The sequence below is a fragment of the Oncorhynchus clarkii genome, chromosome 29 (assembly GCF_045791955.1).
Source record: "Oncorhynchus clarkii lewisi isolate Uvic-CL-2024 chromosome 29, UVic_Ocla_1.0, whole genome shotgun sequence".
NCBI lineage: Eukaryota > Metazoa > Chordata > Actinopteri > Salmoniformes > Salmonidae > Oncorhynchus > Oncorhynchus clarkii.
Genome location: NC_092175.1, coordinates 9752735 through 9896913, shown reverse-complemented (window position 1 = coordinate 9896913; position 144179 = coordinate 9752735). Strand labels below are relative to the sequence as shown.

Below are 144179 nucleotides of genomic sequence, written 5' to 3'. Positions count from 1 at the left end.
CTCCCTGATTCTGCCATCCAGGCTGATTGGGCATTGTTTGTTTGAAAGCTCAAATGTCAGGGGGAAACAGACAGGCAGAGAGCTAAAATATCACAGTCAGTCTCCCAGTCAGCCATCACAAAGACGCACACAACACACACACACACACACACACACACAAGTTTCATATTTACTCTGCAGCAGCCATCACCACAGCTCGTCTCCCGGGAAAGGTAAACCAAATACTTAATCAACCTGCAGAGGAGAAATCAATAACTTCTCTCTCCCCTTCCTTCATCTCCCCATCCTCTCTCTCTCTCCTCTCTCGGTGGAAAAGGTTGTGGACATGGTTGAATTTGTTCGGCTTATAGAAGTTAATGGAACTACTGTCTTAATCCGTAGACTGCTGTTACCAGTGTGTACACAGTCAGACACAAACATCTGTTAGTTTACCGAAGTTTAGGGAAGGCAGTGCAACTTCAGTGTGTGCCAAATCTAGGTCAATCAATTCCTTAAAATAGCCTAATTAGGGATCTGTGATTTCTCATATATCGCCGTGCTAGAGAGAACAAGTCAGAGAGACTCTGGTGTGTGTGTGTGTGTGTGTGTGTGTGTGTGTGTGTGTGTGTGTGTACTTGCGTGAATTTGTGTGTGTGCTTCTTCATGATGCTGCCGCAGTACCTGTCACAATGCAGCACTCTCTCACTATAGTTCACTCTCTCCCACCCTCTCTCTCACTCGCTTTCTATTCTCTACCTCTCTCCTAGCATCTCTATTGTTTCCTTGTGTTTCTCTGTCCTCATTCCTCTGTCTCTCTCTCTTGCTGTTTCTCTTGCTGTCATTCTGTTTAGCTGTGACTATGTGTTTGTACATGTGTGTGGTTATCCTTTTTCACCTTGAATCTTGTTCTGCAGAGAGTTCACTAGCTGGCACAGCCACAAAGTAATTCAAACTAACCTTAACCCTAACCTTAACCACACTGCTAACCCTAATGCATAACTCCAAAGCGCACATTTTAGCTTCCATGAATTTACACAATATGGCCAATTTTGACATTGCAGCTGACCGATCGAGAAGAAATCACTTCGATATGACCCCCTTTCAAATCATCCCCCTGGTCTCCCTTTCTCTCTTTTCAAGTATTCTTCCCCTTTCCCTTTCTCTTTTCAAGTCATCTCTCTCACTCTCCCTCTCCCTCTCAATTCAATTTGCTTTATTGGCATGAAGTAACAATGTACATATTGCCAAAACTTATTTTGGATATTTACAATATAAAAAAAATAAAAGGAGAATCAAAATTGTCAACGGGACAACAGTAACAACAATAGCCAAGTGTCAAAATAACCATACATTCAACAATAACAATAAGCACACAGTAGAGTACATGTGCACAGCCTTTCCTCTATAGGGAGCCAGGTTTTCCTGTGTCTACCTTTCTCAATGGCAAGGCTGTGCTCACTGAGCCTGTACTTTGTCAAGGTTTTTCTAAGGTTTTGATCAGTAACCATGGTCAAATATTTAGCCACAGTGTACTGTTGATTTAGTGCCAGAGAGCACTGCATTTTGCTTTGTGCTTGTTTTTCCCAGTAAGCAATATAGTTTTATTTTAACTGTGTTGTAATTTGGTTTATCCTGATTGATTGGATGTTCTGGTCCTGAGTCTTCAGTGTGTTAGTAGAACAGGTTTGTGAACTCAGGACCAGCTGGATGAGGGGACTTTTTTCTTTGCTCAGCTCTTGGCATTGCAGGGCTTGGTAATGATATGAGAGGGGGTCACTGTATTTTAAATGTTTCCAAAACTTAATTGTCCTTTTTTGAGTTTTTATTATTAGTGGCTATTGGCCTAATTCTGCCCTGCATGCATTGTTTGTAGATTTCCTCTGGACATGTAGGATAATCTTACAGAACTCTGCATGCAGGGTTTCAACAAGGTCTTTGTCCCATTTGATGATATCTTGTTTTGCAAAGTGGACCCCACACCTCGCTGCGTAGAATGCCCTGCGTTGTCACGTAATGACCTTAGTTCCTTTTTTATGTCTTTGTGTTAGGTTGGTCAGGGCGTGAGTTGGGGTGGGTAGTCTATGTTCTTTTTTCTATGTTGTTATATCTCTATGTGTTTGGCCTAGTATGGTTCTCAATCAGAGGCAGGTGTTGTTCGTTGTCTCTGATTGAGAATCATACTTAGGTAGCCTGTTTTCCCCATTTTGGTTGTGAGTGTTTAAGTTCTGTTTAGTGTCTGTTCAACTGGCAGAACTGTTTCGTTTTCTCTTCGTTGTTATTTTGTGTATTGTTCAGTTTTTCTATTAAAATATGTTGAACACTTACCGCGCTGCATTTTGGTCCTCCTCTCCTTCCGCCAACGAGAATAGTTACATGCATGCTTTCTCTCTCAGTTCATTCACTGCCTCATTAAGGTGTCCAGTTGAGCTTATTTTTAATCCTAAGTAATTGATGTGTGTGCAGTACTCTTTTTTTAATTTTGTACCAATTGAGAACTTTGGTCTAATTCCCTGAGATCTGGATCTTCTCTGGAAAATCATTGTTTTAGTCTTTTTGGGGTTTACTGCCAGGTCCCAGGTCCAGGCTCTGCTGTAGGCCATGTGCTGTGGGTGACAGCAGGCATAGGTCATCTGCGAAGAGTTGGCATTTAACTTCTGAATTGTGGAGACTAACACCAGGGGCTGTGTTAGTCTCTCTAGAATAGTGGCCAATTCGTTGATGTAAATATTGAAGAGTGCAGGGCTCAGATTGCAACCCTGATGAAGGCCCCACCCTTGGTTAAAGAATTCTGTTATTTTCTTGCCAATTTTAATGCTGCACGTATTGCCAGTATACATTGATTTAATTATGTAATATGTTTAACCCCCTACACCACTTTCAATAACCTTGTAGAACAGTCCTGTATGCCAAATAGAATCAAATGCTTTTTGGAAGTTGATAAAGCAAACTTATATTTTGGTATTATTTTGGTGGACATGTTTATCTAACAGGGTAAGGCGTAAATATGATCAGTTGTGTGATGTTTTGGTATAAATCCAATTTGGCTTTTACTCAAGACATTGTGCATATTAAGGAAGTTTAGAACTCTTACATTTATAATACTACAGAAAACCTTCCCCAGGTTACTGTTCACACAAATGCCTTTGTAATTGTTAGGGTCAAATTTGTATCCGTTTTTAAAGATTAGGGTCGGGGAAATAATCTACACTCAGGATCAAATTAAACAGTTTTACTATAGCCAATTGAAATTTTGCACAAGTGAGTTTGAGCATCTCATTTAGGATGCCATCAGGTCCTCATGCTTTTTTAATTTAGAGAGCCTGAAGTTTCTTATAGAGCTCCTGGTCAGTTATTGGGGAGTCCAATGGATTTTGATTGTCCTTTAAAGCTTTTTCTAATCCACTTGTCATGAATTTGGCGTTATTCTGCGTTTGTGTGAATTTGAGCGGTGTTGTAGTGTTTTAAAATGGGTTGTCCATATGTCACCATTTTGTATCGCTAATTCCTCTTGTTTAGATTTTTTACGTTTTTTCCAATTTTCCCAGAAGTTGTTTGTGTTTATGGACTCCTCAATTAGTGTCAGCTGCTTGCTGTTGTACTGTGCTTTTTTGGTTCTGAGTGTATGTTTATAGAGTTTTAAAGTCTCACAGTAATGAAAGAGTAATTCACCATTATTTGGGTCTCTGTGCTTTTGGTTGGATAATGTTTTTTCCTTATAATTTTACAATCTTTACAATCTGCATCAAACCAGTTGTCATCTGTGATGTTTTTATTTATTTTTATTTATCAATTGTGCTTCTTTTGCTGTTTGCCTGCCTATATAGTTGATATTTGTTACTGCTAGATTGATGCCTTCTTTACTGTGAGTGAATGTGGTATCCAGAAAGTTATCTAAGAGTGTTTGGATATTTTGGTTACAGGTTGCTTTCTGGTATTCTTCTGTGCTGTTTTGGGCCCATCTGTATGCATTTCTGATGTTGTACAGCTTACTGGGCTGTGAATGTGTAGTTGTTTCCATGTCTGTTCTTTTGAGGAACAACGTAATTTGACTGTGAATTGGATAAAAGTGACCACTCTCTCTCGAATGAGTTGGCACAGAGTTATCCACATGTGTTCCCCGCTTGTGCTGTCACTCGTGCTCAGGCACTACAAAAGGGTGACGTGATAGATTTGTCGAACACTGTTCTGTTCAAAGAGGTTGATCAAGAGGATGGATTGTGTGATACCTCTGAGAAGCTGATCACCTCTGACAAACAGCCCAGGAAAGAATCAAAGTACGTTGAACTTATTGCTGATGCAATACAGTTACCAGTCACTCGTGAGCAGCTGATTGCTAACCAAAAGGTTGACAACAAACTTGCTAAATGTTTTTCTAGTGTTGTCTCGTTGGAAGATGTAAAGAAGAAGAACGTGGCTTACTTCATTGATGGTAATCTCCTCATGCGTAAATGGAAATCCCATGTTGACGCGGGTGGAGATTGGAATGCTGTTTACCAAATAGTGATTCCTACAGCCTTTCGACAAAATGTGTTATCCCTTGCTCATGATCACCAGTGGTCTGGTCATTTAGGAATTACAAAAACTTATGATCGGATCCTTCGACATTTCTTTTGGCCGGGTTTAAAACAAGATGTGGCTCAGTTCTGTCGGACATGCCACACATGTCAGATAACAGGAAAACCAAATCAGGTTATTCCTCCCGCTCCTCTTTGTCCAATACCTGTCATAGGTGAACCATTCGAGCATGTGGTTGATTGTGTCGGACCGTTACCAAAGACAAAATCGGGTAACCAGTTTTTGTTAACGATAATGTGTATGGCTACAAGATACCCCAAGGCTATTCCTCTGCGAAGGATTACAGCCCTGATAGTGAGTAAAGCCTTAATAAAATTCTTCACAACATTCGGGTTACCGAAGGTGGTACAAAGCGATCAAGGTACCAATTTCCTATCCAAGCTCTTCAAGCAGGTCTTAAAATCCTTATCAATTACGCACCGTGTGTCAAGCGCCTATCACCCAGAGTCTCAGGGTGCGCTTGAAAGATGGCATCAGACACTGAAGTCTATGCTACGTAAATATTGTTTGGAATCTGAGAAAGATTGGGATGAGGGAGTTCCTCTAGTTTTGTTTGCTGCTCGTGAAACTGTGCAGGAGTCCCTAGGTTTCAGCCCGGCTGAACTAGTGTTTGGTCACACAGTGAGAGGACCAATGAAAGTCCTTAAAGAACAGTTCTTGTCCCAAGAGTTGTGTACCAGAGATGAGAATGTGTTGGACTACGTTAGTCGCTTTCGTGAGCGCCTACACCAAGCTTGTGCTCTCGCAAAGGAAGCTCTGTCTTCCTCACAGAGGAGCATGAAAAGACACTATGATAAAGAGGCTGTTTCTCGTCCACTACAGCCAGGTGACCAAGTACTGGTGTTATTACCTGTTCCAGGATCTTCACTGTCAGCTCGTTTCTCTGGTCCTTATTTGATTGAAAAGAAAATAAGTGAAACTGACTATGAGCTTCAAACTCCAGATAGACAACGCCAATCTCGTGTGTGTCACATTAACATGTTGAAAGCTTACCACACCCAACCAATCACACAGTTACAGAGGAAGGTACTGCTGTTTCCTCTGCTACTACTGCTATGATAGTGGACTGTCATATTGATGATGGCTTGGAGTTGCGCAATTCTCAGCAGCAGTGTGTTAGATTGCCCAACTCAGAAATGCTGCTGTCTATCCAGTCAGTCTGGTTCATTTAACGGATGAACAGGCCAATGATATTGTGAGGCTACTACACAGTTTTCCATGTCTCTTTAATGACGTTCCTACTCGCACAAATGTGTTGGAACATGACATTAATGTTGGAAATGCTACACCTATCAAGCAACACCCATATCGTATCAACGCTTCCAAGAGGAAGATAATGAGGGATGAGGTGAAATATTTGTTGGAGAATGACCTGGCTAAGCCAAATTCTGGTTCCTAAACCTGATGGTACGTCCAGATTATGTACGGATTATCGAAAGGTAAATTCTGTCACAATGCCAGATTCGTTCCCGTTACCCAGACTGGACGACTGTATCGACACTTGGTGCTGCTAAATATGTAACTAAGTTGGACCTCTTAAAAGGTTACTGGCAGGTTCCGTTAACTTCACGTGCTTCTGAGATTTCTGCCTTTGTGACCCCAGATAACTTCCTACAGTACTCAGTCATGGCTTTTGGGATGCGAAATGCACCAGCCACTTTCCAACGACTGGTTAACTCCGTATTAGCTGGCGTTCCTAATTGTAGTGCATACCTTGATGACCTAGTGATTTATTCGTCTGAGTGGTCAGATCATGTTGACTCTAAGGGTAGTATGTGAACGGTTGGCAGCTGCTTCTCTAACCCTGAACTTGGCAAAGTGCGAGTTTGGGAAGGCTACTGTTACCTATCTCGGTAAAGAGGTTGGCCATGGACAGGTGCGCCCTGTTGATGCCAAGGTCTTGGCCATAACGGCATTCCCTGCACCTACCACCAGACGAGAGCTACGCCGCTTTTTAGGGATGGTTGGCTACTACCGTAGCTTCTGTAAAAATGTCTCTGCGGTAGTTGCTCCATTGACCGATTTGCTTAGTCCGGCTAGACCATTTGTGTAGTCCCCTGATTGTAAGAGCGCTTTTGAATCTGCGAAAACACTCTTATGTAGTACACCTGTACTTGCTGCTCCGGATTTTGAACAACCATTCAAACTTGAGGTAGATGCTAGTGCCAGAGGTGCTGGTGCTGTTCTACTGCAGCAGGACAAGAGTGGAGTGGATCATCCCGTTTGTTATTTTTCCCGTAAATTTAATAAATGTCAAACAAACTATGCGACAATAGAACAAGAAACTCTTGCTTTGTTGTTGGCTCTGCAATACTTTGAAGTATACATTGGTTCCAGTGCCCTACCAGTGATTGTGTATACTGACCATAACCCCTTAGTTTTTCTCCACCGAATGTACTACCAGAACCAGCGCCTTATGCGTTTGGGCGCTGATTGTACAAAATTATAATTTGGAGATCCGCCACAAAAAGGGTTCTGATAATGTGTTGGCAGATGCTTTGTCTCGTGTGTAAAAATTATTTTTGTATGTTTTTGCAAGGTTGACTTTGTTATTATTGTGAGTATTAATTGTAATACTGTGATCGCAATCCCCCCTAGGGTTGCTCTTTTAAGGGTGGGAGTGTTATGGATACCATTATCCTGTGTGTGTATCCTGTGTGTGTTTCTTTTCTCTCCTTCTCCCCTCACAGGTGAAAATCATCACTCCCCAATCAGTCAACAATCAATCCTCAATCAGAAGACACACCTCCTCCTGTTTCCTACCCTATCACAGTTCCTTCCCCATGGTTTAAAAACCCCATCATTTGTTTGCTCTAGAGCTCAATCTCTCTGTAAATGCCATGTATGTAGATCGCTCTGTTTCACTCTCGCTTTGTCTTAAACCTCTCCTTTTGTTTGAGCAGCTCCATAGCCCTTTGTCATCACCTGTGAGTATTGTTTTTGGTTATGGTGTTTGTATTTGATTGCTGGTGGGAAAAGGGGAAACCAAGACAAGTCGCCCATGGGCATACACTACCCGTAGGTGAACTTTGTTAAATACACTAGTTAGAACTGGGCGGACCACCCACTGTATTTTTGGTTAGTTAGTTAGCTGTTGTTAAAGTAGGCTAGTCTAGCTTAGGGGTGTTTTTGTATACTTATTGTTTCTTTCCTAGGGTCCAGCTCAGCCCCTTTTCCTGCTCCCCTCATTACCGTGTGTTTATAAATAAACCTTGCGTTTGACGGTAGATTTCAGTTGTCCTGGTTATTTCGTTCACACTCTTACTTTGTCACTATTATAATTTACATGAGTTATGTTACGGGTCTTACCATCCCCCCTAGACTGTCGGGCCAAAAGGGATTCGTAACACACCCCTTGCCTTGACAAGAAGCCAGTGTAGGGAGGCTAGCACTGGAGTAATGTGATAAATTTTTTTGGTTCTAGTCAGTATTCTAGCAGCCGTATTTAGCACTAACTGAAGTTTATTTAGTGCTTTATCTGGGTAACCGGAAAGTAGAGCATTGCAGTAGTCTAATCTAGAATTGACAAAAGCATTGATTAATTTTTCTGCATCATTTTTGGACAGAAAGTTTCTGATTTTTGCAATGTTACGTAGATGGAAAAAAGCTGTCCTTGAAACAGTCTTGATATGTTCTTCAAAGGAGAGATCAGGGTCCAGAGTAACGCCGAGTTCCTTCACAGTTTTATTTGAGACGACTGTACAACCATTAAGATTAATTGTCAGATTCAACAGAAGATCTCTTTGTTTTTTGGGACCTAGAACAAGCATCTCTGTTTTGTCCGAGTTTAAAAGTAGAAAGTTTGCAGCCATCCACTTCCTTATGTCTGAAACACATGCTTCTAGCGAGGGCAATTTTGGGGCTTCACCATGTTTCATTGAAATGTACAGCTGTGTGTCATCCGCATAGCAGTGAAAGTTAACATTATGTTTTCGAATGACATCCCCAAGAGGTAAAATATATAGTGAGAACAATAGTGGTCCTAAAACGGAACCTTGAGGAACACCGACATTTACAGTTGATTTGTCAGAGGACAAACCATTCACAGAGACAAACTGATATCTCCACAGCTGTCCCTTCGATGTGGATAGGGGGTGCTCCCTTTCCCTTTAATCTCCTTTGTTTTGTTGACGTTGAGTGAGAGGTTGTTGCAAACTGAAGTGGGTCAAGGGTGACCGGTAAGGTGGAGGTGAAATGAAAAAAGCACTTCATTAAGACAGAAGTGAGTGCTACGGGGCGGTAGTCATTTAGTTCAGTTCTTTGCCTTCTTGGGACAGGAACAATCGTGGCCATCTTGAAGCATGTGGGGACAGCAGAGTGGGATAGGGAGCGATTGAATATGTCCGTAAACACACCAGCCAGCTGGTCTGCTGTGAGGACGTGGCTAGGGATGACGTCTGGGCCAGCAGCCTTGCGAAGGTTAGCATGTTTTGCTCATGTCGGCCACAGAAAAGGGGGGGGGGGGTGTCCGTGAAGGGGCTGTTTTTATTTTTGTGGTCCGTGACTTCCTGTAGACCCTGCCACATACGTCTCGTTTCTGAGCAGTTGAATTGCTACTCCACGTTGTCCCTTTAATGGCATTTCACTTGTTTGATTGGCTTGCGGGGGGAATAACTACACTGCCTATAATGCGCTGTTTCGCGCTTTAATTTTTGAGTGATTGCTGCCTTCCATCCACGGTTTCTTGTTAGGGTAGGTTTTAATAGTCACAAAGGGTACAACTTCTCCAATGCACTTCCTTATGAACTCACTCACCGAGTCAGCGTCTAGATCGATGTTGTTCTAAGGCTGACCGCGACATATCCCAGTCCGTGTGATCAAAACAATCTTGAAGCGTTAAATGGTTCTAGTCACTGGTACATCCTGTTTGAGTTTCTGCCTATAAGACAATCGGAGCAAGATGGCGTTGTGTTCGGATTTGCCGAAGAGAGGGCGGGGGAGGGCTTTGTATGCATCGCAGAAGTTAGAGTAGCAGTGATCAAGTGTATTACCCCCGCGCGTAGTGCAATCAATATGCTGAAATCATTTAGGTAACCTTGTTCTCAAATTTGCTTTGTTAAAATCCCCATCCACAATAAATGCAGCCTCTGGATATATGGTTTCCAGTTTACATAGAGTCCATGTAAGTTCCTTGAGGGGCACCTTGGTGTCTGCTAGAGGGGGGAATGTACACAGCTGTGACGATAACTGAGTAGAATTCTCTTGGGAGGTAATATAGCAAGCATTTGATTGTAAGGAATTCTAGGTTGGATGAACAGAAGGACTTGAGTTCCTGTATGTTGTTATGATTTCACCATGAGTCGTTAATCATGAAGCATACACCCCCGCCCTTCCTCTTCCCAGAGAAGTGTTTATCTCTGTCAGTGCGATGCATGGAGAAGCCCTGTGGCTGAACCGATTCCAACAACATATCCTGAGAGCCATGTTTCCGTAAAACAGAGAATCTCTCTGGAAGGCAACTCTTGCTCGAATTTCATCTACCTTGTTGTCAAGAGACTGGACATTGGCGAGTAGTGTACTCTGGAGCGGTGGGCGAAGTGCACGTCTACGTAGCCTGACCAGGAGGCCGCTCCGTCTGCCCCTTCTGCTGCGCCGTTGTTTTGGGTCTGCTTCTGGGCTTAGATCCATTGTCCTGGGTGGTGGTCGAAACAGAGAATCCGCTTTGGGAAAGTCGTATTCCTGGTCGTAATGTTGGTAATTGACGTTGCTCTTATATCCAATAGTTCTTCCCGGCTTTATGTAATAAGACTTAAGATTTCCTGGGGAAACAATGTAAGACCAAAGGGGGAACTTTTCTTTATTTAAATTATTGGAGGGGAGGAGGTAAACTGTAATGGGTGACCAAAGGGATTACTACACTGTTTCTACAACGATCGGATAAGCACAATTTTAATTTCATCACACTGTGTCAGCAGTTTTAGGCATTGCATCACACTGTACTATTATATTACTGTACCTTCTCCGGTGCTTTAGCCTGTATGGGCTCTTTTCACCACACTCACCAACAACTAGCTACCACCTTTCATTCAAATTGGCCAATAAAAGTGAGTGGGCCATTCAGCTGTGTAATGAGGAGGTCATGGGAGGTAACATTAGGACCCGTAGTTACTCAGCTAGCCACTCACTGCCAATGGCTCTGATGAAATTTAGTCAGAAATGTGTTCTCTGCCTGTAGGCTTTGAATGAGTTTGACTTCATTGTGGTAACTGTGGTCATAGACCTTCTATAGTGTAGGATGATAGTTGTCTACACTGTAAAAAAAATAAATCTAGTTGTACTATTTCTTATTAAGTTGCTGGTTCCACATGCCTTTTTTAGTTTCCTCAACTTTTCAGTCAAAGTGTTAGCTTCAAACGTAGCTCCATCGTGAGAAAATGTAAATGACGTGTTTGCTGAACTTGTCTCAAATGTTCCTTCAACAATATATATTATTTGGGGATCTTAACAAAAAAAGGCTGTGCAACTGGTTACACACCAGTCCAGGGTCTTCAGAGGAGGACCATCTTACTCAGGGAATTTCATAAAAATAAAAGTAGTGAAACATGAAAAAAGTTATCCTTTGTAGATAAAACTATACTAAATATATTTACATAACTTCAAAGAACTGATTAAAACACACTGTTAGGTAATGAAGGTCTACAATAGCCTCAACAGCACCCTTTAGGTTAGCACCATGATTTAGCCGGAGGACAGCTATTGTTCGTCCTCCTTTGGGTACATTGACTGCAATACAAAATCTTTTTTGAAAGTATTCGGCCCTCTTGAACTTTGCGACCTTTTGCCACATTTCAGGCTTCAAACATAAAGATATAAAACTGTATTTTTTTGTGAAGAATCAACAACAAGTGGGACACAATCATGAAGTAGAACGACATTTATTGGATATTTCAAACTTTTATAACAAATCAAAAACTGAAAAATTGGGCATGCAAAATTATTCAGCCCCCTTAAGTTAATACTTTGTAGCGCCACCTTTTGCTGCGATTACAGCTGTAAGTCGCTTGGGGTATGCCTCTATCAGTTTTGCACATCGAGAGACTGACATTTTTTCCCATTCCTCCTTGCAAAACAGCTCGAGCTCAGTGAGGTTGGATGGAGAGCATTTGAACAGCAGTTTTCAGTTCTTTCCACAGATTCTCGATTGGATTCAGGTCTGGACTTTGACTTGGCCATTCTAACAGCTGGATATGTTTATTTTTGAACCATTCCATTGTAGATTTTGCTTTATGTTTTGGATCATTGTCTTGTTGGAAGACAAATCTCCGTCCCAGTCTCAGGTCTTTTGCAGACTCCATCAGGTTTTCTTCCAGAATGGTCCTGTATTTGGCTCCATCCATCTTCCCATCAATTTTAACCATCTTCCCTGTCCCTGCTGAAGAAAAGCAGGCCCAAACCATGATGCTGCCACCACCATGTTTGACAGTGGGTATGGTGTGTTCAGGGTGATGAGATGTGTTGCTTTTACGCCAAACATAACGTTTTGCATTGTTGCCAAAAAGTTCAATTTTGGTTTCATCTGACCAGAGCACCTTCTTCCACATGTTTGGTGTGTCTCCCAGGTGGCTTGTGGCAAACTTTAAACAAAACTTTTTATGGATATCTTTAAGAAATGGCTTTCTTCTTGCCACTCTTCCATAAAGGCCAGATTTGTGCAATATACAACTGACTGATTGTTGTCCTATGGACAGTCTCCCACCTCCAGCTGTAGATCTCTGCAGTTCATCCAGAGTGATCATTGGCCTCTTGGCTGCATCTCTGATCAGTCTTCTCCTTGTATGAGCTGAAAGTTTAGAGGGACGGCCAGGTCTTGGTAGATTTGCAGTGGTCTGATACTCCTTCCATTTCAATATTATCGCTTGCACAGTGCTCCTTGGGATGTTTAAAGCTTGGGAAATCTTTTTGTATCCAAATCCGGCTTTAAACTTCTTCACAACAGTATCTCGGACCTGCCTGGTGTGTTCCTTGTTCTTCATGATGCTCTCTGTGCTTTTAACGGACATCTGAGACTATCACAGTGCAGGTGCATTTATACGGAGACTTGATTACACACAGGTGGATTGTATTTATCATCATTAGTCATTTAGGTCAACATTGGATCATTCAGAGATCCTCACTGAACTTCTGTAGAGTTTCCTGCACTGAAAGTAAAGGGGCTGAATAATTTTGCACGCCCAATTTTTCAGTTTTTGAATTGTTTAAAAAAGTTTGAAATATCCAATAAATGTCGTTCCACTTCATGATTGTGTCCCACTTGTTGTTGATTCTTCACAAAAAAATACAGTTTTATATCTTTATGTTTGAAGCCTGAAATGTGGCAAAAGTTCGCAAAGTTCAAGGGGGACGAATACTTTCGCAAGGCACTGTTTATTATGATGTTTTGAGGGGAGGACCTTCCGCCGTTGTTCCATGTTGTGAATCTGTTATTCAATGCATTTGTATGGGCTAATAACAGTAAGGCCCAAAAAATGTTTTCAGCAATTAATGTACAGTTATGTGCTGTGTGTGTGTGTGTGTGTTTTCATCCGGTATGTTTGTGCGTGCATGTGGTCTCTCTCATTAATCGAGTCCATTTTTAATCAGTATGCGAGGTGGGAGGTGGCTCCCTGTTTTCCGTCTTGGTTGGCTTATTATTTATTTATGGTATTTGACACACTGTCTCTGATTCACAAATGCACGCACACACACTTGGCTATCAGTTGGCCCCGCTTACATAAAGGATGTGGGGGGGTTTGAGAGCGAAGCGCTCACTTAATTAGCCCAAACACAGCTGCATTCTGGCAGATATGAGTGGTTATAAAGTGGAGAGGTGGATAGAGAGGTAGTATGTAGAGAGAAAGGGAATAGGGAGGCAGAGAGACGGGGAGGCAGAGAGAGGGAGAGGCAGAGAGACTGGGAAAGAGAAAAGCAGTGAGAGAGAGGTTGTAGTGCTGCATGGCTGTTGTAGTGCCCCTGCTTATAAAGGTGACCGAACCAGTCTATAGAGCTGAGTATGGAGGTGCGTAGAGGGTTAGCGGTTTGAGGTTGAAGTTGCACCTAAAAATAAATGAAAAAGGAGAACCCCACACTCTAAAAGCTCAGATGCAATAATTGTTTCGACAGCCCCGACTTGCATCCAACCAGCCATGTTGTCGTGGCTATATGAAACTTACGTGATATAGAAACACTTACAAGATCTAGCCATGGCATTTCCATGGTAACAGCCGAGTTCTCCAGAGGCTCTTCAGCATGTGTGCCTTTGTCTTGGTGTCTTCGATTAGTGCGTGGAAATCCTGCTGCTGCATGTGTGCCCGTTGACACCTTTATGTAATGATCAATAGCCTGGAGAAAACAAAGAGAAACTACAGATGGAAAAAGGAAATTTGGTCAGTCAACCATACTGTATATAGTATACTATGTTTGTTTGAGAGTTACCGGTAATGGTGAGGGGAAATGTATTCACTAATACAATGTATTCACTGATAATGGTTATCTCCCCCTACGTCTCTTTGCTTTGCCTCATGGGTAGCATTTGTTTTTCCATCTAAAGGTAACAATAACGAAGGAGGGAGGCCCTTGGAGACTGGTTGTTATTTTTTTCCCTCTTCACCAATGTTTTATCTCGGCACAGAAATGGCATATTATAGGCCCAGCACAGGGAGTTATTTCATCTCTAATTTTCACATTGATGGCAATTTCATTTGATTGGATTTATGCTATACATTCTCTTTACCAATCTGCAGGAAAGGGAAGTTGGAGGGAGGAGAAGGTCTTACCACCTAATAACTTGCCACCCATCCAATCACTTCCGAGCTTAGATGGGTGCTACATATTGGAGGTGGATCACAAAATGTTCTCCAATGCAATGTAAAGCAATTTAAGCATAAAAAAAGCACTATTTAACCAAATACTTTTGGCCCCTTTCTCAAGAGGTAGTCCTTCACTTTGGCTTTTACTTCTCTCTTCACACATTCGGTTTTGGGCAGTCAATTTGGCAAGCATTGCTGTCTGTCCACACGGAAACAAGTGTACTTTCTCTTTAATTCTTAGGGTTAGTGTGTTGTTGGCCACTTGGTCCGCTCTACCCTACATGAAATACTCTGAGAATAGAAGTACTGTAGCCATATTTGCAATCCATAGTGCACCTATGGAAGAGGTTAGTCTACGTTATTACCAAGACCACCGCCGTCTGCAACGTATGTCATGGTGAGATAAAGTGTGAAATGAGAGAATGAATGACACAACTGGGGAGGAGAAGAGGAAATATGGTGCTATTTAGGACCCACACCAAAACTCATACATAATGGAGTTAGTATTTGGCACCAGAAGTAATGGTGCCGTCTTATAGTATCCAACAAGACACTAGAGCAGAAACACTATATGAATCATTCTTACGATGGGTACAGTACCAACGCGTAGCGCATAGCCTACTGTGATGCTGTACAAGCCAGTGTCATTACTCTTTTATATCACCGTGAAGTTCATTAAAGGCTGAGTATTTAAAGGCATTAATAGCACTTTCGTGCAATCAGCGATAAATAGGATTGGTAGTGGGAATGTCATGTACACGTGTCACATGGTGTTTCATCTCCAGTTCACTCTGTTGCATCAAAGTAATGTCACACAGGTACAGTGCATTCGGAAAGTATTCAGACCCCTTAACCTTTTCCACATTTTACAGCCATTTTCTAAAATGTATTACACCCTCATTAATCTACACACAATACCCATAATGACAGAGAAAAACAAGTTTATTAAATATATGTAAATATCACATTTACATACGTATTCAGACCATTTACTCAGTACTTCCTTGAAGCACCTTTGGCAGCGATTACAGCCTTGAGTCTTCTTGGGTTTGATGTTACAAGCTTGTTACACCTGTATTTGTGGAATTTCTCTGATTTTTCTCTGCAGATCCTCTCAAGCTCTGTCAGGTTGGATGGGGAACGTAGCTGCACAGCTATGTTCAGGTCTCTCCAGAGATGTTCGATCGGGTTCAAGTCCGGGGTCTGGCTGCGCAGCTTGTCCCAAAGCCACTCCTGCATTGTCTTGGCTGTGTGCTTAGGGTCGTTGTCCTGTTGGAAGGTGAACCTTCGCCTCAGTCAGAGGTCCTGATTGCTCTGGAGCAGATTTTCATCAAGGATCTTTCTGTACTTTGCACTGCTCATCTTTCCCTCGATCCTGACTACTCTTCCAGTCCCTGCTGCTGAAAAACATCCCCCCAGCATGATGCTGCCACCACCGTGCTTCAACCTAGGGATGGTGCCAGGTTTCCTCCGCATGACACTTGGCATTCAAGTCCAGGCTCTGCCTTGCAATTAGTGAAATGAATCCATCATGATTTGCCCTGGACTTCCACTGCTGACCTCGTTATCAACAAAACTTGTGAAGGACCTTCCCATTTTGCCCCAGATGTGTTTGTTATATATTTTTCTACCATCTCTCACTTTCCTGGCAGTGTGTCATGTCCTCCCTTGGGAGTTATTCCCCATGCCTCTTCCTCTTGTCTGTCTACTTTTCCTACTACATTAGAAAGTTATATGCAATAGTTAAGCATGGTGTCAAACACAAAGCGTAGTTCTGCCTTTCTCAAATCTAACGTGCCTTGTAGTGACATGGGTCGACCTGTGATGACCTCAAATGGATTCAACCCTGTGGTTTTGTTATGAGTTTGCCACCTACAGCCATCCATTCCCACACTTCATCTTTTGGTGCATTGCTTTGCATGTCTCTAATGTGTTTCAATCTATCCAAGGTGTATTTCCTAATCAGTTTAGGTGGCAGAGGTGTTAATTTGGCAGCCGACTTGGCAGCTCTGTCAGCCAAGTCATTACCTTTACCCTTGTCTGTAAAGCTTTTTCCATGTGCTTTCATTTTCAAAATTGCAACTTGTTTAGGCAACCGGAGAGCATTCAATAGAGCCATCACCTCTCGTCCATTCTTCACAGGAGCCTCCAGTGATGTCATGAATCCTCTGTTTTTCCATATTTTTCCAAAATCATGGGTAACGCCGAAAGCATACCTTGAGTCTGTGAAGATATCAGCCGTTTTTCCTTCAGCCTTTTTGCATGCTTCTGTCAAAGCCACCAATTTGGCCACCTGTGCTGATATACCTGCAGGTAACGTGCCTGTCACTATCACATTGTCCATTGTAGTAACTATCCAGCCTGCCTTCCTCTCACCCCCCTCCACAATGCTTGAACCATCTGTGTATAAGAAACTCAGGGTTTTCCAATGGATTACTTTTAGTAAACCCATCAGAGAGCTGATCCAAAACTGTTAAGGGATTTATTTGAATAATGACTAACTTATGTATACATTTCAATCAGAACTATGACTAAACAGAATACTACTATGTTACTGTATGGATGTATGAATATTATTATAATCCTAATACTGAATGTAATGTGTGTAGTTTTCGTCTAGAAGGACTGTCTGTTCCTTGTTAGAAACGAATGGAGTTATCGTCAGACTGGCTAGAATGCTGTGTTCCTTACCGGACATCTTATCTCCACACAGGGAGAGGAGAGACCTTGGGCTAGTAGTAAATTATTTAACAGGTGGTGGACGATGTGGGAAGGCTTGTGAACTATACTGCCATTGTATCGGAGTGGAGGAGGGACAGTTTAAAACCTATGACGTCATTTTTAGTTTATAACCTGTTGTAAATTGTACCATGATCAGTACTCTCGAGAATAAACGCTATTGATTGATTTTGAGATGGGTATCTGTCTATTTTATGCAAATAAGTATCTTACAAATTCTTAGAGATGGGCAGAGTGTTTTAACTGAATTGGTTGATAATCATATAGGAATCTAATTCCTTTAACAAAAACCAACTCACAACTGTTGTGTTCAAGTAATGTGGTATCTGGAGGAAGCATCAGAGTAGCTGGGTTACAAGTTGTGCCACTTTGTATGATGATGTTAGGAGCCTCCAACACCATTGACGACTTGTGCAGCTCATTTCCTTGTTAAAAGAGTATGAACAGCATGAGGACCCTTGGTGGTAAGATGTTGGTCAAGAACAAGCGATGCCACCATCAACACAGCGACCAGTTCCTTCAAATAGTAGTCTACAGGTTTCTGACAATCACCATGGTTTTGTGGCAGCACTGAGGTCATGCAGCCACCTTTATCAGCCACAATGAAGGTGAACGGTTGGCCTGAGTCCGGAATGCCAAAAGCCGGTACTGATGACAGAGCTAGTTTAAGCTTGCCAAAAGCCTCTTTCTGTTCTTCCGTGAAGGCTACAGAGTCTTTTGAATCAGGGTCTCCCTTGAGGAGGTCGTTAAGGGGTTGTGCAATATTGGCAAAGGAGTCCACCCAGCATCTGTTGTAGTTGCACAAGCCCATGAAAGAGCGAAGTTCTTAAAACGTAGTGGGCTCCTTGGCAGCTTGTCTGGCAACAGTACAACTTTGTGTCATCTCTCTTTTCCCCTGTGAGACCAGTTGACCGAAGTAGATAACCTGTGATTGCATGAGTTGGGCCTCATCAGGGCTAGCTTTGTCCTTTGGCATGCAAGTGGTCTAACAGTGATTTTAGATCCTTGGCATGTGTTGCCTCATCTTCTGACACCAACAATATACCATCAACATATTGTATGGCAACATCAGAGGGAGATCTTGGAGATTTTGCCGCAATATCTGATGGTAAATCAAATAACTATTATGAAGGCCCATAGGAGTCCTAGTCCACTGATACTGTTGACGACCCACAGAAAAAGCAAGCCATGGATGGACCTCTGGATGTACAGTGGTTGATCCACTAAAGGTTTTGAGATTATGCTGCAGGATTTAGAGGTAATTTGTGGTTTAGTACGGTACCCTGCATCACTGCTTCAGACCAGCGCAAGGGGGAGTTAGATCACTGATTATGTTGTTGGGACCCAAGGCGCAAATGTGTCTCTGACAATGAATGTGCGACAAATTGAAACTGAAAATTGTGCACAACTTCAAAATTGAATTTCAGTGAACTGAATGATATGGATGAAGAAGGTGGGTGAACTTAGAACAATAGTGTAAGAATTCATATTCCTCTGTCCAGCACGCACACACCAAGAAAAATACACATCTTTTTTTTGGTTTCCACTCGTCAGTATTACTTACTTAAAACTCTTGTTACACTAAGGTCTGTATGCTAAGAGAAACAAAAATGTTCAATTATATTCCATGATATTCATAAGATGCATGTGTTGACTGAATGTAAGCAAGTGGTGTCTGCTAAATAATCAAGTCGATGGAGCAGTCATATAGCCTCGGCACCTACATCAAGCTGAGTGACACTCATTCATGGCTTTGGATCAAAATAAATAAGTGCCAACATTCTTTCTGATAGTCTTTAATAAAGAAATGTTTTGGTTATCCTGACCTGGACACCCTCTATTATAATATCCCATTATGGACTATTAGCAGGACAATAGACTCTTGACAACACCTCTAAGTAGTTTGATTCTTTATGGAAGGCAATTGATCAGCATTAAAAATGCTGTGGATGGGGCCTCCCGAGTGGCGCAGCAGTCTAAGACACTGCATCTCAGTGCAAACTGCATTGCGACAGATGCTGGTTCGATACCCGTACCTGCCACGACGAGGAGACCCATGTGGCGATGCACAATTGGCCAGTGTCGTCCGGGTTAGGGGAGGGTTTGGCCGTCCGGGATGTCCTTGTCCAAAAAAACAGGCACGGGGAGCTTTTGGTTTCTCGTCCTCCAAAAACAGAAATAAATATTTTAGCCTTTAGAAATATTATTTGGACCTTTAATTCAGATGGTGGTTCATGGTTCCACAGAATACCAACTGGGATGGATCACGTGGCAAATGTGGCTTCTTCATCAACATCTTTTTTGCTTTCGTTAATAAAACAATGATACAAATGCTCTCGCCAGCTTTGATCCGTGCCTGGCCTGCAGGATGCACATTTCTTTGTTTGCCAGATGAATCACTGGGTCAAAACTACAGAACAATACAAAACAAGAGAGCAGACATGGTAATGGTCAACAGAGTGGCGCAGTGGTCTTAGGCACTGCATCTCAGTGCAAGTGGCATCACTATAGTCCCCGATTTGAATCCTGGCTGTATCACATGATTGGGAGTCCGAAAGGGCGGCGCACAATTGGCCCAGCGTCATCTGGGTTTTGCTGGGGTAGGCCGTCATTGTAAATAAGAATTTGTTCTTAACTGACTTGCCTAATTAAATATAGGTTCAGTAATTTTTTGTTGCAAGATTGTAATGTGTTTTGTTTGGTAAATATTCATTCACATTTGTGGTGCCACTAAATCAACAATGAAGAAATTAACTTATTTTTTTGTTTCTACTCGATCAGAACAAGCTGGAACTTGACTGTAGCATATTACTTACTAAAATTGTTGTAACACTAAGGTTTTTATTCTAAGATAAACTAAAATGACCTAGATGCCATGCACAGTATTATAGTCTCTAAAACGAAAACTATTTCCACCGTCTCCTCTGCATGTCCTTCTCCTTTCATAATGCATCCTTATTTACAAAGTGATTATTATTATTATTATTAGACATTCTCACAGCGCACATTTGTAAATCCCAAACTCTAAATGTAATTGGAAAGGTAAATATAAAATTATTTGTGACATTGTGGTTACAATAAAGAATGTCACAAGATGCTGTGTTTTTCTGTACAGTAGTGATGTACAGCTGGAGGCATTTTGAAAACAGGTTTTCACTAGTACTGTAGCAGGTGTAGCCCATCATGCAAACAATTTTTCCTATTAGCAGGACAATAGACTCTTCATAGCCCGGCTACTGTATGTGTGAAAATCCCCAAGACCTCATGCTACCGCAAAATGTCGGAGAGCCATATAGATTGCAAAATAGTTGGGAAGAGATTCCATAGCACATGGTTTATGAATCGACACGCAACTGTCCATTGCCCAGCTGCTGTAGGTGTGAAAATCCCTCAATTTGGTTTGGGTCATTGCCTGCATTTGGAGAAGAAAGAAATGTATTTAGCCTAAAAGCTAACATTAGGTACAATAGTAGAAATATGGAAATAGGCCTAAACATATCAAAATATAGCTATAATCCTACCTTGAAAGAAATGATGTGGTCCCATAATCATCTCTCTGACATAGGGTCCAGCATATCGCTTGATGATTTCCATGATACTTGAAAACATAAGTGCCAACATTCTTTCTGATAATCTTTAATAAAGAAATGTTTTGAAAGGGCAGCCATGATACCTGAAAAAGGAGGAACACATAGCTGTCCGTGAGGTGTAGGCTACAATATTTTATGTGCCTTTTACTTTGTAAATAGCTAAACTTACCACCAAAAATCAAATATGGGCCTGGTCACTGGCGAAAAATTGCCCCTCACACATGGAGATTGAGGGGATGCTTGGGACTCGGCTTGCTTGATCTTCTTACTTTTTTCTGTAGCAATTTTGATAGCCTTTGCCGAGCGCATCTTCATCCATTATTGAGTCAATCGCTTGAATAGTCTTGCTGGAAATGGAATACAATGCAAAAATGTGCAGCGTGCAGTAAATACCAGCAGTCGATTTATTTCAGTATTGTTATTCTCAGTGTTAGGCCTACTTTACAGTATTGTAGCCTACTGTAGCTGTTCATTTTCCTTGGTTTTTGCATTCAACGTAACACAGGGTTCATAGAATGTCAACTAATAACTTAAAGCGACCTTATTCATATCTTTCCCTAACTAAGTCAGGTTTGTAGGCCTCTTTGCTCGCACATGCTTTTTCAGTTCTGCACACACATTTTCCATGGGATTGAGGTCAGGGCTTTGTAATAGCCACTCCAGTACTTTGACTTTGTTGTCCTTAAGCCACTTTGCCACAACTTTGGAAGAATAATTGGGGTTATTGTCCATTTGGAAGACCCATTTGCGACCAAGCTTTAACTTCCAAACTGATGTCTTAAGATGTTGCTTCAATATATCCACATACTTTTCCTTCCTCCATGCCATCTTTTTTGTGAAGTACACCAGTCCCTCCTGCAGCAAAGCACCCCCACAACATGATGCTGCCACCCCCGTGCTTCACGGTTGGGATGGTGTTCTTCGGTTTGCAGGCCTCCCCTTTATCCTCCAAACATAACAATGGTCATTATGGACAAACAATTATATTTTTGTTTCTTCAGACCAGAGGACATTTCTCCAAAAAGTACGATCTTTGTCCCCATGTGCAGTTGCAAATCGTAGTCTGGCTTTTTATGGCAGTTTTGGAGCAGTGGCTGCTGAGCTGCCTTTCAGGTTATGTCGATATAGGACTTATTTTACTGTGGATATAGAAACTTTCATACCTGTTTCCTCCAGAATCTTCACAAGGTCCTTTGCTGTTGTTCTGGGATTGATTTGCACTTTTTGCACCAAAGTAGATTCATCTCTAGGAGACAGAATGCGTCTTCTTCCTGAGCGGTATGACGGCTGCGTGGTCCCATGGTGTTTATACTTGCGTACTATTGTTTGTACAGATGAACGTGGTACCTTCAGGCATTTGTAAATTGCTCCCAAGGATGAACCAGACTTGTGGAGGTCTACAATTGTTTTTCTGAGGTCTTGGCTAATTTCTTTTAGATTTTCCCATGATGCCAAGCAAAGAGGCACTGAGTTTGAAGGTAGGCCTTGAAATACATCCACAGGTACACCTTCAATTGACTCAAATAATGTAAATTTGTAAAAAATCAGAAGCTTCTATGGCCATGACATCATTTTCTGGAATTTTCCAAGCTGTTTAAAGGCACAGTCAACTTAGTGTTGACTAACTGGAATTGTGATACAGTGCACTATAAGTAAAATAATCTGTCTGTAAACAATTGTTGGAAAACTTACTTGTGTCCTAACCGACTTGCCAAAACTATAGTTGTACATTTGTGGAGTGGTTGAAAAACAAGTTTTAAATCAAATCAAATTGTGTTTGTCACATACACATGGTTAGCAGATGTGCGAGTGTAGCGAAATGCTCGTGCTTCTAGTTCCGACCATGCAGTAATATCTAACAAGTAATCTAACCTAACAATTTCATAACAACTAGCTTAACTACCACACACACGTGTAAAGGAATTAATTACATAAAAATACATGAATGAGCAATGGCCGAACCGCATAGGCAAGATGCAGTAGATGGTATAGAGTACAGTATGTACATATGAGATGAGTAATGTATGGTATGTAAACATTATATAAAGTGGCATTGTTTAAAGTGGCTAGTGATACATTTATTACATCAATTTTTTCATTATTCAAGTGGCTAGAGATGAGTCAGTATGTTGGCAGCAGCCACTCAATGTTAGTGATGGCCTTGAGATAGAAGCTGTTTTTTTTAATGACTCCAACATAATTGTAAACTTCCAACTTCAACTGTATATTTAAAGGTGTGACATTTCATACAGACCAGGCAGGGAGGCTCTCTAGGCCCAAATAACCAGCACTCAAATCTCTTTTGCTGAAACAAAACATAAGCAAACACATATCACAAACCTATAGCCTATTCACAGAATAGTCCAAAGCTACCACAACAAGGGCGAAAGAGAAATGGGAGATGGATCTTGGGACCCAGATCACATAAGATCAATGGATTGAAATTAATGAGCAATCCCAGCGATGTTACATTAATATGAGTTACAAAGTTTGTCAGTTCAAATTAATTTATAGAGCACGTTGGAACATTTTCATTTCTATCACCTGAAAGAATGAGCAACTTTATGAAAAGACTCATCTCCACACTGGCCCCACGGTAAAACAGAGATTGGAACCCTATTACACATGGCATGGGCCTGCCCTAAACTTGAACAATGGTGGCTGGAGATTGAAAGGTCCTTCATAGAGAAGTACATTTAACTCCCATAATGACAATCCTTGTGGATCTGGCCCATCTGCAACTCTTTTATCAGAGAATTAAGAATTTCTTTAGCTAAGCTGTGACTGCATCCAAAAGATATCACTTGGGGTCCCTGATTTAGAATACATAGATTCGTTATCGACATTCAATCTTAGATACAGTATGTGTGTAGTATGTGATCTGAGGTAACATCTAGGACATCTAGAATTGTGTATACAGGCGTTATTTTATGGTACAGTGCCGATTTTAGCATGTAAATCTTGGCTGGGTAAACTACATAAAGCAACAGCAAAGCTTTATTTTCAGCACCATAGAGTGAATCCTTACCACTGCTACACCTGGCTATCAGCGGAGCCTTGTCTGGCAGCGAAACAGTTCATTCAGCCTCATTTACTGCCTTTTAAAAACATAGCTGATATGGCTGATTTCCTTAAAGAAACGTGGTTTCTGACAATTGAGAGGTACAATCTATGGCATAACGGGGCGACAAGCAGATAAGAAGCAATCCGTAATTTTGATTAAGACATTCATGAGCGAGCTAGATGTACGCTGTCAATAACTATTTCTTCCGCACTTTTGAAATGTACATCGACAGAATTCAGAAGATGGGATGTTCTTATAGTATTCTCCCTGTACACCAAGTCAAAACCATAGGATAAATAAAGGAGGAATGTCAGCAGACAATGATAGCTCTTACAATATTTGATGATTACATTCCTCTAAAACAGGCAATAGCTTACATGTGCACCATGAGGGGGAAAGGGACCAAATTATTAGGGTGAGACACATTTTCTGCTGTCTGCCCCACCACCACAGAAAGCACTGAACTAGGCTGAAAAACCTGCATTTTGGAGTTGCTTTACTCAAGAAAGCACTAAAGAGGCCTTGTTTGTATGCAGCTTTAGTAAAAAAAAAAATCATTTTTTACATGGTTTGTAAACTGACATGTGACACGTGTTAGCTAAACAGGTGGGTCTCAAAAAAGGTGGGGCTTTGCCCTGAATGATGGGTCGCCACTGGTACAGTTCTATATGCTGTGTTTTTTGTTTTGTTTTGTCTCATTGCTTGTTTTGATTGTTGTGTTGGCAATATGAAAAACAATTAACACCATTTTCCAAAACACTTACACTACCGTTCAAAAGTTTGGGGTCACTTAGAAATGTCCTTGTTTTCCATGAAAACGTACATTAAATTAGTTGCAAAATAATAATATAATATAATAATATAGTCGACGTTGACAAGGTTATAAATAATGATTTTTAATTGAAATAATAATTGACTCCTTCAAATGTTGCTTTCGTGAAATAATCCTCCATTGCAGCATTTGTAGCCTTGCAGACCTTTGACATTCTAGTTGTTGAGGTAATCTGAAGCGATTTCACCCCATGCTTCCTGAAGAACCTCCCACAAGTTGGATTGGCTTGATGGGCACTTCTTATGTACCATAAGTTCAAGCCACTCCCACAACAGCTCAATAGGGTTGAGATTCGGTGACTGTGCTGGCCATGCAATTATAGACAGCTGACTGCTTCTTCCCTAAATAGTTCTTGCATAGTTTGGAGTTGTGCTTTGGGTCATTTTCCTGTTGTAGGAGGAATTGGCTCTAATAAAGCACTGTTCACAGGGTATGGCATGGCGTTGCAAAATGGAGTGATAGCCTTCCTTCTTCAAGATCACTTTTACCCTGTACAAATCCACCATAGCACCCCAGACCATCACATTGCCTCCACCATGCTTCACAATTGGTGTCAAGCATTCCTCCAGCATCTTTTCATTTTTTCTGTCTCACAAATGTTCCTTTTTGTGATCCGAACACCTCAAACTTAGATGTGTCTGTCTATAACACTTTTTTCCCAATCTTCCTCTGTGTCTCTGTTGTTTTGCCCTTCTTAATCTTTTCTTTTTATTTGCAACTCTGCCTAGAAGGCCAGCATCCCGGAGTCGCCTCTTCACTGTTTGCATTGAGACTAGTGTTTTTTCAGGTACTATTTAATGAAGCTGCCAGTTGAGGACTTGTGAAGTGTCTGTTTCTCAAACAGTTGTGCAGCGGAGCCTCCCACTCCTCTTTCTATTCTGGTTAGAGACAGTTTGCTCTGTTCTGTGAAGGGAGGAGTACACAGTATTGTACGAGATCTGACGTTTCTTAGCAATGTCTTGCATGGAATAACCTTCATTTCTCAGAACAACAATAGACTGACAAGTTTCAGAAGAAAGTCTATGTTTCTGGCCATTTTGAGCCTGTAATCGAACCCACAAATGCTGACACTCAACTAGTCTAAAGAAGGCCAGTTTTATTTCTTCTGTAATCAGCTCAACAGTTTTCAGCTGTGCTAACCTAATTGCAAAATGATTTTCTAATGATCAATTAGGGTTTTGAAATGATCAACTTGGATTAGCTAACACAACATGCCATAGAAACACAGGAGTGAAGATTGTTGATAATGGGCCTCTGTACGCCTATGTAGATTTTCCATAGAAAATTTGCACACACTGCAGCAGAGATTTTGGCCCACTCCTCCATACAGACCTTCTCCAGATCCTTCAGGTTTCGGGGCTGTCGCTGGGCTATATGGGCTTTCAGCTCCCTCCAAAGATTTTCTATTGAGTTCAGGTCTGGAGACTGGCTAGGCCACTCCAGGACCTTGAGATGCTTCTTACGGAGCCAATCCTTAGTTGCCCTGGCTGTGTGTTTTGGGTTGTTGTCATGCTGGAAGACCCAGCCACGACCCATCTTCAATGCTCTTACTGAGGGAAGGAGGTTGTTGGCCAAGATCTCGCGATACATGGCCCCAACCATCCTCCCCTCAATATGGTGCTGTCATCCTGTCCCCTTTGCAGAAAATAATCCCCAAAGAATGATGTTTCCACCTCCATGCTTCACGGTTGGGATGGTGTTCTGGGGGCTGTACTCATCCTTCTTCTTCCTCCAAACACTGCGAGTGGAGTTTAGACCAAAAAGCTCTATTTTTGTCTCATCAGACCACATGACCTTCTCCCATTCCTCCTCTGGATCATCCAGATGGTCATTGGCGAACTTCAGATGGGCCTGGACATGCGCTGACTTGAGCAGGGGGACCTTACGTGTGCTGTAGGATTTTAATCCATGACGGCGTAGTGTGTTACTGATGGTTTTCTTTGAGACTGTGGTCCCAGCTCTCTTCAGGTCATTGACCAGATCCTGCCGTGTAGTTCTGGGCTGATCCCTCACCTTCCTCATGATCATTGATGCCCCACGAGGTGATGTTGCATGGAGCCCCAGACCGAGGGTGATTGACCGACATCTTAAACTTCTTCCATTTTCTAATGATTGCGCCAACAGTTGTTGCCTTCTCACCAAGCTGCTTGCCTATTGTCCTGTAGCCCATCCCAGCCTTGTGCAGGTCTACAATTTGTATCCCTGATGTCCTTACACAGCTCTTTGGTCTTGGCCATTGTGGAGAGGTTGGAGACTGTTTGAGTGTGTGGACAGGTGTCTTTTATACAGGTAACGAGTTCAAACAGGTGCAGTTAATACAGGTAATGAGTGGAGAATCGGAGGGCTTCTTAAAGAAAAACTAACAGGTCTGTGAGAGCCAGAATTCTTACTGGTTGGTAGGTGATCAAATACTTGTCATGCAATAAAATGCAAATGAATTACTTAAAAATCATACAATGTGATTTTCTGGATTTTTGTTTTAGATTCCGTCCCTCACAGTTGAAGTGTACCTATGATACAAATTTACAGACCTCTACATGCTTTGTAAGTAGGAAAACCTGCTGTAACGATCATCGTTGTTATGAGGTGAGGACCAAAGCGCAGCGTGGTATGTGTTCATGATGATATTTATTTAAACTCAGAACACTAAACAACATAACAAAGAGAAAGAAACGAAACCGAAACAGTTCTGTAAGGTGACAAAACACACTAGACAGAAAATAACCACCCACAAAACACAATATAAAACAGGGGCGCAGTGAACGCTAACCAAGGTTGCCAGGTGCTCGGTGTTTCCTCTGACACATTGGTGCGGCTGGCTTCCGGGTTGGATGAGCGCTGTGTTAAGAAGCAGTGCGGCTTGGTTGGGTTGTGTATCGGACGCATGACTTTCAACCTTCGTCTCTCCCGAGCCCGTACGGGAGTTGTAGCGATGAGACAAGATAGTAGCTACTAACAATTGGATACCACGAATTTGGGGAGAAAAAGGGGTAAAAATAAAATTAATACAAATATTTAAAAAATATTTAAAAAACAGGCTACCTAAATATGGTTCTCAATCAGGGACGATTGACAGCTGCCTCTGATTGAGAATCAGGCCAAACACAGAAATAGTTTTTCTATGATTTCTAACATAGACAGCCCACCCAACTCACTCCCTGACCATACTAAAACAAAAGACAAAACAAAGGAACTAAGGTCAGAATGAGACTGTACCCCCCCCCCCCCCCCCCCAAAGGTGCGGACGCCGGCCGCAAAACCTAAACCTATAGGGGAGGGTCTGTCCGCGGTGGCAGCTCTGGCGCGGGACGTGGATCCCACTGCACCATAGTCCTTCTCCGCCTCTCTACCCTCCTCCGTGGCCTCTTTAACGTGGCGACCCTCGCCGCCGACCTCGGACCTCGGACCCAAGCCACGGGTCCCGAATGGACGGGAGATTCCGGCGGCGCCGGACAGGCGGGAGACTCCGGCGGCGCCGGACAGGCGGGAGGCTCCGGCGGCGCCGGACAGGCGGGAGGCTCCGGCGGCGCCGGACAGGCGGGAGGCTCCGGCGGCGCCGGACAGGCGGGAGGCTCCGGCGGCGCCGGACAGGCGGGAGGCTCCGGCGGCGCCGGACAGGCGGGAGGCTCCGGCGGCGCCGGACAGGCGGGCGGCTCCGGCCAGACTGGAGACTCTGACGGCTCAGGACAGACTGGAGACTCTGACGCTAGGCAGGAGGAAGGCTCTGGCAGTGCTGGATAGGCGGGAGCACCTGTAGGGAGAAGACAGAGAGACAGCCTGGTGCGGGGGCTGCCACCGGAGCTGGTGCGTGGAGGTGGCACCGGATAGACCGGACTGTGCAGGCGCACTGGAGCTCTTGAGCACCGAGCCTGCCCAACCTTACCTGGTTGAATGCTCCCCGTAGCCAGGCCAGTGCGGTGAGGTGGAATAGCCCGCACTGGACCATGCTGGCGAACCGGAGACACAATGCGTAAGGCTGGTGGCATGTACGCCGGCCAGAGGAGATGCACTGGAGACCAGATGCGTAGAGCCGGCTTCATGGCACCTGGCTCGCACGCACACGGGGAGTTGGCTCAGCCACACCTAGCGACACTCCCCGTGTGCCCCCCAATAAATTTTTGGGGCTGCCTCTCGGGCTTCCTTGTCAGCCGTGTTCCCTCAAAGCGCTGGCTCCCTTTAGCTGCTGCCTCCGCTCTCCTGGCTGCCTCCACCTGTTCCCATGGGAGGCGATCCCTTCCAGCCAGGATCCCCTCCCATGTGTAGCAACCCTTGCCGTCTAGAATGTTCATTCCTCCTTCTAGCGCTGCTCCTGCTGCCTGTTACCACGATGCTTGGTCCTTTTTTGGTGGGTGGTTCTGTAACGATCGTCGTTGGAATGAGGGGAGGAGCGTGGTATGTGTTCATGATGATATTTATTTAAACTCAGAACACTGAACAAAATAAGAAACGAAACCGAAACAGTTCTGGAAGGTGACAAAACACACTAGACAGAAAATAACCACCCACAAAACACAATAGAAAACAGGCTACCTAAATATGGTTCTCAATCAGCGACAACGATTGATTGAGAACCATATCAGGCCAAACACAGAAATAGAAAATCATAGAAAAAACTAACATAGACAACCCACCCAACTCACTCCCTGACCATACTAAAACAAAAGACAAAACAAAGGAACTAAGGTCAGAACCTGAAACCTGCAAAATCGGCAGTGTGTCAAATACTTGTTCTCCCCACTGTATGTATGTATGTATGTATGTATGTATGTATATATATATATATATATATATATATATATATATACACACAGTTAAAGTCGTAAGTTTACATTCACTTAGGTTGGAGCGATTAAAACTTATTTTTCAACCACTCCACAAATTTCTTGTTAACAAACTATAGTTTTGTTAAGTCAGTTAGGACATCTACTTTGTGAATGACACAAGTAATTTTTCCAACAATTGTTTACAGACAGATTATTTCACTTACAATTCACTGTATCACAATTCCAGTGGGTCAGAAGTTTACATACACTAAGTTGACTGTGCCTTGAAACAGCTTGGAAAATTCCAGAAAATGATTTCATGGCTTTATAAGCTTCTGGTAGGCTAAATGACATCATTTGAGTCAATTGGAGGTGTACCTGTGGATTTATTTCAAGGCCTACCTTCAAACTCGTGGGAAAATCAAAAGACGTGTATAGGTGAAATAATTATAAGTGAAATAATTGCTGGAAAAATGACTTGTGTCAGACATAAAGTAGATGTCCTAACCAACGTCAAAACTATAGTTGGTTAATTAACAAGAAATGTTTGGAGTGGTTGAAAAACAAGTTTTAATGACTCCAACCTAAGTGTATGTAAACTTCGGACTTCAACTGTATATTATGCGTGGGAATTCTTTGGAACCGAATCCCAAAATTATAATCACTTGGAGCTGATTTGCTGGTGTTTTTATAGTCTTTTATTACCAACAATAATTACAAAAAAATAAAAATAAAATACAAATTTTGCTCAGAAAACTTAAAATCTCCCGTGGGCCGCCAGTTGGGGCACCCTTCTGTATAACCGATCGGACTGGCATTCGCTGGTACCAAGCCAGAAAATTAAGGCCAATTGAGTTGAATTGGAGTGCTGTGAGTTGCTGACGTCAACTGTGTACAGGTCTCTGTGTTTCAGCGTGTGTGATGCAAGTGACTTGGTGTTGAGGATGGTGTTGTGTCCTCTGTCTTTGTCTCTCTACCAGACCATCTGCTTGGTCTATTCCCCTCTCTCATCCACATGGATAACAAGATATGCATTAGGATGACTAATACAACAGGCCGCATACGCCTGGCTGTCAATGAGTGTTGCTACCGATTGCAGGGTTATTCTTGGAGACTGTTAGTATAAGTGTGAGCCAGTGAGTTAATGAGTCCGTATGATGGGGCTGCATGTATTGAATTGTATAACAAACTTAACTAACATATCGGCCTGACCCTGACCTGTTGAGGTCTTTTTCAATAAGGATCAGACCCATTATTTCAATGTCTGCCTAAAATTACATACCCAAATCTAACTGACTAACTCAGGACGTGTAGCAAGGATTTGCATATTCTTGATACAATTTGAAAGGAAACACTTTGAAGTTTGTAAATGTAGGAGAACATAACACATTGCATCTTGTAAAATATAATACTTTATATACACATATATATGTGTATATATATATATACACATACATACACACATATATATATATCTATCATCTTTGAAATGCAAGAGAAAGGCCATATAATCAGACAGGAGTTTAGGCGCAATTTAGATTTTGGTCACCAGATGGCCGCGGTGTGTGTGCAAAGTTCCAGACTGATTCAGCGAAGCATTACATTACTACACTATATTTTGTATCAAGTCTGCCAGGAGTTTGCCCAAATGAGTGTGGGGCTAGAGACAGCAGGGGTTCAAACTGTAGAACCCAGTTCCTACATGCTACCTTATCTCTGGGACCTTCAGGATGACAAATTAGAGTAAGATTACTGAATGTAAGTACATTATTTACCGTCAGAGGTGAATGTATCAAACCATATGCCGTGATAAGTGTTTCGTTCTTGAGCAGTCTCCTCAAACAATAGCATGGTATTTTTTCACTGTAATAGCTACTGTAAATTGGACAGTGCAGTTAGATTAACAAGAATTGAAGCTGCCCATATAAGACATGTTTATGTCCTGGAAAGTTTTCTGTTACTTAAAACGTCATTCTAGTCAGAATAGAACATGTTAGCAACAACCGTCCCGGTTTAGGGACACTGATTATGTAGAGCAGGTATTCCCAAACTGGGGTATACGCAATGCCGTTGTAGGTACGTCAAATAAAAATGTGATTCACACATTTTTTTTTCTTCACATTTTCATGCAGTCCATTTACATTTTCCAACGGAAAATGCCCTGCCTCCAGTCTACTTACCGATATCTGAACAAGAGAGCCTCATCAAAATTGCAACAAGCGGTTCTGTGAAAATTGAATTTAATCAGAAGCCACTGCCAGATTTCTGGACTGGGCTGCACTCAGAGTATCCTGCCTTGGCAAATCGCGCTGTTCAGACACTGATGTCCTTTGCAACCACGTACCCATGTGAGAGTGGATTCTCGGCCCTCAATAACATGAAAACTAATTACAGGCACTGACGGTGTGTGGAAAATTATTTAAGACTGAGACTCTCTCCAACACAACCCAACATTGCAGAGTTATGTGCATCCTTCAAGCACACCCTTCTCATTAACCTGTGGGGAGTCACAATTTTCGATTAACAAATAAGATTTTATATGTAAAATGGTTAAATAAAGAGCAAAATGATTGATTGTTATTATATTATTATTTTTTGTGCCCTGGTCTTATAAGAGCTGTCACTTTCCACAAAAACTCACACTCATTCTTATGTTTAATAAATGTATTCTATAGTGTGTGTGTGTGTGACAGGCTTAAATTGATGGCAAAAAAACAACATTTGAGTGTGTGCTGACCCTGGTGCTAGAGGGGGTTAACTGCTGGAGGTTGAGTGTTTGAAGGGGTATGGGACTATAAAAAGTTTGGGAACAACTGCTGTAGAGGACAACATGCTGCAGGCATGAGTTAAAGTATAATGGTGCATGTAATACTACTACTACTACTACTACATATATTTTATATCCAGAATCTGAGGCTATAAAAATAAAACAAAAACAGGGGCCAGGGAGTGGCAGGTCGTCCACAGCTGACAGTGTTGATAGTGGTAGCTGATAGTGTTCAGGCAGTTAATAGCAGAGGGATGGTACAGGGAGTGGGATGTGTCAGTCAGATAGACAGGCCCGGGGGTTATTCATTAGGCACCTCGCCGAAACCACCTCCGTAGTAGGGATGGATCATCAACTGCCGAAAGTGCAGCACCCACCCGGGTGATGCTTCCGTGGCATAGTAACGCCTCCAAATGTACTGTAGGCTATATGACACTTAACAAACTACCATGTTGCTCTAACCTGTTGTGGTCTTGTGTAACATGTTGTTTCCAAATGCATAAGCACAGTTTCCCAGCAAGGTCCGAGTTGTGATTGTCCTGTATAGCCTACCTGAGCCTGCATGAGCCTCCCAATTTGGAGAGTAAAGTTTAGTGTGTTGCATGAAACCAGTCTGTTAATACCAAATAACACACTCCCCCCACCCTCAAAACACTAGCTTACTAAGGACTGTTTCATTATGCAGTGTAGCCTACCATCTATAGATATATATACAGTATTTAGCTGGTATTTATCAACTTTCAAATAACACATTAAATAGCTTAAAAAGTAGTTTATATTAGAGCAGAACTTCATACACATTTTATTGTTGCACTCAGTGGGTTGTCTGGCTAATTGCCTACATAAATGAACTGTTCTCTCTCTGAGGCTATAGAATGCGACTGTGTCACCTTGCATCTTGGTGTGCAAGTGTTTTCATCCTGGCCAGGTTGCAGAACCAACTGTTTTTTTTGTTCGACCCAGACTGTCCTGAGACATTGTTCTTCTTTAACCTGTCTCCTCCCCTTCATCTACACTGATTTCAGCTGGATTCACCTGGTCAATCTGTCATGGTGTTGTTAATGTTTGGTATACTGTTTTGCTATGGGCAGGGTTCTTAGATTTTTTTATTGGGCACAGGGGATGGTAGTGCATTTTTTTCCCCCTAGTTTACATTCCACTGTTTGCAGGTTTTACTCTTTAATTTCTTCAATAGAGCAAAATGTCCTCATCTGCTTCTATAAGCATCCCCTTGGTACTTCCCTTATTCAATACACTTTTCGTCGCACTTACTATACAGTGAACTCTATCCTGCCCTCTAGCCATAGTAATAATAGTGGTAGGTGGATTGTTTTTCCAGATCAGCAATAGGTTAACTAGCAATCATGCCACATAGAATCATTCAAAATCTGCACCAATTTTCAATATGAACCCACAGGAACATAGAAGAATAGCTGATAGACAGCAGAGAGGCCAGATGCGTCATTGCGTCGAGACAGTTATGACATTAGACAAGCACTCCAATTCATCTTGTTTAGGCCATACCAATGCCCTGCTCCACAAACATTCGACTTACCTAACGTCACTGTTACGATTTAAAATGACAAGTTATCAAACCCGTTCACAGGGTTGGTTAACTCTGGAGATTCCTTTGGTGTCTATAAAGAACGAGGTAAATCAGCTTTTCATGTCCTTGCACCCGACTTGTGGAATGATCTACAATACACTTTACAATTGGAGGAATTGGTACTTGTAGAGAATTTCAGACAGAAGTGTCTGTTCTTTATGATTGTATTTTGGTGTTTATTCTGGTGCTATACTGAAAAATAGACCCTGGTCTCAGTATTAACTCTGACAGAATAAAAGTTAACTAAAGTAAACGCTTCTAAATGTAAGATATATTGCCTGTCAGCTCTATAGAAATTACAAAAATACAGTAGAATGGAATGCAGTATATAGATATGAGATGAGTAAAGCAGTATGTAAGAATTAAGCAGTGACTAGTGTTCCATTACTAAAGTGGCCAGTGATTCCATGTCAGTAGTCTCTAATGTGCAAGGTTGAGTAACTGGGTGGTAACTGGCTAGTGATGGCTTTTTAACAGTCTGATGGCCTTGAGATAGAAGCTATTTTTCAGTCTCTCTGTCCCAGCTTTGATGCACCTGTACTGATCTCACCTTCTGGATGACAACGGGGTAAACAGGCCGTGGCTCAGGTGGTTGATGTCCTTGATGATCTTTTTGGCCTTCCTACGACATCGGGTGCTGTAGGTGTCCTGGGGGACAGGCAGTGTGCCCCCGGTGATGTGTTGGGAACACCGCAACACCCTCTGTAGCCCTGCGGTTACAGGCGGTGCAGTTGCCATACCAGGGCAGTAATACAGCCGGATAGGATGCTCTCAATTGTGCATCTGTCAATGTTTGGGAGGGTCTTAGGGGCCAAGCCGAATTTCATCAGCCTCCTGAGGTTGAAGAGTCGCTGTTGCACCTTCTTTACCACACTGTCTGTGTGGGTGGACCATTGAAAATTATCGGTGACGTGTACGCCGAGGCATGCTCCCTCTGCTGTTTCCTGAAGTCCACGATCAGCTCCTTCGCTTTGTTAACGTTGAGGGAGAGGATATTTTCCTGGTACCTTTGCTTTCTTAGGTACAGGAACAATGGTGGACATCTTGAATGGTGGACATCTTGAAGCAAGTGGGGACAGCAGACGGGGATAGGGAGAGATTGAATCATGTTTGTAAATACTCCAGCCAGCTGGTCTCTGCATGGTCTGTGCATACTCTGAGGATGCGGCTAGGGATCCTGTCTGGGCCAGCATCTTGCGAGGGTTGACACGCTTAAATGTCTTACTCTTGGGTGCGGGCCACGTCGGTGGCACTGTGTTATCCTGAAAGCGGGCGAAGAAGGTGTTTAGCTTGTCTGGGAGAAAGTGGAGTCGCAATTCAACAGCTCAAACACGACATGTATCTGGCAGACTCTACAGACAATCACAGATTACATAAAACCACACAACCCTCCCCGAAGCAAAGATTTTTTTTGTCAACCCTCCCCTATTTTAGACCACACGCTCCAGCCGAGTCCTACCTGATTCACCTAACTTTGTAAAACTTGATAGTGTAAACGGATCACTTTGCCCGAAACACCCTAACACAGGCAGGACGCGCAAAATGAACAGACCAGAGGCAGTGAGTGGGATTCCTTTACTTGAGATTGTTTACTAAACGGGTCTTCTTTGCCCAACAAAATAACTCCAGTATAGGATAACATCCAACACTGAAAAACCAGCGTAACAAATGAACAAGGAATGTGGCCAAAAATGGAAATCAAAACAACTACTTCTGTCCTTAGACTATTTTTTATACAACCTTTATTTAACTAGGCTAGTCAGTTAAGAACAATTTCTTATTTACAATGACAGCCTAGGAACAGTGGGTTAACTGCCTTGTTCAGGGGCATAATGATAGATATTGACCTTGTCCACTCTGGGATTCAATCCAGCAACCGTTTGGTTACTGGCCCAACGCTCTAACAACTATGCTATCTACACATAATAATTACAGGAGGCAGGCTTCTCTCTACCTAAAGCCTGCCTTGGTTTAACTTCTTATGGGCAGGTGGGACGGTAGGTGGGACTACAGTATTATAAATATTTAACTTTCATAAAATCAAGTGTCATACATCAAAATAAAGCTTAACTTCTTGTTAATACAGCCACAGTGTCAGATTTCAAGAATCGTTAGTCTTTACCGGAGAAAAATACCAAAGAAAGCGCTCTCTTCCAAGCACTTGGAAACACTACAGCCAAAATTGGAGCCACCTAGAAAAACTACAATTTCTGCCTCATTTTTCCAAAAACCAGCCTGAAACTCTTTCTAAAGACTGTTGACTTCTAGTGGAAGCCCCAGGAAATGCAATCTAGGCTTATAATTAAAGTGATAGCCATTGAAAATAGAGGTAGGCTGATTTTTTTTTTTGGGGGGGGGGGGGGTGGTTTGTCCTCGGGGTTTCGCCTGCCATATCAGCTCTGTTATATCCTAGCTTCTGGGCCTGAGTAACAGGCACGCTTTTCATCCGCACGTCAAAATATTGCCCCCTACCCAAGAGAGGTTAACCCAGAGTGGCGCACATTGGAATTGTCTTGCAGTTCTCCAGTTGTATCCAATTAAAGTGTGCAAGGTTCAAGGCACGAGGGCAGGGGGCATGGGATGGGCCGCAGAGCTGCACACGGAAGACAGAACTAGCCCATGGGTAAGGGAGGAGGAGGAAGGTGTAGGTAGGGGGGGTGGACCCACAGGGTGGATCCCCACCCCGCCACACTGAGTAGCACACTGAAGGCTATCAAATGCTTCTCAAAGATGGTGGTCAAACTAGCACTAACTAGCTTTAATGGTACCAGCGGTTGGCACTTATATAACGTACCATAGAAGTCTGTGGCACCATGCAAGCTGTGGCACCATGCAAGCTGTGCAGCAGTATGCTGCAACTTTTAAAGGACAAACCACTGTAGGCGTGAAATGATGGGGCATGGGCCAGCAGAGCTGGTGGGCCTCTCTCTCTGAATCTCTCATTTAAGAGTACTTTGTATCTCACTACATTCTATCTTCAGTAAGATCAGCAGCAGGTCAATGTTATTTTGATTCAATTTGCTTTGAACTTGTCGTGTTTGTTCTGAAAGTGTTTTAGGTTGACTACAGTCTGGCCTCTGAGATTTTCCCCAATAACAGCTAACCCATCTGCTTTCCCATTAAAGCCTGGAAGCATTTAGAGATCTGATCTACCTCTTCAGATCTTAAAGTGGAGCCGAGGAGAGAAGAGAGGGAGGCAGAGAGACTAATCAGGGGGAGCTCTCCGTGGTAGTGATGCTGGTCGTGAGGGTTTGGGGAGGTGGGTGAGAGGGGTTACCTGAAGGAGAACCCTCTGAGTAGTGAAGGAGAATGAATGGTAGGGTTGAGGGTCCTGAGAAGTACTACCATGGGAAGAGAGTGGTGCTGAAAACAGAAAATCTGAAGTGTGAAGTAGTCTGCTCTGGGGACATCCTGTCCACTTGAAGTCCACATGTTGACTGATTGTTGCTTTGAAAAAGGTACCGGAAAAATGTTGTCTTAAGTTTGTGTGCGCACGCGAGTGTGTGTGTGAGAAGGCCTAACTGCTTGTGTGTGTGTACATGCACATGTTTGTATTGGGGGGGGGGGATAGCTAGCTACAATGATCACTCTAAATATTTCAAAGGGCCACGAGTGAAAACAAAGGAAAGATGGGAATCTAGAGCACTACTCCTGGAAGAACTAGAGAGAGAGAGGCCTATTCTTCCCAAAACAACAGAAATAAAAAAAAACTGTTTGATCTCAACCACTCTCCTCTTTCAACCGTTCCCTGTCTTTTCCATCCTTTTGTTTAATCACTCATGCCGGTGCTGGGGAGCGTCGCAGCCAGGCAGCGGCTCATGCCACATCAAGGTCAACAGACTAGAGAAAAACATATGTATTCAGCAAACCCGCAAAATGGTGGATATCTTCCCACAGGAGATCCGTTCACACAGACAACACTTTGTTTGTAGCCGTTTTCTCTCACACCTTCCCACCGTAATTAGCGTCATCACAGCAGAAAACAGCCCCTCGTAGCGGCTCATTTAAAACTTTTCATGATCATCATTCTAATCGGACCAGAATACATTATGTTGTTAAAATAGGGATCTAAAACCAAAGTCGCTCTAGATAAAATTGCCACTAAATGACTATGACGTAAGTTTAAATGTCTATTTGGAAAGGGGGGAGTCAATATTTATTTCTCTTAGTATGTGAATGGGCCCCCATAATAGCTGGATGGGCACCTCAATAGAGTCAGTTGGACGCAGGGCATATGAGAGAGCTGAAAGAGCCACCGCTGGATTGAAATCTACATCTATACAAGGCTGTTTCATCACCAAAAAATACATTGGCATGTTAACCAGATTGACTGAGTCCCTGAATAGAATCCATACCCATCTGCCAAGTAGTTTAAATAATTGACCTGCACTTGATTAATCTTGCTTTGGCTGGCATAATGGGACCAAAGAAATAGTCCCATAAATGCAAACCTGCCCATCTGGCATTCCATGCGGGCACTTGCAAGTGTTTGAAAAAACAAAATACGACTGTATTAAAACCAGGTCTGCTGCTTAGTGAGTGTGTTGGTACCACTTTACCATAAGGAAGTAAGAAGGCCTTGTCACCAGTCTACTGCTGCTTGGAGTCACATCTTCTCCTGCTCCTCCCCTCCGGCATATGACGTCTCCAGAATACTAACTACCGGTCCTGGGATTCATCATTACGCGCACCTGGCACTCATCATTGCGCGCACCTGTTAACCATTATGATTCACACCTGGACTTCATTACCTTCATCATTTCCTCCCCTTTATATGTCACTCCCTTTTTGTTTTCTCACCAGCTGGTATTGTTCTTGTTTACCGGCTTGTAGCCTTATGGAATTGTCTCGTTACTGGTTTTGTTGTTTTATTAAACGTTTCACCTGCACCTGCTTCCCGACTCACAGCTCGGTTATTACACTTGGTTTATAATCAAAACCTTCCAATCCTAAAAGCCTTGTCTTAAATTGTGACCAAACCTTAAAACCTGTCTAGGACACAGGTCCAGAGGACCCCCCCCCCCCAAACATTCCGCTGAAAAGGCAGTGCGGGAAATTCCAAAATATTTTTTCGAACTATTAAACTTTCACACATTAACAAGTCCAATACAGCAAATGAAAGATAAACATCTTGTTAATCTACGCATCGTGTCCGATTTTTAAAAATGTTTTACAGTGAAAACAACATATGTTAGATCACCACCAAATCCAAAAAAACACAGCCATTTTTCCCAGCCAAAGAGAGTCACAAAAGCAGAATTAGAGATAAAATTAATCAATAACCTTTGATAATCTTCATCAGATGACACTCATATGACATCATGTTACACAATACATTTATATTTTGTTCGATAATATGCATATTTACAAATCTTGGTTTACCGAGGCACCATGTTCAGAAATGCCTCCAAGTTATCCGGAGTAAATACAGAGAGCTATGTCAGATAACAGAAATACTAATCATTTGACGAAAGATACATGTTTTACATATAATTAAAGATACACTGGTTCTTAATGCAACCGCTGTGTCAGATTTTTAAAAAGACGTTACGAAAAAAGCATACCATGCAATATTCTGAGACGGCGCTCAGACGTAAATATATTTCTCCGCCATGTTGGAGTCAACAGAAATACGAAATTACATCATAAATATTCCCTTACCTTTGATGATCTTTCATCAGAATACAGTACAAGGAATCCTAGTTACGCAATAAATCGTTGTTTTGTTCCATAATGCCTATTACTAGTGTTCAATTAGCTACTTTTGCTAGCACGTTTAATTCACATGTCGAAAAGCTGGGGCTGGTCCAGGCGAAATCGGACAAACTTCAAAAAGTTATATTCCAGGTCGTATAAACTGATCAAACTAAGTAGAGAATCAATCTTCAGGATGTTATTATCAGATATATCCAATAATGTTCCAACCAGAGCATTCGTTTTTGTCTACAGAGTAATGGAACGCAAGGCATATAATGACTACTGCGCGTAACCAGGAACTGGCATTCTGCCAGACCAGTGACTCAAATAGCTGCCATCCGGTCCCACATCACACTAGAGGCTTCATTCCACGTTCTACTGGCTGTTGCCAGGTTAATGCGCCTAGATAGCAGACACACTGGTGTTGCTCTGTCCCAGTGTCACGTTGTCCATTCTCTGTTCTCGCCTTATCAGTAACCACGCTGAAGTCCTTTCTCTCACACACACACACCCAAACTCACGCACACACCCAAATTCCATCAGGCCACATGAACAGGCCACATAAACAATCCCACTCATTAGCATTTATTTATCTTTGAATAACCATCCCTCCTCTCTCTCACTGCTCTCTCTCTCTCTATTTCCACTCTATATTTTCTCTATCTCTTTTTCTCTTCCTCTATCTCTGCCTTCTCTTTCGCCTATGTCTCCCCTTTTTTCTCCCTCTGTCTCCCCTCACTTTTCTGAAGTGATTTTTCATTCTGAGTGGTAGGTGTGTTTAATTGTGCACAGCGGTAGAGGTCTGCCTCCCAAATGACACCCTATAATATAGTGCACTACTTTTGACCAGGGCACATAGGGCTCTGTTAAAAAGTAGTGCAATATACAGGGAATAGGGTACCATTTTGAACACAGTAGTAGAGGTTATCAGTTCCCTGGCAGAGATAGGCTGCATAAATATCCAACAGCACAGGGGCCACTTAGGGGACAGGGCACTTGTTTGTTTGGGAATAGGGGTGAGGGGTGAGGGAGAGGGGACAAAGGGTGATGGATATAAGAGGTGTTGGTCACTATGTGTTTAGGTGAATACAATATATGATAGGCAGTAGGTAATAGGTTGTTGCTCACGTAGATAGGGTTTGGCCCCAGGTAAGCCTGAGGCCCCTGGTTTTAATGCTACTCATTTACATCACGTCATTCTCTGACACCTCCAGGGGATGCACACATGCTCGTACACACACACACACACACACATAAATATCACCATGTTAGTTAGCATTGCGCGCTAGTAGTGTTTAAACTGGTGACGTCACTTGGCTTTTGTGGAGCAATAAGAACCCTTGTGGCTCAGTTGGTAGAGCATGGTGCATGGTCCCCACGGGGGACCAGTATGAAGATGTATGCACTAACTACTGTAAGTCCCTCTCGATACGAGCATCTGATAAATGACTAAAATGTAAATGTAACGATACTTTGTTGTTGTTGTGTTCAGAGAGTCCCTGTTTTGAGGCGAGGAGAGGGAAGGAATGAAGGAACGCTGTGCTACATTGCTGCTGTTGACCCGGATCACTCAGTTGGGCTCTGCCCGGTTGCTCCGGAGAAAGAGGTCAAAGAGGCCCTCCTATGTTGGCCCCTATGTTGAACATAATAAACGGCTCTCTATCCACCGAATGTGTACCAAACTCACTAAAAGTGGCAGCAATAAAGCCTCTCTTGAAAAAGCCGAACCTTGACACAGAAAATATAAAAAACTATCGGCCTATATCGAATCTTCCATTCCACTCAAAAATGTTAGAAAGGTTGTTGCGCAGCAACTCACTGCCTTCCTGAAGACAAACAATGTATACGAAATGCTTCAGTCTGGCTTTAGACCCCATCATAGCACTGAGACTGCACTTGTGAAAGTGGTAAATTACCTTTTAATGGCATCAAACCGAGGCTTTGCATCTGTCCTCGTGCTCCTAGACCTTAATGCTGCTTTTGATACCATCGATCACCACATTTTTTTGGAGAGATTGGAAATGCAAATTGGTCTACACGGACAAGTTCTGGCCGCGTTTAGATCTTATCTGTCGGAAAGATATCAGTTTGTCTCTGTGAATGGTTTGTCCTCTGACAAACCAACTGTAAATTTCGGTGTTCCTCAAGGTTCCGTTTTAGGACCACTATTATTTTCAATATATATTTGACCTCTTGGATGTCATTCGAAAACATAATGTTAACTTTCACTGCTATGCGGATGACACACAGCTGTACATTTCAATGCTTGTTCTAGGTCCCAAGAAACAAAGAGATCTTCTGTTGAATCTGACAATTAATCTTGGTTGTACAGTCGTCTCAAATAAAACTGTGAAGGACCTCGGCGTTACTCTGGACCTTGATCTCTCTTTTGTTTCAAGGACAGCTTTTTTCCATCTACGTAACATTGCAAAAATCAGAAAATTTCTGTCCAAAAATGATGCGGAAAAATGTATCCATGCTTTTGTTACTTCTAAGTTAGACTACTGCAATGATCTACTTTCCGGCTACCCGGATAAAGCACAAAATAAACTTCAGTTAGTGCTAAATACAGCTGCTAGAATCCTGACTAGAACCAAAGAATGTTATCATATTACTCCAGTGCTAGATTTCAAGGTTTTACTGCTAACCTACAAAGCATTACATGGGCTTGCTCTTACCTATCTCTCTGATTTGGTCCTGCCGTAAATACCTACACGTACGCTACGGTCACAAGACGCAGGCCTCCTAATTGTCCCTAAAATCTCTAAGCAAACAGCTGGAGGCAGGGCTTTCTCCTATAGAGCTCCATTTTTATGGAATGGTCTACCTACCCATGTGAGAGACGCAAACTCGGTCTCAACCTTTAAGTCTTTACTGAAGACTCATCTCAATGTGATTGAGTGTAGTCTGGCCCATGAGTGTGAAGGTGAACAGAAAGGCTCTGGAGCAACGAACCGCCCTTGCTGTCTCTGCCTGGCCAGTTCCCCTCTTTCCACTGGGATTCTCTGCCTCTAACCCTATTACAGGGGCTGAGTCACTGGCTTACTGCTGCTCTTTCATGCCGTCCCTAGGAGGGGTGCGTCACTTAAGTGGGTTGAGTCACTGATGTGATCTTCCTGTCTGGGTTGGCGCCCTCCCTTGGGTTGTGCCGTGGTGGAGATCTTTGTGGGCTATACTCGGCCTTGTCTCAGGATGGTAAGTTGGTGGTTGAAGATATCCCTCTAGTGGTGTGGGGACTGTGCTTTGGCAAAGTGGGTGGGGTTATATCCTTCCTGTTTGGCCCTGTCCGGGGGAATCATCGCATGGGGCCACAGTGTCTCCTGACCCCTCCTGTCTCAGCCTCCAGTATTTATGTTGCAGTAGTGTCGGGGGGCTCCTGTCTTATCCGGTGTCCTGCACTGCCGTGCTGCCTCCTCATACCACCGCCTCTCGGCTTTCGCTGCCTCCAGCTCTGCCTTGGGGCGGCGATACTCTCCCGGCTGTACCCAGGGTCCCTTGCCATCCAGGATTTCCTCCCATGTCCAGGAGTCTAGAGATCGCTGCTGCTGCCCGATACCACGCTGCTTTGGTGGTCCTTTGGTGGTGGGTGATTCTGTAACGGTTGTCTTCCTCTGACGAGGAGGAGTAGTAGGAAGGATCGGAGGACCAATGCGCAGCGTCGTAAGTGTCCATAACTATACTTTATTTACATGAACACTAAACTATAAAATAACAACGTGAATAACCGAAACAAACTAAACAGCCCCGCGTGGAACAAACACTGACACGGAAAATAATCACCCTCAAATCAAGGGTGAAAACAGGCTGCCTAAGTATGGTTCTCAATCAGGGACAACGATTGACAGCTGCCTCTGATTGAGAACGTACCTGGCCAAACACAGAAATCCCAAATCATAGAAAAAGGAACATAGACAACCCACCCAACTCATGCCCTGACCATACTAAAACAAAGACATAACAAAAGAACGAAGGTCAGAACGTGACAGTGAATTTACGTATGCTCTCTCTAATTCTCTCTTTCTCTCTTTCTTTCTCTCTCTCGGAGGACCTGAGCCCTAGGACCATGCCTCAGGACTACCTGGCATGATGACTCCTTGTTGTCTCCAGTCCACCTGGCCGTTCTGCTGCTCCAGTTTCAACTGATCTGCCTGTGATTATTATTGTTTGACCATGCTGGTCATTTATGAACATTTGAACATCTTGGCCATGTTCTGTTATAATCTCCTCTTCTGGCTGTGTCGAGTGGACTGGCCACCCCTCATAGCCTCTTTCCTCTCTAGGTTTCTTCCTAGGTTTTGGCCTTTCTAGGGAGTTTTTCCTAGCCACCGTGCTTCTACTCCTGCATTGCTTGCTGTTTGGTGTTTTAGGCTGGGTTTCTGTACAGCACATTGAGATATCAGCTGATGAAATATATATATAAATTTGATTTGAAAGGGGGTGAGCGTAACCGGTGTGAAATGGCTAGCTAGTTAGCAGTGTGTGCTAGTAGCGTATAAATTGGTGACTAGCCTTGCTCTGAGTCCTTGAAGCAAGTGCCATGTCTAATGATGCTTTGTGGGAGGCAGTTGTAGATGTGTTCAGTGGGTCCCTGACTTCAAGTCAAGGTTGGGGTGAGGAGAGGGATGGAAGCTATGCTGTTACATAAATACACACATAGATAGAAACAGTAAAGCCCAAGTTTTAAAAGATGACCTTGCTAATAGGTGTTTTTGCACTCTGTGAAGACCTTGGACAATGTTTTCACATGTTGAGCTTAAATTTCACATGTGAAATCATAATTTCACGTTTATTACATTTTAATACCACCTTTTCCGATGTGATGAGAATAGCATGTTTTCACCTCACGTGAATTGCAGTTTCATATGTGAAGGTACAAGTTCACATGCGAAAAACAATAACGTGCAAATCACATTTGCAGTTTCACATTTAAGAAAACATTTGTAAATCTAACTCTCACGTGTGGAATTGCAATTTTCACTTTTCAATTGCAAATTATGTAGTGCCATTCTGTATAAAAGTTACTTAGCCTGCCTGAGTATAATCATTCAAATAAGTATTTCTTATTTCTTAGCCATCCACTCCATTATGTAGTCATCCATGGTGTTGCATTGATATGCATGTATACTTAGTGCTACCACTCGGGAGATTGTTACTGCTGCAGACACTCAACCTTCTCTTCTTCATATGTTGGTCAGCGACCGTTAGAAAAAGCTCAGTGAAAAGAGCAGAGAAGTTAGCTCTCTGTCTCTCTATATTTTGTATCCTGTTTTTTTCTCTCCCATTAACCCTTGTTTGGTCTTAACATTCTGCATACACCCTTGTCCTAAGGGTAAAAAATACCTGCCTTCACTAAACCTCTAAAATAAAGCATCTTAATTTACTTTTAAACCCCAAATCTATTTTGCATGAAGAAACAACCTGTCGTTCATCACAAACTTTGTGAATATCTGTGTTTTTCCTCTTTACAATGCAGAAAGACTGCATTTAATCAGTGGACACCACTCGTTTTTATTACAACACACCTGTCATCATTGTTTTATTTACTAAAGTAGAGGTTTATAATTATTATTATTATTGCTAAAGGTACTGCATAAGTGTAAACATATATTTTTTGTAAGAGATAGCACTTGTATAGCCTAAGAGTAGCAGAAATGTGCAGAAAGTAGTTTTGAACATTTTTATTGAAGAGAAACAATAACAGTCTTGATTTTTTTGGGCCACATAGTGATATGATATATATATATATATATACCGTACAATGAGGAATTCAACTACAATATATTAGTTTTTACCCTTTTTTTAAACCATTTGTCACGTTCTGACTTTAATTATTTTGTTATGTCATTGTTTAAGTATGGTCAGGGCGTGAGTTGGCTGGGTTGTCTATGTTCCCTTTTCTATGTTGTGTTTCGTTTCGTTTCTCCTTTGTTATTTTGTTTAGTGTTCTCGGTTCAATAAATATATGGTGAACACTTACCACACTGCGCTTTGGTCCTCAACTCATTCCAACGATGACTGTCACAGAATCACCAACCAACCAAGGACCAAGCAGCGTGGTAACGGGCAGCGACCGAAATCGCAAGACTCCTTGGCATGGGGGGAGGGGACCCTGGGCACAGGCTGGGGAATATCGCCGCCCCAAGGTAGAGCTGGAGGCAGCTAAAGCTGAGCGGCGGTAGTATGAGGAGGCAGCACGGCAGCGCGGCTGGGACGAGAATCAGCCCCAAAAACGTATTTGGGGGGACACAAGGGGAGTGTGGCTAAGTCAGGTAGGAGACCTGCGCCAACTCCCCGTGCTTACCGTGGAGAGAGGTGGACCAGGCAGGTACAGTGTTATGCCGTGAGGCGCACGGTGTTCCCGGTGCGCAGGCATAGCCCGGTGCGCTACATAGCAGCGCCTCGCATCGGCCGGGCTAGAGTGGGCATCGAGCCAGGTGCCATGAAGCCGGCTCAGTGCATCTGGTCTCCAGTGCGTATCCTCGGGACGGGGTACATGGCACCAGCCCTGCGCATGGTGTCCCCGGTTCGCCAGCACAGCCCAGTGCGGTCTATTCCACCTCGCCGCACTGGCCTGGCTACGGGGAGCATCCAGCAAGGTAGGGTTGTACAGGCTCGGTGCTCGAGACCTCCAGTGCGCCTCCACGGTCCGGTCTATCCGGTGCCTCCTCCACGCACCAGGCCTCCGGTGGAAGCCCCCCGCACCAGGCTGTCTCTCCATCTCCTCCCTACAGGTGCTCCCGCCTGCTCAGCGCTGCCAGAGTCTCCCGTCTGTCCTGAGTTGCCAGAGTCTCCCGTCTGTCCTGAGTTGCCAGAGTCTCCCGTCTGTCCTGAGTTGCCAGAGTCTCCCGTCTGTCCTGAGTTGCCAGAGTCTCCCGTCTGTCCTGAGTTGCCAGAGTCTCCCGTCTGTCCTGAGTTGCCAGAGTCTCCCGTCTGTCCTGAGTTGCCAGAGTCTCCCGTCTGTCCTGAGTTGCCAGAGTCTCCCGTCTGTCCTGAGTTGCCAGAGTCTCCCGTCTGTCCTGAGTTGCCAGAGTCTCCCTCTTGTCCAGCGCTGCCAGAGTCTCCCTCTTGTCCAGCGCTGCCAGAGTCTCCCGTCTGTCCTGAGCTGCGGAGCTGCCGGAGTCTCCCGCCTGCCCGGTGCTGCTGGAATCTCCCGTACTTTCGGGACCCGTGGCTAGGTTCCCCAGTCCGAGGTCGGCGGCAAGGGTCGCCGCTCAAAAGAGGCCACGGAGGCAGGTAAGGAGGCGGACAAAGACTATGGTGGTGTGGGGTCCACATCCCGCGCCAGAGCCGCCACTGCGGACAGAAACCTACCCAGACCCTCCCCTAAAGGTTCAGGTTTTGCGGCCGGAGGGGGGGGGGGTACTGTCACGTTCTGACCTTAAGTTATTTTTGTTATGTCTTTGTTTTAGTATGGTTGGGTGGGTTGTCTATGTTCCTTTTCCAATGTTGTGTTTTGCATTTGGCCTGGTATGGTTCTCAATCAGAGACAGGTGTCGTTAGTTGTCTCTGATTGAGAATCATAATTAGGTAGCCTTTTCCCACTTGTGTTTCGTGGGTGATTATTTTCTGTTATGTGTATGTCACCTATCAGAACTGTTTCATTTTGTTTCTCCTTTGTTATTTTGTTTAGTGTTCTCGGTTCAATAAATATATGATGAACCCACGCTGTGCTTTGGTACTCACCTCATTCCAATGACGACCGTCACACCCTTACCTCCACTCACAAGGTGTATAAACAATAAATAACAATAAAATAAAATAAAATAATAGATTTGTTTTAAACGTGAAGTACATAAATCAACTCTAATTAGCACATGTAGGACAGTATGCGTGTTCATGGACTTTGCAGATGTATTTTTCACATGTGCAAAACATAGTATTTGTTTTACTGTCCTCCTGTCCTTCAGGCTGCCTAAGTATGGTTCTCAATCAGAGACAACGACAGACAGCTGTCCCTGATTGAGAACCATACCTGGCCAAAATCAAAGAAATACAAAAACATAGAAAAAAGAACATAGAACGGCCACCCTAGTCACACCCTGGCCTAACCAAAATAGAGAATAAAAAGCCTCTCTTATGGCCAGGGCGTGACAACTGCACGTAACGCACCAATGTAAACTGAGATTTTTGGATATAAATTTGCACATTATCGAACAAAACATACATGTACTGTGTAACATGATGTCCTATGAGTGTCATCTGATGAAGATCATCGAAGGTTAGTGATTAATTTGATCTATATTTCTGCTTTTTGTGACTCAAAAATGGCTGTGTTTTTGTGACTTGGCTTTGACCTTATTCTCTACATATGTTGTGCTTTCGCTGTAAAGCCTTTTTGAAATCGGACACGATGGGTAGATTAACGAGAAGTTTATTTTTCATTTGCTGTATTGGATTTGTTAATGTGTGAAAGTTACATATTTAAAAAAAAAATTTGAATTTCACTCGCTGCCTTTCCAGTGGAATGTTGTCGAAGGGTTCCGCTAGTGGAACGCCTGCGCTAGAAAGGTTAATTAACAGAGTTTACAGTCATTCTTTAAAGGGTGAATGCTTGTTAGTAACTGGAATAAGCTATTTCATAAATGTGTTAAGTGCAGCATCATTACACAAAACAGACCAACAAATATTATTTACATCAACAACATAGGAATCGTTACAAAATGTATTGTATGACCTATTATACACTGTATTAGGCCCAGCCTTTGGAACTTTGTTTTTTCTAGATATGGCTACTTTATTGTGATCACTACATCCGATGGATTTGGATAGTGCTTTCAATCAAATTTCTGCAGCATTAGTTAAGATGTGATCAATACATGTTGATAGTTTCAATCCTGTCCTGTTTGTAACTACCCTGTTAAGTTGATTGGCAGCTTGATGAAAGCCAGTCAATATTTAAATCACCCAGAAAAGATTCCGCTCCATTGATATAATATACAGTACATTGTCAAGCATTTCACACATGTTATCCAAATACTGACTGTTAGCATTTGTTGGTCTATAGCAGCCTCCCACCAGAATGACTTTAGGTGAGGCAGATGAACTTGTAGCCTTATTATTTCAACAGTATTTAACCTCTCTGGGATATGTGGGACGCTAGCAAAAGCCATGTAAAATGCAGAGCGCCAAATTCAAATAAATTACTATACAATTCAAAAGGCACTCGCACATCTGAGCAATCTAATTTGCAGGTGCATGGCAAAAATTGAACAAGATGAAGGAAAAAGGAAACTGCACACTGCCCTTGATAGTATCACTCATATTTAATAAGCTTACGTGTCGGCCTCACAGCCTCGGTCAGAGCTTTTTGAATTTTTTAAAATTTGCACCCTTATGTAGACCTAGCCCCTCCCACATCTATTCTACACATCGAATGGGGTTGAAGGCAAAGGGAAAAACAAATAAGTGCTACCAAATATATCAATATGCATTTCATAAATATTACAACAGTTTATAAATAAGACGTATGAAACACGTCTGTAAAATCACAATGAGAACATACAGTGACTTGCGAAAGTATTCGGCCCCCTTGAACTTTGCGACCTTTTGCCACATTTCATGCTTCAAACATAAAGAGATAAAACTGTATTTTTTTGTGAAGAATCAACAACAAGTGGGACACAATCATGAAGTGGAATGACATTTATTGGATATTTCAAAACAATATATATATATATATATATATATATATATATATATATATATATATATATATATATATATATATATATATATATATATATACGATATTTTTAACAAATCAAAAACTGAAAAATTGGGCGTGCAAAATTATTTAGCCCCTTTACTTTCAGTGCAGCAAACTCTCCAGAAGTTCAGTGAGGATCTCTGAATGATCCAATGTTGACCTAAATGACTAATGATGATAAATACAATCCACCTGTGTGTAATCAAGTCTCCGTATAAATGCACCTGCACTGTGATAGTCTCAGAGGTCCGTTAAAAGCGCAGAGAGCATCATGAAGAACAAGGAACACACCAGGCAGGTCCGAGATACTGTTGTGAAGAAGTTTAAAGCCGGATTTGGATACAGAAAGATTTCCCAAGCTTTAAACATCCCAAGGAGCACTGTGCAAGCGATAATATTGAAATGGAAGGAGTATCAGACCACTGCAAATCTACCAAGACCTGGCCGTCCCTCTAAACTTTCAGCTCATACAAGGAGAAGACTGATCAGAGATGCAGCCAAGAGGCCCATGATCACTCTGGATGAACTGCAGAGATCTACAGCTGAGGTGGGAGACTCTGTCCATAGGACAACAATCAGTCGTATATTGCACAAATCTGGCCTTTATGGAAGAGTGGCAAGAAGAAAGACATTTCTTAAAGATATCCATAAAAAGTTTTGTTTAAAGTTTGCCACAAGCCACCTGGGAGACACACCAAACATGTGGAAGAAGGTGCTCTGGTCAGATGAAACCAAAATTGAACTTTTTGGCAACAATGCAAAACGTTATGTTTGGCGTAAAAGCAACACAGCTGAACCTACCATCCCCACTGTCAAACATGGTGGTGGCAGCATCATGGTTTGGGCCTGCTTTTCTTCAGCAGGGACAGGGAAGATGGTTAAAATTGATGGGAAGATGGATGGAGCCAAATACAGGACCATTCTGGAAGAAAACCTGATGGAGTCTGCAAAAGACCTGAGACTGGGACGGAGATTTGTCTTCCAACAAGACAATGATCCAAAACATAAAGCAAAATCTACAATGGAATGGTTCAAAAATAAACATATCCAGGTGTTAGAATGGCCAAGTCAAAGTCCAGACCTGAATCCAATCGAGAATCTGTGGAAAGAACTGAACTGCTGTTCACAAATGCTCTCCATCCAACCTCACTGAGCTCGAGTTGTTTTGCAAGGAGGAATGGGAAAAAATTTCAGTCTCTCGATGTGCAAAACTGATAGAGACATACCCCAAGCGACTTACAGCTGTAATCGCAGCAAAAGGTGGCGCTACAAAGTATTAACTTAAGGGGGCTGAATAATTTTGCACGCCCAATTTTTCAGTTTTTGATTTGTTAAAAAAGTTTGCAATATCCAATAAATGTCATTCCACTTCATGATTGTGTCCCACTTGTTGTTGATTCTTCACAAAAAAATACAGTTTTATATCTTTATGTTTGAAGCCTGAAATGTGGCAAAAGGTCGCAAAGTTCAAGGGGGCCGAATACTTTCGCAAGGCACTGTAGCAAGTTTACATTAGTCATTGGGTACATCATACGAAAAACTGAGAAATCTTAAATAGGCACATAATTCATGTTCAAATTCACAACATAACATACATAGGCATTTCATCATTAACCTCTGAGCACGGAACCGGTAACTGGCTGAAATTCCACAACATACGGTGATCACTACATAAATAGTCATATTGAACATTCATGAAAATACAAGTGTCTCACATGTATCGAAAGCCTAGAATCTTGCTAATCCAACTGCGTTGTCAGATTTAAAAAAGGATTTACTGCGAAAGAATACAATGCGATTATCTGAGCATAGAGCCCCATAAAAAAAAACAATTTCAACCAGCACATGCGTAACATAATCAAACTGCATTAAAATAAATAGTTTAACTTTGACCATCTTCGTCTGTTTGCAATCCCAATGCTCATTGTTACACAGTGAATGATCTTTTGTTTGATAAAATCCGTTTTTATAGCCTAACACGAAACATTTTGTGAACCGCTCGTGTCGTGAATTCCGTGTCATTCCATTTTTGACGATACATTCGAGATAAATACCCACACAGAACATTACTTTTCCAGTCATGTTTGGTTTCACTGCAATCAACTGGTTTGTTTGTAACACAACTAAACCTGATGGGTCATTTCGCGGGAAGTATTGACTGAAAGAAACCGGCTTGAAGACAACAAGTAATGACATCATTGTGCACCACTGATTTCCCGCTGTTTCGTTGATTGACTGTATTTTAACCCAATTACCACTGATCGTCTTGAAATCTAGCTGGGTAGATAGCCAATGAGCTGAGGTAAACGGTAATAGGTCATGTTTATGTGTTGCAAGACCAACCCATGTAGTAAACTCCAGCGTAAAGAGAGTAATTCGCTATTGAAGTTTCATACCGGAAGGAGAAATACATATTACGCATTGCATTGTTTGGTAGGAAGTGTTCTTTAGTTTTACCGTTCTTTTTTGTAACAGTTCAGCTCGTGTTTTTTCCAATGCCAAATTAAGAGCTTCATCCACACATAGTGGCGAATAGCCTCTTCTTAGAAACCCAATGCGCATCTCCTCTGCTTTTTATATATATATTACTATAAATATATATAAAATAAATATAAATTACTATAAAAATCTAACTTTCCTTAAATCACACATGCAAGATAGCAAATTAAAGCTACACTTGTTGTGAATCCAGCCAACATGTCAGATTTCAAAAAGGCTTTTCGGCGAAAGCAAATGATGCTATTATCTGAGGATAGCACCTCCGTAAACAAAGAGAGAAACCATATTTCAACCCTGCAGGCGCGACACAAAACGCAGAAATAAAAATATAATTCATGCCTTACCTTTGACGAGCTTTTTTTGTTGGCACTCCAATATGTCCCATAAACATCACAAATGGTCCTTTTGTTCGATTACTTCTGTAGATATATATATCCAAAATGTCTCAACATGACTACAAAATATGGTGGTGCTTGGGAGAAGAATATGTGGTGCCTGGGAGAAGGTCAATCCCGCAGTAATATGGTCAGTGCGGAGGAAGTGAAGACTCTCGGGAGAACTCGGGTAGCCTCGGGTTCTCTCGTTCACGGAAACGTCGGGGACTCCTGGGATGCCTTGGAAGCGAGGTGGAATCGAGCAAGTTATTGGAATCAGACCTCTTCTCCTCCCTACGTTTCCATAACCGCCCAACGATCCGGATGGTCAAGGCTATGAGCGAGTCGAAATCCGTGGGTAGTTCCCGGGCTGCTATTTTATCCTTAACTTCCTCCAATAATCCGTGCAGCAATGTGGTGAACAGCGATTCCGGGTTCCAGGCACTCTCAGCTGCCAACGTGCGGAAATCCACCGCATAGTATGCCACACTGCGGGAGTCTTGTTGAAGCTGTAGTAACTTCCGGTTAGCCTCTCTCCCGGACAATGGAGAATCAAAAACCTTCTTCACCTCCGCCACAAACTCCTCCAGACTGAAGCATACGACCGACTGTTGTTCCCACACGGCCGTAGCCCAGGCAAGAGCCCTCCCTGACATCAGCTTGATGAGGTACACTATCTTAAAGCGGTCTGAGGGGAAGCAGGAGGGATGCAGCTCGATGATGAGAGAACAATGGGCGATAAATGCCCAACAGGTTCTCGACTCTCCAGCGGAGCGTTCCGGGGGAGTTAAGTGGGGTTCTCGGGAAACTGGGGTGGCCGTGCTGCTAACAGCTGACTAACTGAGGGGCTGAGAGGTTACTGTCGTGGTAGGCTGCCTGACAGACAACCCATGGAATTGCTCCAGCAATGTGTTCAACGTGCGGTCATGGCATTTGGCCAAGGTCTGGAACCCCTCCATAAGACCATGAAGCAACTCCTCATGCCTTCCAATGGTGGCTCCTTGGGAGGAGACTGCGTTGTGGAGCTGGTCCAAGTCTGCTGGTTTGGTCATGGCCAGTTCGTACTGTCAAGGCTCAGGAGAAGACCCAGATGCAGACAGTTTCTAAATAACAAAATGTAACTGCAAAAACTGGCGGGAAGGCAAGTGACCGTTCAAGGGCAGGCAGAGGTCAGTAATCCAGAGCAGATTCCGAAAGGTACAGAATGGCAGGTAGGCTCAGGGTCAGGGTGGGTAGTGGTCAGTAATCTAGGGTGGAGTGACAAGGCACAGAACGGCAGGCAGGCTCAGGGTCAGGGCAGGCAGAATGGTCAAAACCGGGAAAACTAGAAAAGAGGAACTAGAGAAAGACAGGAGCATGGGAAAAACTCAAGTAGGCTTGACAAAACAATACGCACTGGCAACAGACAAACAGAGAACACAGGTATAAATACACTGGGGATAATGGGGAAGATGGGAGACACTTGGAGGGAGTTGAAGACAAGCACAAAGACCGGTGAAAGAGATCAGGGTGTGACACAGAATGTGAATGTCATCTGTTACTAGCAAATTATTGATGAGATTAACCTTGTTTCTATAGCTACATATGTTAGCGTGGGCTATTTTTAACACTTTTCTGGGATTCTTGATTGTTTTTCTTGCTTTACTGGGAAGCTTAGCAGAGGTAGACATAATCAGGTTATTTATGTTAGTGCAGGGTGAGCTGCACACAGTGGACTTCCAGCTAGGGTACACCACCTGTGCTAACAGTATAACTCTGGTTCACGGGCATATGATTATTGCATACAACAGCTGTAGGATCAGCAGAGGCATTCAGGGCAGTAAGAGGGACATACATTAAGTTACTTACATTGTGTCTTCCAATGCCCCTGGGATAATGTACATTTGCTGAAGCATTATGAGAACTCAGTGAAACAATGGTAGGGATTAAATGAGCTGGGCGTGGGTCATTGATAAGTAATTGTCTCAACGCAGCCTTATAATTCTGTCAAAGAATCCAGGAACCCAAATTAATTGGGTGGATCCCATCCTCCTTATAATACCAGGTTTGTTTTTGAGCTTTGTATCAAAATTGTCAATAAATGTTACACCCACAGTGCTGCAATAGTCTCGTAGCCAGTTATGGAGGGCTAAACGTTTGCTGAATGTTCAATGCCACGATTTAGGAAGGGCAGAGGGCCAGATATTATGGGGCATTGGTTGGTGTCAAGTGTCAGTCAAGTCAGTCAAGTGTCAGTCAAGTCACACTGGTGAGCATGCAGATGAGCTTCCCTGAGATTTCCCGGAGATATTCTTTGGTTGTGCAAACCCAGTTTCATCAACTGTCCGGGTGGCTGTTCTCAGATGCTCCTGCAGGTGAAGAAGCTTGATGTGAAGGTGCTGGGCTGGCGTGGTTACACGAGGTCTGCTGTATTGAGACCGGTTAGGCGTTCTGTCAAATTATCTAAAACGACATTGGAGGCAGTTTATGGTAGAAAAATCAACATTCAATTCTCTGGCAACAGCTCTGGTGGAGTAATCACTGTTCTGATGTCCAGAAGCTCTTTTCGGCCAAGAAGACGGTAGCATCAACATTATGAACAAAATAAGTTACAAACAACAAACAAAATAGCATAGTTGGTTAAGAGCCCATAAAACAGCAGCCATCCCCTCCGGCGCCATTATCAAGCAATCACAACAAATCATGCGATTAACTCGATTACATATTTTTACTCTTGACAGCCCTATTTTGAATTGAACAGTCAATTGTTTGAGATTAAGATTAATTGATAATAAATACACATTGGAAGAGAAACCCAGTGTTGGACCTAATGGTCAAGTCATTGGCTTCTCCTGTGGTGAGACCTGGGTACTAATCCTGCTGATTACAAAAGCACCCCTGAAACTACTTGCCATGTGTGCACCATCCTGTGCATGTTGGTTTTGTCCAGATGTGACAATGGCACGCATGTTATAATATCAAAACCAACTGTGAACCAACTATATTCATTTGTGGGCATGTCGAAACACACATGAAACATTCATGGACATTTACTTGCATCTGTAGCGTCCAAACAGTTTGGGCTAGTACCACTCTGTGGAAACGTGAGACTCTCACGAACACAAACAGCAGAAGTCAGAAGTTTTACAAACACTTAGGTTGGAGTCATTATTATCATTCAACAACTCCACAAATTTCTTGTTAACAAACTATAGTTTTGGCAAGTCAGGTAGGACATCTACTTTGTGCATGACACAAGTAATTTTTCCAACAATCGTTTCCGGACAGATTATTTCACTTAGAATTCACTGTATCACAATTCCAGTGGGTTAGAAGTTTACATACACTACGTTGACTGTGCCTTTAAACAGCTTGGGAAATTCCAGAAAATGATGGCATGGCTTTAGAAGCTTCTGATAGGCAAATTGGCATCATTTGAGTCAATTGGAGGTGTACCTGTGGATGTATTTCAAGGCCTACCTTCAAACTCAGTGCCTCTTTGCTTGACATCGTGGGAAAATCAAAATAAATCAGCCAAGACCTCAGAAAAACAATTGTAGACCTCCACAAGTCTGGTTCATCTTTGGGAGCAATTTCCAAACGCCTGAAGGTACCATGTTCATTTGTACAAACAATAGTAGAGTATAAACACCATGGCCGTTATACCGCTCAGGAAGGAGACGCGTTCTGTCTCCTAGAGATGAATGTACTTTGTTGCGAAAAGTGCAAATCAATCCCAGAACAACAGCAAAGGACCTTGTGAAGATGCTGGATGAAACAGGTACAAAAGTATCTACAGTATATCCACAGTAAAAGGAGTCCTATATCGACATAACCTGAAAGGTCGCTCAGCAAGGAAGAACAACAGCCTCAAATTGGCTATTTCATGTGGGGGTGGGGTGGGTTGGAGCGGCAGACACACGCATCTCAGCCATGCCCCCTCTAATCCACAATATGTGTATATATATATACACACAAACATAGGCTATGGGTCATACACATACAGTACATACAAACATACCCCCACCCACAATGTATAGCCAACGTGTACTTTACACATTTTGTTACATTTTTATATATTGCTACTAAAATTTAAAAAAATCACAAATAATATTTTATATTATTGATTTCAAACAACGCCATTAGCATGAGAAGAACTTACCAGTCCAAAACGATGTCCTCTCCGTTCAAAAAATATTCCTCCATTTGGGAATCGCTAAATTAATCGTCCTCCAACAATCTCTGTCTCACTTTCCAGATCATTTTATTCTAAAATTGTGTGTACATCTGTATATCTAAACTTAGATTTAGCTTTCCCCGACTTAGTCGCCATACTGATTGATATATAAACAGCTGAAGATCCGCTTTTCCAAAATAATGCTGTGCGTAACATGCATGGCTCCTTCCGGTATGAAACTTCAATGGCGAATGACCCTCTTTACGCCGGAGTTTACTACATGGGTTGGTCTTCCAACACATAAACATGACATATTGCCGTTTACCTCAGCTCATTGGCTATCTACCCAGCTAGATTTCAAGACGATCAGTGGTCATTGGGTTAAAATACAGTCAATCAGCGAAACAGCGGTCATATCATTGTTGCACAATGATGTCTTTACTTGTTGTCTTCAAATCGGTTTCTTTCAGTCAATATGTCCCGCGAAATGACCCATCACGTTTGGTTGTGTTACAAACAAACCAGTTGATTGCAATGAAACCAAACATGACTGGATAAAGTCACGTTTAGTGTGTGTATTTACATCGAACGTGTCGTCATAAATGGAATGAGACGGAATTCACGACACGAGGTTCACAAAATGTTTCGTGTTAGGCTATAAAAATAGATTTTATCAAACAAAAGACCATTCATTGTGTAACAATGAGCATTGGGATTGCAAACAGAGGAAGATCGTAAAATGTAAACAATTTATTTTAATGCAGTTTGTGATGTTACGCCTGTGCTGGTTGAAATAGTTATTTTTTATGGGTCTTTGTTCTCAGATAATCGCAATTGTATTATTTCGCAGTAAATCCTTTTTTAAATCTGACAACGCAGTTGGATTAGCAAGATTCTAGACACTTGTATTTTCATGAATGTTTAATATGACTATTTATGTAGTGATCACCGTATGTTGCGCAGAGAGGTTAAATACATGTCAAAACGTGAATATCTGTGTGAATCGTCACACAAAAATGTGTTTGTGACATTATTTAGATGTCATTTATTCAAACGTGTGTTCAGAAATGTGTCTGAAAACCACATTTATTGTTTCCACTTGATTTTTTAAATGTCTGTGTGTGCATACGCGTGTTTTTTGTGTTTGTGTTTAAGATTGTGTTTATAAGTGATTTTGAGGTGTCAATCATTCTGTGCTGGAGAAGTCCCATGGGTCCAAAGCATTTAAGCAGTTACAGGGAATGAAGATGCTTATTGTAATTCTCGCTCTCTTTCTGTCTCTCCTCTCTCTTCCTTTCTCTCTCTTTCTGCCTCTCACTCCCTCCCTCCCTCTCGCTCTCTCCCTCCATCTCTCGCTCTCTTTCTCTCTGCTTTCCCTTTACTCTGTCGCCTGAAGGCACAGTACACGCCACTGCAAACGATCAATAAGCCAGCACACTAAAACTTTCAATCCGAGGTAAATATCATCCCCCTCCCACTCCTCCTGTGTGATTTTGGCGCAGGCCGCGTATATTATGAGTGGAGCTGTAATGAGATCGTTCCACAGCCATCAGAGGGGGCAATGAGTGAGGCGGTGACATGGTATGGGAGTGTATAGAGAGGGTAAGGATTTTTCCTCCATGGCGGTAGGAAGGGGCTGGCTCTATGCCCTGGTTCCTCTCCTAGTCTGTTGCTGATCATGTGTGACACGATTTAAGCCCTACGCCCACGGCAGCAGGCAGACTCCACAAGTAAAACCAAAAATGGAACCTTTTTTGTGCCTCTGCTGAGCTGTCTGTCTTAACTCAAAACCACTCAACCAAAACGTTCCTGTATCTCTTTTTCTCTCTTTTCCTTTCACCTTCATTCTCTGTCACTCATCTGCACTTCTGTCTACGGAAAAAAAGTAATTATTTCTCTTTGGCAAGGATACCTGGAAGGGTGGTTTTTTAAAACGATGGTGGTGATTTTCTCAAGCTGTGGCTATGATCACGAAATCACAGCTAGAATCTTTGGTCAGAAAAACATGAAAATGGCACAAATGTAGTTCACAACAACATGAAGAAATGGTCCTCCAAATGTATGCAGGGTTGGGGAGGAATATCATTGAATATCCTGGTGGTCATTTTCCCAGCCAGACAAGCAGGCAGACAGGCAGCACAGAGAGAGCAGTGGCATTATTGTAACAGTTATTGTCACAGCCAGTCAGTTAGTGGTTGTGGATGTGGTTGAGTCATCATTCAGGGACTTTAGCTGTAAAGTACAGAAAGCAACGCAGCAACCAACCCCAGGAATCACATGATGGATGGCTTACTCACTCTGTCCATGAAGAGTGTGTGTGTGTGGAGGGGGGGGGGCTCCTCTTCCTTTAGCTCCAATCACTACCGGGGAAAACCCCTCGTTAGGCCTCACCTGACCCCCCTACATACCACTCCACCCTTCCACCCCAATCCCTCCCTTCTTCAACCTACACACAGATAGAGTAAGGAGGGAGACTGTTTTGAAGGTCACCCACGATCTTGCTATTCACCCTGTCTCCTCTGACTGTTCTGCTGCTCTTTTCATGATTCCTTTACTTTCTTATCTCTCTTCATTATTTATTACTCTCTTTTCTCAGCCCTCATTTGCCGCCCTCTGCCTCTTGACTCCCTACACTCGTTCTTTAGATGTATCTTTCTTCACCTTCTCTATTATTGTCTCATCTCCTTTGTCACTCCTCACCATTTTCCCTCTCATCCCGCTTTCCCTATTATCTCTTTAACTTCTTCCACTGTAAAAAAAATTATAATATATTTTTTTTAAATGGGGACCTGTGGCCTCATTATTTACCTCTCCACATTCCACTTTAAGCCTGCTGATATAAAAAAAATAAAAAGATGAAAAAACACAAAAACAGAATAAAAATTCCAAGGGACCACAAATGCTGTCTACTGAACTCCTAGGGAACATCCCCCCCACTGAGCGATGCCCCAGAACGAGCAGATCAAACGCCTCTCTCCCTAACTTTCTTTTTTTCTCCACCCATCCCTCTATTTTGATGTTCCTCTTTCATGTTAGGGAATAGTGGCTTAAGTGGCTATATTGGTTTCTGACGGGATTCTCAAATGAAGCCTGTGTGAGTTGGCTGAGAGGAGGAAGTAAATTGGTTGGTTCTGGGGGCTGTGGCCCTGGTGGCGACCAATGCTGTGAACTCTTTGATCTGCACCGTTGCAGGATGAGACAGCTAGACAGCCACACACACACGCATGCAGGTACACATGCACGCACACACACTCACACACACACACACCCATACCAACACACACACACACACACATAAAGTGGAGGGGTCATGGGTGGGGAGGGAGATTGAATTGGACGGATGAGTCACACTATTTTCATTCTTGGAACAAGCCTGTTTCGTTACAGTATATTCTGGTTATTGCCTATCATGACATGGGGATTGAGCGAGTGCCCTGAATTATTGATTTTCACATTGAAGGCAAGATTATGAAGGAGAAGATATGTGAAGCTACACCCCCATCTTGTGGCGGCCATGCAATATGACACCACAGGTTTGACAGGCTTTTATTGAGAGATGTGTCCTTAATAAACTGAAGCAGAAGTCAGTTGACTGTCTACTACCAACAACAGTTCAACCATGTCACAATCATGGAGCTGTTTATCCTTTTATTTATCATCTTCTCAGATCTTCGTGGGCTATAATCAGCCTTGTCTCAGGGTAGTAAGTTGGTGGTCTGTTGATATTCTCTCAGTGGTGTGGGGGCTGTGCTTTGGCAAAGTGGGTGGGGTTATATCCTGCCTGGTTGGCCCTGTCCGGGGGTACCCACAGACGGGGCCACAGTGTCTGAGGCCTACCTGGCCTGATGATTCCTGGCTGTCCCCGGTCGACCTGGTTGTGCTGCTGCTCCAGTTTCAACTGTTCTGCCTGCGGCTATGGAACCCTGCCTGACCTGTTCACTGGACCTGCTGTTTGTCTCTCTCTCTCTCTCTCTCTCTCTCTCCCTCGCTCTCCTGCACCTACTGTCTCGACCTCTGAATGCTCGGCTATGAAAAGCCAACTGACATTTACTCCTGAGGTGATGACCTGTTGCACCCTCTACAACCACTGTGATTATTAGTTGACCCTGCTGGTCATCTATGAACATTTGAACATCTTGAAGAGCAATCGAGCCTTAACGGCCATGTACTCTTATCTCCACCCGGAACAGCCAGAAGAGGACAGGCCACCCCTCAGAGCCTGGTTCCTCTTCCTAGGTTTCTGCCTTTCTACTCACTGTGCTTCTACATCTGCATTGCTTGCTATTTTGGGGTTTAAACCTCTTAAGAATTAGCACATACCCAAATCTAACTGCCTGTAGGTCAGGTCCTGAAGCAAGGATATGCATATTCTTGGTACCATTTGATAGGAAACAGTTTGAGGTTTATGGAAATATGAAAGGAATGTAGTAGAATATGACACAATAGATCTGGTAAAAGATAATACAAAAAAGAAAACAACCATTCTTTTGTATTATGTTTTTTGTACCATCTTTGAAATGCAAGAGAAAGGCCAAAATGTATTATTCCAGCCCAGGTGCAATATAGATTTTGGCCACTAGATGGCATCAGTGTATGTGCAAAGTTTTAGACTGATCCAATGAACCATTTAATTTCTGATCAAAATGTTGTATCAAGACTACCCAAATACCTAATTTGAATACCTAATACCTACCCAAATACATAATACCTACCTTAAATACCTAATACCTACCTAATTTGTTTATTAACTTTTCATGTTCAAAATTGTGCACTCTCCTCAAACAATAGCATGGTATTCTTTCATTGTAACAGTAACTGTAAATTGAACAGTGCAGTTAGATGAACAACAATTTAAGCTCTCTGACAATAGCAGATATGTTCTTGTTACTTACAACCTCGTGCTAATCGCATTAGCCTACGTTAGCTCAACCGTCCCGGGAAAGGGACTCCGATCCCGAATACGTTTGTAAGACTGGGTTTCTGTTTAGCACTTTGTGACATCTACTGATGTAAAAAGTGCTTCATAAATACATTTTTCTTTTATTTTGATTTAAAGGTGTGCCCTGTCAAAGTCCACCACCATGTCCTCTGTGGGTGTGCCCTTATAGGAGGAAGTATGTGGCTATATTCCAATTCTCTACCCTTGTCCCAAACTGGGTGAAGCAAGGGTAGAGAATCTGAAAGAAGCCAGTGTCTTGATTAATGACGGAAGATGTCTGATGCCTATGATAAAGTAAACCAAGTTCCTCAAATTATCTATATATTCACAGTGTGGGATTAGGTTGTGGCAATATTTTTTAGGACATGTCATTATGTCTTTGTTTATCATAACATATTTATATATTTTATAATTATGAACTGCGTGTTCAATAAACTCAACCATTATTGTGTTGTTGATGCCATGACCCTGATGTTGGTTTGCAGGTAAATGGAGCTGTTTCCTTGTACATATATTTGGCAGATTTAGTCAATTGTACCTGTCAAACAAACGGGCCTACAGTATAGCCTTGCCCACAAAAAATTCAACCATTTATATTCCTAATCTGCGCACAACATACTTCCCACTCTCTATCCACTATCTCGCATCCAGTGAAAAGCGCTTGTTTATGACAGCGCAAAAACTGTTTATGACAGGTTTTCGGGTAGCGACCTAGGGCGAAACCGGTGTTTCGTTGGACGCTGTTGTATCAGGAAGTGTCAAACATCCAATGACAAGCGGATTCTTGTTTCCACTGCGCTGATCCACCGATATATGGTTTATCCAGCAGAAAAGTGAGTAAGGTCCACTTTTGCAGATTTTGAACATTCAAAATAGACTATTATTCACCAGAAATTACTCACGGACTATGAAGTGAGAACTTTATTGGTAGGTGAGGGTAAGCATATAGCTAGCTGCCTAGAAGTTAGTAGCCTACTCTCCCCTTCTCCAGGACAAATTGAGCGCACAAGGTGCCTCTGTTCTCGAACTCACTCTCTCCCGGACCTGACAGTTTGAAGAACTCGGTCAGAGTAAAATGGACTGGCTGTACCCACGATATCACAAGGAGTCCCTAGCTCAAATTCTCTGTCGTTTGGGATTGTTCGTGATCTGTATGGTAAGTTAATTATTTTGTTGAATAAAATTATTTGTATCCAGCAGGTGGCAAATTATTTTCGCGTTGGATGGAGTTTTGTAGTAATAAGTAACACATTAGCTATATAAAATCAGTTAAATTATATGGGGCAACCCTCGCCAAATAGGCCTAGTCACATATTTATTTAATTAGCCTACGTGAAATGCGTCTGTTTAATTATAAAACATTTTGGCGGATGTTTTGGACGGCGAGGGAGGGGGCACTTTAATATTGATTGAAATGCCAATCATTCCATCTCATACCATGCCGCTTGCAATGAAGCAGGGACAGGAGCTGCAGAGAGAGAGAGAGAGAGAGCGGATTATAAATTGGCCGCTATCTGTTCCAACTAACCATTCAGCTGTGGCAGTGCAATGATAAGAGGATAGAGGACAGAGAGAGTCACCAAGCTGTATCCCGGACACAGCATTCCAGCATTCTGAGAGGACAGTTATATGGATAATACCTAGCTTTGTTCGCTACCAATGAATGACCGTCAGGGTCAGGACCGTGTCCTAACTCCTTTCACCACTTGTCCTGATGTGACCTCAACTCAGAGATGTGATAAGTGAAATATGTCCCTATAAACACTGATGCAGGGTTAGGTTTTGTTCAGCTCACTAATGGTTAAGATTAGGAGATGCGGTAGGGTACTGTATCTAATACTAGATCTGTGACTAAGGGCAACATGGTTCTCCCTTTGGGGAAAAAAAAGTATTCTGAGTAAATAAATGTTAAATAAAAAATGTAAAATAATTATGTTTGTTATGTCATCATCATTACTACCACCTCAAGGTGCACTGTAAAACATTTCCTGTAATTTTTCAAGGAAATTACAGGCAGTACAGTAGCCAGAAGGTTGCTGTAAATGTACAGTAAATTACTGTACAGTAAATTACCATAGATTTACAGGACTTTTACTGTAACACAAATTTACAGCATAGTACTGGAACACCTGACTACAGTAACATGCTGTATTTCTAGAATTTACAGTACATTACTGGAAGCAGAGTGGTTAGTAAACTGTTGCAGATTTACAGTGCAGGTAGCTCATGCCAACGACAGGCAGTATTTCTGTTACATGTATTTGAAATAGGTATTTCAATACTTCCAATACTTATTTTGTCATTTTGTATGTCACTGGCCTAAAATACATTTTGGTCATTTAGCAGACACTCTTGTCCAGGGCAACTTCCAGTCTGTGCATTCATCTAAGGGTGCTAAAGAAAACGCATGTCATAGTCATAGCAAGTAAAACAAATCTGTATCCGTTACTGGGAATGTTGTTTTAGTTAAGGATACATTGGTCTTCAAAATATCCTGTATTTGTAATAACATACCTTTTGGATGTATCTTTGCCCATCGCTGGCTAGTGCAAAGTACATTATTGTAATATTCACATGAACTTGCCACCAGCTTCCTGTAGGTAACTGTAAAATGCAGAGCAATGACTGACATAGTACAAAACTGTGAAATGAGCCTACTATAATGTAAGAAAATAAATGCTACTGTAATCATGTTGGTATTTTACTGTAATCACATGGGATGAGTGCAAGCAGGTTGGCTGCTAGGTATTTGTATATTACAGCATGTTTACGAATATTTGGTGTTTAATAACTTTAAGTTAATAACTAAACAAAGGCTTCCAAACTGGCAGTGATTACAAGGCAAAACAAATCAAAAGGACACTGCTTAACCTTCCTGCTGTGTTCCGGTCGAATTGGACCAATTTACAAGTTTTCTCTCTGAAAAATGTAGTTCATTTAATCTGATTGTCATGAGGTTCCATGACTTTGTCCACACAGGACATCTGAACACACAAACTACATTGTGATGCTTTTCATAAGATTTTGGGTGTTTTATTTAACTTTTGTACACCTGTGGTGTACAAAAATGACCGGTCATTAGAAATGAACGGGTGAGACTACAATTAGTGTCTAAAATTTAGTTCAGGCACATGCCCATTCATCAGATGGGCACACTTCGTCTCCCAGACCCCCACATGCATGTGTGTTTGAGCGCACACACACACACACCCCACTCCCCTTCTTGGCTTCCATGGCAACCCCAACAGGAACCTTTCCCCAATATAATCTTTCCCCTACGGGAACCACACCTGTTGGCATTCTCACAAACAATTGCAACATTGTTTCAATAATATATATAACTTTTCTCGCAACTCTCATATATACAGTTTTTTTGAGGCCTTGCTCACAATTCATTCTGTGGCAGCACATGACCAAACGATATACTGAATGTGAGGTTCTTGATCATATATTTGATCATGACACTGGTAAGGAGGAGAGAGTCCTTGTTAAACTTTGACACAAAGTAGTCTGTGATAAATAGCACAATACATTTAATCTGAATATTTGTTCAAGTCAAAATAATCCATTATCCATTATACATTATGCTTTTTTTAAACTCAAAAACGAGTTGTATGAGCTCAGGTCAATGAGGCCTACAGGCCATAAACTGCAAATTAGAAATTCAAAACTTGTAATGTTCACAAGAACGTAAGTTGATAAAAAGATCTAACACAACACAGGTGATAATATATGTATTATTATGGATTTATAATCTGCTATAAGGGGGCGGTCATTTTGGACCGGGAACACAGAATTAATGAACATGAAACGAACACTACAGGAGGGTTAATATTCAACCATTATAGGTTTAAGACCCACTGTCACTGTGATCTTTACCCAATATACTGTACTTTAAATCAGCTCAATTGGTACAGAATTCTCACTAACGGGTGCAACAAACATAGCCACTTAAAATATGTTAATGAGCCAGCTATTCTTTCTTCTCCCACAACATTTTTCCACAATGCTCCATCCTTTACGAAACACTGCAGTAAAATTATAGCAAAACAGGAATACAGTACTTTATTGTTAAATTGTATTGTAATACAATTACAGCAATTGCTAACAGTGAATATGTAATTGTATATTACAGTATACCAATTAATATTTACTGTTATACACCGCTTGCACTTGTAGAGGCCTTAACAAAAGTTTCTAAACTGGCACTGACTACAGGGCGAAATAGATCATTCTCGCTAATGGGTGCAACAAATATACCCCCTTTCAAGGAAATCCTCAAAGTATGATAATGAGCCTGAGATTATTTCGCCCCACAACATTTTCCCACAATGCACCATAATTCACAGTATGCTGCTGTAATTCTAAATCAGTGTAGCGGAACAGCACGGTACTGTAATTTAGAATTACAGTACCTCACAGTGAAATTTTGCTGTAAATTTACAGGAATTTGTTACTGTGTGGGTGACATCTTGCGATTGTATTAAAGTGAATTGTATTGCTGTTCTCCCTTCCATCCTCTTCTCCAGGGAATGGTGTTGACCATGTCCATGTATCCCATGCTGAGGGCCCTGTGTGTCCAGCTCCATTCTGCCTTCACGGGGAGCTACGTACCTGGACACCACTCGGTCCTCCTCATCAACTGCCCCAATGAACAGGCAGCCAAGGACATAGGCAGGTAGGCTACCGAACAGCCAGCCTGGTCTCAGAGACGAGACATAATATAGTAAATGTAAAAGGAGGGTACTCAAATTAGTATGATATGTTACGTTTGTTATGGTTACATAAGACAGATGGTTACTTAAACTCTTTAACCTCTCTCTGAAACTTAACCCTAACCCCTAGCCTAGCTAACGTTAGCAAGCTAGCTAACATTAGCACCCACATAGCAATCGTAACATATCATACGTTTTGCATATTCTTTACATATTGTACATTTCCAAATTCGTAACATATAATACAAATTGTAATTTGTAGCGCATCTTACGAAATGGGTGATGGACATCCACATATTAATATATACCATACCAATCGTAACACATCATACTAAACCGAGTTTCTCGGATTTAGATACAGAATTATACAAAATGCTCTGAGACCAGGTTGGGACAGCATACCATTACCACAACAGAATACTACACTCCAGTGTTGTCGTACTCAAGACCAGTCTCGGTATAGAGCCCAGAGTTTTTCCTGGTGAGGACACTTGGCCAGGAAAAACTCCTGGCCCTATTAATATCACCCATGTGATATATCTAACCACTAACTAGAATATATGCTGGGTAATTAGTATTTCCACAATGCGTCAGTTCTCTCCTATTTGTAGATGACTTATTAAGAAAAATAATAATAACAATAATAATAAATAAATACTTATTTGGAGCATTCCGGAATACTGAGTGATGTTACGTTCACTTCAGACCTAAGCTCTTATTATTGCTTTCTCTTTCTGCATTTATAGGAAATAAGTGAGTAAGCTGTGAAAGCCATAAGCCAGTGGAGTACTACTGTGAGTGCAGCTTCCTCTCTCCCTGCGTCTGTGGTGCATGTAGATGAGCTATTCTCTGTTTACCGTGTGCCTGCCTGGAGAGAACACTGAGTAGCTTTCAAACAAGCCATGATCTTCTGCCAAAATGTAAATGGCCATCCTCCCTCCTGTCTTCACAGGTTAGAGCAGTCAAATCATGCTAAACAAAAACATTATTTTTTTGTCATATGCTTCGTCAAACAACTGGTGTAGACTAACAGCGAAAAGCCTATTTATACAAGCCCTTCTAACAATGCAGAGAGAAAAGAATGATAACACAAGGAATAAATATACAGTAAGTAACAATAACTTGGCTATATACATGGGGTAACAGCCGAGTCGATTTACAGGGGTATGAGGTAATTGAGGTAGATATGTACATATACAGTGCCTTGTAAAAGTATTCATCCCCCTTGGCAATTTTCCTATTTTGTTGCATTACAACCTGTAATTTAAACAGATTTTTTATTTGGATTTCATGTAATGGACATACACAAAATAGTCCAAATTGGTGAAGTGAAAAAAATGACTTGCTTCAGAAAATCTTTATAAAATATATATATATTTTTTAAAGTGGTGCATACATATGTCTTCACCCCTTTTGCTATGAAGCCCCTAAATACGATCTGGTGCAGCCAATTACCTTCAGAAGTCACATAATTAGTTTAAAAAAGTCCACCTGTGTGCAATCTAAGTGTCACATGATCTGTCACATGATCTCAGTACATATACACCTGTCCTGAAAGGCCCCAGTGCCTGCAACACCTCTAAACAAGGGGCACCACCAAGCAAGTGGCACCATGAAGACCAGGGAGCTCTCCAAACAGGTCAGGGACAAAGTTGTGGAGAAGTACAGATCAGGGTTGGGTTATAAAAAAATATCAGAAACTTTGAACATCCCACGGAGCACCATTAAATCCATTATTAAAAACCTAAAAGAATATGGCACCACAACACACCTGCTAAGAAAGGGCCGCCCACCAAAACTCACAGACCAGGCGAGGAGTGCATCAATCAGAGAGGCAACAAAGAGCAAAGATAACCCTGAAGGAGCTGCAAAGCTCCACAGCGGAGATTGGAGTATCTGTCCATAGGACCACTTTAAGCCGTACATTCTACAGAGCTGGGCTTTACGGAAGTGTGGCCAGACAAAAATAAGCAAACATGTTTGGTGTTCGCCAAAAGGCATGTGGGAGACTCCCCAAGCATATGGAAGAAAGTTCTCTGGTCAGATGAGACTCAAATTGAGTTTTGGGCCATCAAGGAAAACACTATGTCTGGCGCAAACCCAACACCCTTCATCACCCTGAGAACACCATCCCAGGGACAGGGAAACTGGACAGAATTTAAGGAATGATGGATGGCACTAAATACAGGGATATCCTTGAGGGAAACCTGTTTCAGTCTTCCAGAGATTTGAGACTGGGACGGAGGTTCACCTTCCAGACAATGACCCTAAGCATACTGCTAAAGCAACACTCGAGTGGTTTACGTCTTGGAATGGCCTTGTCTTGGAATGGCCTAGTCAAAGCCTGGACCTCAATACAATTCAGAATCTGTGGTATGACTTAAAGATTGCTGTACACCAGTGGAACCCATCCAACTTGAAGGAACCGGAGAAGTTTTGCCTTGAAGAATGGGCAAAAATCCCAGTGGCTAGATGTGCCAAGCTTATAGAGACATACCCCAAGAGACTTGCAGCTGTAATTGCTGCAAAAGGTGGCTCTACAAAGTATTGACTTTGGGGGGGGTCAAGATGCCCTCAATTGACTTTTTCAGCCAGTCAAGGTGCCCTCAATGGTGCAGCTGTATAACTTTTTGAGAATCTGAGAGCCCATGCCAAATCTTTTTAGCATCCTGAGGGGGAAGAGGTGTTGTCGTTCCTTCTTCACGACTGTGTTGGTGTGTGTGGTCCATGATAATTCCTTAGTAGACACCGAGGAACTTGAATCTCTCGATCTGCTCCACTGCTGCCCTGTCGAAGTGGATGGAAGCATGCTCTGCCCTCCATTTCCTGTAGTCCACGATCAGCTACTTTGTCATACTGACATTGAGGGAGAGGTTGTTGTCCTGGCACCACACTGCCAGGTCACTGACCTCCTCCCTATAGGCTATCAAATCAAATCAAATTTTATTTGTCACATACACATGGTTAGCAGATTGGAGTGGGTCTAGGGTGTCAGGTAGGGTGGAGGTGATATGGTCCTTGACTAGTCTCTCAAAGCACTTCATGTCTCAAAGCACTTCATGATGACGGAAGTGAGTGCTACGGGGCGGTAGTCGTTTAGCTCAGTTACCTTAGCTTTCTTGGGAACAGGAACAATGGTGGCCCTCTTGAAGCATGTGGGAACAGCAGACTGGGATAGGGATTGATTGAATATGTCCGTAAACACACCAGCCAGCTGGTCTGCGCATGCTCTGAGGGCGCGGCTGGGGATGCCGTCTGGGCCTGCAGCCTTGCGAGGGTTAACACGTTTAAATGTTTTACTCACCTCGGCTGCAGTGAAGGAGAGGCCGCATGTTTTGGTTGCAGGCCGTGTCAGTGGCACTGTATTGTCCTCAAAGCGGGCAAAAAAGTTATTTAGTCTGCCTGGGAGCAAGACATCCTGGTCATTACTGGGCTGGTTTTCTTTTTGTAATCCGTGATTGACTGTAGACCCTGCCACATACCTCTTGTGTCTGAGCTGTTGAATTGAGATTCTACTTTGTCTCTATACTGACTCTTAGCTTGTTTGATTGCCTTGCGGAGGGAATAGCTACACTGTTTGTATTCGGTCATGTTCCCGGTCACCTTGCCCTGATTAAAAGCAGTGGTCGCGCTTTCAGTTTCACGCGAATGCTGCCATCAATCCACGGTTTCTGGTTTGGGAATGTTTTAATCGTTGCTATGGGAACAACATCTTCAACGCACGTTCTAATGAACTCGCACACCGAATCAGCGTATTCGTCAATGTGGTTGTCTGACGCAATACGAAACATATCCCAGTCCACGTGATGGAAGCAGTCTTGGAGTGTGTAATCAGATTGGTCGGACCAGCGTTGAACAGACCTCAGCGTGGGAGCTTCTTGTTTTAGTTAGAATAGCAGTGATCCAAGGTTTTGCCAGCCCTGGTTGCGCAATCGATATGCTGATACAATTTAGGGAGTCTTGTTTTCAGATTAAAATCCCCAGCTACAGTGAATGCAGCCTCAGGATGTATGGATTCCAGTTTGCAAAGAGTCAAATAAAGTTTGTTCAGAGCCATCGATGTGTCTGCTTGGGGGGGAATATATACGGCTGTGATTATAATCGAAGAGAATTCCCTTGGTAGATAATGCGGTCGACATTTGATTGTGAGGAATTCTAAATCAGGTGAACAGAAGGACTTGAGTTCCTGTATGTTTTTGTGACCACACCACGTCTCGTTAGCCATAAGGCATACGCCCCCGCCCCTCTTCTTACCAGAAAGATGCTTGTTTCTGTCGGCGCGATGCGTGGAGAAACCAGCTGGCTGCACCGACTCCGATAGCGTCTCTCCAGTGAGCCATGTTTCCGTGAAGCAAATAACTTTACAGTCTCTGATGTCCCTCTGGAATGCTACCCTTGCTCGGATTTCATCAACCTTGTTGTCAAGAGACTGGACATTGGCGAGAAGTATACTGGGGAGTGGTGCACGATGTGCCCATCGCCGGAGTCTGACCAGAAGACCGCTACGTTTCCCTCTTTTACGAAGTCGTTTTTTTGGGTCGCCGGCTGGGATCCATTCCGTTGTCCTGGGTGAAAGGCAGAACACAGGATCCGCTTCGCGAAAGTCATATTCTTGGTCGTACTGATGGTGAGTTGACGCTGCTCTTATATTCAGTAGTTCTTCTCGACTGTATGTAATGAAACCTAAGATGACCTGGGGTACTAATGTAAGAAATAACACGTAAAAAAAACAAAAAACTGCATAGTTTCCTAGGAACGCGAAGCGAGGCGGCCATCTCTGTCGGCTATCTCAATGTCGTCGGTGATCAGGCCAACCACTGTCGTGTCGTTTGCAAACTTAATGATGGTGTTGGAGTTGTGCGTGGCCACGCAGTCATGGGTGAACAGGGAGTACAGGATGGGACTAAACACGCACCCCTGAGGGACCACCGTGTTGATGGTCAGTGTGACGGATGTGTTGTTGCTTACCCTTACCACCTGGGGGTGGCCCATCAGGAAGTCCCGGATTCAGCTGCAGATGGAAGTGTTCAGTCCCAGGGTCCTGAGCTTAATGATGAGCTTGGAGGGCACTATGGAGTTGTCCAGCTGGGAGAGGGCAGTGTGGAGCAGACCTGGGATAACTATAGTTTTAAATATGCTTTGTGGAAAGTAACTATTTTTTTGGCAGAACAAATAGTTACATTGGAGGTGACAACTATTTAAATACAGATCTGAAAAAAATTACATGTTTAACTATTTAAATACAGATCTCAGAAAGTGACTACTTTTCAGATTTGCTGCCTTCAACTAATGTCAGGGCTGCAAATGGGGCTGCATGTTCCAGATAGAAATATAATGACTAGAGCACACACAATGTCCTATAATATTTATTATAATTATATTATAATATTTACTACACAACATACACTATATATACCACGGTAAGTGGACACCCCTTCAAATGAGTGGATTCAGCTATTTCAGCCACACCCGTTGCTGTTAGCTGTTTAAAATTGAGCACAAAGCCATGCAATATCCATAGAGAAACATTGGCCGTAGAATGGCCTTACTGAAGAGCTAAGTGACTTTCAACGTGGCATCGTCATAGGATGCCACCTTTCCAACAATTTGTCAAATTTCTGCCCTTCTAGAGCTTCTCCGGTCAACTGTAAGTGCTGTTATTGTGAAGTGGAAACGTCTAGGAGGAGCAACAACTCAGCCGCAAAGTGGTAGGCCACACAAGCTCACAGAATGGGACCGCAGGGTGCTGAAGTGTGTATAGCGCATAAAAATGGTCTGGCAGACAGATGGACTAATCTGGGTTTGGCTGATGCAAAGAAAATGTTACCTGCACCAATGCATTGTGCCAAATGTATAGTTTGGTGTAGGAGGAATGATGGTCTGGGGCTGTTTTTCATGTTTCTGGCTAACCCCTTAATTCCAGTGAAGGGAGACCTTAATGCTACAGCATACAATGACATTCTATATGCTTCTGTGCTTACAACATTGGATCTACAGTTTGGGGAAGGCCCTTTCTTGTTTCATTGTGACAATGTGCACAAAACGAGGTCCATACAGAAATGGTTTGTTGAGATCGGTGTTTAATAACTTGACCTGCCTGCACAGGTCCCTAACCTCAACCCAATCGACACCTTTGGGATGAATTGGAACGCCGACTGCTAGGCCTCATCGCCCAACATCAGTGCCCGACTTCACTAATGCTCTTGTGCCTGAATGGAAGCAAGTCCCTGCAGCAATGTTCCAACATCTAGTGGAACACCTTCTCAGAAGAGTGGAGTGGTTATAGCAGCAAAGGGAGGACCAACTCCATTTTAATGCCAATGATTTTGGAATTACATGTTCGAAGAGCAGGTGTCCACGTACTTTAGGTCATGAGTGTACATAATGTGCATTCAGAAAGTATTCAGAACCCTTCACTTTTTCCACATTGTGTTACGTTGCAGCCTTATTCTAAAATGGAATAAATTATTATATTTCCTCATCAATCTACACACAATAACCCATAATGCCGAAGAAAAACATTTTTTTTTGAAATGTTTGCAAAAATATCACATTTACATAAGTATTCAGACCCTTTGCTCAGTACTTTGTTGAAGCACATTTGGCAACAATTACAGACTTGAGTCTTCTTGGGTATGACGCTAGAAGCTTGGCACACCTGTATTCTTCTCTGCAGATCCTCTCAAGCTCTGTCAGGTTGGATGGGGAGCATTGCTGCACAGATATTTTCACGTCTCTCCAGAGCTGTTCCATCCGTTTCAAGTCCGTGCTAAGGCTGGGCCACTCAACGACATTCAGAGACCTGTCCCGGGAACCACTCCTGCATTGTCTTGGCTGTGTGCTTAGGGTCGTTGTCCTGTTGGAAGGTGAACCTTTGCCACAGTCTAAGGTCCTGAGCGCTCTGGAGCAGGTTCATCTTTCCATCGATCCTGACTTGTCTCCCAGTCACTGCTGCTGAAAAACATTCCAACAGCATGATGCTGCCACCACCATGCTTCACCGTAGGCATTCAAGCCAAGGAGTACAATCTTGCTTTCATCAGACCAGAAAATATTGCTTCTCATGGTCTGAGAGTTCTTTAGGTGCCTTTTGGCAAACTCCAAGTTGGCTGTCATGTGCTTTTTACTGAGGAGTGGCTTCCATCTGGCTACTCTACCATAAAGGTCTTATTGGTGGAGTACTGCAGAGATGGTTGTCCTTCTGAAAGGTTCTCCCATCTCCACAGACGAACTCTGGAGCTCTGTCAGATTGACCATCGGGTTCTTCGTCACCTCCCTGACCAAGGCCCTTCTCCCCCGATTGCTCTGTTTGCCGGGCGGCCAGCTCTAGGAAGAGTCTTAGTGGTTCCAAACTTCTTCCATTTAAGAATGACCTTCAATGCTGCAGACATTTTTTGTACCCTTCCCCAGATCTGTTCCTCGACACAATCCTGTCTCGAAGATCTACAGACAATTCCTTCGACCTCATGGCTTGGTTTTTACTCTGACATGCACTGTCAACTGTGGTACCTTATGTAGACAGGTGTGTGCCTTTCTAAATCATGTCCAATATATTTAATTTACCACAAGTGGACTCCAACCAAGCTGGAGAAACAGACGCCTCACAAGTCCTCAACTGGCAGCTTCATTAAATAGTGCCCGCAAAACACCAGTCTCAAAGTCAACAGTGAGGAGGCGACTCCGGGATGCTCTAGGCAGAGTTGCAAAGAAAAAGTACATATCTCAGACTGGCCAATAAAAATAAAATATTAAGATGGGCAAAATAACACAGACACTGGACAGAGGAACTCTGCCTAGAAGGCCAGCATCCCAGTCCCCTCTTCACTGTTGACTTTGAGACTGGTGTTTTGCGGGTACTATTTAATGAAGCTGCCAGTTGAGGACTTGTGAGGCATCTGTTTCTCAAACTAGACACTCCAATATACCTGTCCTCTTGCTCAGTTGTGCACTGGGGCCTACTACTCCTCGTTCTATTCTGGTTAGAGCCCGTTTGCGCTGTTCTGTGAAGGGAGTAGTACACAGCGTTGTATAAGATCTTCAGTTTCTTGGCAATCTCCGCATGGAATAGCCTTCATTTCTCATAACAAGAACAGACTGACGAGTTTCAGAAGAAAGTTCTTTGTTTCCGGATATTTTGAGCCTGTAATCGAACCCACAAATGCTGATGCTCCAGATACTCAACTAGTCTAAAGAAGGCCAGTTGTATTGCTTCTTTAATTAGCACAACCGTTTTCAGCTGTGCTAACATAATTGCAAAAGGGTTTTCTAATGATCAATTTGTCTTTTAAAATCATACATTTGGATTAGCTAACACATCGTGCCATTGGAACACAGGAGTGATGGTTGCTGATAATGGGCCTCTGTATGCCTATGTAGATATTCCATTTAAAAATCTTCAGTTTCCATCTACAATTGTCATTTACGACATTAACAATGTCTTCACTATATTTCTGGTCAATTTGATGTTATTTTAATGGACAAAAACAAGGACAATTCTAAGTGACCCCAAAGTTTTGACGGGAAGTGTACATGTAAATGAATCAATACATTCTAGTATGGTAACATGAATAAGTATATTTCAAGCTAGAATCCAACAGCTGGAAATAATCCTGGAACCCCTGCGGTTAGGGTGAATCCTGTCTCTGTTAAAAAGTGCTGGTTTCCTTTCACAGCAAATCAAAGTTGTCACACAAAGTTGCAAAGTTTCTTCAGGTACTTGTTGATGAGTCGGCTGAAATGTTCCGAACCCCTTCGGTATCACGGGAGGGGAACAGAGATTATTATATTCCCTGTGCTAGCGAGCATGTTTAAAACATGTTTGTAGTCCTCCCTCCGATCACCTAAAACGAAGGTCGTTAAACCTATGTGAGTGACGATGGTCTCAATGTTAGAGTAGTTGGCCAGAACCGTGGGCAAGAGGGAGTTGATGTCATGGACACAGGCTCCTTGGTGACAGTGGACCTTGGTCAGATCATAGGCAGGCCAAAATCTCTCACCATCAAGCTGCCCACCATGATGTTGGTCGTGATGGAATCCGATGGGGAAGCAACCTGTTGAACTGTGGTTGCCATGGCCGTGAGGGAGGTGCCACTGGGCGGCCGCCGGCTGTTGGTAAACATCCAGGATCCGCGCTGACTCCCGGGGCTGGTAGGTCCGGCACCAAGGGGGGCAAACCAGTTTGATAACTGGATTGTATCTTCTTGGATAGATGAAGGGTGCCCAGACTGCCTCCCCAATCTCTTACGCCTTGTGAGTGTCCAGTCTCCCATGGGCAACGGAGTTGAGTTTCACGTCTGTCTGTTGGAGTGGGACAGATGACGTCTGTTTCTATATGAATATTATTTTCATTTCCATTCTCCTGAACATACCCCAGGTGTAGATAATCAAGTATACCCAAGCAACCAACCAATTATATTGTGTACAGATAAGTATAAATAAGCTTTGACACTATGCTGCACAGCAAATTCTCCACTGTTGAAATAAAACAAATTAACACTGACATATAGACACCGGAACAGTGTTAAATTAATACACTGCTTAGTCTAAAGCCGTATTCAAATATTTCCCGCCTTGCCTTTCGGTTAAATTGTGGAGTTACCACCCATGACTGTATTTGTTATGGGTTCATCCATTTTCTGTCCGATGGATTTCACGGATCTCTCAAGTGAGATCCAAAGTGAATAAAATACAAAATACATATATATTTCCTAAGGCCTTATTTTGAGGACCTAGTTTTACCCTAATACAGGGACCTGAAACTCATGCACATTTTCTGCCTAGTTCTGGTGTGGAGTGCAATAGGGATTGCATCACCTGTGGATCTGTTAGTGAGGTATGCGAATTGGAATGGGTCACGGGTGTCTGGGATGATGGTGTTGATGTGGAGCCATGACCAGGCTTTCAAAGCATTTCATGGCTACAGACGTGAGTGCTATGAGGTAGTCATTTTAGAGTGGTTACTTTGGCATTCTTGGGATGTTGGGATGCCCATGGCTTCTGTTTGAGATATGTACGTACTGTCACTGTGGGGACGACATCGTCGATGCACTTATTAAGGAAGCCAGTGGCTGATGTGGTCAACGCCTCAGTGTTTTTGGATGAATCCCGGAACATATTGCAGACTGTGCTATGAAACAGTCCTGTAGCTTTGCATCCACTTCATAGGGCCACGTCCGTATTGAGCGCATCACTGGTACTTCTTGATAGAGGGCGAGGGAGTAAAGGTGATCTAGAGTTTTATCTCCTCTAGTTGTGCAGGTGGCATGTTGGTAAAAAAAAAAATGAGGTGAGACAGATTTCAGTTTTGCAGTAGCATTGAGGAAATGTTCTCAATTGTTTTCAAAATTAGAAACAACATATCCTCAAAATAACCAGATCATATCCATAAGTGTATTAATTGAAGTCTCTCTCCTCCTTCCCACTCTTGTCTACAGAGCCCTTATGGAGAGGAGGATGGCAGCATGCATCAATATTCTGCCCAGGACTTCTACGATGTAAGTTCTGTCTGGCTAGCTGGCACGCATGCACTTCTTGAGTATGGGTACCCGTTGCTAAGGAAATCACTATTGTGGTTACTTGACTGAATGTAAATGACTCACATTACCACAAGAGAGTGAGAAAGTTTCAATCTAAAGTGTGTAAGCCTGTAAATGCATTGGCCATGAATAAGAAAGTGTGTTCTGTTCTCATAGAGACTTGTCAATGTTTTACCAGCTACTCAACAAGGTGCTACTGGATTTACACCTTCAGGAAACAGAACAGCAGTGACCTGCTACTAAAATAGTTACTTATCTACAAGTTGAATGCACAATGTCATTGAGCCACCAAAAGAAGGTCAGATAAGGACAGAGTGCAATGACTGGCATTTTATTTTACCAGGCAAGTCAGTTAAGAACAAATTCATTTTTTCAATGATGGCCTAGGAACAGTGGTTTAACTGCCTTGTTCAGGGGCAGAGCGACAGATTTTTACCTTGTCAGCTCAGGGATTCGATCTTGCAACATTTCGGTCCAACACTCTAACCACTAGGCTACCTGCTGGGTATCGCCATTAACTCTCCTTTAACTCAGCATTCAACTGATTGATACGTAACTATTTTAGTAGCAGGTCAGGCTGTTCTATTTCCTGAAAGTGTAACTTCAGTAACACCTCGTTGAGTAGCTGTTTAAACATTGACAAGCCTCTATGAGAACAGACCATACATTCTTATCCATGGCCTAAGATAAGAGAAAGCTAGATGGAGTAAGATACAGCAACAGCAACAGCCACCAGGCCAGAAACAAGTGCCAAACCCTCAAATTAGAAGGCCATTATGTGACTTGTGTCACTGTAGAGAAACTGTGGATATTGGCCAGCTGTCAGTCAAAGTGGCTGTGTCTGTTACTGAATGTCCTGCTTGACTTGAGACTAACTGTTTGTGCAACCATGAGTGAGAGTGTTTTATTCCAGTTTATCTAATGTGTTGTGTTATGAAATGACATTATCTATGACTATGGGCAAAGATGGTCTCTTGTGAAAGAGTCACGTGTGGCCTTGTGTCAGTCAGTGGTTCTCAATTCTCTCCTCAGGGACCCCCAGCTATTCCAGATGTAATTCACTTCATTCAACGTGTCAATTAACACAATAATAACATGTGTGGAATTTTAATAATATAATATGGCTGACCAGATGTTTCTTCAAAAGGATCTAAAAATAACCTTTCAGATTATCCATAAAGGTTCTATAAAGAACTATCGTGTCTTTACTATAATTTCCCAATATAACCTTTCCGATATTTTCATATCTGATCAATAATCTTCTGATTAATTATTAATTTATTTTCCCTCACCTTACTCTCATTCTAAGCGTCGTAAATTGTTGGTTATCTGCACGAGTCCTAGTCTTCACTATGAGTCATCCATACATCAATTGTCTTAAATCATGTATTTATTACTAACCAAGTAATTCATATAAATGCATAAACAAACAGTAAATATGGTTACATGAGATGATAGAATGTGCCCTGGTGGGCTGAACCGGCATGGAGGCTTGTTAGACAAAGGGGCAATGGGGGTGTCGACTAAGAAGTCCCTACAGAGTTAATTATGACAATTAAAATGCTAATCCCTTACACATGAACGCTCACTCATTCGGGAACAATTGCAATCAATATATATATTTACGCTCAGTGTGTCGTCTTGATCGCTGGTGAAAAGTATTTCTTTTGTAGAATTGTCCGTCTCTCTCTCTCTGTGTTGTTTAGAGGGGATAGTTCAAAGTGACATTCGTCATAGAATGGATGTTTCGGCGGTTGTCGTTCTTCGCGTTCAATGATACCGAATTCCTAGCTGCAGACTAGTAATCAATATCAAAGACTTGTTCTTATTCTGTCGGTATCGATAGTATAAGAGTAACCACGTGGTATGGTTAAAAGATTCAGCAATGGTCTACAACCTTTGTCCTCCCCTAATGTAGAAAAACATGGTCTGCTGATAATTTCTCAAAGTTGGGTTTTATTCGGAATGGCAGAAAAGGGCTGTCCCAGGATGTCTGACCCTAACTGGGCTCAGGGGCGGTCCTCTAATTTAGTTCAAATCCAATTGGGAATTGTATTTTTCTTCATTAAACAGTCCACAATCATATCACACCATTATACAAACAGTATCATACTCACTCATTCATCTTATACAACAATTAGATGTAAACCTCATATCTGAGGCTATTATATAAACAGCGTTATGGTGATGTGGCCACACCGTCTCTCTTGAGCTTCCCAAGTTGTGACAAACGGACCAGTTCGTAGCTGGATTCTTCACCGATCTTTTACACTTTCTCTGGAACATGACATTTGTTCGTACCTCGAGTTCTGTGAGGTGGAAGGATTTCCTTTGTCCTCTGTAAAAGTTTACCCTCTAATACTGTGAGGCAGGGTCTTCTGAGGAATTTACGACCTCTGACCACAGCAGCCTAGTTGAAGGAGGAAAGGGGGGCGGCAGGGAGCGGGGGATGGGGTTGCTATACTCAGAGACCAACGTCATGACAGAACCATAAAAAAGGGTTCTAGATAGCCCCACAAAAGGTAACCATAGTGGAACCCATTTTTGGTCCTTTTTAGAAAAAAAATTATTGATAGCACCAAAAAGGGTTACTCTGTGGTTACAAGCAGGGCATAACATTTACTTTTTAGTCCAGAAAGATGGCAGCCTCTCAGATTTTTTTACAACCCAAAATATTTTTTCTCCCGGTAATATTACACCAATAAAACACCCAAAATGTACTAGTAAGAAGTAATGTGCAATATTGTTTAATTTATGTACATTTTTGTGACGTAATTATTTTAACCAAAATATCACAGATGAGACAAAAATGTTAATCTGCCAGTGTAAGGGCGGAAGGATACCCTGGTTGCATGACTAGAGACATATTTGTGCCTGTGAGATTGAGTTTGACAAGTAGAAACATTGTCTTTTCTTCCCTAGCAGTTGAAACTCAAATTTAGGAAAAAAAACTTAGCTTGTGATGAAAAACCTTTAAATAGCCAAGAAACACAAGGACAAATTCTCACTTCAGTAGACTTTCACTTCAAGTAAATTAGACCAACTTTTATGCCTGTGCTCAGCTCTTCTAAAAATGAATATTTTACTCAGCTCTTCATGTGTGCACAGCCAGCCCCCAGTAAGGCAGTGTTGCAGCGCGAGGTGGAATAGGCTAAATCGGATTCGTAGTTCAGAAATACTTTGGAAACAGCTCCTGCAACATTTATTTTACTATTTATGATAATACTTGACTATTGTTATTAACAAATGTGAGTGAAATGCTCGCGCTGGGGAGCCCTGACCACCCGCTAATGTGGCTGGTGAAATTAACATCTGAAGGGCACTGCATGGTCATTCCAATCGCTGGATTTGCCGTGCAGCATTTACAGTGATATGATTGACCGGCTCAGATCAGTCTTATGTAGCAAAATTTGAAAGTTGATAAACTCACTTTTGAGAAAAGTGCCTTTGAATGTTTTGGTACCTCCTGGAGAGCTCTCCGTTGTCTACACCCATTCAGCTGTGTTCACACTCTCTTAAGCCAGCCCCACCTATCTCTTTAAGGATTCGCATGTGAGATCATGTGCTAAACAGTGAGTAGTGTAGTAAAGAATAAGACTAAACGTGGTAGTAGCCTACAATGAGGAAAAATTCCAGGGAAACAGAAAGTGTCCAGATAAAACTATTTTATAAATATTAGATGACACTTACCCAGACACACTTGTCTAAATTGATGGGTCATGTGAAAGAAATTCTATAACCTCCAGCCACATCCAGTGGTGGAATAAGTACTACATTGTCATACTTGAGTAAAAGTAATGATAGAAACCTTCAAAGTAAAATACTTGGTTTTAAAAATAAAGTATCAAAAGTATAAATAATTTCAAATTCCTTATATTAAACCAGACAGACCAATTTTTTATTTACAGATAGCCAGGGGCACACTCCAACATAATTTACAAATGAAGCATTTGTGTTTAGTGTGTCTGCCAGATCAAATGCAGTATTGATGACCAGGGATGTTCCCTTGATAAGTAGTGAAGTAAAAGATTCCAAAAATATAAATAGCAAAGTAATGCACAGATATTATAGTACTTTAAAGTATTTTCTGAGGCAACCTTCGTCAGCCTCAGAAAGCCTGGCCTCTCAACAAATGGCATCATGTCCTTTGCAATGTAATACGAAAAGGACTGCAGTGAGGTCTTGAGCATTTTTTTGACGTGGGTGCATAAGCAGCCTGACTTTTTAAATGCTTGCTCGAGTGTCTGTGTCACAACTGTAGATGAGGGACCAGTAGCATCACTGGGTTTGCCTGCTGCACACCCACTCTGTAAACAAGGGAAAAGCAAATGTATTATTATTACTAGTATTGTTACATTATGATTATTATTCACTTACACACAGTCTCTTCGGTGTTGCATTTGAGTATATGCAATGACCCAATGGACAATATACATAAATACAAATGAGTCTTAAGACCGTGATGGTAATTGTAATGAGCCCAACAATTGACATAAATACAGGAGTCTTGTATAGTGTTTCTCCTGTTGGAACACTTTTACAACCAAGTCGACGTCTGCCGGATTTTAAATTAACAAAATATGTTGGTGGGTGACTAAACTACCTAACGTGTTATCGTGTGCAATGGGCGAATAGAGTCTGCAGACACACGATGCAGACACACAATGTATACAGCAGCAGAACAACGTGTTTTTACAAGAGTAAATAACACTGAAAGCTTCAGTTTACATTATTGACAAGCTATTAGCAAGTTAGACAAACCTTAACATTTTTCCCCATTCCGAAGTCCCCACATCATGCATTGAGCTAAAAGTTAACTTACCTTGCATTCGCTATAAAGTAGTGGGTGGTGGTCACCAAGATGACTCAAAAGATTTGAAATGTTTCGCATCCATTTTTTGTTGTTGCATGTTCTGCAGACAGGGTGACCATCTTCGATTAAGTTTCCCTCAGCACTCTTATGAACCCCAAAATACGACCACACTTCAGATTTGGTCCTCTTGGAAGGCTGAAAAATCTCCCGAGCACTGTCACTGCCTTCCGCCATGTTTTCACACAAAACAACAACACTCACGTTGCATGCTGCGCCTGCTTCAGACTGTTGCTAACTTTGGTTGATGCTGGACAGTATTTACAGTGAGTTTTTCAAACCGTGGTAATCAAACATGGTTTTAATTATAATTAATATTTGAAATGGTAATATTAATCGTCAGGAATTTTACCGTGGTTTATCGTGAACCCGTAACCGTTTCATCCATACGTTACACACACGTAAGTTAATGTTAGCTAGCAAGCAAGCCAGCCACCGCTAATGTTAAGCTAATTTAGAAATGTAATGTTAACGTTAGCTAGCTAGCTATTTTTTTTTACTTGAATCTCAGTCCATAAAGTAACGTTACAAGCAATACAAACCGATTGTCATAGATAGCTAAAGATAACCCAATAGGTTCAATGTTAATCAGCAAGCAGCCATCGAACTGCAGCTGGCTGTCTAACAGCAAGCTTTAACTAGCAATACAAACCGATTGTCATAGCTAGCTAAAGTTAGCTAACATTGAACCTATTTGGTTAACTAACATTAGGCTATAACTAGCCATGCAAAATGGCATTCTGAGAAAACATCACTAACGCTACCCACACTTCATACACATAAATTAATCTACAATGTATTCTTCAATTAAATTGTTTGTACCTAAATCAGGGAATGTTTTTACCTAAATTTCTCATCTGATTCATTTTCATAATCAAAGTCTCAGCATGCCACGACATTCCTCCAGAAATTAATCCACAACTTTTTCCCACTGACCTTTGTCAATAGCGCCCAATAAATTCAGGGCAGCAAAGTTATTGAGAGCAGTAGCAACATATTTGCAGTTCTCCATGGCTAACGTTATATATTTAAAAAAAACTGCAGTAGAAAGCATTTTCTACGCATAACGACCAGCTAATTTTATAGACACAAGATGCTACATGGCAGACCAATCTGAAACGAATTTCTCTGAATGTCCAGCCGACTCATTATCTCAGCCAATCATGGCTAGTGGGAAGGTTCCTGACTTTCTTTGGCTAATCCCACAGGGCTTGTAATTTAACAACTTTATTCATATTTACAGATGACATAAGTTTGTTATCGAGAAGGCAATTCTGCCAAAAAACGCATATTGATAAAAATAAAAACAATTACGTTCAAACGTCTCTCCTGTGAAGTCATGACTTGCGACATATGGCTAGTTTCCTGAATTGGGTCATATATGTCCACTGCTGAAGTCAGTGCATTCATACTTCTTGCGCTTCGCAGCGCAGAGCTGTTGTGAAGGTAGTTGTCAAGGAAGTGAGTTTGTGTTTATGCAGGATCTCCTACCCCAACTACCGTCAACCAATCATGTCAATGCAGAGCTATATGGAGCCCTCCGCATTGTTACAAAATATGAGAGGTGCATGGCGATGCGGTACAAAGCTCATTTTGGCCTTTGCGTGCCTATGGAGGCTCTGCATTTGCGTCACACCATCCATATAGCACCTCCAACCACATTTTCGGATCAAGCATGAATTGGCTCTTACCTGCCAATGTCAAATTCTACCTGCATTTGACAGGTGGTGGATGTTAACTTCTAGGTCCTGGTTACAAGCCAAAGAACCTCTATCTGGTACTATTTAGAACCATTATATTTGAGTGTGTGTTTTTTTTATCTATTTTTTTAATTGAACCTTTATTTAATTAGACAAGTCAGTTAAGAACAAATTCTTCCGGGTTTGGCCGGTCTACCCCGGCCAAACCCGGACTACACTGGGCCTATTGTGCGCCACCCCATGGGACTCCTAATCACGGCCGGATGTGATACACTACACAGAAGTATACTTTTCACTGTGTGTGTACAATTTCCTACTGCATGTCCCAAGGTTGTTTTTTTTTTTGTCCCATAGGTATTACTGGAAAGGAGAGGTTCAAGATGCGACAGAAATTCTGATGGTAAGGTTATTTGGCAGAGCTTTTAAGTCTCTGGCCAGTCATTCAGAATTACGCTGTGAGTTGAAACCAACTTTCCAGAGTGATAACAGGGACTTTTCTGCATTGTAGTTTGTGAAGACGAGGACCTCGAAGATCCAGAGGGTCACAGACTTTGTCAAGTAAGTTACATTTGGTTCCTTTAGAAATCATCCCAAGCAGTTACATGTCAGGTAAAGCCAAAGCATTTCTGGGTCCAGGGCAACAGTACTTCAGGTCTCAGGAAGGCAGTAGGGATGCTAATTTGCCTAATATCTATGTTGTTCCTTCCCTCCACCCCAGATCTGTCCATCCTTATGAGACTCCAGAGGTGCTGAGTTTTCCAGTTGAGGACGGGAGCCTGCCATATATGAAATGGATGGACGAGGCCGTTCCTGACGACTGACGAATGAGGGAGCATAATATCCCCAATGGTCTGTGATCTTATTGGATGTGAATCTCCAATCGGTTGATTAACAGGAGAGTTAGGCCACAGGGATTGGCTAGGAACCAGGAAGCTTTGGATTAGATCGAGGGGTCCAAAGTTTAACTCATGCTTTTGAACTCTCAATCCACAGATGATAACGGATTAGCTCCCACCAGAGGGGCATACAGTGCCTTGCAAAAGTATTCATCCCCCTTGGCGTTTTTCCTATTTTGTTGCATTACAACCTGTAATTTAACCTTTCTGATCTCCCCATCCCGGATCCGGGATCGTGAATACAGACTCAAGCTCATTACCATAACGCAACGTTAACTATTCATGAAAATCGCAAATGAAATGAAATAAATATGCTAGCTCTCAAGCTTAGCCTTTTGTTAACAACACTGTCATCTCAGATTTTCAAAATATGCTTCTCAACCATTGCAAAACAAGCATTTGTGTAACAGTATTGATGGCTAATGTAGCATTTAGCATAGCATTTAGCGTTAGCATTTAGCAGGCAACATTTACACAAAAAAACAGAAAAGCATTCAAATAAAATAATTTACCTTTGAAGAACTTCAGATGTTTTCAATGAGGAGACTCTCAGATAGCAAATGTTCAGTTTTTCCTGAAAGATTATTTGTTTAGGACAAATCGCTCCGTTTTCTGCGTCACGTTTAGCTACGAAAAAACCCCTGTATCCAGGATTGTGTAAATCTATCAGCAAGCTCATTAGCATAACACAACGTTAACTATTCATGAAAATGGCTAATGAAATGAAATTAATCTATTTGCTCTCAAGCTTAGCCTTTTGTTAAACTGATTTTTATTTGGATTTCATGTAATGGACATACACAAAATAGTTAAAATTGATGAAGTGAAAAAAAAATAAAAAACTTGTTTCAAAAAAGAAAAAAGAAAATAAAATGGAAAAGTGGTGCATGCATATTGTCACGTCCTGACCTTAGTTCCTTTTTTTAATGTCTCTATTTTAGGTTGATCAGGGTGTGAGTTGGGTTGGGAATTCCATGTTTTGTTCTATGTTTGTATTTCTATGTGTTTGGCCTGGTATGGTTCCCAATCAGAGGCAGCTGTCAATAGTTTTCTCTGATTGAGAACCATACTTAGGCAGCCTGTTTTCACCCTTGAGTTGTGGGTAGTTGTTTTCTGTCTCTGTACCAGACAGGACTGTTTCGTTTGTTCCGTTTTGTTATTTTTGTTTTAGTGTTCAGTGTAATTAAAAGATAATGAACACGTACCACACTGCACCTTGGTCCTCTCCTTCTTCCACCAACGACAACCGTTACACATATGTATTCACCCCCTTTGCTATGGAGCCCCTAAATAGGATCTGGTGCAGCCAATTACCTTCAGAATTCACATAATTAGTTAAATAAAGTCCACTTGTGTGCAATCTAAGTGTCATATGATCTCAGTATATGAACACCTGTTCTGAAAGACCCCAGAGCCTGCAACACCACTATGCAAGGGGCACCACCAAGCAAGTGGCACCATGAAGACCAAGGATCTCTCCAAACAGGTCAGGGACAAAGGTGGAGAAGTACAGATCAGGGTTGGGTTATAAAAAATATCCAGATCTTTGAACCTCCCACGGAGGTTGTAAAGAAATGGAAAGAATATGACACCACAACAAACCTGCCAAGAGGGCCACCCTCCAAAACGCACGGACCAGGCAAAGAGGGCATTAATCAGAGAGACAACAAAGAGACCAAATACGACGCTGAAGGACCTGCAAAAGGCATATGGGAGACTCCCCAAGCATATGGAAGACGGTACTCTGGTTAGATTAGACTCAAATTTAGCTTTTTGGCCACCAGGAAAAAAATGTCTGGCGCAAAACCAACACCTCTCATCAATCCAAGAACACCATCCCCACAGTGAAGCATGGTGGCCATCTCATGCTGTGGGATGTTTTTCCTCGGCAGGGACTGGGAAACATGTCAGAATTGAAGTAATGGATGGTGCTAAATACAGTGAAATTCTTGAGGGAAATCTGTTTGTCTTCCAGAGATTTGAGACAGGGACAGAGGTTAAACTTCCAGCAGGACAATGAACCTAAGCATACTGACAAAGCAACACTCGAGTGGTTTAAGGGGAAACATTTTAAATGTCTTGGATTGGCCTAGTCAAAGCCCAGACCTCAATCCCAATTGAGAATCTGTGGTATCGCGGTACACCAGCGGAACCCATCCAACTTGAAGGAGCTGGAGCAGTTTTGCCTTGAAGAATGGGCAAAAATCCCAGTGGCTAGATGTGCCAAGTGTATAGAGACATACCCCAAGAGACTTGCAGCTGTAATTGCTGCAAAAGGTGGCTCTACAAAGTATTGACTTTGGGGGGGGGGGGGGGGGGTGAATAGTTATGCACGCTCAAGTTTTCAGTTTTTTACAATAAAAAAAATATTTTGCACCTTCAAAGTGGTAGGCATGTTGTATAAATCAAGTGACACAAACCCCCAAAATAATCTATTTTAATTCCAGGTTGTAAGGCAACAAAATAGGAAAAATGTCAAGTGGGGTGAATACTTTCACAAGCCACTGTACTACAAAGCATGATCAATGAGCTAGCCAGCTAACATTGATGAACAACCAAAAATAACCTTATTTTTGTGTGATTAATTTAAGAAAGCTACATTTACACATGTTTTACGTTGTTGAGTCAACTAGATATGTCCATTTCAAGGTTATCTTAAAAATAAAAAAGAAGTTGTGTCAGAATATTTAGGCAAGTTAGCTTGCTAACTCATTGATCCTCCTTTGTACCCCTCTGGACATTGAGATTAAGTCAGACTCAGAGTTGTTAGACTCTTGTTGTTAGCGCTCTGTGTTATACAGGTCTGTGTTTTGCCATGATAATGCTGTGTTTGATATGACCTCTAATGTTTGTTGTCAGTTTGTCAGACCTGAAAGAATGTGTAGCTCCAAATCTGAAAAGAATTGCCTGGAAACAGCATTAGGCTTGAAACAGTAATGTTATGTGTTTATTCAAGGTATTATAGCTTACTACATAACATTATAAACTCAGCAAAAAACGAAACGTCCTCTCACTGTCAACTGCATTTATTTTCAGCAAAAATAACGTGTAAATATTTGTATGAACATGACAAGATTCAACAACTGAGACATAAACTGAACAAGCTCCACAGACATGTGACTAACAGAAATTGAATAATGTGTCCCTGAACAAAGGGAAAATTAAAAGTAACAGTCAGTATCTGGTGTGGCTCCAGCTGCATTAAGTAGTGCAGTGCATCTCCTCCTCATGGACTTCACCAGATTTGCCAGTTCTTGCTGTGAGATGTTACCCCACTTTTCCACCAAGGAACCTGCAAGTTCCAAGACATTTCTGGGGGGAATGGCCCTAGCCCTCACCCTCCGATCCAACAGGTCCCAGACATGCTCAATGGGGTTGAGATCCAGGCTCTTCGCTGGCTTTGGCAGAACACTGACATTCCTGTCTTGCAAGAAATCAAGCACAGAACGAGCAGTATGGCTGGTGGCATTGTCAGGCTGGAGGGTTATGTCAGGATGAGCCTGCAGGAAGGGTACCACATGAGGGAGGAGGATGTCTTCCCTGTAACTTACAGCGTAGAGATTGCCTGCGATGACAACAAGCTCAGTCCGATGATGTTGTCACACCGCCCCAGACCATGATGGACCCTCCACCTCTAAATCGATCCCGCTCCAGAGTACAGACCGCGGTGTAACGCTCATTCTTTCGACGATAAATGCGAATCCGACCATCACCCCTGGTGAGACAAAACCGCGACTCGTCAGTGAAGAGCACTTTTTGCCAGGCCTGTCTGGTCCAGCGACGGTGGGTTTGTGCCCATAGGCGAGGTTGTTGCCGGTGATGTCTGGTGAAGACCTGCCTTACAACAGGCCTACAAGCCCTCAGTCCAGCCTCTCTCAGCCTATTGCGGACAGTCTGAGCACTGATCATGGATTGTGCGTTCCTGGTGTAACTCGGTCAGTTGTTGTTGCCATCCTGTACCTGTCCCACAGGTGTGATTTTCGGATGTACTGATCCTGTGCAGGTGTTCTTACACGTGGTCTACCACTGCGAGGATGATCACCTGTCTGTCCTGTCTCCGTGTAGCGCTGTCTTAGGCTTCTCACAGTATGGACATTTCAATTTATTGCCCTGCCCACATCTGCAGTCCTCAAGCCTCCTTAAAGCATGCCTAAGGCACGTTCATGCAGATGAGCAGGGACCCTGGGCATTTTCTTTTGGTGTTTTTCAGAGTCAGTAGAAAGGCCTCTTTAGTGTCCTACGTTTTCATAACTGTGACCTTAATACACAAACCGCTTACAGACGGTAGGCAATTAACGACCATTCCACCGGTGCGTTTTCATTAATTGTATGGTTTATGGTTCCTTGAACAAGCATGGGAAACAGTGTTTAAACCCTTTACAATGAAGTTATTTGGATTTTTAGGAATTATCTTTGAAAGACAGGGTCCTAAAAAAGGGATTTTTTATTTGTTATAAGTTATTTCCATTGAATTGTATTCCTAAAACATCAGACTAATGATTAAATCACATTTGTTTTTCTTATCTGGTTTCCGTAAAGCTGGCACAGCACCCGTTTCTCGTTTCACTGTGAAGTGAAAGTTGATAGTACTGCATTTTGAGTAGGGATTATTGAGCTGAGTTTGAAATTATTGCTCTAAGGATAGCGTTTTGTAATATATAATTGGTCAAAAATACTTTCCTTCTTCCTTGAGGTGATACATGATGCTTTGTACCAGTTAGGGTTCTATTCAATCTGTATCACTGAATATACATTTTAAGGTAAATTCCAATTGAGCCGACATATACAGTGTTTCTGTGAATGCAGTCTTCGCTAACACTGGAACATTGCCTTTAAATTTCAATCATGCTGTAATGCTGAACTTCCGTGGTACGGATTGAATAGAGCCCTTACATGTTTGAATTTTAGAGTGGGGTGAAAGCATTTACACATATTTCCGGGTTTTGCCTTACATGGAAAGAGGAGATTTGGTGCATGTACTAGCACTCTGAATACTGTAGCGTGTTGTGTTCACCAATTTTTAGCCCGTGATCCCTGACTGTTAGATCCAGAGAGGAAGCTGTGTGTCCACATTAAACCTGTTCCCCTGGGTACATGGAGCACAGAGAAGAAAGGTCCACCTGTTCAGGGCCCAGATGGATCCGGGCCTGGTGAAAGCAGGGCCTGTTGTGTATACACATTAAAACAGCCACACGGTTAGGTCACTGTTTACATTGCATGCTGTAGATTACTGAGCTCTAGTTTATATACACATACACACACAGTTACATTCACACCTCGGCACCCTGCATCCTCTGAGGGTCATCTCTCTTGCTCACACATACACAGTGAACATAGTATACCTGAGGGACTAACTGAACAATGTTCTGTAATAAATGATAGACAAGATGTCAAACAGCTACAGTTTGAGTGGAGTGATTTATCATGGTACCGTTTTCAGAGCCAGTTTAGTTTGCTTCCTCATAGTCTTGAATAGAAGAATGCTGGTTAAACCATTGATGCAGCATAGTTTCGCTTAACTCGCTGAAGTTAGAATAGGGGTTAATCCTCCATCGGAAAACTGTTTCCAGCATCAGAACCTCACAAAGGAAATGCAGACATGGTTAAGCAAGGTTTTGTTCCCGTGGATTTACCCATAATCCACTTTACCCCCAAAGACAGAGGAAAGGGCAGTAGCGAGTAGCCTATTCCCTATATAGTGCACTACTTTTGACCTGGGCCCATAGGTCTCTGGTCAAAAGTAGTGCACTAATACTGTATAGGAAATAGGTTGCCATTTGGGACTCACATTTTTCCTTTTCACCATTGGATTAATGAACGACCCAAAAAATGTACAGCTATGGTGTATATGTCACCACTATGTATTTGATGTTACTATCAGGGTCATGAATAGTGGATTGAGTTCCTATGAGACTAAATCACATAATGTTATGTCAGCGTAATATGTCTCTGACTGATCATGCCCACTGGAGGTTATCACTGAGTGGACTGCATACTGATAACCATTTACATTGAGGGGGATCAAAGATTGTGTTCACCACTATTGTATTGTGATGGATAGGCCTACTTTCTATTTTGGCAAACTACATTCAATAAAGGATCTCAACATTCAGTTACTAGCAAACAGGGTTGGGGAGTAATGGATCACAAATTTTTTTTAACTAATCCGTTACCATCAAAAATATTGCAATCAGATTACAGATACTTTTGAAAACTAGATGAAAAATATCTTTCACACTTCTCTGTTTTCTCAATAACAATCAAAAGAGCATTGACAAAGTTTGTTCCACCTGAGCGAGTCTGACCACAAGTTAGAGACCACTATGACACACCAAATGTGTTTGATAGATCGCGGGAAAAGAGTAGGAATAGGCTTTTTTAGGCTCCAGTCCAAGCTATTTCTTCACATGGTGCGACTGCTGTTGGCATCCACAGATTATCCAACTTGAATAAACGCTTGGAGGTAAAGATGACAGCAGTGATGTAGTCTACGGCGATACGGATATCACTTATTATTGATATCTACATAGAGCATTGATGAGAATCACACCCCTGCTCTCTCATTTAGCTATTTGCGTCTTACGGATTGAGGTTGTTGTGGAAGGCTGTTCACAAATCTAAATGTGTATTTGAACTCAATAATGGTTGAATTGAAAAATTTTAAGCTGCCTTTCAATCATTGTTTTTTAAACCAGTGGGCAGTATTTGAAAAATCGACTCTTGCAATAGATGGATAATGCATATCCAAACCTATGGAATAAATGCATCTAATTCATGCTGATTAAAAAAAATCCATAGGCCTAAAGGACACATACTCTCACTTTTAACAGATTTAAAGGGGCAATCTGTAGTTGCTACATCAATTTTTGGACATATATATATATATATATATATATATATATATATATATATATATATATATATATATACTACCGGTCAAAAGTTTTAGAACACCTACTCATTCAAGGTTTTTCTTTATTTTTACTATTTTCTACATTGTAGAATAATAGTGAAGACATGAAAACTATGAAATAACACACATGTAGATTCCCCCCAAAAAAGTCTTAAACAAATCAAAATATATTTTATATTTGAGATTATTCAAAATAGCCACCCTTTGCCTTGACAGCTTTGTACACTCTTGGCATTCTCTCAACCACCGTCACCTGGAATTATTTTCCAACAGTCTGGAAGGAGTTCCCACATATGCTGAGCACTTGTTGGAAGCTTTTCCTTCACTCTGCTGTCCAACTCATCCCAAACCAACTTAAAGGGGGTGAGGTCGGGTGATTGCGGAGGTCAGGTCATCTGAAGCAGCACTCTATCAATCTCCTTCTTTGTCAAATAGCCCTTACACAGCGTGAAGGTGTGTTGGGTCGGGTCATTGTCCTGTTGAAAAACGAATTATAGTCCCACTAAGCACAAACCAGATGGGATGGCGTATCGCTGCAGAATGCTGTGGTAGCCATGCTGGTTAAGTGTGCCTTGAATTCTAAATAAATCTCAGACAGTGTCACCAGCAAAGCAACCCCACACAATCACACCTCCTCCTCCTCCATGCTTCACGGTGGGAACCACACATGCAGAGATCATCCTTTCACCTACTCTGCGTCTCACAAAGACACAGCGTTTGGAACCAAAGATCTCACATTTGAACTCATCAGACCAAAGGACAGATTTCCACTGGTCTAATGTCCATTGCTCGTGTTTCTTGGCCCAAGCAAGTCTCTTCTTAATGGCGTCCTTTAGTAGTGGTTTCTTTTCAGAAATTCAACCATGAAGGCCTGATTCACACAGTCTCCTCTGAACAGCTGATGTTGAGATGTGTCTGTTACTTAAACGCTGTGAGGCATTTATTTAGAATGCAATTTCTGAGGCTGGTAACTCTAATGAACTTGTCCTCTGCAGCAGAGGAAACTCTGGGTCTTCCTTTCCTGTGGCGATCCTCATGAGCCAGTTTCATCATAGCGTTTGATGGTTTTTGCGACTGCACTTGAAGAAACTATCAAAGTTCTTGAAATTGTACAGATTGGCTGACCTTCATTTCTTAAAATAATGATTGACTTTGGGGGGGGGGGGGGGGTGAATAGTTCTGTATGCCCATGTTTTATGTTTTTTTTTGTTATTTCTTGTTTGTTTCACAATAAAAAATATTTTGCATCTTCAAAGTGGTAGGCATGTTTTGTAAATCAAATAATACAAACCCCCAAAAATCTATTTTAATTCCAGGTTGTAAGGCAACAAAATAGGAAAAATGGCAAGGGGAGTGAATAGTTCACAAGCCACTGTAAAATATAGAAAATAATACAAATAAAGAAAAACCATTTAAATAGTCCAAACTTTTGACTGGTACTATATATATCTATATGTATCTCCATTCATTCTTGAAGAATATACCTTATAAATGCCTCATGAGCTTAGTTCAACTATCACAGTCCATGAGAACCCAAAATATGAGCTTGTTTTACTCCAATGTTTGTAAACACTGTAAATTTAAACAACCACTGTAGTCTCATAACATGGTTAAAAACATAAACAACAGAGTAGGGCTGGCTAATAAATCCTTAATTTTGGGGACATGCTCAGGTAAAATCATTTGGCTAATCTTTAGTTCCATATTTCCCAGTCCTATTCTTGAAGATCAAGAGGTATACCAGTTATTGGAATTACTGGAATTCTAATAGACTTTGTTTTTGATATAATTTAATCGTGGTATTATATTTAGTAGAAAGTGATGGATTAGAAAAAGCCTACATAACCAACCCATAAAGTAACACTTGACATCCATACTTGGCCAGCTACGTAAACCTTAACATTGATTTATCCTGCAATAGATGTTGTCCAATTGGTAACATACATTTTTGTCTTCTAATGCCTCTTAAGGGAAAAGTAATTTAAAAGTCACGGAAGGTAATCAGATTACATTTCTGAGATGGGTAATCCAAAATTGACTGATTACAATTTTGGACAGGTAACTAGTAACTGCAACGGATTACATTTTGAAATTAACCTACCCAACTCTGCGAGCAACTATACTTTCTTATAATTTACTTGAAATTAATAAAGCACTTGCCCTGTCATGCTCAAATCCTGGAATTATCTTTAACACCCATTTGTCAATAATAAAACCATATGACATATGGCTCAATGTTATTTGTCTTTGCGTGTGATAAAAGTACATTCTGTGAGCAGAACTAGAACACAGTAATTAAGAATAGGCTATAAACCGTTGCCTTTAGCATTCCCGCTGAGTTAGTTAAAAATAGGATAAAATGAACCGACAGAGCAATTACAATCCACGTGGAGACAGAGAAAACTCTGCAGGGGAATCGCAGGAGGCCCGACAACCTTTAGTATTTATCTGAAGCTGTCTCCAACTCTATGTTGTTATCAAAATGACAGTCAGAAACTGTAAATTATTTTTCCAACAATTGTTCACAGAGAGAATGTTTCAGTTATAATTCACTGTATCACAATTACAGTGGGTCAGAAGTTTACATACACTAAGTTGACTGTCTTTAAACAGCTTGAAAATTCCAGAAAATGATGTCATGGCCTTAGAAGTTTCTGATAGGCTAATCGACATAATTTGAGTCAATTGGAGGTGTACCTGTGGATGTATTTCAAGGCCTACCTTCAAACTCAGTGCCTCTTTGCTTGACATCATTGGAAAATCAAAAGAAATCAGCCAAGACCTCAGAAAAAAAGTGTAGACCTCCACAAGTCTGGTTCAATTTCCAAACGCCTGAAGGTACCACGTTCATCTGTACAAACAATAGTACGCGAGTATAAACACCATGGGATCACGAAGCCGTCATTCCGCTCAGGAAGGAGACCTGTTCTGTCTACTAGAGATGACTGTATTTTGGTGCAAAAAAGTGCAAATCAATCCCAGAACAACAGCAAAGGACCTTGAAGATGCTGGAGGAACAGGTACAAAAGTATCTATATCCACAGTAAAACGAGTCCTATATCATCATAACCTGAAAGGCCGCTCAGCAAGGAAGAAGCCACTGCTACAAAACCACCATAAAAAAGCCAGACTACAGTTTGCAACTGCACATGGGGACAAAGATTGTATTTTTTGGAGAAATGTCCTCCAGTCTGATGAAACAAAAATAGAACTGTTTGGCCATAATGACCATCGTTATGTTTGGAAGAAAAAAGGGGAGGCTTGCAAGTCGAAGAACAACCTTGAAGCACGGGGGTTTTAGCATCATGTTGTGGGGGTGGTTTGCTGCAGGAGGGGCTGGTGCACTTCTCAAAATAGGTGGCATCATGAGGTAGGAAAATGATGTGGATATATTGAAGAAACATCTCAAGACATCTGTCAGGAAGTTCAAGCTTGGTTGGAAATGGGTCTTCCAAATGGACAATGACCCCAATCATACTTCCAAAGTTGTGGCAAAATGGCTTCGGGACAGCAAACTCAAGGTATTGGAGTGACCATCACAAAGCCCTGACCTCAATCCTATAGCATATTTGTGGGTAGAACTGAAAAAGCGTGTGCGAGCAAGGAGGCCTACAAACCTGACTCAGTTACCCCATCTCTGTCAGGAGGAATGGGCCAAAATTCACCCAACTTATTGTGGGAAGCTTGTGGAAGGCTACCTGAAATGTTTCACCTAAGTTAAACAATTTAAAGGCAATGCTACCAAATACTAATTGAGTGTATGTAAACTTCTGACCCACTGGGAATGTGATGAAAGAAATAAAAGCTGAAAAAAATCCTCCTCTACTATTTGTCTGACATTTCACATACTGAAATAAAGTGGTGATCGTAACTGACCTAAGCCAAGGAATTTTAACTTGGGTTAAATGTCAGGAATTGTGAAAAACTGAGTTTAAATGTATTTGGCTTACAGTATGTAAGGTTTACAGTATGTAACCATCCGACGTCAATTGTAGATTTAAACTCAGTTTCACAATCCCTGACATTTAGTCCTAGTAAAAAAATCCCTCACCTTTGTTTTTACACTAACTTTACCCCTACCTACGTGTACAAATTACTTTGAATAACCTGTACACCCGCACATTGAGTCGGTTCCTATAACCCTGTACATAGCCTGATTATTGTTATTTTGTTGTGTTACTTTTTTAAATGTATTTGTATGTAAACATTTTTACTGTAGTTTACTAAGTAAATATTTTCTTAACTTTATTTTCTTAACTGCATTGTTGGTTAAGGGCTTGTAAGTAAGCATTTCACGGTAAGATCTACACTTGTTGTATTTGGCGCATGTGACAAATAAAATGTTATTTGAATTGCACTGTTTGGATTATTTTGGAGTGAGCGAACATGCACAGGAAGCCTATGATTAATTGTTCAGCAGTCTTATGGCTTGGGGTTAGAAGCTATTAAGGACCATTTGGACCTAGTCTTGGTGCTCCAGTACCGCTTGCCACGTGGTAGCAGAGAGAATACTCTATGACTTGGGTGACTGAAACCACCTAGTATATAGGTCCTGGATGGAAGGAAGCTTGGCCCCAGTGATGTACACTACCCTCTGTAGTGCCTTACTGTCGGATGCCGAGCAGTTACCATACCAGGTGGTGACGCAACCAGTCAGAATGCTCTCAATGGTGCAGCTGTCGAACTTTGAGGATCTGGGAACCCATGCCAAATTTCAGTCTCCTGAGGGGGAAAAGACGTTGTAATGCCCTTTAACAACTTTCTTGGTGTGATTGGACCATGATAGTTTGTTGGTGATGTGGACACCAAGGAACTTGAAACTCTCGAACCGCTCCACTACAGCCCTGTTGATGTGAATGGGGGCGTATTCGGCCCTCCTTTGTCTTGCTCAGGTTGAGGGAGAGGTTGTTGTCCTGGTATCACACTGCGTCATCTGTGGATCTGTGGGTCTAGGGTTTCCGGGATGATAGTGTTAATTTGAGCCATGACCAGCCTTTTAAAGCACTTCATGTCTACCGGCATGAGTGCTACAGGGTGGTAGTCATTTAGGCAGGGACTATGGTGGTTTGCTTGAAACATGTAGGTATTACAGACTCGGTCAGAGAGAGGTTGAAAATGTCAGTGAAGACACTTGCCAGTTTGTCCGCTCATGCTCTGAGTACACATCCTGGTAATCCGTCTTGCCCCACGACCTTGTAAATATTGACCTGTTTAAAGGTCTTGCTCACATCGGCTACGGAGGGCGTGATCACACAGTCCTCTCATGCATGCTTTAGTGTTGCTTGCCTCGAAGCTATCACAAAAGGCATTTAGCCATTCTGGTAGGCTCGCGTCACCAGGTAGCTCGCGGCAGGGTTTCCCTTTGTAGTCTAATAGTTGCAAACCCTGCCACATTTGATGAGTGTCAGAGCCGGTGTAGTAGGATTCAATCTTAGTCCTGTATTGACACTTTTCCTGTGTGATAGTTAGTCTGAGGGCATAGCGGGTTTTCTTATAAGCTGCTGCTCCTTGAAAGCGGCAGCTCTAGCCTTTAGCTCGGTGCAGATGTTGCCTGTAATCTATGGCTTCTGGTTGGGATATGTACGTATGGTCACTGTTGGGACGACGTCGTCGATGCACTTATTGATGAAGCCGGGGACTGAGGTGGTAAACTCCTCAATGCCATTGGATGAATCCTGGAACATGTTCCAGTCTGTGCAAGCAAAACAGTCCTATAGCATAGCATACATGGCATCTGACCACTTCCGTATTGAGCAAATCACTGCTACTTCCTGCTTTAGTTAATGCTTGTAAGCAGGAATCAGGGGGATAGAATTATGGTCAGATTTGCCAAATAGAGGGCGAGAGAGAGCGCTTAATACCCCTCTCTGTGTGTGGAGAGGTGGCCTAAGGTGGAGTTTTTTTTCCTCTGGTTGCACATGTGACATGCTGGTAGAAATTAGGTAAAACGGATTTAAGTTTGCCTGCATAAATGTCACCGCCCACTAAGTGTGCCGCATCTGGATGTGCATTTTCTTGTTTGCTTATGGCCTTATATGGCTCATTGAGTGCAGTCTTAGTGCCAGCGGTGGTTTCTGGTGATAAATAGACAATTGTGAAAAATATAGATGAAACTATCTACCAAGAGAGTTGTGTTCTACAGCTTATCATGAGGTACTCTACCTCAGGTGAGCAATACCTTGAGACTACCTTAATATTAGACATCTAACAAAGCAGCTGTTATTGACAAATAGACACACACCCCCAACCCTTGTCTTACTGGACGTACAGTGTCTTGCGAAAGTATTCGGCCCCCTTGAACTTTGCGACCTTTTGCCACATTTCAGGCTTCAAACATAAAGATATAAAACTGCATTTTTTTGTGAAGAATCAACAACAAGTGGGACACAATCATGAAGTGGAACGACATTTATTGGATATTTCAAACTTTTTTAACAAATCAAAAACTGAAAAATTGGGAGTGCAAAATTATTCAGCCCCTTTACTTTCAGTGCAGCAAACTCTCTCCAGAAGTTCAGTGAGGATCTCTGAATGATCCAATGTTGACCTAAATGACTAATGATGATAAATACAATCCACCTGTGTGTAATCAAGTCTCCGTATAAATGCACCTGCACTGTGATAGTCTCAGAGGTCCGTTAAAAGCGCAGAGAGCATCATGAAGAACAAGGAACACACCAGGCAGGTCCGAGATACTGTTGTGAAGAAGTTTAAAGCCGGATTTGGATACAGAAAGATTTCCCAAGCTTTAAACATCCCAAGGAGCACTGTGCAAGCGATAATATTGAAATGGAAGGAGTATCAGACCACTGCAAATCTACCAAGACCTGGCCGTCCCTCTAAACTTTCAGCTCATACAAGGAGAAGACTGATCAGAGATGCAGCCAAGAGGCCCATGATCACTCTGGATGAACTGCAGAGATCTACAGCTGAGGTGGGAGACTCTGTCCATAGGACAACAATCAGTCGTATATTGCACAAATCTGGCCTTTATGGAAGAGTGGCAAGAAGAAAGCCATTTCTTAAAGATATCCATAAAAAGTGTCGTTTAAAGTTTGCCACAAGCCACCTGGGAGACACACCAAACATGTGGAAGAAGGTGCTCTGGTCAGATGAAACCAAAATTGAACTTTTTGGCAACAATGCAAAACGTTATGTTTGGCGTAAAAGCAACACAGCTCATCACCCTGAACACGCCATACCCACTGTCAAACATGGTGGTGGCAGCATCATGGTTTGGGCCTGCTTTTCTTCAGCAGGGACAGGGAAGATGGTTAAAATTGATGGGAAGATGGATGGAGCCAAATACAGGACCATTCTGGAAGAAAACCTGATGGAGTCTGCAAAAGACCTGAGACTGGGACGGAGATTTGTCTTCCAACAAGACAATGATCCAAAACATAAAGCAAAATCTACAATGGAATGGTTCAATAATAAACATATCCAGGTGTTAGAATGGCCAAGTCAAAGTCCAGACCTGAATCCAATCGAGAATCTGTGGAAAGAACTGAAAACTGCTGTTCACAAATGCTCTCCATCCAACCTCACTGAGCTCGAGCTGTTTTGCAAGGAGGAATGGGAAAAAATGTCAGTCTCTCGATGTGCAAAACTGATAGAGACATACCCCAAGCGACTTACAGCTGTAATCGCAGCAAAAGGTGGCGCTACAAAGTATTAACTTAAAGGGGCTGAATAATTTTGCACGCCCAATTTTTCAGTTTTTGATTTGTTAAAAAAGTTTGAAATATCCAATAAATGTAGTTCCAATTCATGATTGTGTCCCACTTGTTGTTGATTCTTCACAAAAAAATACAGTTTTATATCTTTATGTTTGAAGCCTGAAATGTGGCAAAAGGTCGCAAAGTTCAAGGGGGCCGAATACTTTCGCAAGGCACTGTAGCTGTTCTGTCTTGCCAATGCACGGAACACAGCCAACTGTATATTATCAGTGTCGTCATTCATCCACAACTCAGTAAAACATAAGATTTTTACAGTTTTTAATGTCCCATTGGTAGGATAGTCTTGAAATGAGCTCCTACAATTTATTCTCCAGTGATTGCACATTGACCAATAGAACAGATGGGCGGGTTACCCACTCGCCAGCGAAGTCTCACAAGGCCCCCTGTATTTCCTTATTTTATGTGAATGATGGGGATTTGGTCCTTGTCTGGGAGCAACATTATATCCTTCGCATCAAATGTTTGTCCAGTTCGAGGTGAGTAATCGCTGTTCTGATATCCAAAAGCTATTTTCGGTCATAAGAGATCTACCATCAACGTTATGTACAAAATAAGTTACAAATGATGCGAGAAAACACACAGAATAGCACAATTGGTTAGGAGCCCGTAAAACGACAGCCATCTCCACCGGCACCATTCTTCAAATTGACCTTTTTACAAAACACCAAAAAGTGTGCCTAATGACAGTCATCGATTGCCTTTGATTTGGCTTATATTATTTGATGGTTCTCGCTGACAAATTGACCTTTTTTGTAGCCTGAAAAGTTGGGACACCTGAAATGGGGCTGAAACTGTCCCGGGAAAAACAGGATCGTCACCCTAACACAAGTTCAATTTACTAGACTAGTCTACAATGTGTAGGCCTATTACCATGAACTTTAAATAGGCCTTTTTTTTTTTTTTTTTTACCTTTATTTAACTAGGCAAGTCAGTTAAGAACAAATTCTTATTTTCAATGACGGCCTAGGAACAGTGGGTTAACTGCCTGTTCAGGGGCAGAACGACAGATTTGTACCTTGTCAGGTTTGAACTTGCAACCTTCCGGTTACTAGTCCAACACTCTAACCACTAGGCTACCCTGCCGCCCCACGCTACAGGCCTACCTGTAGTCAGTGATGTAGTGGTAAAAAAAAAGCAGGTTTGCCGTCAAGGCGATAAAAGTAACGCTCCCTATACTTTCAATGCATTTATCTGAAAAAAAGAGGGTAAACTGAGTTTAGTTGAGTTTACCCTCCACTGCCTACACGGCTGCTGGTAGCCTACCCTCACAGCCAAGGCAATATTACACACATGAAAACACATTGAATGCAGGCTACCTGTTCTGCATAATACATGAGTTGAATCAAAACATGTTTACACCCTAGTTCATGAGTTGTCCATAATTCAATGAATGGTTGGAGTCTTCACAGATCGTGTGACATAAAACACCACTTTTCTGTCCTTACATTAATTACATTTATGACCGTGTTATTAGTCATTATTACGCATTTAACAATTGAATTAGCACATTGAACTTAACCCTGTACGATTCCTGGATCTTGGAGATCTTGGAAAATGTGTAACAAAGTGCAACTATGCCTACGTAACAATTCGTTATGTTTCGTCATGAAAACAGTTCTCAGGGGCACAGAAATCCCAAATAATGTAGGCTTATGCCATTGCAAAACTGAATGCTTCTAACAAAAAGAGTCAACTATAGGCCTACTGTCATTGTCGGACGGATTGGATGCGCATTGGTGTCTAGCTGTAGGCTAGTTGTCTGGTGATATTGGCGACCCTCATCAGCTGATCCAGGAAATAAAATAAATAGTGATAGAAAAAAATAATGCTAAATAAATAGTATACTTCTGGCCACGGATGGCACGGAGAACACTAATACCCACGTGCACATGAAAATCAAAGCAATGAGTGCTCTACAAAAACAAACATTGATAAATCCAACATTTTAATTAGCAAGTACAAAGGAAAATCTATGAGTTTAAAGAGACTCAGCTGAGGCCTAATTCAGCACTACTGACCAGTGGAGGCAGGTAGGAGGAGCTATAGGACTCCGTTCCTTTATCACATTCCAGCCATTACAATGAGCCCATCCTCATTTAGCTCCTCCCACCAGTCTCCACTAACACTGAGTGGACAGTGCCGTGGATAGGGAAACGGGGAAACGTACAAATAAATGGTTTAAACCATGACAGAGAGGTAGGGGTGTTTTTTTCATTTGGAAGTTTTGATTTTCATATTTACCACCGTAAGACATATTTACCACTGCATTTGAAACAAATAGGAGAACGGTTAAATTAGCATTATTTAGAGAACCCCCTTAAAGATGTATTTTTGTTGCATTTAGGGGAGCTAATGTCTCATCCAGGGGAACTGAGGCCCCACTGGCTTCAACGTCATTCACACCCTGCCTGTACATCATGTTATGGGTATGCTTGTTATTGTTATGGACTGGGGAGTTTCAGGGAAAAAAACTAATGGAATGGCGCTAAGCACAGTAAAAATCCCTGAGGAAAACCTGGTTCAGCCTGCTTTCCACCAGAAATTGGGAGAATAATTCAACTTTTAGCAGGAGAATAACCTAAAACACAAGGCCAAACCTAGTTGCTTACCAAGAAGACAGGGAATGTTCCTGAGTGGCCGAGTTACAGTTTTGACCATCTGCTTGAAAATCTACGGCAAGACCTGAAAATGGTTGTCTATCATTGGTCAACAACAATTTGACAGAGTAAGAAGAACTTTGAAAATGATAAATGGGCGAATGTTGCACAATAATCTTAGCTGTAATCACTGCCTAAGATGATGTATTGACTCAAAGGATTGAATACTTACTGTATCAAATGAAGATATTTTAGTGTTTTATTTTTCATTATTATTTTAGAATTTGTATTCAACTTTGACAGAGTATTTTGTGTAGATTGTTGACAAGAAAATGAAAATGAAATCATTGTTAATCCTACTTCGTAACATTCCATAATGTGGAAAAGGTCAAGTGGTGTGAATACTTTCAGCAAATTTGTCAGTGTTCATATCCTGGTCTAAGCAGTTTTGATGTTGATATGGTGTTATGTTAGTATGAACAGACTGAACACCAGCTGGTGTTACTTTTTAACCTGTTTGAAAAAAAAAAACACTTGTTAATACAGGGTATCAAATTGGCCAGTGTTACCTAGTGTACTAGTGTACTAGTGTACCTAGTTTACATGTTAAAGTGTAAAATTTGAGTGATGATCCAATTGTTAAATTAACACTTATTGTTGTAAAGGAACCCCCATTGAGTGTTGGTGTTAATAACCAGTGTTAAACAAAAAAAACACCCATCATTATCATATTTCCCAGCATGCTCTTTTGCAGTTCGATTCTTTATCTATGTTTTTGCATGTACATTGATTAATTAATCAATCTTATGCTACTCAAATATAAATAACATTCACTTTTCTAAACGAATCCAATCTGTTATATGGACTTATTGCACCTGTTACTGAAATGGTTGTTCCAGTTAAGATGCTTAAGGTAGAGCTCAGGTTTTTGAGAAAGGGAACCAGTGTGGCCATGAGGTCAGGGTAAGATGGGGGACAGGAAAAAAAAGGAGAAAAGTGGAACATATCAAAAGTAAATACGGAATGGGGGAATGCAGAAGCCTTCTGGAAGATCTGATGAAGAAGAAGATGGTGGACAGGTAAAAAAATATACATTTTGTTCGTGAATATGGAGTGGTGGATCACAGAGAACTTTTGGAAGAGCTAGAGAAGGAAATTGAATGTGACGATAAATTAACTGCGGTGGCAGGTGTAGTGGAGACTGGCGAATTTGGGCCTCGGCCTGATGATGACAAATATGATTCTGGCCCAGTGGGAGTGAGATTTTTGGAGAGAATTCTGGCAGGTCCATATGTGGTGTAAGGTTGGGAGGAGCAGAGGATGGGACATTTTGGGTTGGTCAAAGTGACTCGAAGTGCAATTGTTGAAGGAATTTTGTCAATAATGACTAAATAATGTATACATTTGGCGTAGAGTTATAACTCACAGAGTTACATGATGTCTGTTAAAGAATATGTTGGTACATAGGCAAAGAGGAAGGGTCAACAGACAACTCGTGATCACAGTGAAACTAACAGGAAATATGTCTGGTCTCCAACCATGGTGGGGAGAAACCGTTGGGCGTGCAGTAGATTGTGTAACATATGGTAGCAGAAGATAAGCAATGTGTATGTGTTGGAATTGAATTGACAAGCAGCTTTGTCATGATCCAGGACGAGGAGAGACATTTTCGTAAGACATGACGCAATGTGTGATATATTAACTAATGTACTTTGTGATTGTGTTCAGAGCTCTCGTAAATAAACGCTACTGATTAATTTTGAGACTGGTCTCTGTCCATTTTATGCAAATAAGTATCTTACAAATTCTAAGAAACGGACAGAGTGTTTTAATTGAATTGGTTAATGAACATATAGGAAATAAATTCCTCTAACAATTTGGTCCTTCGTGCCGGATCTAAATACCTGTTCCTGTCATCTGAAGGTAACAAGCCGAGAACCGTGCACGGGCGGGCCGTGGTCCCGTAGAACAAAGTCCTGTCCCCTGACATTGGGGCTCTATAACAGGCCCCAGGGTGACAGGAACGGTGACTAGATTCAACCAACAGCTTTATTTTCGAATTTGGGGGGAATGACTTACGATATTTTTGATTTGTTGTTCTAAAAATGCTTAGAATTGATCAATAATAGTAGCTTGAGTATTCCTAACAGATTCACTCAGGGGTTACACATCGATAGGGAGACAGGTCCGAAAAGACCTGAGGTAAGGCGCTGCCACAAATAAATATAACGAGGATATAGTATGTTGGTAGTACAGGATGGTCGTTTTGTACAAATAGCATAGTCATGGTTAAGCATTAAAGTGGTAAATTAGCCATAGTCCAAATTTAAAAGCTGGTATGCGAACAGGATAACTTAAACTTATTTAACGCTGAAAGAAATTAATATCCACACAGGAGGAGAGGGAAACGTAATCTAGAGGAGTGGGATAAAAGCTAAATCTATAGACAGAAGTTTCCAGGAGGAGGGAAACCTAATCTAGAGAAGTGGGATGAAAGCCAAATCTATAGACAGAAGGTTCCAGGAGGAGGGAAACCTAATCTAGAGAAGTGGGATGAAAGCCAAATCTATAGACAGAAGGTTCCAGGAGGAGGGAAACCTAATCTAGAGAAGTGGGATGAAAGCCAAATCTATAGACAGAAGGTTCCAGGAGGAGGGAAACCTAATCTAGAGAAGTGGGATGAAAGCCAAATCTATAGACAGAAGGTTCCAGGAGGAGGGAAACCTAATCTAGAGAAGTGGGATGAAAGCAAATCTATAGACAAAAGGTTCCAAAAAAGAGAAATACATATAGAGATCCATACACATAGATGGTAAACATTAAAGAGACACACACATAGTCAGACAGGAGAGCAACTATAGTAACCAGGTAACGATAAACAAAACCTACATAGATCATATAAATACATACACATAAATAGTGAAAAATACCATAATTACTAGCAACGGCAAGGATTTATCAAACATGGGTAGTAAATCCTCAAAGGAGGTCCCGGAATCAACGGGAGATCAGCGCTATATGGAACTTAAAGATAAAAGGAACATTGAATTCTGTCCAAAATGGAGAAAGAAGCATGAATTTGATTCACGTCTGGATGTGGAAAAGCTAGAATTTCTTATAAAACAGATACATAAGGAGTGTGGTAAGGATGTGAAGAAGCAGAATAAACAAGGGCTGAACACAGCTAGAGTCTGGCTGTCGGAAGCCAGGAAAAGAGTAGAAGGGGATAGGAAAAAGAAAGATGCAGAGAACCAAGAAAAGCTACCCTCTGCTCCCGCAGCCGAATAAGTTAGCCAATCGGGCGGGGATGGGGGTCAAAAACGATATCCTTCTCTAATAGACCAAGCATACAGAGGTAATCCCGATGATGAGGTGGTAATGGCTCAAAGAAGAGTGCAATTGCCACTCCATGCTGGGCCTCCCCCAGCTTATGATCTGGGAGCGGATGGTGTGGGGCCAGAGGGATAAAGAGACCTGGAGAGGGAGCAGGAACTGGTTAGGGCTTCATTGAGGAAAGTGGAGTTGGAAAGGGCATGGGCAGAGGCAGAGGCAGTGAAGGAGATAGATAGATTGGGGAGGGGAAAATATCAGACAGAAAAATCTCCGATATAGGAGAGAAAAATAGATTGAGGCCTAGGAGAGATTTCCAGTATTATAATGGGGAAGAAAAAAAGAGCAGAGAGAGAGAGAGGACCAGTATCCCCTAATAGAATTACCCAATCCCCAGGCGGGGGAGGGTGATCATGAACCTATTGTTCGGGTCTATAGGCCCTGGACGCAGAGAGACGTAGAAAAGGCAGTAGAATGAATCCCCCACCAAAAGACTGAATTAGCGTCCAGTTTCAGGCTAACCAGAACCCGCCCCCGGGGGTGATCAAAATACCCCTTATCATCAGCAATTAAAAATACCCTTTTTAACCGGAATGCGCGTTGAAGTCAGTAAGGAGGTAAAAAAAAAGAACTTAGTGGGGTGGGGGTTGGCAACCCTAGCGGAGGTCAAAAGATATGCTGTCCACCATGAACAGCAAGGACAGACAGAAAAAATAAAAAGCGAGAATAGGAAGGATGAGTTCTTAATGGCAGTACTAGAAGACAGAGCTACCGGAGATAAGGACAGGGAGAAAGGGAGAGAGTATGTTTTAATTGTAACAAACAAGGACATTTCGTCAGAGAATGTAAGGCGCCTTGTGTACATTGCGATAAAAAAGGGCCATTATCACCGTGATTGTAAACAGAAACCACATGAAAAGGGGGGTAAAAAGGAAAAGGGGGAGAGGTGCCCGAAACCTGACTCAGGCAGCGACAATGATGAATACTGACTAGAGACTGATACCGCTAAGATAGTCAGGAAGGAGTTAGTGGGCTGGTACAGCGAAAACGACAGTGACTGTAGTGACAATTTAGACCTTGATATGTTGGATAAGATGGACTCTGAGACTGAGGTGTTTGAATTAGCAACAGTAGACCTTGCCCTCGCTCAAGAAGAGAAACCCTTTTTTGACACTTACAGTTATGTGAAAAATAATCACATTTCTGTGTGATACGGGGGCATGTAGGACAGCTATATGCAGTGAGGATGCACCAAAAGGGATTCAATCTTTGGAAGAAAAAAAATATATTGTTCATTCTGAGTCTGACCACCATTGTGTAGAAAGACTCTCGACTCCCATAACCCTCAGACATGAAATGACTGAGGGGGAGGCGACGGTCCCAGTACTCATATCAAAATTGTGTCCTGTGAATCTGTTGGGGAGAGACATAAATGAAACTCTTGAATATTGCCATAACACCGACAGACAAAGGTATGAAAGCCCAGGTTGTTAAATATAACATGGTAATCTGTGGGGAAGGGGAGCCGTATTACTGGTATAGTCAAGATTTATTGAGGGGAGGTTTGACAGACATACCCAAAGCATTGATGGAACTAACAGATGATGTCATATCAGGACCCACTAAAATGTCTCCAGATGACTTGCACTGTACTCTGTGGTATAACAGACACCCCGGCCCTGACCCGGTATATGAGAGGGCACTTCTAAAAACCACTATATTGGTCTGAAATGCCTTCACTATGACTCTACTCATGCAGCCGTGGAAGCAGAACTGCCTACTCATATGCAGGCTCTTTACAGAGGAAAATGGAGCCCCCATGTGTCCCTAGCTAAAGAGCCCTCTGGGCAGTGGAAGGATATGGGATATTGTGTGACAAAGGGGAAAAGGCTAACAGACTGGGTAAAGGGGGAGGGAGGTTTGCAACATAGCTCTCCAGTTCAGTTTGCGTCTGTATCTGTCTGTGGTCGGGCTAACTGTACCCCCACAGTGCACATGGGTGAGAGGGGGGGGGGGGGGATTTTTGAGAGGCAGAGTACCTCTTAACCATAGAACAGGAGGAAGATTTAAAAGGGATACCTGAATATTTCTGGTCTCAGGGCCCCCGCTGATGTAGGCTTAAAGGAGTAACTCCGGTGCAAGTAGTTCCAAAATCAAATTATGGACCTTACCGAAAACAGTACCCATTAAAGCTGGAAGCAGTTAAAGGGATAACACCCACTTTTGAACAGCTGAGAAAGGGAGGGGTTATCATACCAGGGGACGAAGCGTTCTGTAACTCTCCTCTTTTTCCAGTAAAGAAGGCGTTTCCTAGCACTGACTGGAGAATGGTAATGGACCTACAGGGGGTCAATAACAGTGTGATACCAAGAACACATTGTGTACCGGATCCGCACACTCTGTTAAACCAGTTGAAGCCTGAGAATGCTTACTTTACTGTGATAGACCTTGTTAATGCTTCCTTTAGTATTCCGATACACCCAGACAGCCAGGGGTGGTTCGGGTTCACCTTTTTAGGACAAAAATGGACGTATAGCCATTTAGCTCAAGGCTATTTGGAAAGTCCAACAATCTACAGTCAGGCTATTACCAGGAATCTTGGAAAATTCTACCGTCCCCATGGGGAGTCAAATTTTGATATACGTTGATGATATTCTGTTGTCAAATTTCTCATGGGAGGCCCGTAAAGCAGATACTCTTGCTCTGTTCCTCTTCTTAGCAGACCAAGGTCACAAAGTTAATAAGAGGAAATTACAGCTCTGGCAGGAACAAGTCATCAATTTAGGACACATCATAACCAGAAAGACAGCTATCTTAGAAGCAGCCAAACCACTTAACAAAAAACAGATGAGTTTCTTGGGAATTATTAACTATTGTAGGGCATGGGTCCCACACTTTGCATTGCATACAGGGTTACTTAGTGATTTGCTCTATGGTAAGGCTATGACAGCAAAATACAAAATTGTATGGACAAAAGAGGCGGAGAAACAGTTTGTGGCTATTAAACAGCTATTGATATCTGATACTGTTCTGGCATTCCCTAGGTATGGCCATGAATTCACACAGACTGTGGATTGCAGGGAGGGGTTCATGACATCAGTGTTGACTCAGAAACACGGAGGGAAGAATAAGCCGGTGGCCTATTGTTCCTCCCGTCTTGATGAGGTGGCGCAAGCAATGTCCCTGTGTTTGCAGTCAGTGGTGGCTGCAGCACGGGCTGTGGAGGACTCTGTAGTACTTTACCATGATTTGACTTTGAGGGTACCACATGCAGTCTCAATCTCGTTATTGGAACATAAAATGGCATACATGTTGCCAGCTAGACACTTGTCTTGTATGATCATTCTGTTAACTTCTTAAGATATAGGGATACCGCATTTTCACTTTTGGATAAATAGCGTGCCCAATTCAACTTCCTGCTACTCACGCCAAGAATATAAGATATGCATATTATTTAGATTAGATTTATTAGATTTGGATAGAAACCACTCTCAAGTTTCTAAAACTGTTTGAATCATGTCTGTGAGTATAACATAACTTATGTAGCAGGCAAAACCCAGAGGACTAACAGTTCAGATTTTTTTCTTTTGAGGTCTCCGTCTGTTCAGTGAATTCTCATTGGCGAACGATATTTCTTAGTCACTTGTTTTCAGTTCCTACCGCTTCCACTGGATGTCAGTCTTTGGAATTTGGTTGAGGTTATTCCTTTGTGCAATGAAGAATGGCCATCTAGGAAATGGGTAACACTGTTGACTTGAAGACTTGAAAAGTAGCGTTGGTTTGTTGTCTTCCTGTATTGAACACAGATAGACCAGTCTTCAATTTGATCGATTATTAACGTTTAAAAATATCTAAAGTTGTATTACAAAAGTAGTTTGAAATGTTTTGGCAAAGTTTACAGGGAACTTGAGATATTTTGTAGTGACGTTGCGCAAATTGGAAGCTATTTTTTTCCTGTATCAAACGCGCCAAATACATGAACATTTTGGATATATATGGACGGAATTAATCGAACAAAAGGACCAATTGTGATGTTTATGGGACATATTGGAGTGCCAACAAAAGAAGCTCGTCAAAGGTAAGGCATGTTTTATATTTTAATTCTGCGTTTTGTGTAGCGCCTGCAGGGTGGAAATATGCTACTCTTCGTTTACTGTTGTGCTATCATCAGATAATAGCTTCTTATGCTTTTGCCGAAAAGCCTTTTTAAAATCTGACATGTTGGCTGGATTCACAACAAGTGTAGCTTTAATTTAGTATCTTACATGTGTGATTTAATGAAAGTTTGATTTTGATATAATTTTATTTTAATTTGCTGTGCTGCATTTTCCTTGGCTTTTGGCCAAATGGGACGCAAGCGTCCCCTATACCTTAAATTTGCCAAATATAACAATTGAGCGATGTACTACCTTGAACCCCTCCACTCTAATTCCTATAGCTACCGATGTGTGTCCCCATGATTGTGTAGCAGAGACGGAGAAAGTAGCTCTCCCCAGACCAGATCTAACTGATCTGCCTTTGCCAGATGCTGAAATAACTGTGTTTGTTGATGGGTCTTCCAGAAAGAACCCAGATGGCTCAAATGCTACGGGTTATGTAGTAGTGACTCTCACTGAGGTGCTTGAAGCTGAAGCTTCACCAAATAATTACTCTGCTCAACCATTTCTACAAATGTACCACAGGAATGGAACATAAATCACAGAGGATCAGTGGAGGCTCCTCAGAGGAGGAAGGGGAGGACCATTCTCCTCAGTGAATTTCATAAAAATTGAAATTGTAATATAAATTATCCATTTTAGATTAAACTATACTAAATATAATCACGTCACCCTAATAACTGATTAAAACACACTATTTTGCAAAGAAGGTCTACTGTAGCCTCAACAGCACTCTGTAGGTTAGCACCATGGTGTAGCTAGCTTCCGTCCTCCTCTAGGTACATTGACTTCAATACAAAACATAAGAGGCTCATGGTTCTCATCCCCTTCCATAGACTTACACAGTAATTATAACAACTTCCGCAGGACGTCCTCCAGCCTATGACATGTTGTCCAGCCTATGACAACTGACATGTTGTCCACCCAATCAAAGGATCAGAGAATTAATATCATACTGAAAGCATAAGCTACTGCTAGCTAGCACTGCAGTGTATAAAATGTGGTGAGTAGTTGACTCAAAGAAAGAAAGTTACAATGTATCCAATTTCAGTTTGTGCAGTTGTTGGTTTAGCTTTCTGTAACTTTGCAGCAAGCACCGTCTGCGTATGTAGATGCATATTGCATCATGATTGCAAGGTGTCCTAATGTCTTTTCCAACTTTCCCAATACCTTTTCCAACTGTCCCGTGATTTGGTTTTAATGTCAATTCTAGAATGCCATTCTAGCCAATCTGAAATGAGTATTCAACAAAGCTGTGGTATAAAGTGTTCTTAACTAAGAAAGTGGGCCTGTCTAAGTCATTCTTAGTTATATCCTTTGAAAATAGACATGTGAAAAGGATATAGGCGATAAGCATGGGCATCTTTAAAATGCACCCATTGTTCCACTTTAGTGCATTTAACAATAAAATGCAACTGTGTTCGTTGTCCATAGCTTATGTTTGCCCGTAGCATAACCCCACGCTACCATGGGGCACTCTGTTCACAATGTTGACATCAGCAAACCACTCGCCCACACGTTGGCATAAACGCTGTCTGCCATTTGCCCGGTACAGTTGAAACCGGTATTCATCAGTGAAGAACATACTTGTGCAGTGTGCCAGTGGCCAATCGAAGGTGAGCATTTGCCCACTGGTTACGACGCTGAACTGCAGTCAGCTCAAGACCCTGGTGAGGTCGACGATGCACGGAGATGAGCTTCCCTGAGACAGTTTCATCACCGTCCGAGTGGCTGGTCTCAGATGATCCCGCAGGTGAAGAAGCCAGATGTGGAGGCCCTGGCTGGCATGGTTACAAGTGGTCTTTAGTTGTGAAGCCAGTTGGACATAGGGCCAAATTCTCTAAAACAATGCTGGAGGCGGCTTATGGTAGAGAAATTAACATAGAATTCTCTGGCAACAGCTTGGGTGGACATTTCTGCAGTCAGCATGCCAACTGCACGCTCCCTCAAAACTTGAGACATCTGTGGCATTGTGGGACAAAACTGCACATTTTAGGGTGGCCTTTTATTGTCCCCAGCACAAGGTGAACCTGTGTAATGATCATGTTATTTAATCAGCTTCTTGACACCCCTCCCCCTTTGTTTTTCACTGCTGCTATTCACTGTTTTCTTTTATCTATGCATAGTCACTTTTCCCCAACCTACATTTACAAATGACCACGACTAACCTGTACCCCCGCACATTGACTTGGTACCGGTACTCCATGTGTATAGCCTCGTTATTGTTATTTTATTGTGTTTCTTTTTATTTAGTTTTTTACTTTAGTTCATTTAGTAAATATTTTCAACTCTATTTCTTGAACTGCATTGTTGGTTAAGGGCTTGTAAGTAAGCATTTCATGGTAATACCTGTTGTATTCGGCGCATATAATTTGATTTTAATGTGAAATGCCACACCTGTTAGATGGATGGATTATCTTGGCAAAGGAGAAATGCTCACTAACAGGGATGTAAACCAGAAATAAGCTCTTTGTGCGTATGCAACTTTTCTGGGATCTGTTATTTCAGCTCGTGAAACATAGGACCAACACTTTACATGTTGTGTTTATAATGCTGTTATATGTATTTCCCCCTTTGAAATGTGTACTTCAGTGTACTTGTAGCCCGTTGGCATCGACTACTTCTATCATTACCTCATAGAAAATAAAAGTTACTTGGGGAAAGTAGAGTATAGAATTCTACTGAGGGTAAGGTAAATTAATATTGTTACAACTTACGATAAGCAAGTCTTTAGGTATCACTGTATCCAGCCTACAGTGTACGTCTAGCGCACACTGTGTTCATTGCTTTGTGTTCTTCTCAGTACAGGGGGTTCAATTCTGTCAGCAGAGATCTCCATTACTCGTAATGTTTGTAAGCCTTCAAGTGGAAATGTTTCTTACAGCTTAATTAAGGCTTCATCAGCGCATCTGAATTCCATCCTTTGCGTTCCCTTCCGTACCCACAGCACTGAGATTTGATCCCATTTTCCTCCAGTGACTGTCTGATTGGCAGGTGTTCCTTGCATTTCTTTCTCAGCTTAGCAGACAGATGGATGAATCAAATGGTCTGGCCTTGGATATTGATCTCCTTTCCCCGTTGTGCCGTCAGAACGTTGAGTTTGGTCTGATAGTTCCATATGCGTGGGTATTTGACGTTCTTCTCTTTCATGCCTATTTTATGGCATCATTCCAGATCCTCTAGTGATATGTCAACGTCAAGATCCTCTGATATCAGTTTGACCACGTAACTGGAAAGGTCTACTTTTTCCTCATCTTCTGGTAAGGACAATATTCTCATGGTACATTTCATTCTGTTTTCTTGGTCCAATTCCTCTTCTAAAGTTTCCATCTTTTTTGTCTTGTTCGATTCATGTGCCTTTACTGTCTTCTCGAGCAAATGTACTGTTTTACAAAGGATTGTAGCCGTGTATTGGTTTTTGTGTGCATTGACAGTATTTTAGCTTTCCTGGATAGCAGTTTGCATTACTCTTGTTTGCATCTCCAAGTTGCCCTTTGTCCTTTCCTTTTCCATTGAAGGAGGTCATGCACTGTTGGAATCTACTGAATCCTTCTCTGTTGGACAAGACTGACAGCTCACACTCTCCCAGTTGCTTGGGGATATGTTGATTTATCAAGTTTGGAGGCTTGATTTAACTTTGTTGTCTGGTTTCTACATATTAATCAAATCAAACTGTATTTGTCACATGTGCCGAATACAACAAGTGTAGACTTTACCGTGAAATGCTTACTTACAAGCCCTTAACCAACAATGCAGTTCAAGAAGAGTTAAGAAAATATTTACTAAGTAGTCTAAAATAAAAAGTAATAATAAAACTAACACAATAAGAATAACAAGGCTATATACAGGGGGCACTGGTACCGAGTCAGTGTGCGATGGTCCAGGATAGTTGAGGTAATTTGTACATTTCGGGGGGGGGTGAAGTGACTATGCATAGATAATAAACAGTGAGTAGCAGCAGTGTACAAGAGGGAGGGAGGGGGTCAATGTAAATTGTCTGGTGGCAATTTTCTTAATTGTTCAGCTGAGAAAACAGTCTGTAACTTGGGTGACTGGAGTCTCTGACTATTTATGGGCTTTCCTCTGACACAGCCTACTGTATAGGTCTTGGATGGAAGGAAGCTTCGCCCCAGTGATGTACTGGGCCGTTCGCACAACCCACTGTATCGCCTTACGGTCAGATGGTGAGCAGTTGCCATACCAGGCGGTGATGGAACTGGTCAGGATGCTCTCAGTGGTGCAGCTGTAGAACCTTTTGAGGATCTGGGGACCCATGACAAATCTTTTCAGTTTCCTGAGGGGGAGAAGGTTATATCTTGCCCTCTTCAAAACTGTCTTGGTGTGTTTGGACCATGATAGTTCGTAGGTGATGTGGACACCAAGGAACTTGAAACTCTCGACCCGCTCCACTACAGCCCCGTTGATGTTAATGGGGGTGTGTTGGGCCCTCCTTTTCCTGTAGTCCATGATCAGATCCTTTGTCTTGCTCACATTGAGGGAGAGGCTGTTGCCCTGGCACCACACTGCCAGTTCTCTGACCTTCTCCCCATGGACCGTCTCATTGTTGTCGGTGATCAGGCCCACTGTTGTGTCATCAGCAAACTTAATGATTGGGTTGGAGTCGTGTTTGGCCACACAGTCATGGGTGAACAGGGAATTCAGTAGGGGACTAAGTACACACCCATGAGGGGCCCCAATGTTAAGGATCAGCGTGGCAGATGTGTTGTTGCCTACTCTTACCACCTGGGGGCGGCCCGTCAGGAAGTCCAGGATCCAGGTGTAGAGGGAGGTGTTTAATCCCAGAGTCCTTAGCTTAGTGATGAGCTTTGTGGGCAGTATGATGTTGAACGCTGAGCTGTAGTCAATGAAGAGCATTCTCATGTAGGTGTTCCTTTTGTCCAAGTGAGAAAGGGCAGTGTGGAGTGCAATTGCATCATCTGTGGATCTTTTAGGGCGGTTTGCGAATTGGAGTGGGTCTAAGGTGTCCGTGATGATGCTGTTTATGTGAGCCATGACCAGCCTTTCAAAGCACTCACTGCTACCGACGTGAGTGCCATGGGGCGGTAATCATTTAGGCAGGTTACCTTCACTTCCTTCGGAACAGGGACTATGGTGGTCTGCTTGAAACATGTAAGTATTACAGACTCGGTCAGGGAGAGGTTGAACATTTCTGTGAAGACACTTGACAGTTGGTCTACGCATGCTTTGAGTACACATCCTGGTAATCCATCTGGCCCCGCGGCTTTGTGAATGTTGACCTGTTTAAAGGTTTTGTTCACATCAGCTACCAAGAGCGTGATCACACAGTTATCCAGAACAGCTGGTGCTCTCGTGCATGCTTCAGTGTTGCTTGCCTCGAAGCGAGCATGAAAGGCATTTAGCTCGTCTGGTAGGTTTGCGTCACTGGGAAGCTTGCGTCTGGGTTTCCCATTGTAGTCCTTAATAGTTTGCAAGCTCTGCCACATCCGACGAGTGTCAGAGCCGGTGTAGTAGGATTCAATCTTAATCCTGTATTGCTTGTTTGATGGTTCGTCTGAGGGCATAACGGGATTTCTTATAAGCGTCCAGATTAGTCTCCTGCTCCTTGAAAGCGGCAGCTCTAGCCTTTAGCTCAATGCGGATGTTGCCTGTAATCCATGGCTTCTGGTTGGGATATGTATGTACAGTCACTGTGGGGATGACGTCGTCGATGCACATATTGATGAAGCCGATGACTGAGGTGGTGTACTCCTCAATGCCATTGGATGAATCCCGGAACATATTCCAGTCTGTGCAAGCAAAACAGTGCTGTCGTGTAGCATCCGCGTCATCTGACCACTTCCGTATTGAGCGAGTCACTGGTACTTCCTGCTTTAGTTTTTGCTTGTAAGCAGGAATCAGGAGGATAGAATTATGGTCAGATTTGCCAAAGGGAGGGCGAGGGAGAGCTTTGTATGCATCTCTGTAGGTGGAGTAAAGGTGGTCTAGGATTTTTTTTTCTGGTTGCACATGTGACATGCTGGTAAAATTTGCTAAAAACTGATTTAAGTTTGCCTGCATTAAATTCCCCGGCCACTAGGAGCGCCTCTTCTGGGTGAGCATTGTCTTCTTTGCCTATGGCCTTATATAACTACAGTTTTGTCTGTACAACACAGAGCTACTCACACCCCATGCATCCTATTGGTACGCCCATGCACCAATGTGTTTCTAATATCTTTTAAGACATTGTCTGGTAGATGTTGTCTAAGTCCCCTTTTCCATCTGTTTGACCAGAAATCCAAACCTTTGCTTATTCCTAATTTTTTTGAATGGAAAATGGTTGAAAAATGTATATGTGGCGTAATTTATCAAAAATATAGACCCAATTTGACGTGCTCCTATAAACTTCACATGTGGGTGCTCATGAGTCCTTTTAGATGGAAAGGCCCATCTGCTTCCCACCTCGTCCACTAGATTGGGTACTGTTTAAGGAGATTACTTTTGTCTACGAGTTTATGATTTTAGAGAGAATGAGAGCCTTAGAATGCATCAGTTCATGTTTTAATATTTGTGATGACCTTATGATCCTAGTTTCAGAGGACATGATGTCTGGGTTTTGTTATTTTTAGTCAATCTTACTGAATCCTACCACCCACCACCACACTGTCCAGGTCATAACACAAACACACAAACACAGAGCGTTAGAGCAAGAGAGAGCTCTAGCTGGAAGAGGAGTCAGAGAGTCAGACTTCAGAACAGGCTCTGCCTAGTGCCCACGCTATGTGTGGGTGTCTTTATGTGGTGAAGAGCAAGCCGTGTAGTCTGCACACCTGAGAATAACACCCACCCACACACAGTAGACTTTGATTATAGTCCTCTCATCCCCATTCTTCCTGCCCTCTCTCTCTCTCTCTCTCTCTTTCTTTTTATTTCCTTTATCGCTCATTTTATATTTCACTTATTTCTCTTTTTTTTCTCTCTCTCACTATTTGATTTCCTTTTCCTTTCTTTCATTTCATTTTTCCAATTCTCAATTCAGTTTTATTTGTCTCCAGAAGCTAGCACATTACGTTTTAAATATCACTCTCTTAGGGACATATCCCTCTCTAAAGCTCTGCCAGTCTCTCTCTCTCTCTCTCTCTCTCTCTCTCTCTCTCTCTCTCTCTCTCTCTCTCTCTCTCTTTCTCTCTCTCTCTCTCTCTCTCTCTCTAGCTCTCTGCTTCCTCATGGAACTGGCTCTGTCTTACAGGCTCTGCCAGACTCTGCACTCCACTAGAAATGTTCACCCTGCATTGGATGTTCCAATCATAGAATAAGAATTATTCATTCTAATTCTGCTTCCGATTCCTCATTTTTCATTTGAGGTAATCAGTAGCTGTTTTGTTGGTGTATGCCTCAGTTCATGTGTCAGATATCCAAAGCAAATTGCTCTACAAAATGAGCTACACAGACAGGCCTACCTTTCTGCAAGCCGGTGTGACTGATGCTCTCCTGAGGCTGAACTGAAAAGCCAGCGGTACTACTTTACAGCCAAGCACCTCACTCTGTCTGGTCTGATATGATATCATTGATGTCTGACAGCAGACCTGACAGAGAGACCTTCTGTGACTAACTTCCTCTCACCACGACTCAACACTCCGACAGCTCCCCTAGTAATGAATGGTGATAGTGATTATGTCACCACCACCACAAATGCATTTTCAGACGATTGACTGATTTAGGATCGTCAATCTGTGACTTGGATGCCTGTGTGGCGTTCTTCTGACCTTGATATCTGTCAGAGGGTTGCTTTTTCTTCTGTTCGACATCAGGACTGCTCAGTGGTAGAGATGTGAAACACACACACACACATTGTAGTAACTGGCTAGAGATCTAAGCTTTTTCTTTCTGGCTTTGTGGAGAGGAATCCCAACTTCACATCACTGAGCTCATTATGTGTTGCTGCTGGCCCATACTTTTTTAAAACTCAGAGTCAGCCAATCAAGACCTCTGTAATGAATTTGTATTACCATTACCCATTGTCCTCCACTAAATGGGACTGACTGGCTCAAATCGGTCTTATGTAGCAACATTTGAAATAGTGTTTTTTACATTGGATAAAAGTAGAGACTCAGAGCTAGAAAATGGTATATCATACACTACAGTTGAGGAACAATGGGAAAGTAATTCTGCATTGAAAGTTGATGAAATTCTGAAGAGCACTTTTTTGTCTACACCCATGCAACATCATTCACAACCTCTTAAGCTTTAGCCCCACTCATCTCTTTAAGGATTCACATGTGAGGCCAAGTACTTAACAACTAAAGATTTCAAGACTAAAGGCAGGATTATACTACGGGTGTGTTCGTACATTTTAATCTGGAGTGCCAGAGTGTGTTCTGGGCGTTCATAAAGTCAGAGCGTTGTCAGGTTGTCCGTTTGTAAATTCAGAGCTTTTCGCTCTCGGTGTGTTCATATCGCACAATGGACACTCTAGCCGAGGAGTAGGGTTGATCGAGCGTTCTGACCTAACAACAGCAGTCAAGCACACAAGCTAACTGGCTACCGTTGGCAGAGCTTGCTAGCTACTTCCAGACACAAATGAAAGAACAGCTCACTCTAACCAGTTTACTCGCACTAGCAGAGCTGGTTAATTAAGTTGTTTTTATATTATCCAGAGTGTCGGTGACTGCAACTGTGCTGCTGGCAACAATTGAATTATGCTTTTTTTGTGCCAACGTTTACTGACACCGGCCATATTCAATGGATGTTGAGCGTTCGTAAATGTGTCACTTATTCACCAGCTACGTCTATTGTTACTTGTATAGTGGAGTCTTTTGTTGAGACATGTACAGTAGCTAGCTAGCTAAACAATTAACCATAGTCCCAACACAAAACATTACTACTCTGCATGAATCTGCAGGTACCTAACAAACCAGGTTCAGTGTTTGCTAACTAACATTAGGCTAACTAGCAATACAAATGGCTCTGAGATACAAATAATATTACTACACAGATCATATATGTAACGTTAGCTAGCGAGACAGCCAGCTAACAGTACACTTTAACTTGAAATGAAAATAACTTTCTGACAAAATTAGAAACGTGCAATAATGTAGCTGGCTAGACTCTCTTACCCATATACATGGATAGACGCTTCTCCCTCTCTGTCACGGATGCCATGGTTGCCCTTAGTTTGAAGATGTAATCCATAGATAGGTGTTTCAGCGTGCTGTGTGTTCTCTTCTTGACTACATCCTCATATTTGAAATCAAATTTTCACCATCTTCTTAACTATACTCTTAATTCCACTGATTTCAAAACTCCGTCCTCCAGAAAGTGGAGAGCAACACTTATGCAGTTCTACTATGTGATATCTTAAAAAAAAGCTGCGTTAGAAAGGATTACCTACACATACTGACCAGCTCATGTTATAGATAGAAGCATGCTATATGGAAGACCAATCTAAACTCATCTCTCGGCATGTCCAGCCCACTCATTATCTCAGCAAGGTTGCTGGCTTTTTCCGTGGCTAAACCAGGCTCTTCATTTAATTAATTGTATTTGCATTTACAGATGGCATACAAGTTTGTTATTTTGATATAAATATACCTAGTTTCCTGAAACGAGTCACAAATGTCATTGTTTCACTGTGTTGCGGTATTCAGGAATTAGCGCCTTTCCTTCCTTACATATGCAGTAATTTTGCTAATGAAGTCGAGTCAGCTGCTGTTTAGGATGTGGTGCACTCTGGTTGGTTATATTTGGCTGATGACATCACAACAAGTAGTTTACGACTGTTGTCTCTCTCTGACCAAAATGTCCCCCTCGGTGTGTTGACTGTCAATATAGGGATAAGGCGTGTTATCAGGTAATTAGCTTGAATTCACATGATCATATCTGCATCCCTACATGCCCCACTCCACCCCCTATATCTGTCTTTCGCTCCTGTACAAATGAATACGACAAAACAAAAGACTGATGTCTTATTTACAGTAAGGACAGGTGAGTTCAAGTGTAAAAATAAATGTGCAGAAATAACGAAACATTTACATAAACCTTCCTCCCTCTCTATGACAAACACACACAATCAGGGACATTGAGCTGTCCATAGTACCGCTCTATCACGGCTGTGTATTGATCCAGGCTCTCCTCCAGCAGAGAGGTGTGTGTGTGTGTGTGTGTGTGTGTGTGTGTGTGTGTGTGTGTGTGTGTGTGTGTGTGTGTGTGTGTGTGTGTGTGTGTAATAGCCTCTCAGCTATTATCTCATATCTCTATTAGAGTCTAAGCACTGCCAAGAACACCTTCTAGGACACACGCACGTACACATGCACACACCATTGGAGGCTGGTGGGAGGAGCAACAGGAGGACTTGTTCATCGTAATGGCTGAAATGAAATAAATTAAACGGTTTCAAACACATCAAACATATGGAAACCACATGTTTGACTCCGTTCCATTTATTCCATTCCAACCATTACAATGAGCCTGTCCTCCTATACCTATAGCTCCTACCACCAGCCTCCACTGACACACTCACGCTAATAGACACACACGCTCTCTGTGTCTCCAAATAAGTATGAAGTTGCTTATCTCTTACAGGGTGTTTCGTGTCCTTTAGTTGTCAATTTCTTTCTGAAGATCTGAGAAGGTCACTTCGGATGAGTACAGTTTCCCATCCAAAAGTCAGTGGTATTTTTCTCAGGGAGCTAAAGCGCATCTTCAGGTCTCTACCAGTGTGATGGGACCAAGTGTCAGTTGTATGTGTTTGGAGCCAGTGAGGTTGGACTGGTACTGTCTTAATCCTGTGCTTATAATTTAAACTCCTCAGCACACAATTTGATTTGTATGGCACCACTGTATAGAGTAGCCTACAATGTAGGAGTTAGGAGAGTGATAAAGGACCTTTTTTATATAAAGAACTAGGCAAGTCAGTTAAGAACAAATTCTTATTTACAATGTCAGCCTACCCTGGCCAAACCCCAACTCAGACGACGCTGGGCCAGTTGCGTGCCGCCCTATGGGACTCTCAAGCCCAGTTGTGACACAGCCCGGAATTGAACCAGGGTCTGTAGTGATGCACTGCATCTCAGGGCTAGACATCTTAGACCGATGCACCACTCAGCATATGAGGTTCCCTCTGTATTTCATTATCTCTTCCCACATACTGTGGTGGGAGATACAGTGCCTTAACTTATTCCACAGCCAGGATTCAATAGGGCCCCCCCCCCCTTTCTCACCAATCTACACATAATACCCCATAATGACAAAGTGAAAACTAATTTATTGAGAATGAAATACCGAAACATCTCATTTACATAAGTATGCACACCCCTGAGTCAATGCATGTTTAGAATCAGCTTTGGCAGCAACAACATATTGAGTCTTTTTGGGTACGTCTCTAAGAGCTTTGCACACCTGAATTGTACAAGATTTGGACATTATTATTTTTTGAATTCTTCAAGCTCTGTCAAGTTGGTTGTTGATTATTGCTAGATAGCTATTTTCAAGCCTTGCCATAGATTTTCAAGCCAATTTAAGTCAAATCTGTAACTAGGCCATTCAGGAACATTCAATGGCGTCTTGGTAAGCAACTCCACTGTATATTCAGGCCTTGTGTTTTAGGCTATTGATTTAGGAATGATGTCTGCATCTTTGTAGTGACTCAGTTCTTTGATACACCATACAAAGTGTAATTAATAACTTCATTATGCTCAAAGGGATATTTACCCATCTACCTTAGGTGTCCTTCTTTGTGAAGCATTGGAAAACCTCCATGGTCTGTGTGGCTAAATCTGTGTTTAAAATTCACTGCCCGACTGAGGGGCCTTACAGATAATTGTATGTGTGGGGTACAGAGATGAGGTAATAATTAAAAAAATCATGTTAAACACTGTTATTGCACACAGAGTGTGTCCATGTAACATCAAATTGTATTTGTCACATGTGCCAAATACAACAGTAACCAACAATGTAGTTTTAAGAAAATACTGGTGCTCTTCCATGCCATCCCTAGGAGGGGTGCGTCACTTGAGTGGGTTGAGTCACTGACGTGGTCTTCCTATCTGGGTTGGCGCCCCCCCTTGGGTTGTGCCATCCATGGTGGAGGTCTTTGTAGGCTATACTCGGCATTGTCTCAGGATGGTAAGTTGGTGGTTGAAGATATCCCTCTAATGGTGTGAGGGCTGTGCTTTGGCAAAGTGGGTGGGGTTATATCCTGCCTGTTTGGCCCTGTCTGGGGGTATCATGGGATGGGGCCACATTGTCTCCTGACCCCTCTTGTCTCAGCCTCCAGTATTTATGCTGTAGTAGTTTATGTGTCGGGTGCTAGGGTCAGTCTGTTATATCTGGAGCATTTCTCCAGTGTCGTGTGTGAATTTAAGTATGCTCTCTCTAATTCTCTCATTCTTTCTCTCTCAGGGGACCTGAGGCCTAGGACCATGCCTCAGGACTACCTGGCATGATGACTCCTTGCTGTCCCCAGTTCACCTGGCCGTGTTGCTGCTCCAGTTTCAACTGTCCTGCCTATGGAATCCTGACCTGTTCACCGGACTTGCTACCTGTCCCAGACCTGCTGTTTTCAACTCTCTAGAGATAGCGGGAGCGGTAGAGATACTCTCAATGATCGGCTACGAAAAGCCAACTGACATTTACTCCTGAGGTGCTGACCTGTTGCACCCTCGACAACTACTGTGATTATTATTATTTGACCATGCTGGTCATTTATGAACATTTGAACATCTTGGCCATCTTCTGTTATAATCTCCACCCGGCACCTGGCCACCCCTCATAGCCTGGTTCCTCTCTAGGTTTCTTCCTAGGTTTTGGCCTTTCTAGGGAGTTTTTCCTAGCCACCGTGCTTCTACACCTGCATTGCTTGCTGTTTGGGGTTTTAGGCTGGGTTTCTGTACAGCACTTTGAGATATCAGCTGATGTAAAAAGGGCTATATAAATAAATTTGATTAGAAATATTCTAGGTAGCCATTTATTTAGATGTTCAGGAGTCTTTTGACTTGGGGGCAGAAGCTGTTTAGAAGCCTCTTGGATCTAGACCTGACGCTCCGGTACCACTTGACGTGCGGTATCAGAGAGAAGAGTCTATTACTAGGGTGGCTGGAGTCTTTGACAATTTTTAGGCCCTTCCTCTGACACTGCCAGGTATAGAGGTTCTGGATGGCAGGAAGCTTGGATTGTTAATAAGCACAGTTTTACTCCGGAGCTAATTTAGGCTTGCCATAACAAAGGTCTTGAATACTTATTGACTCAAGACATTTCAACTTTTCAGATTTTCTAAAAGTGGTTTTGGAAATTATTGTGAATAAAAAAGCAAGAGTCAGACATGATTTTCGGACACGTGTGAAGATTCACGTGAATTTTTCACATTACTCAAACACACGTGGCTTCCCAACATTTCACACATGTGATATTCTACGTTTTCGGATTAGAACCTGGGTGAAGCCAATGTCTAGACCATTAGAGCAGGAATGCCAACACTGGTTTCTCGTCTAATGTATATTTATGATCAATTTCTCTCAATCTCAGAATGTTGACGGTTCAATTTAAAATAGGGCTGTCAAACGTTTTAAAATGTAATAAAGATAATAGCAGGATTTGCTGTGATTAATCATGATAAATCGCTTATTCAGAATTTTGATCAAAATTAGCTGTAATTTAAGATTTTTCGTATAAAAAGCTTTACAAGAATATTGACGTGTTGATTTTCTCCAAAATAACGGTTAGCAGAATCAGGTAGCTTGATGAAGCACACTTTCAATTTAAGCATGTTTTGATATTGCATTGTTGTTTTTACCTGTGTATTTTTTATGTTTTCACTGTATTTATTAACTCTGACAGCCCTAATTCAAACGCATCGCTTTGTTGAAAGGTATTTGTTTACATTCATTCTAAAAGCATACACATTCACACATTTTGAAATACATTAAAATCCCTTTTAGGCCTGCGTATTAATATGGTATAGGGGACGGTTGCGTCCCACTTGGGCACTTGGGAAAATGCAGCGCGGCAAATAAAAATACAATTATATAAAAATCTAACTTACATTAAAGCACACATGTAAGATACTCAATTAAAGCTACGCTCGTTGTGAATCCAGTCAACATGTCAGATTTTAAAAAGGCTTTTCGGCGAAAGCATAAGAAGCTATTATCTGATGATAGCCCAATAGTAAACAAAGAGTAGCATATTTCAACCCTGCAGGCGCTACACAAAACGCAGAAATAAAATATAAAACATGCATTACCTTTGACGAGCTTGTTTTGTTGGCACTCCAATATGTCCCATAAACATCACAATTGGTCCTTTTGTTCGATTAATTCCGTCCATATATATCCAAATGCCAATTTATTTGACGCGATTGATCTAGAAAAAAACAGCTTCCAACAAACGCAACGTCCCTCCAAATATTTAAAAAGTTGCCTATAAACTGAACACACATGCCAAAATATTTCAAACTACTTTTGTAATACAACTTTAGGTATTTTTAAACATTAATAATCGATCAAATTGTAGACGGGTCTATCTGTGTTCAATACAGGAAGATAACAAACCATGCTACTTTTCACGTCTTGCGCAACTCTCAACAGTGTTACCCAGTTCCTACTTATTCATTGCACAAATGAATAACCTCAACCAAATTCCAAAGACTGGTGACATCCAGTGGAAGCGGTAGGAACTGTAAACAGGTTCCTAAGAAATATAATTTGCCAATGAGAGCTCAGTGAACAGACCGAGACCAAAAAAAATAAAACATCCTCGGGGTTTTGCCTGCTACATAAGTTCTGTTATACTAACAGACATGATTCAAACAGTTTTAGAAACTTCAGAGTGTTTTTTTTATCCAAATCTAGTATCTTATATTCCTGGCATGAGTAGCAGGAAGTTGAAATTGGGCACGCTATTTATCCAAAAGTGAAAATGCTGCCCCCTTTACCTTAAGAAGTTAAATGTAACAAAAACCAATGGACAGCTAACAATAATATAAGCTAAAACTAGCTAGCTAGGACAAAATGGAAGACTAGATAGCTAGTGGTTAGTAATTAGCATGTGACTATTAGATACACATTTCATAAAAAGTACACTTCTAAAATACAGTTGAAGTCGGAAGTTTACATACACTTAGTTTGGAGTCATTAAAACATTTTTTTTCAACTACTCCACAAATTTCTTGTTAACCAAATATAGTTTTGGCAAGTCGGTTAAGACATCTACTTCGTGCATGACACAAGTAATTTTTCCAACAATTATTAACAGACAGAATATTTCACTTATAAATCAGAATTCCAGTGGGTCAGAGGTTTACATACATTCAGTTGACTATGCCTTTAAACAGCTTGGAAAATTCCAGAAAATTATGTCATGGCATTAGAAACTTATGATAGGCTAATTGACATAATTTGAGTCAATTGACATAATTTGACTCAATTGGAGGTGTATCTGTGAAGGCCTACCTTCAAACTCAGTGCCTCTTTGCTTGACATCATCGGAAATCAAAAGAAATCAGCTAAGACCTCCACAAGTCTTGTTTTTTCCTTGGGACCACGTTCACGTTCATCTGTACAAACAGTAGTATGCACGTCTAAACTCCATGGGACCATGCAGCCGTCATACCGCTCAGGAAGGAGACGTGTTCTCCAAGAGATGAACTTACTTTTGTGCGAACAGTGCAAATTAATCAGAGAACAACAGCAAAGGACCTTGTGAAGATGCTGGAGGAAGGAAACAGGTACAAAAGTATCTATATCCACAGTAAAACAAGTCCTAACCTGATAGGCTGCTCAGCAAGGACGAAGTCACTGCTCCTAAACCGCCATAAAAAATCCAGACTATGGTTTGCAACTGCACATGGGGACAATGATCGTACTTTTTGGAGAAATGTCCTCTGGTCTGATGAAACAAAAATAGAACTGTTTGGCCATAATGACCATCGTTATGTTTGGAGGGAAAAGGGGGAGGCCGAAGAACACAATCCCAACTGTGAAGCATGGGGGTTGCAGCATCATTTTGTGGGGGTGCTTTGCTGCAGGAGGGACTGGTGCACTTCACAAAAAAGATGGCATCATGAGGTGAGAAAATGATGTGGATATATTGAAGCAACATCTCAAGACATCAGTCAGGAAGTTAAAGCTTGGTCGCAAATGCGTCTTCCAAATGGACAATGACCCCAAGCAAAATGGCTTAAGGACATCAAAGTCAAGGTATTGGAGTGGCCATCACAAAGCCCTAAAAAAGTGTGTGCGAGTTAGGAGGCCTACAAACCTGACTCAGTTACACCAGCTCTGTCAGGAGAAATGGGCCAAAATTCACCCAACTTATTGTGGAAAGCTTGTGGAAGGCTTCCCAAAACGTTTGACCCAAGATAAACAATTTAAAGGCAATGCTACCAAATACTAATTGAGTGTATGTAAACTTTTGACCCAATGGGAATGTAGTGAAAGAAAGAAATGCTGAAATAAATTAGTATCTCTACTATTATTCTGACATTTAACATTCTTAAAATAAAGTAGTGCTCCTAACTGACCTAAGACAGGGGATATTTACTAGTATTAAATGTCAGGAATTGGGAACAACTGAGTTTAAATGTATTTGGCTGAGGTGTATGTAAACTTCCGACTTCAACTGTATCTCTAGATTTTATAAACCTTACCATGGATATAAACCAAAAAAAGAGGATCAAAAATAAGGAGACACGGAGAGCTAGCTTCTCTGCTCTTTTCACTGGGCTTCTTTCAACAGTCACGGACCAAAATACAAAGAAGAGAGGCGCACTTGAAGAAGTAACACTCAGAATGCCTCTCCCTAGTGGCAGTGCTAAGTATACATGTGTAGCAATGCAATGCAACTACAATAATAATGGAATGATAACGCACTCTAAGTATTATACTAAGGTGGGCTAAGTAACCTTTTTACAGAATGGCATGAAATCATTTGCAATTCCACATGTGGAAACATTGCTACTGAAACATGTCAACTCCACCTTTTCACGTGAGCAGACTAACAATATTTCACCCCCACATGTGAACTTGCAATTCTACATGTGAAAGTGTGATTTGCACATAGAGTTGTCTTACATGTGAAATTATTTTACTCATGTGAACTTGCAATTCACATGTGAGATGAAAACATTTTATTCTCTTCACGTGTGAAAAGGTGTTTCAATTTCACATGTTTGTAAGGGTGTAGTCACAGAGGAGCATAGAGAAGATAAAAACACACACACACACACACACACACACACACACACACACACACACACACACACACACACACACACACACACACACAGAAAGTGTCACAGGAGACCATACTGATGAGTTGAGAAGTTATAATAGGAAACATGATAATCATTGTTGCCTTGTGCCCATTGGAAGTGCTAACATCACCCTGGTTTTGCTGCACTGTACACTGCGCACACAAACACATATACTGTATATGTTCTTGTAAATAGTACCAGATAGGAGTTCTTTGGCTTTTAACCATAGCGCAACCCTTTTTGGTGCTATATAGAACCGTTTTTTGAAGGTTCAATGAATAACCATGCTAAGGTTCTAAATGGAACCTGTCTGGTGCTACAAAGAACCCTTTCCTAAGGTTCTATAAAGAACCATTTAAAAAGGTTCTAAATGGCATCCAAAAAGGGTTCCGCTATGGTTACAACCCTTTTTGGGGCTATATAGAATCCTTTTTATAGTTCTTTATAGAATTTTCAAGAACTGCTTTGAAGAACCATATGTTTTTTTATTCTGGTCAGCCATATTAGATTGTTAAAATTCCTTAGGCTTTGGTATTGTGTTTATTGACAAGTTGAATCACGTGAACTAACTCTGGAACAGCTGGGGGTCCCTGAGGAGAGAATTGAGAACCACTGAGTGATTTAGTCAACCATTCTCAATTGACACTAGGCTACATGTGAGTCTACATTCAAATGAGCCACCTTGCTTACGTTTTAGTAATCAATTTTGTGAACTGTAAATAACCATTGAAGAGCTCAATGGCTATGAGTCATTATATTTCCTCATAGAACAATCACCCTTATCCAAAGAACATTTGAGGAACCCACATTTTTTTTGTGTGTAATTTTTTAGTATGGGAAGTTTGGGGTGCGGTCAAAAAGTGATTGAAATCAAATGGGACGACCCAGCAACATTGCTTCAAACTGCAAACGCATAGAAATGTACCCCACATGGACTGAGTCCCGACACCAGGCAAATTCCACCCATTGTCTAAGCTACAACACACACACACAAACACACACACTGCTGTGTGTACCCCAGCCCAAGAGAGACTGAAACCATATTAGGCCCACTGCTTCTGTGGACTCATACTGTAGTGAGGCCTCCAGAGGTGTGTTATTTTCTGTGTATTATGATCTCCAGCCTTGATCTGGCTCAGGTGACAGACAAGCAGTGAGGGAAGAAGGATGAAAGGCGGAGAGAGGGGAGGGGGGATGGGTGGGTGAATGGATGGAGGAAAGGAGAGAGGCAGGGAGAGATGGAGAGAAAGAGGGATGCATGGAAGGAGGGAGGGAGGGATGGGGGAACGACAGAGCTGGTGTTTAATCAGGGACTATGGGAGAGCTGTCAGCCCCACTGTCAACTGACTGTCTCGACTGTACACGTGACCAGGGCACATGTCAATGACACACACGCATGCACAAAACATAATGCATGTGTGCTCACACAAACACGCTCTTTTTTTTTCTCTCCCTCCCTTTCACTCGCTTGTTCTCTCTCACTCTGCACACTTACAGGCTAACACATACACACATTCTCATACACACACATTCTCATACACAAACAAACACTTAATAACATGGTTCACAATCCATAGTGAACCTTAATCCATTCATTTTCTCTCGCTCTCTCTCTCTCTTCCTGTAATGAGTGGCAGAACTCCAGGCGACCATTAGCTCCAGGGCTCCCATCAATCTCTTGTCCATCAAACACACACACACACACACACACACACACACACACACACACACACACACACACACACACACACACACACACACACACACACACACTCACACCATAGCCTATAACCAGTCCTGAACTCTTCAGATAAAACACCTGAATGCCAGCCAGGGTAATCTCAGTACCAAACACATCAGTGAGGCTGAGCCAGCTATAGGTTGCCATCCCGGGGACCGTACAATGGCATACAAATGGACCATATGATTATCAGCCTTAATGGGTTAGCATGGAAGTCTTTCAACTCCAAAGTCAGTGTTGCTGTGGAAACCGTTGCCCTCTCTCTGTTGCCTGGCTACTCAAACTCCTTGCTCCAGCCAAACGCTATGCCACGCCCACGGACATTTAGTTTCTTCTCAGCAATGAGTCTGGATCTGAGTACCTTCCCAATGAATTCTAGAACACAAACACATTCTAACCATTCTGATTGGTCCCAGGAACTGATGCCAGCACACACGTGGGTAAAGGGCCATTTTGAAAATGTGCCATTGGCTTCGATACTCTGATAGGTTAGAGGTGATTCAATCGCTGATGACCTTGTTTTGTACAACATCTCTCATTTTGACCTCACCCCAAAACGACTGTACACACCCACACAGACATATAAATTCATGCTACACACACACATCACAATTGCTGCAACCAGATTCCTATTTACTATTGCTACTACTGCACAATTTAAACACTTGACCCCAAATCCTTTCTCTGATTCATTTGTAAATATTGTACCATAAATTGTGCATTCCTGTATTATACTCTGTGGCAATTTTAGCATGTAAATCTTTGTGGGGCAAACTCAAAAAAGTTTTTTTTTATGTATGCCAGCAAAGCCACTACACACACAACACTGAACAATACATTATTGCACTATAACAGTGACAAATGATGCCCACAAACAGTTAGGGCCCACACAGAGACGATTTTAGTTTGTACATCTTGGTGGGGCAAACTCCCCCCAAAACTGTTCGATGTGTGCCAGCAAAGTCACTACACAACACAACACTAAACAGTACATGAATTGCACTATAACGGTGACAAACGGTGCCCACAAACTGTTAAGGCCTACATAAAGCCTACAGCTCACCTTGTGCGGGGCTCACTTGAACAAGAAGGTGGCGCGGCAGTCCTCCTGGGCAAATTTTGTAATCAAACTTTGCCATCAAAGTCTGGCATTCTCTGGATTTATGCTGCTTTCAAGACAACTGGGAACTCTGAGAAAAACAAGGTTGAATCATGACGTCTGTGATCTTCAGGTCGGAGTTCTTGAAAAAGGTCCAAGTTCTTGACTTGGAATTCCGAGTTAGATGACGGTTCAAAAAGTATTTTGCCAGTTGGAACTCATTTTGTTCTGAGTTCCCAGTTGTCTGGAAGTTTCTGAAGGCTGAGATTTCCCAGTTCCTAGTTTCCAGTTGTGTTGAACGTGGCTGAAATCACACTGGATTGACAGCACGACCAATGTATTAAACTTTTTCTGGCCCATGGTGTCGAATGTTTATCCTTTTAAGCTTGGAAAAGAAACCCTTAAACTCAGACACACACCCACTCCGCTGAATAGCAGGATAGGGGTAGCCTTGCAACGTTTGCAGTTAGTTACTGATTCCTTCCAAAGCACTCATTGTTGAATTTGCGATTTCCAACTTGTGTGTAATGTTTGTGTCCAATAGCTGATGAGCACTGACACATTTTATCTATAATTTCTCTTCATAAGACAAGGAATGAAAAGGATTTGCCAGTAGATTGTCTATGGGAGTCATGATGATTACTGCTTGTCTAGCTTTCTATCTAAGATTTTGAAAGTATGATCAGTCCCATCAAAGCTACCGTAGATATAACGTGATTTGATGTAAATACATCTGTGGCCAATGACCTTGAGCTTTCTTGGATGGGCACTTCTAATGTAACTTTATGGCAGCACCCAAGGGGATTGAATTTTAGAGCTCTCCCGTAGATTCTGCTTTGACGTAGTGTCCTCATGAGTGACAGAACACTGAGCCAATCACGGCACAAACTAGAGAACATTGGCAACTCCTACGCGTTGTATTTACCACTGGGTGCAACACCAGCACAGAAAACATTGAGCTAGGCTGACACCTGCATTTCGGTTCTGCCTTACTCAAGAAAGCCAAAAATAGACCATGTTGGTATGCAGCTTTAATAAATCAATGATACATTATTTTTTACATTGTTTGAAAGTTGATATGCGACACGTATTAATGCCAAAATAACATGTAAAACATACAAAAAAATAAATAAATACAGTGGGGCAAAAAAGTATTTAGTCGGCCACCAATTGTGCAAGTTCTCCTACTTAAAAAGATGAGAGAGGCCTGTAATTTTCATCATAGGTACACTTCAACTATGACAGACAAAATGAGAAAAAAAATCCAGAAAAATCACATTGTAACATTTTTAATGAATTTATTTGCAAATTATGGTGGAAAATAAGTATTTGGTCACCTATAAACAAGCAAGATTTCTGGCTCTCACAGACCTGTAACTTCTTCTTTAAGAGGCTCCTCTGTCCTCCACTCGTTACCTGTATTAATGGCACCTGTTTGAACTTGTTAACAGTATAAAAGACACCTGTCCACAACCTCAAACAGTCACACTCCAAACTCCACTATGGCCAAGACCAAAGAGCTGTCAAAGGACACCAGAAACAAAATTGTAGACCTGCACCAGGCTGGGAAGACTGAATCTGCAATAGGTAAGCAGCTTGGTTTGAGGAAATCAACTGTGGGAGCAATTATTAGGAAATGGAGACATACAAGACCGCTTATAATCTCCCTCGATCTGGGGCTCCATGCAAGATCTCACCTCGTGGGGTCAAAATGATCACAAGAACGGTGAGCAAAAATCCCAGAACCACACGGGGGGACCTAGTGAATGACCTGCAGAGAGCTGGGACCAAAGTAACAAAGCCTACCATCAGTAACACACTACGCCGCCAGGGACTCAAATCCTGCAGTGCCAGACGTGTCCCCCTGCTTAAGCAGTACATGTCCAGGCCCGTCTGGCCCGTCTGAAGTTTGCTAGAGAGCCTTTCGATGATCCAGAAGAAGATTGGGAGAATGTCATATGGTCAGATGAAACCAAAATATAACTTTTTGGTAAAAACTCAACTCGTCATGTTTGGAGGACAAAGAATGCTGAGTTGCATCCAAAGAACACCGTACCTACTGTGAAGCATGGGGGTGGAAACATCATGCTTAGGGGCTGTTTTTCTGCAAAGGGACCAGGACGACTGATCCGTGTAAAGGAAAGAATGCTGAGAAGAATGCCATCTTTTTAAGTGGGAGAACTTGCACAATTGGTGGCTGACTAAATCCTTTTTTGCCCCACTGTATATTATTTTATTATTTTTAGATAAACATTTGTGGCTCAAAACAGGTGGGGAAGAGTCCTGAATGGTAGTTTTCCACTGATTATACTTGCTCAAATGTTGATTCTATTCTACTGAGCCATTTATTTTACGTTTGAATTCTTATCTTTTATTTATTTTTGTTGTTGCGCTGTCAAGACGGAACCTGCAAGTAAGCATTTTGTTGGACGGGTGTATACCATGTGTATCCTGTACGTACTAAATAAAACATTTCATAATAATATATACATATAAAAAATTGAACTTGAAACTAGAGCAGCGAAAGAATTCCATTTGAGTCATCAGGAAAATCTCTCTAACTTGGACTCAGCAGATATTGGTGTTATGTCTGCATATTATATGTCTCACTCCCAGAGATTCCCTATGTGTATAATTTAGTGGACACATTGATTGGATGGAGATGGTTCAGTGTTTGTTTTATCCTAGTGATGTTGATGATGATGAAGATGGTGATGATTGTTCAGGATCAGAGTGAAGATGAAGACCTGGAAGGAATAGCGTATACCTTCAGAATCGGATGTTACCGGAGTCGGCGATGGGCATCAAGTTATGGTGGTCATACCGTAGATATCTTTCGATACAGCACAAACCTCAGACTTCTACTTCCCTGGTAAAAATGCACCCATCATCTTTCCCAATCGTCTTGTCTCTCTCCTTATCTTTTCTCCTTGAGGTGATTTCAATGAAAACATAGGCCTTGTTAATGCAGCCACGGCTCATCATAAAGCTGGCATTTTGAGCCCTCTCTGTTCCATGAATCCCCCAGCCATGTCAATCAACAACACTCACAGCTGCTACTGGGTAGCCATATGGGATATTGTATTTGACAGGAAATGTATTTATAGGTATGTTTTCATGTGTTTCCCATACATCCCATATTGATGGGTTCCAATGTAAATGATCATACCATAAAGTTTGTTTACATGATTAGACAACTGTATGGTTCTGATAGCTACAATTATAGGCTATATCAGTGGTACTCATTGCGCCACCCGCAATCCCTTAATTTGCAAGCTTGCGTAGATTTTCCATTCACAATACAATTTCAATTCAATGTGTTTAATACAGGCCTGAATCACTTAATTGAATATTTAACTAGGCAAGTCAGTTAAGAACAAATTCTTATTTACAATGACGGTCTAGGAACAGCGGATTAACTGCCTTGTTCAGGGGTAGAACAACATATTTTTATCTTGTCAGCTCAGGGATTCGATCTAGCAACCTTTTGATTACTGGCTCAACACTCTAACCACTAGGCTACCTGCCGCCCCATATATACTGTATCTATTGTTCCCTGGATGGCAGATATGTGGCAGAATAGCGCACCTGCTGAACAGAAAGGCTGAAATAGAACTTAACTGCTCAGCTACAGCAACCGACACATATCAGTTTGCTACTAGCTAATGTTGCATACTGGTCGACATGGATCAATTTATTGTAAAAAATAAACGTAAATCTATTGACAATGAAAATGAGGGGGAAGAGCTGGAAAACAACGTGACAGCTATGAACGAACAACCACTGGAGAACCAGGAAAATCAGGAAGATGGCGGCAGGGAAATGCCACTAGCTAACATAGCTAACTTGGCTAACGTGGCTCCGGTGGCTAAGAGAAGGATACGGTCGATTCAAGAAGAACACAGAAAGTTCCAAGACAAATGGACAGACATTTATTTTTTTGTACTAGCTCACTTTGTCTTATTTTCCAGAAGGCAGTCAATTGTTTTAAAACTTCGGTGTCCCTTCCAAGGGACGATTGAGCTAATGTAGGCTAATGTGATTAGCATGAAGTTGTAAGTAACAAAAACATTTCCCAGGTCATAGACATATCTGATATTAGCAGAAAGCTTAAATTCTTGATAATCTAACTGCACTGTCCAATTTACAGTAGCTGTTACAGTGAAAGAATACCATGCTATTGTTTGAGGAGAGTGCACAATTTGGAACATGAAAAGTTATTAATAAACAGATCAGGCACATTTGGGCAGTCTTGATCCAACATTTTGAACAGAAATGCAATGGTTCATTGGATCAGTCTAAAACTTTAGACATACACTGATGCCATCTAGTGGCCAACATTGTAATTGCATCTGGGCTAGAATAATACATTATTGCCTTTCTCTTGCATTTCAAAGATGATGGTACCAAAAAAATACAAAAGAAGAGTTAGTTTTTTCTTCGTATTATATTTTACCAGATCTATTGTGTTATATTCTCCTACATTCCTTTCACATTTCCACACACTTCAAAGTGTTTCCTTTCAAATGGCACCAATAATATGCATATCCTTGTTTCAGGGCCTGAGCTACAAGCAGTTAGATTTGGGTATGCCATTTTAGGTGAAAATTGAAAAAAAGGTGCTATTCCGAGGATTGCATCTCTCAGACTCGACAAGATGCATAGAAGACATCGGCGAGGACATCGGTAAGAAACTAATTACTGACGTATCCGTGGTACCGTGTTTTATTATTGCGCTTGACGAAAGCACTTGTAATTGACATTGCCCAATTATGTGTTTGGGTCCACTTCCCTCAGAATTAGTCATTCAGAGAGGAACTTTTAGGTTCGCTGTTACTTCAGGGACAAATACGGGGAGAGGAAATTCTGAAAGCCCTTGTTACATGTTTTGCTGATAATAATACTGACTGGTCAAATCTGGCATCTGTGTGCACTGATGGCAACCCAAACATGCAAGGAAAGGAGAAGGGTCTCATAGGCCTGATGAGAAAGAGAGAAGATATTCCCGAATTTGTTACGTTTCATTGTATTATTCTTCAGGAAGCACTTGTGGCTAAACTCAAAGACTGTGATTTGCAGAATGTGATGCAGCAAGTCGTGCTCATGGTGAACATTATTATTGTGAGGGCAGTGAATCACCGGTAATTCTGCGATTTGATGGAGGAATACCAGACAGAATACTGCGACTTGATATTTCATTATGAAGTGAGATGGCTGTCTTGTGGCAGAGTTTTGGAAAGATTTCTCTCTCTCCTCCCTCAAATCCATGAATTTATTGCAAGCAAGGGGAGAGAGGAGCCAGAGATGGATGATCCACAGTAGATATTTAAGCTGGGTTTTTTAACTGACATCACCTGCCACCTGAACATGCAGAATCTCCAGCTCCACGGGAAAGCTAAAACTCGTGCAAAATGCTGCCTGTAGTCACAGCATTTCAAATTAAAATCACCACACTGTTCATACCTGACAGACAGTTTGTTCATTTCCCGAAACTCAGAGCAGTCACCACATCCAACCCAGGCATACTGCAACATTTTAGCTATGATGTATTTGTGTGTGTGTTGGAAGAGTTGAAGTTCGAGTTTGAGTCAAACTTCAAGGATATAATGAAAGAAAGAGAACCCCTTTCATGTGCCAGTGTCATCTCTGACCCCAGTCATCACTTACCTCTGTCCTGACCATGCTGGAATAGAGAGTGAGATAGTGGAGCTGCAGGCAAATGACACATTGCAAGGTGAACTAAAATCAGCTGTTACTCATTTCCGGAGCCTTGTGTCAGACACAGAGTATCCACTTCTGAAGCAGTGTATGCAAAGGGTGACATTTTTTTCGAGCACTCATTCATTTGAAGCAGCATTTTCAACAATGAACATTGTGAAACAAAAACAGACAAACAGACTGACCAATGCACACCTGGATTGCCTCACAAGGATAGCAACAACAGACTATACATTTAGAATGAATTCAGTCAAGGAGCATAAGGGACATTTTCGCTCATCCAACTACTGAGATAACCCTTAATATGGGTCTTATTTGTGCCTGTATATAAACTCAGCAAAAAAAGAAACGTCCTCTCACTGTCAACTGCGTTTATTTTCAGCAAACGTAATATATGTAAATATTTGTATGAACATAACAAGATTCAACAACTGAGACATAAACTGAACAAGTGCCATAGACATTTGACTAACAGAAATGGAACAATGTGTCCCTGAAAAAAGAGGGGGTCAAAATCAAAAGTAACAGTCACTATCTGGTGTGGCCACCAGCTGCATTAAGTACTGCAGTGCATCTCCTCCTCATGGACAGCAACAGATTTGCCAGTTCTTGCTGTGAGATGTTACCCCACTCTTCCACCAAGGCACCTGCACTTTCACGGACATATCTGGGGGGAATGGCCCTAACCCTCACCCTCAGATCCAGCGAAGAGCTGGCCATGGCAGAACACTGACATTCCTGTCTTGCAGGAAATCACGCACAGAACGAGCAGTATGTCTGTTAGCATTGTCATGCTGTAGGGATGAGCATGCAGGAAGGGTACCACATGAGGGAGGAGGATGTCTTCCCTCTAACGCACAGCATTGAGATTGCCTGCAATGACAACAAGCTCAGTCTGATGATGCTGTGAGACACCACCACCCCAGACCATGATGGACCCTCCACCTCCAAATCGATCCCACACCAGAGTACAGGCCTTGGTGTAACGCAAATTCCTTTGACAATAAATACGAATCCGACCATCACCCCTGGTGAGACAAAACAGCGACTCATCAGTGAAGAGCACTTTTTGCCAGTCATGTCTGGTCCAGCGACGGTGGGTTTGTGGCCATAGGCAACATTGTTGCCGGTGATGTCTGGTGAGGACCCGCCTTACAACAGGCCTACAAGCCCTCAGTCCAGCCTCTCTCAGCCTATTGTGGACAGTCTGAGCACTGATTGAGGGATTGTGCATTCCTGGTGTAACTCGGGCAGTTGTTGTTGCCATCCTGTACCTGTCCCGCATGTGTGATGTTCGGATGTACCGATCCTGTTGTTACACATGGGCTCATGTGTCCTCAAGTCCTCATGCCTCCTTGCAAGATGCCTAAGGCACGTTCACGCAGATGAACAGGGACCCTGGGCATCTTTCTTTTGGTGTTTTTCAGAGTCAGTAGAAAGGCCTCTTTAGTGTCCTAAAGTGTCCTTAGTGTCTTTACGACCGTTCCACAGGTGCATGTACATTAATTGTTTATGGTCCATTGAACATGCATGGGAAACAGTGTTTAAAACCTTTCCAATGAAGATCTGTGAAGTTATTTGGAATTTTACGATCCTGAAAATGGGTTGTTTCTTAATTTTGCTGAGTTTATATATTTGTAATGTGCTGTACATCAAATAATTTGCTGGCGCTCTATTGCTCTGAATTTGCTCTCAATTGATAATTGATAATATTGGAAGAAAACGTACAACACATTAAAGATCTCTGTGGCCCTCTGAATGATTGTATCAACCCAAAGTGGCCCCCTTACAAAAAAATGTGAGTAACACTGATATCATGGTTCTCAAGCTGTTTCTCTAGCCTGTGTGGACCTGTGTGCAGTGTGTAGTCTGCAGGGAGAGTGGGGTAAATTGAGCCACCCTTGTTTCTAGGAAACCATGCTCAAAATGAAACATTTGACCAAATATTTAGGAAAAGGTCATCATATCACAGAGTCTATGATGGAAGAAACCACTTGGAAAAAGTGGTAAGCAAGTTAGGTAAAGAAATATATATATATGGATTTTTACCAAGTGTTAGAGATTTCATAATGTTTGTATCTAAACCAAAGGAGATACTTTTAAGATTGTTCTATAAATCAGTTGGGGTCTATAAGCCTCAATATGAGGTCCTAAATCTAGCATGAAGTACATCCTTGTAGCTGTGTGGGCTAATATGTGACTAGCTACCCGTTGGATGTCGAACTGACTCTTGGGGAAAAAGCCCTTTTAACCTCACCCCCGAATAAGATTTTGTGCAAATTTAGATTTTGGTTCTTTTGTTACTTTAAACCTTTTACTTTATTGTAATGGAAAAATATTGTATGATAGAAATGATGCCCAATATGAAAACTCTAGCACAAACTTCTCTGAGCTGAGAGTGTCACAGCTGACTTGACCCATTCAATATCAATTATATCAGGCTGATTTAGAAACAGAATAATTAGCTAGCTAGTTAGTTTGTAATGTAGTAGTATAAAGTTGTCATTTACAATAAAAAATGTAATTATGCAAGTGGGTCTAATTTTTTATTTTGTCTACAAGTAGCCATATGCCAGAGCTAATGAATAACATTCATTAGAGGTTCACACTTTCTTTCGATGTTGCTTGATTAGTGGTGGGCCTACTGTATTAGCTGGCCAAAATGACATGAAAAGTGATCAAAATATATTCATTTCAGAAGTTCAGAATTATTTAGATTCTAGGTAGCAATTTATATTTTATCGTAAACATTTGTTACACTGTAAAACAATTCCTGTAATTTTTACAGTAAATTACTGGCAGCACAGTAGCAAATAGGTTACTGTAAATGTACAGTAAACTACTGGCAGCACGGAAGCCAGTGAAATAATGTACATTTACAGGACCTTTACTGTTACACAAATGTAAAGCATGGTGACTACAGTAACATGGTGTTTTTGTAGAACTCACAGTGCATAACTGCAAGCATAGTGGTTAGTAAACTGTTGCAGATTTATGTTGCAGATAGCTAGTGGCAACGACAGGCATTATTTCTGTTACATGTATTTGACATACAGTCGTGGCCAAATGTTTTGAGAATGACACAAATATTAATTTCCACAAAGTTTGCTGCTTCAGTGAATTTAGATATTTTTGTCAGATGTTACTATGGAATGCTGAAGTATAATTACAAGGATTTCATAAGTGTCTAAGGCTTTTATTGACAATTACATGAAGTTGATGCAAAGAGTCAATATTTGCAGTGTTGACCCTTCTTTTTCAAGACCTCTGCAATCCGCCCTGGCATGTTGTCAATTAACTTCTGGTCCACATCCTGTCTGATGGCAGCCCATTCTTGCATAATCAATGCTTGGAGTTTGTCTGAATTTGTGGGTTTTTGTTTGTCCACCCGCCTCTTGAGAATTGACCACAAGTTCTCAATGGGATAAAGGTCTGGGGTGTTTCCTGGCCATGGACCCAAAATATCAATGTTTTGTTCCCCGAGTCACTTAATTATCACTTTTGTGTTATGTCAAGGTACTCCATCATGCTGGAAAAGGCATTGTTTGTCACCAAACTGTTCCTGGATGGTTGGGAGAAGTTGCTCTTGGAGGATGCGTTGGTTCTTAGCCAAAATTGTGAGTGAGCCCACTCCCTTGGCTGAGAAGCAACCCCACACATGAATGGTCTCAGGTTGTATTACTATTGGCATGACACAGAACTGATGGTAGCGCTCACCTTGTCTTCTCGGGACAAGGTTTTTTCCGGATGCCCCAAACAATCGGAAAGGGGATGCATCAGAGAAAATGACTTTACCCCAGTCCTTAGCAGTCCAATCCCAGTACCTTTTGCAGAATATCAGTCTGTCCCTGATGGTTTTCCTGGAAAGAAGTCGCTTCTTTGCTGCCCTTCTTGACACCAGGCCATCCTCCAAAAGTCTTCGCCTCACTGTGCGTGCAGATGCACTCACGCCTACCTGCTGCCATTCCTGAGCAAGCTCTGTACTGGTGGTGCCCCAATCCCGCAGCTGAATCAACTTTAGGAGACGGTCCTGGCGCTTGCTGAACTTTCTTGGGCACCCTGAAGCCTTCTCTACAATAATTGAACTGCTCTCCTTGAAGTTCTTGATGATCCGATAAATGGTTGATTTAGGTGCAATCTTTTTTGTGCAAAGCAATGATGACGGCATGTGTTTCCTTGCAGGTAACCATGGTTGACCAAGGAAGAACAATGATTCCACCATCCTTTTGAAGCTTCCAGTCTGTTATTCAAACTCAATCAGCATGACAGAGTGATCTCCAGCCTTGTCTTCGTCAACGCTGACACAAGATAATCACTGACACGATGTCAGCTGGTCCTTTTGTGGCATGGCTGAAATGCAGTGGAAATGTTTTATTGTGATTCAATTCATTTACATGGCAAAGAGGGACTTTGCAATTAATTGCAATTCATCTGATCACTCTTCATAACATTCTGGAGTATATGCAAATTGCCATCATACAACCTGATAATATTTGTGTCATTTTTGTGTCATTCTCAAAACTTTTGGCCACGACTGTAAGTATTTCAATACTTTCAATAGCTATTTTGTCATTTGTATTGCATAGGCCTGAATTTGTGCAGCTTATTTCGTAAGATATACTTGCAAGTAAACTGTTTAGATACAACATTTTCAGTAACAGTAACATAATCTCTTTACTTGCTATGACTGTGGAATATTCTTGGTCACCTTAGTTTAATACACTGACTGTAAGTCACTCTGGATAAGAGTATCTGTTAAATGACCAAAATGGAAATGAAAATGAACACTTGCAAAGCACACTGCTGGGTATTATTCTAATGACCTCTGTCCCCAAACAAGGCCAAATTTTATCAAAATACAAATAGTTTTAGGGAGGAGCTCATTAGAATAATACCCAGCAGTGTGCTTTACAAATGTGACCCATTCCAGGAAACTAGGCGTATGTCGGTGGTCACTACACAGGAGAGCCATTAGGACGTGAGTTTTTTATTTTTATCAAAATGCGTTGTTTTTTTGGCAGAAATTACTTCTCAAACATGTGAACTTTCATGTGCCTTAATAACAAAATTGTATGCCATCTGTAAATATGAATAAAATTGTAAATTGCGAGCCTAGTTGGTTTAGCCACAGAAAAAGACAGCAACCTTCCTGCTAGCCATGATTTGTTGAGATAATGAGAGGGCCATATAGCATTTGAGCAGGTCAGCATGTCTATGTAATTCTGTCTAACGATGCTTTTTTATGTGTCGTGTAGTAAAACTGCATAAGCCTAATGTCAAGTTAAAGTGTTCTGTTAGCTAGCTAACGTTAGCTAGTGAACCCGCCAGTAGTGCACAGCGTTGTATGAGACCTTCAGTTTCTTGGCAATTTCTTGCAAGAAATAGCCTTCATTTCTCAGAACAAGAATAGACTGTTGAGTTTCAGAATAAAGAGCTTTGTTTCTGGTCATCTTGAGCCTGTAATCGAACCCACAAATGCTGATGCTCCAGATACTCAACTAGTCTAAAGAAGGCCAGTTTTATTGCTTTTTTAATTAATAAGCTCAACAATTTTCAGTTGTGCTAACATAATTGCAAAAGTGTTTTCTAATGATCAATTAGCGTTTTAAAATTATAAACTTGGATTAGCTAACACAACATGCCGTTGGAACACAGGAGTAATGGTTGCTGATAATGGGACGCCTATGATAATCTGATAATCTGTACGCCTATGTAGATATTCCGTAAAAAAAATCTGCCATTTCCAGCTACAATAGTCCTTTACAACATTACCAATGTTTACATTGTATTTTTTTTATCAATTTGATGTCATTTTAATGGACAAAAAACGTGCTTTTCTTTCAAAAACAAGAATATTTCTAAGTGACCCCAAACAAGGGGCACCACCAAGGAAGCGGCAGCATGAAGACTAAGGTGCTCTCCAAACAGGTCAGGGACAAAATTGTGGAGAAGTAAAGATCAGGGTTGGGTTATAAAAACATTTCAGAAACTTTGAACATCCCACGGAGCAACACTAAATCCATTATTAAAAAATTGAAAGCATATGGCACCACAACAAACCTGCCCAGAGAGGGCCGCCCACTAAAACTCACGGACCAAGCAAGGAGGGCATTAATCAGTGAGGCAACAAAGAGACCAAAGATAACCCCGAAGGAGCTGAAAAGCTCCAAAGCGGAGATTGGAGTGTCTGTCCATAGGACCACTTTAAGCCGTACACTCCACAGAGCTGGGCTTTACGGAAGAGTGGCCAGAAAAAAGCCATTGCTTAATAACCTCTTAGAGCCATGTGAGACGCTAGCGTCCCACCTAGGCAACAGGAAATGGAAGTGCGCAATGCCAAATGCTAATAGTATTCGATAAAACTCAAACTTTCATTAAAATTCACATGCAGGGTACCAAATTAAAGCTACACTCGTTGTGAATCTAGCCAACATGTCAGATTTTTAAAATGCTTTTAGGTAAAAGCATGAGAAGCTATTATCTGATAGCATGCAACACCCCAAAATACCTGAAGGGGACGTAAACAAAATAATTAGCGTAGCCGACGCTACACAAAACGCAGAAATAAAATATAAAACATTCATTACCTTTGATGAGATTCTTTGTTGGCACTCCTATATGTTCCATAAACATCACAATTGGGTCTTTTTCCCGATTAAATCCGTCCATGTATGCCCAAAATATCCATTTATATAGCCTGTCTGATCCTTCCAAAAGCTCCGTTCCAAAACGCAACGTCATTTTTAAAAATTATATAAGTTGCCTATATTCTTTGACAAAACACTTCAAACTACTTTTGTAACCCAACTTTAGGTATTTGTAAACGTTAATAATCGATCAAATTGATCACTGGGCGATCTGTATTCAATAGCAGCTACTCAAGAAAACGTTGTCCTTTCTCTCTCTTCCAAAAGTCTCTTCCTGTATGCTGGACGAAAGGAAGGATCTATTTGTCATTACACAAAGGATTTTTGTCCATGAAAATCGCAGTATTGGGGACATCGTGTGGAAGTTGTAGGAACTGCAAGCTCACCGTTATATATTTTTGCTTGCAATAAACAATTCAGAGACTGGCGGATTAATACTTTTCTGTGGTTTTTGTGACCAGGTTTTTCTTGGGATTTTGCTTGCTGTTCACGTTCTGTTATAGTCACAGACATTATTTAACCAGTTTTAGAAACTTCAGTGTGTTTTCTATCCACACATACTAATCATATGCATATACTATATTCCTGGCATGAGTAGCAGGACGTTGAAATGTTGCGCGACTTTTATCAAAATGTTGAAATAATTCAGGGGAGCTTTAAGATTAAAGCGAACACGTTTGGTGTTCACCAAAAGACATGTGGGACTCCCCAAACATATGGAAGAAGGTACTCTGGTCATTTTAGATGAGACTAAAATTGTTATTTTTGGCCATCAAGGAAATCGCTATCTTTGGTGCAAACCCAACACCTCTCATCACCCTGAGAATGCTATCCCCACAGTGAAGCATGGTGGTGGCAGCATCATACTGTGGGGATGTTTTTCATTGTCAGGGACTGGAAAACTGGTCAGAATTGAAGGAATGATGGATGGTGCTAAATACAGGGAAACCTGTTTGTCTTCCAGAGATTTGAGACTGGGACAGAGGTTCACCTTCCAGCAGGACAATGACCCTAGCATACTGCTAAAGCAACACTCAGGGGAAACATTTAAAAGTCTTGGAATGGCCAAGTCAAAGCCCAGACCTCAATCCAATTGAGAATATGTGGTTTGACTTAAGATTGCTGTACACTAGCTTAAACCCATCCAACTTGAAGGAGCTGGAGCAGGTTTGCCTTGAAGAATGGGCAAAAATCCCAGTGGCTAGATATGCCAAGCTTATAGAGACATACCCCAAGTGACTTGCAGCTGCAATTGCTGCAAAAGGTGGCTCTACAAAGTATTGACTTTGGGGGGGTGAATAGTTATGCACGCTCAAGTTTTCATTTTTTTCGTCTTAATTCTTGTTTGTTTCACAATAACAAATATTTTGCATCTTCAAAGTGGTAGGCATGTTGTGTAAATCAAACGATACAAACCCTCAAAAATAATTTTTAATTCCAGGTTGTAAGACAACAAAATAGGAAAAATGCCAAGGGGAGTGAATACTTTCACAAGCTATTGTACTTACTTTATTGTGTATTTTATATTTCTTATTCTTAATTCTTGTGTGCGTTTTATATAGAAATACATTGTTCTTGATTATTGTGTTGTTGGGTTTTGAGTTTGCAAGAAAGGAATTTCACTGTACTTGTGCATGTGACATTAAAATGTGAAACTGAAACTGTCAGTGTCAATGTTAGTCACAGCTAGGGCTGCACAGTATATTTGTACCAAATATTGCGGTTTTGAATTTACATGTGATTATAGATTAAAACTCTTGGATAAACTTTTGGAATCATAAAAATAGAATGATCAGTGGCCACTTGAAATGTAGTTTTGTTTGGCATGATAACGAATGAAAAAAATAAGGGAGTTGTGACAGAGAAGGAACCAAAGTGTTGGTCAGTGTTTTCCATGGGAGTCTAATTATATTTAAATAGATAGGTACATTCAGACAAAGCATTTTGAATATTCTGCACCTTTTCCTCTCTTGTTAAGATCAAGCTGTTGCACAAACAATGCTGATATACTCCACCACTGGTACCGACCTGTCTTAGAACAAAGGTTTGCTCAGGGGATTTATCTAGCCGTCTAGCTAGGTAGCTAGCGTTTAAAATTAGGGGCTAACACACATTTTTTTTAGGCATATTTGCAGCTTATTTAGACCAAGTAACCAGCCTTTTGCAGAGAGAAAGTTACACAAATAAATAGTATAATCTATAAAACGTGATTTATATTAAGAGGCAAAGTGAAAAGCTGTGTTCTTGTTTGACTACATGCTGTTTTTTTCGTCAATGCATGCAGTGAATCTAGAGCAGGAGGAACTGTCTGTTTAAAAGTAACATGGGGCGGGGCTTGGTGTGAATGGGCTTCGGAAGTGGCCAAAAGATAAGAGACGGAGAGAGAACTATGTCAACTCGAGAAATAAATAACACTTTTTTTTAAATAAATTGGTGTTTCAAAATATCGCAGCCTCTTGGATATTGATATTTCCCATGTCAATAACGCGATTTTGATTATTAAAATTCTAGAGATTAAGCTATCTAGAGATTAACACAGGTCCCAGGACCACTCTTCACATTTCCCGAAAATATAAAATGACAAGATCCGGGAAATTGCTAAAATTTTCCACGATGTCGCACTGATGCAATTCCACAAAATACATAACATGGGCAGCATAAGAAAATGCAGTTTAGAGTTCTCATAAGAACTGAACATTCTATCCCCGTCGGACCCAAAGGACGGTGAGCTGATGCCCAGGCCTGGTCCGACATCACAGAAATTATTTGAGCCCAAACCTGAAAAAAATACATATAGGCTATATTGGTTTAAACTGATGTTGAGAACAGCACGGCAGAGGCGGGCGGCAGCAGAGTGAGTAGAAGAGGAAACAGCCATTGGGCCTAGCAATAGCAGGATTGCAAAGAGTTTACTGAGTTACAGCTCATACTGTAGAAGAAAATCAGTCAATAGTAATACAATAATTAGGCGCTAATCTATGGATTTCACATGACTGGGAATACAGATATTCATCTGTTGGTCAAAAAAGGTAGGGTTGTAGATAATAAAACCAGTCAGTATCAGTATCTGGTGTGACCACCATTTGCCTCATGCAGCCCGACACATCTCCTTTGCATAGAGTTGATCAGGCTGTTGACTGTGGCCTGCAGACTGTTGTACCACTCCTGTTCAATAGCTGTGCGAAGTCGCTGGATATTGGCGAGAACTGGAACACGCTGTCCTACATGTCGATCCAGAGCATCCCA

General features: G+C 41.9%; 1 protein-coding gene across 6 annotated transcripts; it reads left to right on the top strand.

The window, feature by feature from the left end:
• Positions 1-61614: 61614 nt before the first annotated feature.
• Positions 61615-120949, top strand: LOC139388023 (protein CutA homolog). 6 transcript variants are annotated; one of them, XM_071134509.1, is made up of 8 exons: positions 61787-61904; positions 62063-62227; positions 65601-65749; positions 66533-66738; positions 76219-76278; positions 83245-83290; positions 83399-83448; positions 83609-84659. In XM_071134509.1, the coding sequence occupies exons 4-8, from the start codon at positions 66689-66691 to the stop codon at positions 83709-83711; spliced, it is 309 nt and encodes a 102-aa protein (XP_070990610.1). In that variant the 5' UTR covers positions 61787-61904; positions 62063-62227; positions 65601-65749; positions 66533-66688; the 3' UTR covers positions 83712-84659. The 6 variants fall into 6 exon arrangements, with proteins under 6 accessions (XP_070990608.1, XP_070990610.1, XP_070990613.1 ...); XM_071134512.1 differs by having other exon boundaries at positions 61811-61904; positions 66533-66580; XM_071134507.1 differs by lacking the exon at positions 66533-66738 and having other exon boundaries at positions 61615-61904; positions 83609-84997.
• Positions 120950-144179: the final 23230 nt, after the last annotated feature.

What these genes read in the sequence shown, in the direction of transcription:
- LOC139388023 (XM_071134508.1), top strand. Translation starts at nt 62,147, where the DNA reads ATGGACTGGCTGTACCCACGATATCACAAGGAGTCCCTAGCTCAAATT. An exon ending in GATTGTTCGTGATCTGTATG is followed by an intron (nt 62,228 to 65,600) that starts GTAAGTTAATTA and finishes CCTCTTCTCCAG; the next exon opens with GGAATGGTGTTGACCATGTC. An exon ending in ATGCGACAGAAATTCTGATG is followed by an intron (nt 83,291 to 83,398) that starts GTAAGGTTATTT and finishes TCTGCATTGTAG; the next exon opens with TTTGTGAAGACGAGGACCTC.